Here is a 144,179-nt window from a genome sequence, read left to right as displayed (position 1 = left end):
GTAAGAGTGCTGACCTACGGTCACAGGGGTCCCGGGTTCGATTCACGGCAGGGTCGGCAAGATTAACCACTACTGGTTAATTCCGCTGGCTCCGGGTCTGGGTGTATGTGTCGTCTTCATCACCGTATCATCCTCATCACGACGCGCAGGTCGCCTACGGGCATCGCACCTGGTGAGCCGAACATCTTCTCGGCCACACTCGGCACTAAAAGGCAGACGCCATGGAATTTAATTTTACCCTCGCTAAGTGGCTTCTCCAAAAAAAAAAAAAAAAAATACATGTTCCTTTATTTTTAAAGATGAATCCATGTACCAATTTTCACATCTGTAACATTTTAAGATTTGAGATATGTTTATTTTAAAACTTCTCCCGCTTTTTCTATTCTTTTCACGCGCTGAGCTGAATTTTCCGAAAGCAAAAGAGGGTATTTATTTTTAGAGGAGATTACAAATACCAGTTTTTACGTCTGTAATATATTCATTTTTGAGATATAAGTCTCTTCATTAAAAATATTCAACTTCCTTCTTCACTTATTTCCACCCACCACCCCCCCACCTCCTTAAGAGGAATTTCCGTTTTATGTCTTTTTTCTTTTTTTCTTTTTTTTTCTGCTTGCTTAATGTCGCACCGACACAGATATGTCTTATGGCGACGATGGGATAGGAAAGGTCTAGGAAGTGGAAGGAAGCGGCCGTGGCCTTAATTAAGGTACAGCCCCAGCATTTGCCTGGTGTGAAAATGGGAAACCACGGAAAACCATCTTCAGGGCTGCCGACAGTGGGGCTCAAACCCACTATCTCTCGATTATTGGATACTGGCCGCACTTAAGCGACTGCAAATACCAATGTTAACGTCTGTAACATGTGAAGTTTATGAGTTATACTGTAGATATATTCATTTCAAAAATTCACTCGCTTTTTTAATTATTTTAACCCGCTTATTTGGATTTTACGAAAAAAAATGATGTTTCATTATTTTAAAAGGAGATTCCAAGTACAAATTTTCAATTTTTGAGATATTGTACCGGTAACGGCGGTACAGACTAAGCCCCGTTATGAAAATCTTAAACTTACGTGTTATGCTCCGGTCCGCTTACGAAGAACTGACCGGGCAGCGAGCACCAGCTGCGCGCGTGTGACGTAGTGAGCGGGTGACGTCACAGCCTGCCTCGCTGCACTCCACAGCCTGGATTGATGCAGAATGTTCTACAAGTTTCGGATCAAATATAAATACGTGCTGCTTCGCTCAGCAGATCAGAGTGTGTCAGTGTGTCAATGTGTGTTACAGCTTGTTATAGTGAGCAGCAGTGCGCTGCAGAATGTGATACCAGTTTGCGGCCGGGATTTCTATAAGCACACTAGACTGTCGTATTCGCGCAGTCAGTTCGCGGGTGCGGTAACCGAACGTGAAGCCGCTGCTAAGTTTCAAGTTCGTGGACTTTAATATAGTCACGTTGAATGTGGACTTATTCAGATTTCCTTATATTGTGACAACCTTTTACTCCGATAGGACGTGAGGTGAATTGTGTATCGTCTGGACATTATTTATTGACTGTTACTCTATACGAGTGTCCAAGACCCGCAAATATCTTCGAGTGTTCGAAATTGAAATTTGATGGACTTAAAACTGATTGCTCCTTGCCGAGGACTCGATACTTTAAGTTATAAACTGTATTTAATCCAAATTTAAATTACCAATCCGTAAATTGTGTCGACATTTTTAAACTGTGCAGGTGTGAACAGCGCATCTCTATTTTAATGAACAGTGCATTTCTACTCTAATGAACAGTGTATTTCAATTCTGGGCACATTTAGTTTATGAACAGTCAGTACACAGTTAATTTCGTCTTTTGGTTTCAACACGTGAACGAGTTTGATTCACGAGCGGAACGTCTTTATTTCATTTAAATTGAACAGTGCTTCAATGAACTAAGTAATGTGACATTACTTCACGTTGTAATAGGTGCAACGAACTTTAAATAACTTTAAACTGGACAATCAGTTCCGAGTGGACTTTACTTTGTGAATGTTTCTTTCACTTGACATGTGAAAAAGTTAAGTGACATTTCACCGAGACATTTTGTGTTTGGACTTTGTCAAAAGCATTTATAAACACTCTATCATCTGTGCAGAAGCAGCCGTTGCACTAACTCGCCCCAGAGCTGAACGATGTTCATTTATGTTCACCATTTACAAGGACTACCTCGACGCCATGGATCTTCAAAGCACCGAATAGATCTTCTAGAACTTCCATCGGGGGACGAATGGTGGTTCGTTGCTATGGAATGTGGAGCTGCCGGAATCCAAGGACATCGCCAGCCATAGGTCAAGGAACGTTTTCGACTGTATATGCTGTACAGAGGTGATATTAATTTAAATTTTTTAATAAACTCTGAAACACAAGTTTTTAAGATTTCTGTTAACAAACCCTCTCCCTCTGTGTGCACTTCAGCGACTGGTACACGCCCTGCGTCTCATCTCTACCAAAGTACCAAATTTACTGTTACAATATATGTATTCTCATAAAAAGAATTCAACTCTTCCTTCACTTATTTCACTTCCTCCCCATTCCACTTAATTGGATTTTCTGAAAACAAAAAGTGTCAATTTTAAAGAATATTCCAGATACCAGTGTTCACGCCTGTATCATCTTCAGTTTTTGAGATATACATATCCTCAAAAGAAAAAGAATTCAACTCCTTCTCCATTTCTACCCAAATTAATTGGATTTTCGCAGAACAAAGAGGCATGTTTCCTTATTAAAAAAAGCGATCCCAAATACCACTTCTGTAACATGTTAAGTTTTTATGATACAGTGTAGATAAAGTCATTTTAAAAATTTACCCTATACATCACTTTTAAGTGGATTTCCCGAAAACAAAAGTACGTGTTCCTTTAATTTTAATTGACTTTCCAATACCAATTTTTACGTCTGTGACATGTTCAGTTTTGATATATGCGTATCCTCATAAAAGAAATTCAATAGTTTTTTTCTGTCCTTTCTACCCCCTTAAATGGATTTCCCCAAAAACAAAAATTTACCTGTGTATTAATTTTTAAAGGAGATTCCTAATGCCAATTTTCATGTATGTAACGTGTTAAGATTTTAGATACTGTACTCTCATTTTCCGAAAAGAAAAAGTACCTGCTTCAGTATTTCTAAAGGAGATACCAATTTCTTCGTCTGTAACATGTTAAGTTTTTGAGATATTCTCATTTAAAAAATTCACCCCTTTTTAAATTCTTTTCACCCTCCTTCAGTGGATTTTCTAAAAAATATACGTTTTCCTTACTTTTAAAGGCAATTCTGTGTACCATTTTTACGTCTGTAACATCTACAGTGTTTGGCGTATAAGTATCCACTTAAACAGGATTCAACACCAATTTTCACTTATGTTAGCCCCCTTAAGTGTAATTCCCGCAAACTAAAAATACGTGACTCTTTACTTTTAAAGGAGATTCCAAACACAAAATGTCACGTCTTTAAACTGTTAAGGTTCGGATATATATATATATATATACATCTTTTAAAAATGTACCCCCCTTTTCACCCCCGTTAGAGACAGAATATCTCAAAACCCTGTAATATAAATGTATCCCCAACATTTCATTTTTTCATGTCCAGTAGTTTTGGCATGGCGGTGATGAATCTCTCAGTCAGTGAGTCAGTGAGTCAGTGAGTCAGTCAGTCAGTCAGTCAGTCAGTCAGTCAGTCAGTCAGTCATTACATCTTATTTTATATACAGATGATGTTGATGATGATGCCGTGTTGTCTACGGATAACCCAGGTGATGATCTTCCGACGGCCACATAACCCATCTGGGTGCAATGATGATGATGATGATGATGATGGTGATGATGATGATGGTGATGAGGATGATGATAATGAAGATCATGATGATGTAGGGAGGGTTTGAAACCAGGTGCCGATACATAGCCTACTACTCCCGAATAACACGAATGGGCCTGCTTATGACATAACGTCTCAATCATAAAAATTAAAATCACCATAAATATCGTCAAACGCCGTCACTGCAGAGAGTACTGGGATTGAACCCAGGCTGTTGGCACACAAGTTGTATACCACCTCCTTTCCTATCCTACCGGCCAACATTCTGATGGTGATATATTTCCATCTCGAAAAAAGTAGTAATATTAATTTACACTTTAACAGGCTAACACTGTGTCCATATCGAGCGAGTTAGCTCCGCGGTTACCACCGTATTTGTGAGATAGAGCATTCGAACCTCACGTTCGGCAGCCCATTTTCTCCTCTGTCACACCACGTGAATGCCGAGGCCAATCCTCTATTAAGGTCACGGTTACCTCCCATATTTTGCGAAACTGTCCGACATTGTGGCCAGTCATTATTGGAATCCGTTCCTTTTGACCCCGTGCTATTCGTGATCCTCTTCACCGCCTGTACTTTTGATGATAGTTTTGTGTTCTACACCATCACAATTAGATTTGACATTTTTACACAACTTCCTGTTTCCGTTTGCGTTACCAACCTGTGAAGCATATGAAATATTTAAACATCGTACCAACTTGCAAGAATCAAAACTAAAAATTCAAATCATTAATTCGTGAACACAGTACCATATTTTGGAATAGTTATGATAATTTTCTCTGCGAATAAATGACAATATTTTCTTAAACTTCAACGAAATTGCGTACCGTTGCGTACCGGCAGAAAAATCACTAATAATAATTGTACCGGGAGGTACACCCCAACGCCGCGCATTTAAATCTAGCACCTAAATAAACTCCTCTATTGGTGAAACAGTGAAACTGAAACTACACCAACTTAGAAATTTACTCAGAAGATGTCACCACTAAAATCTGATGTAATTTTGTTATTGTGAAGTTTCCTGAACTGACTGTATTTCTACTAGTTTTGTTTACGATCCATCAAGAAGTTTGGACATTCCTCCATAGATGTCACTACTAAACCTATGATCATGCACCCTGGTGCGAGGTATAAGAACTTATAATTCAAAGCAGTTTTGCATTCATAAGTTTTTCTTTTTACTGATTGATGTACATTTATTTTTGGGTTGACAATATTTCCTCTTTATTTCCGCCAGATTTGAATCTAGCCAATGCCTAATTTCTGTAATTAATTTTCTACCAATCACAGTCTTCTTCTTCTTCTTCTTCTTCGATTTTGAGTGTAACTTTTAAATTGACCAATAAACATGAGAGTTTAATCTTGAATGGTCTCGAACTTTCCCCGAGGGTTTATAAACTGCGGATTTTCACGTTTCTTGGCCAATTGATCGTCGTCTTACTAAGTGTGTGTGTCAAAGCTGGAGGCGGGCGGCCTCTTTCATCAGGCAGCAGTATATCGACAAGGTAATGACCACATAACAACTTTCTTGTTGTAGCTACCTCCGCAGTTTAACCCGAGGGAAAGGTCCGAATCGTTAGCTATGTAACCTCCTTTCTAAAATTTATATGTAACTTTCTGCCGGCTAATATAAAACTTCATAAAATCTTTAACTGTAAATCGGGGATAGAGAGTGATGTACCCTCTCGAGCTCCCCTTCATCTTGGTTTGAGGTGACTACGTTTTGTAACTGGTTTTCTTCCTTTCCGCAACGCATTAATTTATCCTTATACGAGTCACCTCAGTAGTTTGGAAATAGCCCCTGTTTCATCGGCCTAGTTCCCTTTAGATTTTAAGTGCTCATATCTAGGAGTGCAAGCATACGCCTCCATTAATTTTGTGTTCGGGCATTTATTTAACCGTTACAGTCTACCACTGATGCAAGAAGGCAGCGACAAGATTCGGAGATTAATAGTGAATATAAGTCTAGTTCAAAGCAGACGTGCTCAGAAAACGCGCTCTCAGAGTTTCGATTAGCATCTGAGCAGCAAATCAATCAATCAATACCGATCTGCATTTAGGGCAGTCGCCAATGTGGCAGATTCCCTATCTGTTCTTTCCTAGCCTTTTCTTAAATTATTTCAAAGAAATTGGAAATTAGAAATAGGAAATTTATTGAACACCTCCCTTAGTAAGTTATTCCAATCCCTAACTCTCCTTCCTATAAACGAATATTTGCGCCAATTTGTCCTCTTAAGTTCCAACTTTATCTTTATATTGTGATATTTCCCAATTTTTGAAGACACCACTCAAAAGTATTCGTCAACTAATGTCATTCCACGTCATCACCCCGCTGACAGCTCCGAACATACCACTAAGTCGAACAGCTCGTCCTCTTTCTCCCAGGTCTTCCCAGCCTAAACTTTGCAACATTTTTTAACGCTAATCTTTTGTCGGAAATCATCCAGAACAAATCGAGCTGCTTTTATTTCGATTTTTTTCCCGTTCTTGAATCAAGTAATCCTGGTGAGGGTCCCATACACTGGAACCATACTCTAGTTGGGGTCTTACCAGAGACTTACATGTCCTCTCCTTTACATCATCACTATAATCACTAAACTCTCTCGTAACTATGTGCAGAGATCTGTATCATTTATTTACAATTACATTTATATGATTACCCCAATGAAGATATTTCCGTACATTAACACCCAGATACTTACAATGATCCCCAAAGGTAACTTTCACCCCATCAACGCAGTAATTAAAATTGAGGAGCTTTCCTATTACTGAAACTCACCACCTGACTTTTAACCCCGTTTATTATCATACCATTGCCTGCTGTCCATCTCGCCAGGCAAATACTGGGGCTGTACCTTAATTAAGGCCACGGCCGGTTCCTTCCCTTTCCTAGGCCTTTCCTATCCCATCGTCGCCATAACATCTATCTGTGTCGGTGCGACGTAAAGCCAATTGCATGTGCTGACCTTAAACAGATAAATATCTGAAAACTGACAAAATAAACGAAATTATATACCGCGGACCTTTACAATTATTTTAATATAAATGTAAAAACAGTCATGAAAATACAAGGACACTAAGGGGATGAACAAGAATGGGCCACATCGGATGAAGAAAATAGCTATATTGAAACACAAGACACATTTAGGAACAGTACAGTACAAAAATATCAAAAGATTAGAACACTTTTCCCAACGAATTCTGAAGTTAATTTGGATTTCATTGAAATAACATTTACAATTACAATCATTACACAGAACAGATCTTTCCCAACCATCTGTACAACGTTCAATAAGAAATATTAGGGAATATGACATAAGCAGTAGAATAGGACAATGAATTAAACATCAGACTTTTAATTTACAAATTACAAAGTCCGGCTATACCGCAAGAACTCACCGGACTAGAAAATTGAGTGCTATTTCAAAAAACTAGTTCTAGAAAGCACGAGATGTAACAGATGCATTAATCCCAAAAGGATAAACGTAAATGATTTAAAGATAAGAGTTTTATGCAGTACAAGAATATAAACAAATTTTGACGTACCAGAAGTTTTCGAGAGTGTCGCCACACCAAGTTCTTTTTCACGTAAATTTGACCAGCATTAGATGTCCAGTGGCTCCCTTATGGATACATAATCGAGTATAACCACTCGAGAATATAGTCGTGCGAAGTTTGCAATACCTCGTGGTTGAAGATAAGTCTCATACACGTATGAAAATTTACATCAACTTAACACAAGTATGTTCCCCTCTCTCCAACAGCCGAAGAACCCATCGAATTGGCAGGCAAAGAGAGCTGCCATATAGGCCAGTTGGAAAGGGGAGTTACAGGGGAAGTCATAATACAGTACTAGGAACCTCAGTGACATCCGTGAAGAGTGTAGAATCTATAGCCGATGACGTCATCGAAGTTTGACGCAGGTAATCGTCTGAAAGTAGTGCCGAAGCTGTGGCAGTGTGCGGATGTCAAACACCGGGAAGAAAGCAGCGGAAAATGACGAATGTGGTGGAGGTTAGTTGACAATATTACACCTGCAATGCGCTGAAATATGTTGGTGTTGAAATATAGTCGTTACATACGGCCACTATAATACTGACGGCATTGTCTTCCAGTATGTTCGCCGATTAGGTCACTTTTGGAAGAGATGCCATCATCAACTTGCATAATATACACTGGTATTCAGTTAAAATTCCACACGATACGGTTGTCTCCCATCATGAAAAGCGTTTTGGATGCAATGTGTGTGGTGTTGTATTGATCGGCTTACACATGATACCTTGGCGATTGAATGGAGCAGCGCATCTGGCCACCTCGAGAGACACGCTGTATGTGCTACTTGAGCAGTCCACTGCGCCATGTGGTTCATGCACGATGGGACTACAGCCCGCTATAGTTTGGACAACATCTTCCCACGATGGTGGATCGGGCCTTGTGGTCCATTGGTTTGGCCTGCGCGGTCCCTTGGCCGTAATCGACTGGACCTTTACATGCAACGTGTAGTATACCCTACACCGGTTAAAGACATCAACGACCTGGAACAGCATAACTTATCAATAACACGTGGACAGTTGTTTGGACAATGCCGAAGTGTCTACAAGCAGCTTCGCCATCCAGTTTGACTCTGCTTAGAGCGAACACTACGAGCCTATCTTGTGGCCAGTGTACGTCCTGTTACTCCGTACCATGGAACTCAATAACAACGTAACGTAGGACGTAATTATGAGGAGCATCGTTTACAAACGTAGTGAATGCACTCGAGGTCACAACACCCTTTGATGCGGTTTCCAGCCGATTATGATATGCTCCTTAATACTGTATATTAAAATGTTGTGTAAACAGCATTTCACAAATTCCTTCATTCTTCTGCCCAGTGCACAGGTAAATTTCTACATCTAACTTGTAAATCGTAAAGCTAATTGACGTTGGTGATAAACTGACGTACATGTATTTTTCCAGTGATGTATAATTGTACAAAGGCGCCATTTGTCACCCTCTCTTAGCAGCATGTAAGTTATTAGGGACGTTCTGCCACCTCTTGAGTACATTTACAAGCTGGAGAAGGTCAGACAAGAGGTAATCAAACATGGCTGCATGCAAATACATTACTAAGGGCGGACGCATACAAGCGATTCTTGATACAACTCAATAGTTCAGTCGTGTCGTTCACGTTCCACGATTTCTTTACTACTAAACTGTGTAGTCGTTGACGCACGCATACACACGACAATCGAGGAGCAGTCGTAGTACAATGAATAAAAGAAAACGCTCTCGCGTGTGCACTACTGTATTTTCCCCCATGTGGGTGGGGGCGGTAGAATAACACGCACGGTATCCCCTGCCTGCCGTAAGAGGCGACTAAAAGAGGACCCAGGGGCCCTTACCTTGGGAGCGTCGGTTGGCGACTACGGGGCCCTCAGCTGAGCCTTGGCATTGCTTCCACATACTTGTGTCGGGTTTCTCATTTTCATATAACCTATCCGACTTCCCTTGATCAACACTTGTTTTTTTACGACCCCGACGCTTATTAGAATACTGGAGACCTAGGGGTATTTCAATTTTACGACCTTCGGTGCCCTTTTCTTTGTTAGGCCGATATCTTCATTTTTCGAAGTGTCGGACTCCTTCCATGTCTCCCTCTGATTAGTGTTATATAGAGGATGGTTGCCCAGTTGTACTTCCTCTCTAAACAATAATCACCATCACCACCACTACTGTATCTTGATTTTAAAAGGAAAATGAACAATTTTCTTTTCATCCATTATTCAGTACCATATTATCGAGGGGAAAATTTCATACATGGCATTCGGAGCTGCAACGGTACGGAGAAACTTCTTCATGTGTTATCGAATGAGATCAAGTAGTTACGATGAGCTTGTCTCATTAATTGTTCTACCTTTACGTCAGGACATTGAATGGAAGCCGACTATTTGCCGACAAGAAAGACTGAGTGTTACATGATAATTAAAACACATAATGACATATATCCAACTGTGCGAGTTGGCCGTGCGGTTAGGTGCGCGCAGCTGTGACCTTGCATCCGGAAGGTAATGGGTTCGAACCACAGCCTTGCATATGGTTCCCCATGGTTTCTCATTTTCGCACCAAGCAAATTTTGGGGCTGTTCCTTAATTATAGCCACGGCCGCTTCCTTCCCACTCCTAGGCCCTTCCTATCCCGTAGTCGCCGTAAGACCTATCTCCGTCAGTGTCGGTGCGAGGTAAAGGAAATATTGTAAAAAAAAAAAATCCTTTAAAAATTATGAATAAAGAGCAGGTCCCTTCTCCACAGCTTCAATGAAGTTATAATACTTGCCATAGTCAAATTCAATCTTAATCATACATCTTCTAATATATAGAGAGTAGTTTCTAATCGACTGTCGTGTCGATTGTATGCGCACGCTGAGGCACGATAGTTGTCCGACTCAATAATCATAAATCCTCCTCGACTAGTTGATGACTGCTAGGTCGGTCTGCAGTCGCCTTGATTGTATGCGCACTCTGATTTCAGGCTGTAGAAGTTTGAGATACTACTAAACTGGCGAACAATTAAAAATCGCATATCGTTTATGAGCCTGACCTAAGGAGGAAAATGGCATATATGAGGATATTCATGAAAGTGTTAATCGTTTATCAACCTGCTAAGTGCAGAAAATATTTCGGGTTAGGGTGAGCCTTCGTCTGCAATTATTGCAGTGATAATTTAATGATAACTCATAGTTGGCTGATTTTAGAAAGCTATCAATGTCCCATGATTCACCGACAGGTAGTTCCGGAGGGAATAAAAGAGAAGTGAAGCAAATCGGTCCAGTAGAACGGACGGACGGATATGACAAAGTTATTTTTAATAAACTCTTCTAATATTTACATTGTCTGTTTTATCTTATCGGGTGTATGGTGACTGGTTCGTGGGAAAGTGGCACGGACCATTCAACTTTACCTATGACAGAAGTCGGTGTTTCAGTTTAAACATAACGAAAGTCAATGAAACAACTTTCGAAATGATAATGGAGACGCCTTCCACACCATCGAGCAAGATTTTCACCATAGAAGACTCTGAGAATGCTGGAATATGGTTTGATGTAGGTCAGTATGAAAATATACTCTCGTCTTAACATTGTGTGTTCGAAACTTCTATCCTAAAGTCTTGTGAGTCTTGTCTACCGGCTGTCTGGCTCATGCCTTAACAAACACGGTGACGTTAAAAGGCGAGCACAGGACTCAAAGTTCATCTATGAGCCCTGACATACCAGGTGTTTAAGTTGAATACAGGCCGACTCAAAAGTTCTTTAACATTTGGTGAGACAATACTTCACACAGAATATTGGAGGTAGAGAGGGTAATAACTGACACACATGACTGGTATGCTATGGGGTTTTATTGACACCAAAATAAAGCACACAGAATAAACAACAGATGGCGCTGGACAGTAACACCTCAGGTACAAATGGTCACGAATGCTTGGCATGACATTGGGTTTTATTGACACCAATAACGAGCACACAAAAGGGCCAACAGGTGGAGTTGGACGGTAACACGTTGTGAAAGGAGGTGTCGCGAGAGAGGGCGTCAGATGCACCTCGAATGCGGTATGTTGACGTAGCCAGAGAAGGCAATGTTATTGAAGATTGTGGGACTTTGGGACTTTTTGTGGCACCCTGTAATTTACAATGCGCGATCCGCTGCGCGGGAAGGGACCTTAAGTCGGACTTTATATTTCTGATATTATTATATAATAAATTATTATATAATAATAAAATTGGCGTGAAATACTGAGCATTAAAAACAGATTTCATGCTTCTAGGTGCAATACTTCAGAATATAATAATTATCGACTGTTGCTATTAAGAATACTCTATTTTAGAAATAAAATGCAGTTATAGCTTTTACTAATTTTCTTAGCAATTGTACAAAGTTTTCATGACATCGAGTGGAGGGGACTCGAAATGCTGCGTAACTTACTTTCTTTAGAAGACCCATAGGTAGCGCAATAAATCACAACATAGAAATGCAAATTTCTTCAGAACTGCTTCAATGTTTCCATTGCAGATTTTGTGTCCCTTTCCGTTGGATTGCCGCTCCTCGCAAGGGCGTACTCTACTGTCTGTTGCGTTGCCGCTCCTCGCACGGGCGTACTCTACTGTCTGTTGCGTTGCCGCTCCTCGCAGAGCGTACTCTACTGTCTGTTGGGTTGCCGCTCCTCGCACGGGCGTACTCTACTGTCTGTTGCGTTGCCGCTCCTCGCACGGGCGTACTCTACTGTCTGTTGCGTTGCCGCTCCTCGCACGGGCGTACTCTACTGTCTGTTGCGTTGCCGCTCCTCGCAGAGCGTACTCTACTGTCTGTTGTGTTGCCGCTCCTGGCTGGCCTAGAGGACCAACGTACTCGACAATCGTTCTCTACTAGTAGCGACACGAGGGACACTGCCAGTGGCTGTATACATTGTCTCGAAGGAGCATTGTTCATTGTTCAGCAGGTTAATGCTTAACCACACATGGGAAAGGCATCAGAGGATTGACTCCACAAGGTTACTTTTCTTCCATGGCCAGCATGATCACCATATTTATCGCCCATAGAACATAAATGTAACCACATGAGGTGCTAAGTTCAGCAGCCTAGGAGATACGTCGCAGTTTATCATACTATCACTGTATGCCTCCAGGACTGTTCACGTCACATGCTATATCTAGCTGGACTTTGACATACAGGATAATAGATTCTCCCTGAAATTGTTATTGCATACTCGATATCGACGTTGAAATCAATAATATCAATTTTCATGCGAATCCAGCAACTCCTTCATGCATGATTCTTTTTGACAATAAACAATACTTAATCATTTTTAATATCTCAGGGACATAAAACCTATGATTAGGGAATTTGGCACAGGGTTTACTTCCACGTCACAAGACACTGCTAAACAAATTTCATCAAGGATCTTCCACATGTCAAATAACAGAGATTCTCTTAAAAGAGCTCTAGAATGAACGGACAATGATATGATCTTATGGTATTAAATCAAGGAACATGTAGTTGATTTGATGTGAGAATCTTCTATAAGAGCGAGTCAAATGAAAACTTTAAATACTTTTATCAGTTTATTTTTCCCGCGGAAGTCTTACACAAAGGAATCATTTTTATATGCAGCCTTCGTTACGATCAGTGCAACTGTTCCAGCGCTTAGAAAGTACATGGATTCCTCTTTGGTTGTCTTCGCAGCCATTTGTACACTGCCACCATACTTTATTATTCCCCCACAATGCTTCCCCGAGTAGCAAAAGGATGTTGCAATCACTAGGGGCGAGGTCTGTAGAATGTGGCGCATGTGGAAGACAGTCAAAGTCATTGCCATTCATGTAGCATAATTTGCACAATCATTACGGGGCGCAGCACTGCCATGTTGCTTCTGTAAGAAAATGTACCACCATAATTAATCGTCATTTGTCGATGAATTTATTTATTCACAGCTCAAGAAACTGAGTAACAGACCGCTCTTATTATGTGCAACTCTTAAGCGGTGCGGCCATGTTTACACTAGAACCATGACGCTGTCTACTGATCTGCATCGTGTTTATACCTGTACGATATTCGTCAAAATGCTTGTTACAGTACTGGTAACGGACATAATTTTTATTACACATTAAGGATTTCACTTTAATCACTCTCCCCTGACGTTGGTAACATTGTTTTATCACTGTGAATTCCTGTCCATTCTTTGATGTACCAAGCCTTGATGTTCGTCGTGTTGCCAACACTTCTTCCCTCCACTGTGTGTCCTATCCGAACCGTTGGTAGTTCTTGTAACATTCCCTTCTGATGAAATGTATGCCCAATGTAAGAAATTTTACGGAGCTCTATTGATCCACTTGCCTTTGCGCGGAACTCCGTGACGGTGCGGGCATTGCGCACGGAATATATTTTACGACTTCCACTTGACTTTCCGAGTACTCCTTCGTTCCATAATCGAGAATCCACGAAACACTAAAATAACTCCTGTGGTTCCATACCTCAAATCATTCCCAGCATGCCAATGAGTTGCTTTTGAGGGTCCATATTTCCACACCTAATGGCAAGCGTAGTCATGAACAGTGTTTTATCATTCCTTGACTCAGTTAGGTGGTTAATTTAAAAAAATGTAAATGATATCCGTGTCATTGTTCCGCTCTGTTTCATTAATTTTTTCAGAATCTGTTTGTTCGGTCATCAACCGGACATTTGAATCTTATTACTCTTTCAATCTGCGGGTTGTTCAGTTTTACTTTCGTCCCATTTTCGACTTGTCTACGGAAGATGGTGAACTTGGTAATGTTTGATTGTATTTCCTGTTCCAGTTAAAAACCATAATTGAGAATATTGATGCACTCAAGAGAGAATTGTTTGTGCGCGTCAGCCTGTGCTGATGCCTCAAGTACATCATTAGGTTCAGTTCCTACATGCCTAGCAGTTTGATCTTTGATAATCCTTTCTGGCAGAAAGCCACAACGTAAACATGCTCAAATGCTTCTCACCGCAGCTTATTTTGCGTAGATTGCTTACAACAGGACAGCAATGCTTCTATCCCATTGATACTGAGCTACTCAGTTTTGCAATTGCCTGTGTAGAAGTACTAGCAAAATGATTCATATAGTTCTGACCTCGAAACTCTTCCTTTCTATCGCATTATTACCCTGTTACTTTCATGCAATGTTTTCTTCCTCTTCTTAATTTTCCTTCACATCACCCCCATGCTGAATTATATATACCATAAGACCTATCTGTGTACGTGCGACGTTACGCAAATAGCAAATTATTTATATCGGTATATTTTGAAAATTCGCGTTCTTGAACACACTCTCTTAATTGATAAATTTACTTCCGCTATATTTAATTATTCTAACATTCTTACCATATATTGCAACTAGTCTAATATTTTATTTATGACACGTGTGTGCAGTATGTTATAAATTACACGATTCTATTTTAGTACCTATAGATACTTCTTTCTAATTGTTATTACTATTATTGGTACTTTTTGAAATAAATCGCTATATTACAGTAAAGTAACTTTGTGATCCTGATATTCAGCGGTGACAGTTCCAGAATGCAATTAAGGCTTCGCGTCTAGAACTGTCCTTGAAAGCAGCCAATCCGCTTCGTGCTCCACCTCGCCCTCTCTTGCCATTCGGTCGGACGGCTGCGCTACTCACGTGTCTGAACCACAAAGTCAGTTTAATTCTGCTGTAGTCATTGTGCACTACGTTAGACTGAAACTGGTAAATTGTAGGAAAGGGAATGAAAAAAAGTTCACAGGCTGTTTCCAGTCATTCGACCTCCTACCAGCTAGGATATGAATTTTGCTGGCTACCGAAGCCTGTCGCATTCCTCTGGGGCAATGATTAATTACTGAGAGATGAAATTAAAATCTACTGGAGAATGTTGCTGGAATTAATCTTAACAGACAAACCACAGTAGCCGGAGAAAAACCTCCGAGTTTTCAGAATAAATTTCACATACACTGACCGAGATTTGAACCTCGGAACCCAGCGGTAAGAAACCGGCGCGCTGCCGTCTTAACCACGGAGTCTATTGTAGGAAAGCGTATGTATTCTGCAATTATCGGGGTAAAAACTTCTTGCCTTTTATTATTGTGTATGTATGTATTATGTGTGTGTGTTTTTCGCTTTAAGACATTTTTTCTTCCTTTCGATAATGTGGGATATTTATAGCCAGTTTAACGGACTGCTCTATTAATTGAACTTTGGAGACACTTACATACATGTGAGTTTACATTTTATAAATTACTCGTTCAGATTAACTAAAATAATTGTATACTCCAGTTGATTCCTGTGATGTTTCAGATATACACAGAACAGTTCAGGTGATCTATCAGTCTGCAGATGGTACTGCCATGGCACTGGCCTTCTGTGTAGAAAATGAAACGGATCCTGCTCTTACACTGCTAAGTAAGCAGGTACCAGTAAGCCCGGAGAAAATAGCAGAATTCCTTCACGCCCAGGAGACTGCAGGAATGTCGGGAGATAATCATCGCTTCAAGTGGGATTCTGGGGCTACCTGTCCTTCCGCCTAATGTCCAGAGCTGAAAGAAGCCAAAATAACATATATTATTTTTAGCACTTTATTTCCTTAGAGAGTGTAAAAATATGAAATTTAGTAATTAAAATATGTATAAGCATTTATCAAGAAAGCATCGCGAGTAGACCCGTTATTTTACATCTACGTAATGACACAAATATGTAAATATCATTTGGACTAGACAATGATGCAAGATGCCTTTTAACCCTGACAAGTGACGGAAGGTGTTTTGTGACCCATGACAATTTTATTGAGTAGGAACTTGCATATTATAGGACTGACTATACTCCGCATATACGTTTCCTCGCATGCTTTCTGTATTTCCTGAGAGAAGTTACCTCTAAGGAAAAGGGATACATTCTACGAGAGAGAGGTATTAGTTAAAATGTGTTCCATTAGATTCATTAGGTACCAATGAAGCCTGCAGGGCAAACAGCTGAGTAATTAATTTTCAGGACGGCATTGTAAACGAACTAATTTTTCAGTGTATTATCACATATAATATATAGCATACTCCCATCTCCTAGTTTCGGATCACCTCAAACTGGAGAGAGAGCATTCATTTAAAGCAATTCATTAAGTTTGATATAAGCATTTAATTTAATGTTCTTGTACATATTTGACAATTGCTACGTTAAATACTGTACTTACTGCACAAACTATCATCCCACTTTTCGGTTTTTTCCCCTTTTTCCCTAGATGTAGTCCAGTCCTAAATATTCTAGCACAAGCATGTGTCCTATCTTTCGTTCATACACTTAGTTGTTTTCTTTTAAGTTTCCTCTTCATACATATTTTCCAAAATTAAAAGAAAACATGTTGATATTCTTCCCAGTGTGGTCCATTCTTTGTTTAATAATTCAATAACTGAATAAAATTCTTTCTATTACGATTTATATTCACACCCAAATATTTAAATCTAAGTTAGTCCGTTTCCCTACATACTCTCAATAGATGTGCCTCTTCCATTATTTCTCCACAAAATAAACAATGGTTTTCGTTATTTTTCTCTCTCAGACTCTCGTCTTTATATACCCAGTTAACCATATCTCTTAGTTCTCCACTGGAAAATATTTATCTCCTTATTCACATAATTTGAATAATTTCACAGAATTCCGATGACGTTCTTTAGTCTTACATTCTATACTAGCACATATAGTACATATCGAAGATTTGTAAAGTACAGAAGAAAAATGGCCAATCAGACAACAGTGGTAACAGTGCTGTACATGTAGCACAGATCATTTCCGACAGACGAAATATTTATGATCTAGGCCACTGTAGCTCACTTGGTTAAAGCATCTGTCGCGAAATCTCTAGTTGTTGTTTAGGACCCTACATTTCCATGTGTTCATCTCAGGCACGCTAGTGCATAATTTTCAATTTTATTTCTCTTCTCTATTTTCATTTACAACATTGATGCCTACTAGGAAATGAAGGGTATATCTAAACGTATGTAACGAACACCGGGGATGATTCCTAGGATGCAAACACGGAATAATATCTCCATGAATATGTCCCTCCTTTCTGACGACTTTGTAGTTTATCGTCCGTTTTATTCACTGACGAGTCATTATTCGGTAGATACCTGACATTGTTGAGGGGCTTCTGGAACACGTCCCTTTACTGTAGAAATTACACCACACCAGGTGATCCATGCAATACAGCACCCAAGCACACTTCAGTTTGTATGTGCGCAGAATTTTGGACGAGGTTGAATGTATTGGCCTTCCCGGTCCCCTGACTTTAATCCACCGTGCTTTTATCACTGGGGACTAATGAGAAATATGGTGTGCGCTACTCCGGTTAGTGACATCAACGACCTGGAACAGTGTATCAATAAAATCTGTGCTTTTGTTCGGCAGGACTCAGGTATTTACGGGCGGCTGTTCATGATGGATACGTTGCTCATCTCCAGTGATATGGCCAATGAATATCCTGTAACTCCGTCGTGTGTGACTCGGTAAAATCATATTATCATGAGGTTATTTAGTCTTGTTTTCAGCTCAGTAATCGTACTGCGTTGTTTATTACAAATGTTTGAATATACCCAGTATAAGCTTTGTAATAAGCTATTGTACCGGAGAAGTGGACTTTGATATCAGTGGAATACAGTGTAAGATGGATACTGACTGGAAAGTGATCGGGGATTTAAATGGGACTACGGAGTGCATATGTGAGATAACGGGTGTGAGATTTTTTGATCTTTATAATCGAGAAGGATATAGGGATCTACGCTCAGATAGCCTTCACTTGAACCGCAGTGGTACGTATATGTTAGCAATTTTTCTTAGAAGAGTTACAGGGAGGTTCCTTCAAGTAAACAGGATGGACTACGGATTGAACTGGAATTCAAGTAGGGATGCCATAAAGATGAGTGTTGAACTGTAGAAGTATTTTAAAAGGAATAGAATTAATGAAATAAATTTGCCGGGCTGAGTGACTTAGACGGTTGAGGCGCTGCCTTTCGGACCCCAACGTGGCCGGTCCGATCCTGGCTCAGTCCGGTGGTATTTGAAGGTGCTCAAATTCGTCTGCCTCGGGTCGGTAGATTTACTGGTGCACCCTATTTCCCGGTAAAGCTCAGCCAGCGCAAGAGAGATCCCGAGGCGGACCGTTCGTTAGCGGGCTGTCTTTATTTTTAGAGGCATTTAAGAGACAAGGTTTGACTGCTATAAAGGAAAAGAACAATTTAGGGACTTAGACTTGACATATATTATACACTAGTGTCCAAAAGAAGCATAAGTTACAAGTAAGCAGGGCAACAGGAAATAGACCGCAAATCGCACGACATATGTACCTACCAACCGTACGTGCTCACTCTGTATAGGAAAGGAGTGTTCCCTGCTTTGACTAGCGGCGTAACCGCAAGGTAACCACAGCCAGTGCCTGCGCCCCATATTTCCTCAGTCGCGTTTGCCCTGTTATAGTGCCCGGAGTGTAGCCTCGTGGTGAACGTGAAAACATAATGGCACAACGACGCTATTTGGACCCCGTTTTGCAGAGTAGAATACTCGGCCACCTGGAAGCAGGCCAGACAAAGACCGAAGTCGCCGTATCCATGAATGTGTCACAAAGTGTCATTTCCAGGCTTTGGAGACGATTTCGAGACACAGGAGATGCTAGTCGTAGCCCAGTACCAGGTCGACCAAGGGTAACCACCCTAGAGCAGGACCGATATATGGCATTAATAGCCCGAAGAAATCGGAGTGCATCTGCAAGACAACTGTCGGTGGAGCTTGCAGCCGTCTCAGGTGTTGCCGTTTCCCGGCAAACTGTGTACCGGAGGCTCACAACACCAGGGCTGTTTGCCCGACGTCCAGCGGTGTGCGTCTCACTCACGCCAGCATAGAGACGTGCCTGTTTACTGTGGAGCCGTCAACATGGAAACTGGATCATGAATGAATGGAGGCATGTGCTCTTCACAGATGAATCTTGCTGCAGTTTGCAGAACGATTCCCGTCGCACATTAATCTGGAGAAAACCGGGTGGCTGATACAACCATATGGACATCGTGGAACGGGACCAGTATGGTGGAGGTGGCGTCATGGTGTGGGGAGGCATCATGTTGAATGGCTGTACGGATATGCACATCATCATGGGTGGTCCGAGGAATACTGTTAACGCTCGAAGATACAGGGATGATGTACTGAGACCACATGTTCAACTCGTCAGAAGTGCGGTTTGTCCAGACTTCCTCTTAATAGATGATAATGCCCAACCGCACCGCGCTGCTCTGATGGATGGATTTCTGGCTGGGGAAGTCATTCACCTCATGGACTGGCCAGCGAGGTCTGCGGATCTGAATCCTATAGAACATGCCTGGTATGCATTGGGGAGGCCAATTGCATCCAGTCAGCCTCCACCAAGGACCCTCCAAGACATTCATATTGCCCTTTTGGAAGAATGGGATCGACTGCCACAAGAGCTCTTGAACCATCTGATAGTTAGCATGTCACCCCGCTACGAAGCATGTGTGGCCATTAGAGGTAACTATACACCCTATTAACAGCATATTTTTTGTGGAAGACATTGCCTAGCTTTTTAGTTGTTGTCAAAGATGTGCCTTAGCTATCAGTAGTTTCTGACACTTTTTTTGACAAGTTTTGAGACATTTGGTGTGTGATTCAGCTTCCGTTTGATCAGCAATCCGTCTGATATTCCTATCAGGCGGTATGACCTCGTTTAGTGATTATGTTTAACTTTTGGGCACTAGTGTAATATGCACAAAATAATAATAAATAACAAATGGAAATTATGCTTGCTGCTGCTAGTTTCGACCCTCACGGAACTAAGGCCGGTGAATGAATTTTCAAAACACTGATTCTGATCTTGAACATCGTAGACATTGGATTATTCTGAAATAATAAAATAAAGTTAAAAGTAGCCTTGCATTGGTTTGAAAATTAATTATAGAGCATGAACTCCATCCTAAATCATACTTGATCTCAAATATATTCTAAAGCTTAATTTGCCTCGCTTATCTCACTTTAAACAAACAGAAATACTAAATTTGACGAAATTGAGTGTTCGATAACCATGGTAACCTTTCTGCAGTTTCATCTGTACAATATTTATAAATATATATTACTCTCTAACTCAATTGCTGATAATATATTTAACAACACACGCAGATATTATTTACTTGCATATTTGAGTAATTAATACTCTCCGAAAGTTCTCCAATGACTTTGTAAAGTGAAATAACGTCATTAAATTTAGTTGTCAATATTAGTTGTTAAAATAACAAATTCTTCTCTCGAAAATCATTAAATGAATGGATATAATCATGTCGTTATATGCATTAACGTTACAAAAATTTATTTTCATTTTACACACTTGCTTATGCTTGATTTTGAAAATTGTACGATCTTATTTCCTTGTTCAAATCCAGTTATTAAATACCTGAATCTATACTTAAGTTTTGCATAGAAATTATTCAACAACAATCAAAGAAATGAATCAAAGACACAGACAACGCTGGAATAACCTGAACCACCGTGCTAAATACGTGGTCAGGTTTAAAACCAAATTTCAATAAATAACACTTCAAATGATCAAAAAGGACTTCACACACACATATGATAAAAACAGTTTTTATATACAAAATGTACACACGGATCTTAGGGTTTTATTATTATTTTATGATTATTATGATAAATGACGGTCGAATGGACTAGGCAGATAAACCTCCATGAAGTTACACATGTTGAACAAATTCTGAGACTCGTGATCGAATTAGAAAAATCAATTCAATGAGCATTATAGTGGCATTACAATAACGATATTTCAAAATCCCAAATCTTCATTCAAAAGATTCAATAGGGCAATAATCACGCACATCACTTGGGTTCAAACTGATACCATCGAGCACATGTTCATTGAGCGTTGATAAATTATTATTAGCTCGTAAACACATGAAATATCACTCAACACATGCTCCACATTTATCTCGGAAAGCACTGTAACCTGTGACACATGCTTCCAAAATTCAATAAATCTCTCACAGGACTACCGTATTCCAGGCTAATTATACAATAATAGAACATATATTAAATAATTAACAAAAAATCTAACCACATATATCACTCATGACCATTAAAAACCTTATTTAACCCGATATTAATTTCTTCTTATTATTATTGTTATTAGCAGTGATTCTTAAATTTATCTTCAGCATCTGAATGAATGTTCAAATATTAAGATACAATCTGTATAATCGTAGAATTATGTAGAAGATGAAACACAACTAGAATTTTCTAGGTGGAACACAACCCAAAACCTTGTCCCACAACGTTTCAAAAAATGTAGGAAATAATCAATTAAGTTTTCATTAATCCGAGAGGTCATTTATATTTAGACATGAATTTTGAATAATTGCCTAGAGTTGAGATATTCTCGGAAGACAATCTACTACAAATCTACACTAATCGATCCCAACTCACATTTACTCATATTGAAATACTACCTTTACCAAGGTAAGATAAACTTTGGAAAATATCGCTAATTTACACAAATCTACTAGAAATTATATCTAGGAGAAGAAGATAGTTCAATTTTCTAGAAAATGGACTGGAAAATATTATAAAAGTGTGCTAAAATTTGATGATGCAGCTCGATTCCAATGGCGGTCTATTCTGCTCCCATATTGAAGAAGTCCGCCACGTGCTCCCTGTGATGTTAGAAATGCCTACATCTTAGAAGCACATGGTAACAGAAATGTCCATATCCTTCGTTGAATGAAATGCTCCTCTTGACGGAAGGGTAGACATCTTGAAGTAGATATTGGTCTTGCGTTGGTTGAGGTCATCTCCTTTCTTCAAAATTATTGTTAACTGAAACTGACAAAAATGAACTTTTGTAGAAGTTCGAGGTAGACCAGGCTGAATTATTTAATTTCAGACGGAACTTAATTCGACTTGTGGGCTCTCGTAGAATCGCATAAGTAAGGCGTTGATTAAAGCAAATTCTGAGGTTTTATATCTTCTCACTTGTAGGCGTGGTTCTCATTTGGATGAATATTGGTTCGTAATTGCACTCCGTAACTGCGTAGTATTGTTCTGGATGTTACTTGAGCAAGCGAGCAGAAACACGAGGCAGCGCGTAATCTTGAAACAGGCCAGTTTGTCACGTGATTCGCCACATGTTATCGAACGATGAGGTAATGCGAAAAATATATACTCTGGGCTATCAAAAACCCTGTTGAGCAGCTGACTGAATGATGCTGATTGTCACAAAAAAATTAACACAACTCCCACAATAAATTACACTGGTTATTGCGGGCACATAATTAAACACTTACAAGGAATAAAATTGACCGGGACATCGGCACGTAAAAGATCTCCTGCGAGACTAAATTCAGACACCTTGGCGTCTCCGTAAGTCATATAAGTCGTTAGTTTGACGTAAATAATATAACACTCCTAGCATTATTAATAAGAATTAAATAGATATACATGGTGGTTCACCAGCCGATTAGTTCTTCGGAGATAGGCAACCCAAAGAACGCGTACAGCCTAAAGATCCTTATAATTTTTTTCTTGAACAACAAATAACTTGAAATTTCTTATTATGGTCGATAGGGCTCTCCCCTACCTTTGCGAGATCACTGTAGATTGATCCATGGACCTATCAAAGGAAAAACTACTATGTGCAAGAGAGATAGAAAGAATGCAGGGGAATGCGGTTCGACGCTGGAATACAAGCTAATGCACCTGCAGTGCGATGAAGCACGTCCCGAGGTGAGACCTCACTGATTTGCTTTCTTCCACCTGGCTAGTCCACAATTTTCAAGAGGCAATAAACCTCCGTGGCTGTGTGAAGTGCTGCAAATAGTCGGACGGCGAAGGATCTCCACACAGATGAACTTATCAGAAGCCTATTTAAGAGGCACAGTCTGATAACTGCATACGGGAGATAACACTCCACAATGGAATTAATTCCCGCCTAGCAATTCCGAATGGAAATTCTAAATTCCCATGGACGGAATTAGATATTTTTCCACCAATAGAGCATATAAAAAAAGAGTTGTATGGCTTTTCAGGCGTTTGCTCTATTAACCAGCGTTTCGTCTTAGGTCTGACACTAGACTCATTAGAGTGGGATGTGTCAGACCCTACCCACTGACGCTGGGGTGTGTGCAGGTGAAAAATTCAATCAATCAAAGTAGTTATTTCATTCCTTCCCCTCAAACGAGGAGAGGGCGGGCCGACAGCTATACTAGTAGCTCTTTGACCATTGAGAGAGGAGGAACATTAGAGAAAAACCAAAAGAGATTGATGAGGTATATCTGTTACATACCGTGAAAGGACGAAAAATAATTAATTGGCGCAAGGTGACCGCGACAACAAGCCACGTCGCAGGGAGGGGACCCGCAAAGCACCCCGCGCAGGCGGACCTCAACAAACTTCAGAGGAAAGGGACGAAACTTTATTAACGTATCTCGAGCGCGCAAATTGGAGAAGATAGAGTATTACAGAAAATGACGGGTATTTACATACAGTGAACAGGCATTACAGAAAGTGATAAATATTTACAGATATTGAGCTGGTATGATAGGGGGTGTGGGGTGAAGTTGGTATACGGAGTAAAGTAGGTTTAGACAGAAGGTAGTAAAGGGTAGTGGTTGTATTAGTGATGGAGGTAGCAAGTATTCGGAGAAGATCCAAGATCGGAAGGATCGGGAGGAGCGGGAGGAATAAGTTAGCTTGGGGAGCGGGTTGGAAGGTGACCTGTGGGGGTGGCGGGGCATGTGGGGGCTAGGAGGAGCGGTATAAGAGGAGGAACGGCCAAGACAGGGAGGGGAGCGAGAGGGCTCCACGCGGTAAGTTCTTCTGCGAAGACTGACGCCTATGTTGATGAGGTGTTCGACATCGGCTTCAGATGAAAGTTGGAGACGGAGCATAAACGTTGGTCCATGAGCGTTGAAAATACGGATCGCGCGACGAACTGGGATGCCTGCCAGTTGAAGTTCCTTCAGGAAATCCTCATCGTTGATCGTAGCATCAACCCCACGGATGACACAACTCGGAGGCGGACGCCGCGGCAAAGCCGTGTCGACAGTTGCTGGTCCTTGGTCGGCAGGCGGTTGGTGAGGGTGACGTAATGTAGGAGGGAGAGAGGCGGTGGACGTTGACATAATAGGAAAAGGGTGACTAAGAGTGGAAGGAAAGGAAGAAGTATGGGCAGAAACGGTGAAGGTAGTACTAGGAGTGGTGACTACGGACGAAGGAGAGTGTGGCGAAGAAGTTCGGAGTGGGTAGAGGTGAACACTAGGAACGTCGTTGCTGGAGGACGTACTCAGGAACAGGGACCATTTCATAAAGTCGTCCGGCGATGGGTGCTCCGCTGGTTTGAAAAGCAATCGCATCAACTTGCTCGAAGAAGTCAAACATGACCTGTGTGGATAGTCCAGTGGTGCGATCCTTAAGCCGCATAGCAGAATGGATTGGGAGCGCGTCCAGAATCGTAGTGTCATCAAGATCGGTGTCCACACCAAGGATGAGATGGTAATGCGCGGGGCGATCATACATGATGAAGAGGGGAGGCGACGGCCAACGAGGTGTCTGCCGTTGAGGTTATTCTTGGGCCGACTGAGTTGCCGCAGAGGAGAGGGCCACCCAGCCGCAAAAATGGTGGGACTGGACGTGATTCTGTGTGTGTATGCAGGTGAACTTATCAGAAGCCTATTGAACAGGCACAGTCTGATAACTGCATACGGGACATAAAAGTCCACAATGGAATTAATGTCCGCCTAGCAATTCCGAATGGAAATTCTAAGTTTCCATGGAGGGAATTAGATATTATTCCACCAATAGAGCATATCACACCAAAAAACCCTACAACTACCTGGAGAGGAAACTGCTACTACTGTCACAGCAAGACAACCATCACCCTCATCAATAGCGGACAACACCACCATCCATAGCTGCGTTATACGCGGAGTGGACCCCAACATGAATCCAGAAGATATCGCCGAAAACTTACGGAGGACAGGAATTCCTGTTCAACGTGCCTTCAGGATCCGGAACGCAGATGGCCCCACCTTCTTAGTGCGTTTCCACCTTCCGAGCTACGAAGAAGTTCAGCACTTAGTTGACCACGGACTAAACCTGCACGGCCGCCATCACCGAGTGGAACACTCTCGTTCCCCTCTTCGAACTATAACCCGCCCCACCACATCCCGACGTCGTCCCTGGCTCGCACCACCACCACCAACCAGTCCACCTCCTCGCTACCACTTACCTCCCCCTGGCTACCTACCAACCACACCACCTAACTACGAACTTCTCCATTTACTCCTTACCACACTCATGAACTTCTCCTCACTATTCCATATCCTAGCACTCCACATTACTCCGCACACCTTTCCCAGACTTTAAACATCTTATACTTTATAGCATCATTGTAATCACATCTGTAAACCTAAATTCATTTAAACCCCTACAATTCCCATCTACATAACCGTGTTAACTCGTAATCCCTCCTCCCCACAATTCTGCACACCGTTCTTTCCATCTCCTTCATTCAACACTCCTCACAGTTCCCATCACATCTCTGGCCTGGGAGACAGTGTTACACATTTTAAAAAATAATCCCCACTCCCTAACCGAACAATGTACACACGTGTTGTATATAAGAACAACTATTTAACTGGAACACACTGTAAATAATCCAATTAACATTATTATTGTCATCTTGTCTCTTCTATACCATTTACTGTAAAACTCTAGTCAGCTAACAGGATTGTATTTACCGTATATATGTCATTTATAACTATCTTGATGGTGAAATATTGTTAATAGTCCAAATACAACATTTATCCTAACTTTTATTATAAAAGCCCTTTCATCCCATCTCATTGTATATACTGTATACATGTAAATATAATTCTATATTTGGTATCACATTGTAAATAGTCCCGTTACAAGATGGGCTCTAATCATATAATGTAAATTCCTATTACCCTTTCTCATCGTACTTACAATATTCATATAAGTATAACTATCAAGTTGGTGTCATATTTTAATATTCAACATTTGTGTGACATGTAACTGAAAACTCTTAGCTCACATCATTGTATATACCATTACTCGAATTCACCAGTTGCAGCCGTAATTTGTAAATAGTAATATGAAACGATGCAAGTCTGACAAAATTGTAAAATACCCAAGTTGTACATAAAGCACACAGCCAGAGGCAAATTCCCACCCCACCCCCCCCCCCCCACCATTTCCTCCACCATACCAAATCACGCTAACCCATCCTCCTACTCCATTAATACCACAAACTCCGCCGAATCTCCTGGCTAGAGAGAAGGCGTTACCTTCTAGGTGGCCCGCCCCTCCCCCTCAGGTAGGGGAATGAAAACTTTCATTAGTTAGTTAGTTCACCTGCATACACTCCAGCGTCAGTGGGTAGGGTCTGACACATTCCACTCTGATGAGTCTAGTGTCAAACCTAAGATGAAACGCTGGTTAATAGAGCAAACGCCTGACAAGCCATACATTTAATTTTTGATCAGATTTTTGATATTTTCTATTGGTGATCTAATTCCCTCCATGGGAACTTAGAATTTCCATTCGGAATTGCTAGGCGGGCATTAATTCCACTGTGGAGTTTTATCTCCCGTATGCAGTTATCAGACTGTGCCTCTTCAATAGGTTTCTGATAAGTTCACCTGCATACACCCCAGCGTCAGTGGGTAGGGTCTGACACATCCCACTCTGATGAGTCTAGTGCCAGACCTAGGACGAAACGCTGGTTCATAGAGGAAACGCCTGAAAAGCCATACATCTAATTTTTTATCACATTTTTGATAAGCTCTATTGGTAGAAAAATAACTTATTCCCTCCATGGGAACTTAGAATTTCCATTCAGAACTACTGATTTGCCCACAAGTTGACCTAAAAAGGGTTGAACATATCAAAATTTGGAGAAATAAATCACATTACGGACAGCGGACTCCCTAGAATTTTATTTATAAGACTATTACTACAATCCGTAACTCATCTTCCAATTAATGAATATCAATTTGCCTTCTTGAAATCACACTTATCTTCATAATAAGACATTTCCTACACTCAAAAATTCAATTCAAGCTTACTCGCCTACTTACGTTATTCCGCGCCACCAATCCTCTGACATCTAAGAACATATCGCTCAGATGAACTGCTCAGCGTCCTACTTTCAAGTCTTCCCAGTACAAATCTTGCAACATATTCGTAAAACTATTTTTCCGGAAATCACCTAGAATAAAATTGTGCTGCTTTACGTTGGATCTTTCCCAGTTCTCCATTCAGGTAATCCTGGTGTGTGTTCCACACAATGGAACTATACTTAGATTGTATTCTTACCAGGGACATATACGCAATATCTTTAACATCCTTACTAAAACCCCAAAATGTGCTCATAACCATGTTCTATAAACTCTAAGTACAACCCGTTCATGTTGAATACAATACTCCGGTACCCTAGTTGAGGATCACCTGAAATTGGGGAGAGAGTGTTTTTTACAATTCATTATATACCTGGATTACATTACAAATAATTACAATTACAGTGTTCGTACAAAGGTTTTACTTCTTGGATGAAAATACGTAATTCTAAAGGAATTTACATTGCCAAATTGAAACCTGAAATCAGAATGGCACTATCAAAGATAGTTTCCCATTCATCTGAACTTACACAGGATATGTGGTATCACTGTATGCGACAAATTTGGTACTTTTATAAAAAGAAAATTGAATAGTTGCAACACTAACTTTACTATTTCTGATTCTCTTTCAGACATTAATGTTATTGTTCAGATATTGTGGCATGTTAACCCTAAAATCACAGTGAATATGCAACGATTCCTATCAATTTAAAATGTTTGTATTTCGCTTTTGCATAAATACAATGTGAATATTTCTGTGAATATTCTCTTATTTTGCATTTCTCTTCGATATGTCTCTATGTCTGACGTAATGGTATGTTTGGGTATGTTTCAAGAAAGTAACACAAAACTTCCTCGGAAGTAGAAGAGACCCTAAATATCAAGAGTCTCTGAATTAAAGGATCAATCAAACCTTATGAAGATTTACGTTGCAATATGTCCTCGAAAGTACGTTTCTTGTACTTGCATCTGGACATTCCAGAGAGTTATAGTGATATATCAGATGAGCATGGAAAAAGATGTCTTAAAGACAAAGCTACCGTGGAGAAATGGTTGAAGGGAAATGAATGCCTACAATGTTGGCCGATCATAGCTGGAGTGTAATTCAGGACAAGAAGGATTCTGAAATCAAATTTAAGAAATAAGTCATGAAACTTTGTGGTGACATATTTCTGACCATATTTCCCATTTTTTATTAAAAATATTAAACATACCCGTGAATGACTGTTAAAAAGTGAGAATAATATGTGAGCACTTCAACTATCACCTTCTGTTCCTATCATAATGTTTCTAGGCCCCGTTAATCGAATTTGTCAGTATGTTTGTGGCTAAATTTAAGTTATATATGCAATGATATGAAAATATTACAATAAAACATCCGATTACTCTTAAATTATCCCTGACGTATGAAAATTATAAACAGATTTGAATTCAGCATTAAATTGTCTATCAAAATCACACATTTTGCTCCAGAAACCGAAGTTGTTTAGAAGAGTATTATTTTATTATTACTCTACTAAATATTATTTATTTTATCCTAGGATAACCTGTATCTTCCCCTTACTAAGCTTATTTAGTGCTTACATTTGTGTCACAAGACTCATAATATTATTCTACAATTACAATATACATTATGACTGTACTGAATGAACGAATGACTCCTTGAATTAGTGAATGGATAAATTCATGATTGAATTGTAGTCGTGGATGAGTGAATATTACTCTTCTACCCGCTCACGGATAGCCACTAAATGGAGAGGGAGCTTTGATTGATGAATGAGTGAGGGAATGAATTGGTGGACTGAGATGAACGTTCCATTTTGAATGAATGAGAAAGAGACTGCCCAAATGAGTGAATGAATATTTTGGGATCCAAATCATCTCTCCAAGTCACTACAACCAATCTAAATATTAACTGTAATGTCTGTAGATAGTCCCTAGTTCATATCCGCAACTCAATATTAATGTTCTCGAAGATTATGAATATACATGTAAAATGCCACTTACTATAAGTAACATGCCCCAAGAATTACTAACAATGGTACTAAATGCCATCTATCCTTATCGGAATATTCACATTCAAGAGTATTATTTCAGAAGATCACATGCTTGTATTATTCCAGAAGACTACATTACAACCACATGCTTATGAAAAATATTTTAAAGATCTCAATAACATTAACACACGCAAATCATATGCAAACATACTCACTGCCCCAAGGCATTAGTACTATAAATGAACAATCTAATCCTCACTGACCCTTGCTACGTTTAAAATAAAAATTAAATTTAACCATCGCCTGCAAGAAGATAATACACTGACTGACAGAGCAAATGCAACACCAAGAAGGAGTGGTCAGAACTTTATGCCAATTGCAGGGTAGACTGACGTCACTGAAGTATGCTCATGATGTGAAATGCGCCGCTGTGCTGCGCACGTAGCGAACGATAAATGGGACACGGCGTTGGCGAATGGCCCACTTCGTACCGTGATTTCTCAGCCGACAGTCATTGTAGAACGTGTTGTCGTGTGCCACAGGACACGTGTATAGCTAAGAATGCCAGGCCGCCGTCAAAGGAGGCATTTCCAGCAGACAGACGACTTTACGAGGGATATGGTGATCGGGCTGAGAAGGGCAGGTTGGTCGCTTCATCAAATCGCAGCCGATACCCATAGGGATGTGTCCACGGTGCAGCGCCTGTGGCGAAGATGGTTGGCGCAGGGACATGTGGCACGAGCGAGGAGTCCAGGCGCAGCCCGAGTGACGTCAGCACGCGAGGATCGGCGCATCCGCTGCCAAGCGGTGGCAGCCCCGCACGCCACGTCAACCGCCATTCTTCAGCATGTGCAAGACACCCTGGCTGTTCCAATATCGACCAGAACAATTTCCCGTCGATTGGTTGAAGGAGGCCTGCACTCCCGGCGTCCGCTCAGAAGACTACCATTGACTCCACAGCATGGACGTGCACGCCTGGCATGGTGCCGGGCTCGAGCGACTTGGATGAGGGAATGGCGGAACGTCGTGTTCTCCGATAAGTCACGCTTCTGTTCTGTCAGTGATAGTCACCGCAGACGAGTGTGGCGTCGGCGTGGAGAAAGGTCAAATCCGGCAGTAACTGCGGAGCGCCCTACCGCTAGACAACGCGGCATCATGGTTTGGGGCGCTATTGCGTATGATTCCACGTCACCTCTAGTGCGTATTCAAGGCACGTTAAATGCCCACCGCTACGTATAGCATGTGCTGCGGCCGGTGGCACTCCCGTACCTTCAGGGGCTGCCCATTGCTCTGTTTCAGCAGGATAATGCCCGCCCACACACTGCTCGCATCTCCCAACAGGCTCTACGAGGTGTACAGATGCTTCCGTGGCCAGCGTACTCTCCGGATCTCTCACCAATCGAACACGTGTGGGATCTCATTGGACGCCGTTTGCAAACTCTGCCCCAGCCTCGTACGGACGACCAACTGTGGCAAATGGTTGACAGAGAATGGAGAACCATCCCTCAGGACACCATCCGCACTCTTATTGACTCTGTACCTCGACGTGTTTCTGCGTGCATCGCCGCTCGCGGTGGTCCTACATCCTACTGAGTCGATGCCGTGCGCATTGTGTAACCTGCATATCGGTTTGAAATAAACATCAATTATTCATCCGTGCCGTCTCTGTTTTTTCCCCAACTTTCATCCCTTTCGAACCACTCCTCCTTGGTGTTGCATTGTCACTGTCAGTCAGTGCATTTACTAATTTAAATCACAGACTGGTCATGCATATATAAAGTATATAAAATCAGAATGTACTCATCTTAGTCCGGCCTCGTTCTGCGTTCAACCACACACCATCGCGGCCATCAAATCGGCCCACCGACCTTGTACTCACACCATCATGACGGTGGCTTACCTTCTGTTAAGATTTTCCTCTTGAAGTCCATGTTCATAACACATATTCCGTACGGCATAACACACATTTCCGCACTCGTTTGACACACTGAGCATACACAAGAGAAAATTTGCAATTAAATATATTTCAAATTGTACAAAAAATTACAATCTTCTCACACGCGTGCAATTTCCATAACAGTTTAGTCAGAATTATATCTCTACAAGAATCCACGATTCCATAATAAACTGCACTCCAAACGCGTCCTGAAATTTCACTTATAATCACATTTACAGCTGGACAATTTGAGTATCTAATTCCCTTGTAGGAATAATTCCGGCGGATTAAGTTCTACTTTAGCAATTTATTATTCATTCAGTCAAGAAATGCTCAGGTCCGTTTTCCTCCGACGGCGATCACATAAGAGAGTCTTCTTCCCTGCTTGGCGTTCTTCCGTCCGCGTTCCCACTGGCGCAGCATCCGGGGAATCCCCTGACCAGTTTCACCATATCCTGCTTCCATAAATTAATTAGTATTTATTAATACAACTTCCCCCATGAGGAGACTGACACAAGGACAAAGTATATCAACTACACAGTATTTTGTCTTCTAAGTTTGTTAATATGCCAGATGGAAATACCCATCACAAGGCTCAGGAACAAGTTTGGAACGAATGTGGAATGTGGCATGATGTATGGTTCTTCAAGTGTTATTTAGATGGTTGCGGAGTATGGTTACTGAACCTCGTATTGCAACGATAGCGATGTCTTGAGTTAACCAGGATATTTCAGTTTATTTTTCTAACCATTTAGAGGCCTTATTCATCTTTTATAATATCATCTTTCAGGTAATATTACAGCATGTTCCCACTGGTGTCTCTGTTACTGCATCACTTCGCCCCTTGCGCGCTCCCTTCGATTCGCTGGTTCAAAAGTCTTGCCAACTTAAGCTATATATAAAATAAGTTTTGTCTGTACATTGCTCAGAATTTGAAAAGAATGGTATTTCTTCATCGGCCATGTCCATAGTAACAAGGAAATGCACTTTCTACTTTTCCGTAATTTCTGTCTGTCTGTGTGTGTGTGTACGTATGTACACGCATCACGAGAAAACGGCTGAAGAGAATTTAATGAAAATTGGTACGTAAAGTCCGGGAATAAGTCGCTACAATATAGGCCATAGCTAATCGTTTTCACACTGAGAGAAATTGTAGTTTAGGGAAGGCCTAAAATTTAATTTTCAAATATGTATGTTATTATTTGTCCTATATTGATGAAACTCGGTATGCAAAGTCGGGGAATAAGTCGCTATAATCTATGCCATAAATAATTTTATTCACTCTGAGTGAAATGGCAGTTTAGGGGAAGGCCTAAAATTGAATAATCAAATATTTGTTATTAGTGGTCCTATTGACAAATTGAATTATATATTATTAAATTTTCGATCATTTATTTCTTATACATTTTTACCGAACCGGCTATGATAACGGAGATATTCATGAATTTGGATTATTTTGCTATAACCATTTCAGTGCTGCCTCGAGAAAATGGGTAAACAGAATTTAATGAAAATCGTTATGTAAAATCCAGGAATAAGGAACTACAGTCTACGCAACAATTTATTTCATAAAACGCCCTAATATTACAGAGTCGAAAGAAAAGTGAACGTGAAGGCCAACAAAACAGAAAGCTGATAACATTGATCAACAAGGAATTACAGTGACCATTGTTTGTTGTGATGTGCTTTGTGTGTCTGTTGCCGTACATCTCCAATAGATTGGATTACTGCTGTATACCGAGTTTTTATAATTTGCTTTACGTCGCACCGACATAGATAGGACACTTGGCGACAATGGGATAGGAAAGAGCTAGGAGTGGGAAGGAAGCGGCCCTGGCCTTAAATACGTTACAGTCCCATTTGCCTGGTGTGAAAATGGGAGACCACAGAAACCATCTTCAGGGCTGTCGACAGTGAGGCTCGAACACACTATCTCCCGGATGCAAGCTCACAGCTGCGCACCCCTAACTGCACGGCCAAATTGCCCGGTCATACTGAAAATAACAGCCTGCCTGAATATTGGAGGGAAGTAGCTGGGGAGTTAGATAACTTTCTTCTTTAGCATGCCGTTCCTCTGGTTCATAAATTTTCTGATACTACTGATACGTAACAAACTGGTTCATCATAGCATTAAAGTTATTCAATCCCTACTCTGAGGCACTGATTGGAATGAGCAGTGCATATTAATGGAATAACGGCAAAGGGGTGTGCACGGCTGTCTGCGGTATACTTATTCCAGCACTGGAACTTTGGACTGTTAGATCAGCACCGTAGTTCTGTTCGCTAAAAGTGAGAAAATGTGCGGATTTCCATTTGATCGAGTATTTTATATAACATTGCTTTTAATCCCTACATTCCTACTGACGACTTCAGGTAGGAAACCACAAAGACGGTCTTTCTGAGAATCCCGTAGCGAAGCCCGGGTACATCAGCTAGTTTTGGATACTTCTGTCGCCTAACACTTACACTTCTCTCTCTGGAGTAGAAGATTCCATTGCCTCCGTTCTTGTGAAATATCCGCCAATCTTGACGCGTCCACTATTGGACTTATAAATTCAGCAGGCTGGATTAGAACATGATTCTGGCTTCCCATACAGACTGCCTCATATAATATTACTTCTAGACAATTTTTACAATTATATACCAAAGACATGAACCAACTGGGTTCAGTACACACACACAGACATACATATATATCAGATTGGTGCGTACATTTCAAATCTCGTACTTGTTGTGCATGTTTTTGACTTTTATTTTACATATTTTAACCTGTTCTACAAGCAATTTTGAAAAAGATTAAGTAATTAATGCATGAGCTATTTCGGGAAGGAAACAGTTGAAAGGGCATATGCATCTATCAATACACACTTCGAACTCATACCGGGATCAGTCAAGAAGCTAGAAACACGTGGATTGCCTCCTGGGGATGTGAATTGTGAACTGAAAGGTTTTCCATTAAACTTAAGATAGTGAGTTTCTACCAGAATATTTAACACATAAACTCGCTCCCAAATTAGAGTACTCTCCTGTCACATCCGTAGATGTAGAGGGACCTTTCACCCCACTGAAGCTCGTTTTAACAGACAAAGGCACAGAATTAAAAGAGAAAACATGGAAAAGACGTTTGTATGGCACTGCAAAGCAAAACAAACAATAAGGACATGGATATAATCATTCAAATTATGCATCTGTTATATGTTAATAATTCTTGTAACACAAAATAAGGAGCGTATAACATCCATAAATCGTCCTTATTCCTAATAAATGCACCAACAATGTAAATGTGAACTTCATAACAATGAGGGCGACCATCGCATGGTTAAATTGGCGTTGTAGGTAAAATTTCTACCTCTTAGGAAGGTGACTCGCTGATGTCCATACTGTGGCGTTATAAATATCTCAAGCGATAAATTACACTTTTAAAATGTTACTGCTATTAGGTGAAACAAAACGGAATTCAACTTATATTCACCCAAAAAACTTTAAATGGTAAACAGAAACATATTTTAAAATACAATATTGTACCCGCCCCTACACAAAGGCTCCGGCAAAATGTCTACAGGGCGTTCACGGGTAGAAAGAAAAATAAAAACGGCGATTAACTAAAGAAACCTTAAAGGCATATAGGATAGGAGAAACGGGTCACACTTAACTAAAATGAGAACATATTTGAATTAAAATTTTAACTAACAGAACCAGTTTATTCAACCTTAATGATGATGGGGATATCGCATTTATATTCACAGACGAGTTACATTAATTGTTGATGATTATCGTTATGGATTATTCAATGGATTTTTGTCCTTCATGATAGAAATGAGTAGGTTTATCGCAAAGCAATGTATCGTGACATGAAGCGAACGGAGATATTTACCATAAACACTGAGGCTATATCAAGTTATTAACAAATGAAACTAACATGCATGCAACAAGTCTGAGCGATCCCTATTCTAATGCACACAAAAAAATCCCAATGAAATACGATAAAATATACAAATGTGGAACGAACTTCCGGGTTCGAACCAACCCTCGCTGGGATACAAACCGCTGTGCCGATGGGACAGAATCATCACCGACTATAATTATAGTCCCAGCATGACATATAAAACTACGTTAAAAAATCACACATTATATGCAGTAAATACGCGAGGCACTCCAATCTTCCTTTCAGCATTGTAAACTTCCAATGCCTGGTTAAGCATTGAACTGACAACCCCTTTTGATGAAGACATGATACTGAAATCCCTAGCTAAATTATATTCAAATAATTAACAATGATTCTCTAGCAAACATTAGCATCATCCACCATGTCATTTGTCAATGCATACATCATTCCGGCGTGTTGAATATTTCACATTATTAGCGGTTCAGACAGGCCTACTTCTCTCTACTTTAAAAGCCCCTCTTTTCACAGAGATGGGACACACACAAAAAACACTTCTGGTGGCAGGGTCAGACGGTTCCGCTCCTTTCCACAGGCGGTCAACAGCCCTGCTATTAGTAGGCCTAACATTTCCTTTCATAAGGAAACAAGACAACTTCGGTCTGAAATACGTCCTCAATAACCTCAGCTCTATTCCTCACAAATCGCGCCAGCTTCCGATAAATCTCGAATTCAACACATATATTTCATGGCCAAACCATGGCTCCAACATCAAATCAATCTTACAACGCGACACCGGTTTTAGGATGCTAATAACTACATGACCACCACTGTTATTATTATTTTCATCTTTAGACTGTCATTCCACCTGACTTACCTGGTGCTTAGATCATACCGGTCTTTCGTGTGGAATCTACTTCGCAATTACAATATAATTACGTACTCAAACAGCAATTCACACCTAACTTCTAATTAATTGATGGTTAGCACTTGGTTACTTTATCGTCACACGGCATTACAATAAACAATTCAATATTCACACGATATTTATCTCACACTCGAATTGTAATTAAATCCTGATAAATTTAATCAAATAATCCAACTTAAATCATAACACTCCCTATCTAAATATTTCAGGGGCGGCCTTGGGGTATAAGTTCTGTCGACAATTCTCGTAGCTCTAGTGCCTTCACGTAACAAAATACCCCTTTACTAATCATGCACTTATCAATATTAGACTAACTACAAACTAGCTGGAATTAGCCTAGACTCATTACTACTGGTCTTCTGATGCAATAATCGACCAAAGGTTCCCCAAGATAAAATAAATGAATAAATCTGTACCACATCCAAGACTAACATATTATAGTTATTACATTATTTACAATTAATCACTCAGACTGTTATTGACTATATGAAATAGGAATTAACAACTATGTGCCCCATTATCAGTGCCATTATGGCACTTCATATTCAAATGAAATTACATCCCTAACCTTCATAGCGTCAGCTTATGATAAACCTTTCCCATCCTCTCTAATCAGGCCAGGTAATATGATTCATACTCATCTCTATCACTTGATGACACCATTGTCAACTCAGGAGATCCATCCTGGGTTTACTGTTGATCCATGGGCACCGCGGAGATCACTTGCAGTTCTATTCCACCTTCAGGCTGGGGGTCCATAGTTCCTTGCTGGTGGAGCCGCTGGCAGTAATCCTGTGCACAAACACGTCACTGTTTAGTTTCCTTGCTGGTGGAGCCGCTGGCAGTAATCCTGTGCACAAACACGTCACTGTTTAATTTCACACGTCCGGTCACGATTTCGGACACTACTACGTAGTCCGCAGTTCAGTACCGAATTCCGTCTATCTCTCAGCCACTATACCTTTGGTAGCTACCTAATACTATCGTACTATAATAACAATAATAATAATAATAATAATAATAATAATAATACTTTACGCACTGAATGTTCGCGACACATCACAGTTTTATAAAAAGTTAACACTGGTGTCTCGCAGACCAAATCTATACACTATTTATGCGAATTCTATTATTTCACTTGAAATTGGAGTCGGCGGCAAACTGAGAGTCCTGAACGAGAGGCTGCGCCCTGGGCAGTGGTTTTTACAAGGAGGCACTTTCCCTCTCCCCAAATCTCTATATGGCCTATCCACGGCACATTAGAGGTTTAATAGTATGACTAACAGGTGACCAGCATTCCACTGACGTGATCGAGACATATCCGTACGATTCTCCTTTGTTGGGTCTCCTTTAATGAATTAATGTTTGTCCTACGTCCCCCTCTCTGCTAGGGTGAATTCCCGTCTCGAGGATGTGTGGTGACGATAACCAGATGGCCCTCGGTAATTTTCCACGCAAAACTGAGACTGTATTCTTCCTCCCTTCAAAACTTAGCGTGTAATAGGATGGAAGAGACTCTAAATAAATGTCTCAATTATAGTTGTCTCTTTTAAAATGAAGAACGACTTCAGAATTCATTTTTGATTAAATTTTGCATCGTATATGATTAGGTTGCCTGGTCAGAATTAAAGATGGCTTCCATATTTCGCTTCGAAAAAATTAGTTTCCACTCATTCTCTTAATCGTGCGGAAGGGATGTCTCCCCTCGAGTTACGTCATGGGAAAGCACCGATTGCAGCCTCACCCGAGTTTGGGTAGGCTTGACTTCAGCTGCAAGCCCCTGTTAAACAAAAGGAAGTATTGCGCAATAGATCGCAATCCATGAAATTCTGTATTATAAATTTAAAAGACTCATATTAGCTGTCTTAATGATATGGATGCTAATTAGTTTCGGTATCCCTTTCCTTAAATAGCATTTCATCTATAATTTGAAAGATCAGTATTGACCAGAGGACCTTGCATCATCCCCTGTCGGGTTCAATATATATTTTTAGGTCCAATTTCGATACAAGCTACTTATAGCTCATAAAATGCGTGATCAGCTAGTACACATGGAAGATTATCCAAGTTTAATGTGTGGCTAAATTCTTGATTCATCACTGAAATTATGACCATTTTTAAGTAATTTTCCAACTTACTGAGCATGTGAGTGGAGTATTCAGCATGAGGGTACGTTGGATACATAAATGTTATATTATTATTTGCGAATTTTTCAAATGTTTGATTCTTAGAAACTAGCAGTGACTTTATTAGACCAATTCCGCAGCCAGCGGTTTGATTAGATTATTTTCTTTTTCATTATTACAATTATTATGGACAGCATGGTGCTGCGAACGAATGCTTGCCAAGAAACATACGACAGTGTGGCTTAACGGCAGTGTGAGAGCTCACGGGCACATTCAAGCTGCAAGCCTTGATATTTATAGCATTACTCAGCGCTTTTTTTTTTTACCTTCTAGCACGTAAGCTACCATATATGCTTCAACAGCGTGCGTTTCTGGGTCTATGCAGCACGGATCCTACCCGGTATGTAACTGAGAGTGTCTGGTTAAGGAGCCCTTCTCGCGAAATCCTTTGCCACATATAATGCAAGAGTAGGGCTTCGCACCTGTATGCCGGCGCATGTGGATAGTTAAAGTGCCCTTCTGCCTAAAGCCCTCTCCACACACATTGCAACAGAACGGTCTCTCGCCCGTATGCGTTAGAAGGTGTAAAGGAAGACTGTTCTTCTGGGCAAAAGCCTTCCCACAAACATTGCAGGAAAATGGCTTTATGTCCCTATGCGTTGACAAGTGTTTGGTTATATCGCCCCGATCGGTAAACCCCTTCCCACAAATATCGCAAAAGTATTGCTTTTTACCCGCATGCCGCCGTATATGTCTGGTTAAATTGCTACTGTGCCTAAAGGCTTTTCCACATTCATTACAGCAAAAGGGCATCTCACCGGTATGCGTCCGCACGTGTGCAGAAACACTGGCCCTCTGGCTAAAAGCCTTCCCACATATATTGCAATAAAACGGCATCTCCCCCGTATGCGTCCGCAGGTGTTGAGTTAAAATCCCTTTAACACTAAAACCTTTACCACAAATATTGCACGAGTGCGGTACCGCTTGTGTATGCTTTTGGAAGTGGTTGGCAAGACGTTTCTTCTGGCTTAAAGCCTTCCCGCAAATATTGCACTGGAAAAGCCTCTTGTTCGTATGAGTCGCCAGGTGCCTTTTCAAGCGTGAAGATCTATTGAACATTTTTAGGCATATTGAGCACTGTAGTCTCTTGTGATGTGAATGCAACCCCATGTGAATAATAAAATTGCTCTTACTTGTAAAGCATTTATGGCAAATTTCGCACACGTTGAGTAAGGGTTCCATATGGATCATGACGTGCTCAGACAGGCTGCCTTCGCTACTGAACAGCTTTCCGCAGTGATCGCAGATGAAGGGACGAACCTCTATTTGTCTCCTAAGATGTCGTCCGCCACCCGGAAGTGGATGATCTGCACAGCCCACTTCTGGGTTCGATCTACAGTGAGAAATTGAAACCATATGACCAATAGTTACACAATCACTCTACTATACAGAGGAAAGGATCCTAAACACTAACTGATACTCCATGCAGTGAGCTCGTTACCAATGACAATCTCCCATTCCTGAGGGTGAACATCATCTACACTCAAATTCAGAGTGTAGTCGTCAATTTCGAAAGCACTTGCTTGTTACGAGGAGGTGTTGAATCTTTTCTCTCGAATGCCTAACGTCACAATATAAAGTGCAATATTCTTCTGACAATTTAATAATGTATGAGATAATGGACTACATCATTTAAAAAACGAACGAGGAGGAGTGGTCTACCCAAAAGGAGAGGCTCTTACATCCGGCAACATTTATCTATTGAATTTAAAAGCTGCTCTCACTTCATCATTCCACCAGGATGTTTGCCATTTCCCATCTTGACACACAGTTGTTCCTAGGCATTCCCTTGCTGTTTCTACTACAGCATCCCTGTATGCCACAAGTTCATTTTCTATATTCTGAACCTCCTTTCTGTCTACTGTTTGAAACTTCTCACTAATCATATCCATGTACTTCTGTCTAATTTCCTAGCCCTGGAGATTTTCAACCCTTATTCGTTTGCAGACTGATTTCACTTTCTCTACCCTAGGCCTAGAGATACATAATTCACCACAGATCAGATAGTGGTCTGTATCATCGAAAAATCCACGGAAAACTCGTACATTCCTAACAGATTTACTGAATTCGAAGTCTGTTAAGATATAGTATATTATGGATTTGGTACCCCTAGCCTCCCATGTGTAGTGGTGAATAGCCTTCTGCTTAAAGAATGTATTCGCAACTGCTAAACCCATACTAGCACAAAAGTCCAGCAAATGCTTCTCATTTCCATTAGCTTCCATATCTTCCCCACATTTACCAATAACCCATTTGTATCCTTCAGTTCTATTCCCAACTCTCGCATTGAAATCGCCCGCTAGCACTATTCTCTCCTTGCTGCTGACACTGACCATGATATCACTCAATGCTTCATAATACTTGTCAACTTCATCCTCGTCTGCACCCTCTTATGGTGAATACACGGACACAATTCTAGACCTAATTCCTCCAACTGACGAATCTACCCACATCATTCACTTATATCGTGCCTAACAGAAACTACGTTGCATGCAATGGTGTTCCTGATAAAGAGCCCTACCCGAGACGCTGCCCTTCCCTTTCTAACACCCGTCAAGTACACTTTATAATCTCCTATCTCTTCCTCGTTATCTCCCCTTACCCGAATATCACTTACTCCTAGCACATCCAGATGCAACCTTCTTGCTGACTCAGCCAGTTCTACTTTCTTCCATAAGCCCCATTAATATTGATAACTCCCCATCGAATTAGATTTCGTTCGTCAAGTTGTTTCCAAGGAGTCCCTCGCCTGTCAAATGGGAGTGGGACTCCGTTACTTCCACAGGTCCGAGGCTTGCTTAAAATGTTCTGAGGTAGGTAAATTCATGAAGCAGGATGCTACCCTACTTGCACATAGTCCAAGAGAGTATCTCTCCTCTAACGGGTTATGGACCACCGGTGAAGTGTATAGTCCCAGCCGCCTGAGCACAAGACGGGCCATGACTCAGAATATGTCCGAGATGCCCACTCCCATTCTGTAGCAACTGGTATCCCGATTCTCAGGACCACTTACTAGGCCACTCAACCGTTGCCCATGGTTCACGAACTAGGACGTGACTACAGTAACCCACAAACATGAACCATAAAACCATACAGTCGAAGAAATGTTCTTCAAATATCAACATGTCTTCCCAATCGAGAGTAGTATAATTGGGTGGTTCTGCGGCCGCCTCCGCCTCAGGGCTCGCAAGGGCCCCGCCGCCTCCGCCTCACGAGAGGCCCTCCCAGAGGCCTTCTCCGCCTCCGCCTCGCGAGGGGCCTTCCCAGAGGCCTCCTCCGCCTCCCGCGCGATATTTGAATTGGTAAACAAAGCCACGTGCTTTTTGACAGCTGTCATCGACAACAATGCATCGCTAACCTCACTGCTGCCATCATGACGGGCCTAAACCTGTGGTACCAACTTAACCTAAGTAGCGCGAGATTTTAATAGGTAAACAAATCCACGTGTTTTTGACAGCCACGTGCTTTTTGACAGACAACAACGCATCGCTAACCTCAGTACTGCCATGTTGACGGGCCTAAACCTCAGTAGAACCAACTTAACCTCACAAGCGCGAGATAAGCAAAGCCACGTGCTTTTTGACAGCTGTCACCCGCCATCTTTAAACTACAGAGCACCGAGCTGCTCCCTTTATCGCAGTAGCTGCAAATTCGTCACCTGTCATCGGCAGTGCTGCCATCTTGGCGGGTCTAAACCTTAGTGGTACCAACTTAACATAACTAGCGCGAGATTTGAATCGGTAAACAAATCCACGTGCTTTTCTGACAGCTGTCATCCGCCATCTTCAATCTATAGAGCACAGTGCTGCCCTCTTTAGCTACTTACCTTTGAAATGTGGTGGCGGATAACTTGAAAAATGCTTTTGACAGCAGCCATCTCTGAGCACCGTGCTGCCCTCTTTAGCTAGATACCTTTGAAATGTGGTGGCAGACAATTCCACGTGACAGCAGCTATCTTTGAGCACAGTGCTGCCCTCCTTGTGGTGGCAGCAAATTCCACGTACACTTGTTTGGAAACAAACTCACGTGCTTTTTTCTGACAGCTGTCATCCGCCATCTTGCAACACAAACCTCAGTGCTGCACTCTTTAGCTAGATACCTTTGAAATGTGGTGGGGGCAATTTGAAAAATTCTACATTCACTTGTTTGGAAACAAACCTGTGCGCTTTTTTGACAGCTATCATCCGCCATCTTTAATCCAGAGAGCACCGTGCTGCCCTCTTTAGCTACTTACCTTTGAAATGTGGTGGCGGTAAATTCTACGTGCTTTACAAACCCATGTGCTTTTCTGACAGCTGTCATCCGCCATCTTTCATCCAGAGAGAACAGTGCTGCACTCTTGAGTTGAAATGTGGTGGCTGAAAATTCCACGTGCTCTTGTTTGGAAACAAATTCTACGTGCTCTTCAGCTGTCATCCACCATCTTTAATCAAGAGAGCACCGTGCTGCCCTCTTTGTGGTGGCGGATAATTTGAAAAATTCTTTTTTTTTGACAAGCAGCCATCTTTAATCCAGAGTGAACAGTGCTGTCCTCTTTAGCTACTTACCTTTGAGGCGGTTAATTTGAAAAATTCCATTTAACAAGCTGCCATCTTTAATGAAAAGAGCATCGCGCTGCTATCTTTCGGGTAATTTTTCCGTCACAGCTGTCATCCACCATCTTGCATTGCTAACCTTAGTGCTGCCCTCTTTAGCTACTTACCTTTGAGGCAGACTATTTGAAAAAAAAATCTATTTGACAAGCTGTCACCCGCCATCTTGCATCGCGAACCTCAGTGCTGCACTCTTTAGTTGAAATGTGGTAGCGGATAATTTGAAAAAAGTCTTTTTTGACAAGCAGCCATCTTTAAACTACAGAACACCGTGCTGCTGTCTTTATCGTAGTAGCGAGCAATTTAAAATCTAGATGCCTTTTTTCTAACAGCTGTCATCCGCCATCTTTAATCTAGAGAGCACCGTGCTGCCCCCTTTGTAGTGGTAGTAAATTCCACGTGCTTTACAAACCCACGTGCTTTTTTGACAGCTGTCATCCGCCATCTTTAATCAAGAGAGCGCAGTGCCGCACTCTATGTAGTAGCGGATAATTTGAAAAATTCTTTTGACAAACAGCCATCTTTATTCAACACAGTTATCGCTATCTTACATCGTTTACCTCGGAGCTGCACTCTTTAGTTGAAATGTGGTGGCGGTAAATTCGAACAAGTTTAAACATGCATCGGGAAAGCTAGAGTAAGCACGTGCTGCAGTGATGACGTCATTGTGCATGTTTAGACCTGAACGTTTTCTTAAGAGTAAGTGGTGTAAAGCAATGCAATAAGTACAACATTTTTGAATGCGATCAAATATTTATTTACAAATGTACTACAACAGTGTTCGTTTTTGCTGCTGACAAGGTTAGTATGCTTCTGAAATGCATCCTGCAACATTCAAATTAAACAAAACATTTAGAAATATATTATACTAAGTATGTTATGCTTTACAGAGAAGATCATATACTTCTTACCTTGTTGTTATTCCTTTTCGGAATCATTATCATCATGAGGTACTAGAGAAAGTTCATTCATACACTGTGTACAGTGTTCAATCCTCGGATTTGGTCCATCCCAATCATCATCACCATTTTCTCCTCGATGCTTGTAATGTCGTTGACAAGTTCTGCATAAAGCGACTTCGATCGACATCTTACTGTGTAGAGGAAGGATGCCCCAAAAATTATGTACGTAAGAGGCAGCGTACGTAGATAAAAATCCCGGTGGTAAGTATTGAATAAGATGTTTCGGCATCGACGATCTATGTTTATAGAACATCTTAATAGCCTCACTCACTCGTGTAAGATAAATAAGATGTTGCGTATGAGCATGCAGACAGCATGCACATTTGCAGTTTTGTTCCATAGCGTACGATGTCGAAGCACACACTAATGAAAATGATAAAGAGCTATTCTTATTTATAGTCTCGTAATAATATTCGTTAGCGGGTGGTAGGTAACATCACTCATATGAACAATAAGACAATAGGCTGCTGTGTTAGCAGGAATGTTTTCAGATGTTTCAAATTCTAAACGAATATCAACTGGACATTCTTTTATAGATTCTTCATGATAAGAGCAGTCTATAACCACAATCGGTGCTTTATTTTTTAATTCTTGAGGTGTAAATAGCGGACGATCTTCTTTCTGATAATACGATGATTGAAATTTACAAAACATGTCATAGAGCATCCCAAACTTATTTTTCTCAAAGTTAATGTCTATGTTTTCGTAGGGATACGTAATTCCGTTGAGATATAGTCTAACGTGTCTTAATTTACAGTGATCAAACAGTGAGCTATCTTTTTCGTGATTGAATTTACGATTAGTTTGAAATCCAAAAATAATGTACAAGGGCTTCTCAGTAAAACGTGATGTTTTAACAGCCCAGCTATGCTTGTTTGTAGGTGGTAACACAGGATATTCATGCAGCTCCCAACTTCTAAAACGTATATGTAATGGTGTATCATTTTCTACAATCTTGAGCAATCGAAGTTTTTCACCATCAGATAAGGTTACATTTGGAATCCTCCACAGTATACGATGCAGTGTTATTTTCGATTCTACTGGTGTTTCTACTGCTTTAAGAAAATTGTAATCACTTCGATCACGGATTACAATAAGCTCTTGTTTTGCGTTGATTATAATACGTGTAAAGTCCTCTGCGAATCCAAAAATATGTTTCAGTGATAACATACCCGTAAAAGTACCATCCTCATTAATCATACAGTTGTTAGTAGCTTTTGGACACCATCCAGCCATCCGCAAAAGATTACTTTCTTCATCACACAAAGAAGGGTAGAGTTTCATTGCACTTGTAATACCAACATTCTTCGTTCGATCTATTTCAACATTATTTACTTCATATCGCGCTTCAGAAAAGAGAAAAGCTAGAGCATGGTTGTCTAGTTGTGAAGTGCTTGGTCCACTTCCATCCGACTTTTCTAGTCGTCCTTCAATATAGAGGTAGCTTTCGTGTGGTAAGGTGTATACATCTTGCTGATTAATAATAAAATGAATTTCATCATTGTTATTTAATCCAAACGTAAAACGTTGATAGGAATGAAGCTCACTTCGTACTACACCTTCACGACTTTCTACTGTATTCGTAAGGTCTAGCATTTCTTCCATTCTGTTGTAGTAGTGTATATCCTAAATCTTGGAGTATCTGCTTATGGGTATCTGTTAACTCGATGAGTCTCTGCATGCATGTAGTATGTCTTCGGAATGTACACCGTGTTTTATAGATGGTTTTCATACTGGTTTAAGATGTAGCTTGTAAGCTACGTACGCGTGCTGATCTAAATGAATAAGCTGATTATGTTTATTTACAAGTCTAAGAGTAATGTTGCTAATGTGTTTTACAGACACAGGATGATAAAGAACTACTGCTGGTTTCTCACAAATAGTATATCCACGTTCCTCTGTAACAATAAAGTCGTGCAGGACGTGCGAAGGTTGTAGATTACTATTCAAGTCTGTAATAATATTACAAGTAATGTTCACATTATAATAACCGAAGAGTTTTATAGGTTGATCAGACTCGTAAAGTACGTTCGGTAGGAGCTCCCTCGATGAAAATCCAAGCAGTGGTCCAATCGAATCAGGTTGTGATTTGAAGTCAATCTTAAATGATGATTCAATAACACATTTATGTGTAATGTTGCTTATAGTGATTGAGAACTTGTAATTATGATTACTAAAACTATCTTGCCCAAACTGATCAATTAACGTACTTTCATTATAGTCGTGAATATCGTCTACTGTATAACTACCTGAGGGTAGTGTTAGCACATACTCATCGTAATACAACTTGTTTACACCATCACGCACATTATAGATTTTATTGTAGCTTTCAAACGATACTAGTCCAAGACTATGCGGCTGATAAGCAAGTTCGATTGGCGGTTTAAAATAGACGGTTGTTTCAGGTCCTTCTCCACGAACAACAAACGTTCTTTCACTGTTCGTCATCACGTAGACACTAATGCACTTTCTCTACTGTCTGAGTTTGATATAAGAACATAAGACATAATCGTCCGCACATCCGTGTATTAAAGTTTTGCACACGGTTTTTATTGTAAACAATGTCTGCACTGCTTCCGAAATAACGTATGAGCTCAAAAGGAGGACGTAAGTCTCCATAGCTATCAAAATACCGTACTTTAGATTTACGTTTTACATAAGCAACGTAATGAGTTCCAGGTCCACGACTGTCATCCAAGTTAATTACGGCACTTTCACGTTCACGTGGGCGCGCTGGTAGTTGATCGCGCATATACACTCCTCGAAAATAATGAATTCCTAGTTGTTTAGCAAACGTAAAAACTTCATCATGCGTTAGAGCTCGATGTGGCAGTGCATTCAGTAGACGTTTTTTGGAGAAATGTAGATACCAAGCCCTTTCTTGTATGGCGCTAGCTTCATGTTCACACCTTTACCTCGTAACGCAATTGCCTCCATCGTCTTGTTATAACGTTCACTCTCTTTCAACTGTTGTTTCGCTTCTTCTACAGCTTTGACAGTTCTCGCTACAGCACTAGCACCACCTAGCAATGACCCTAATGCTGCTAAGCCAGCAAACAGCGCAGGAAGAAATCCTCCTCGTTTTGGTTCAGGAATAATTCGTGCACGTTTACTAAATATTGCTCTGCACTTTGGAGAAATTCTCGCTCTTGCTGCGCGTAACGCCTTAGTAATAGCTACACGAGGATTGTATTCCCCTCGAATAGCTTTTTGCGCTGCCTTTATAACATCTTTCCATCCAACAGTTTTTACTTTCTTCTTCTTCTTCATGTCGTTTGGATATCGTTGTTTCACCATGCTGTACACGACTTTACTAGTCAAGAGCAAATCATAAACTAACCGTTGCCTCTTGTTTCGTTTAATATATATATTACTATTACGTACTTTATGATTCAGTTATCATGAAGATTATAAAGCAGCAAGACACACTACCTGTTACCGACATTGTACCACATCTCTTACCTAGTTCTAGTACAACTACAAGAAAACGTCATGGAACGTTGTTTCCTTTTACTGTTCGATGTATTATATCAGGTCCGTCGGGATGCGGGAAAACAAATCTTTCACTCACACTTATTACTTCTGTAAATGGTGTACGCTTTGAGAATATTTACGTTTTCGCAAAGTCACTCTATCAGCCGCTATATACTATTCTACAAACTGTAATGCACGATCTAGTTAAAGATGGAATAAGATATTATAAATTTATTTCGCATGAGCAAGTACCATCACCAGACGATGTGCTTCCTAATTCTCTTATGATCTTTGTTGATGTCGCAACAGAACAGCAAAACGTTATTCGTGCATTCTTTAGTATGGATCGGCATAAATATGTTGATTGCATCTATTTGTGTCAAACCCATTCTCGTGTGCCTAAGCAGTTGATACGCGACAACGCAAATGTTATTGTGCTTTTTCGGCAAGATGAGCGCAACATGCGACATGTGTATAACGATCATGTTAACACTGATATGACATTCGATGACTTTAAATGTATGTGTGCTAAATGTTGGTCATTACACCGTTACAGCTTTTTTGTTATTGATAAAGAAAGTGATGCACAGCATGGACGATATCGCATGGGTTTCGATCATTTTATATGCATTAACACAGAATTACAGTAACTACTTGATTAAAAACCATCATCATGTTAACATCTAGCAAGGAGATCACAAAACATATCATCCAAGCTCGAAACAATATTCGACGGAAATTTAAAGAGCTTAAACGTATTCAAGCAGACACGAATTTATTTTTAAAAATACAACTAAGTACACCACTCAAAGAAATTTTTAATTCTACTTCATTACCGCAGTCTACTTCAAGTTTTGCTTCTATGCAAACATCATATCATAAAGAGAAGCATGAAGAAGAAAAGCATGAAGAAGATACGGAAGAGAAGAAGCAGGATGTAGATCAAGAAGAGGAAGAGGAATATAAGGAAGAAGAAGAAGAACTTAATGATACATCACCATCTAAGCGTGTTGAGGCGTGTTGAGTTTTTAACTACAGATGTTATTGCTGAAACACCTACTACATCGACGCAAAATCTACCATCTTTGTCTGAGGTTATGATTACACCGGAGTATCGCAATCAGTTTAGAACTTCTATTCAAGATACCTATGGATCTCTCTTTGCACCTTATATAGAAAAACTTTTTACAGGACAAACTGACACTACCTACGGTATTCGCTACGAAGATGACTGTTTCCGGATTGGAAATTCAAATGTTAAGATTAATAACAACAAACTCATTGTAAAAGGTGTTACCTATAAACCAACGAAAGGACTCTTAGAACTTCTTTTCTCACGAATACTTGACAAGGATATAATTTTACAAGATGATCTTAACAAATATAAAGCAATACTTTTTGCTACTGACGCAACACGACGCAATTACAAGAGAACAGAAGCTGTAAATGCGAATAAGAGTTACAAGTATCGTGAGTTTATTTCTAAGCTGTTTCCGACTGCACGTAGTCTTGATGTTATCTACAAGCCTTTGTTGCCGTATGTGGATGTAAGATACTGGAATGACCCAAACTTACTCGTTGAACGATTACAACTTTTAAGAGCATCGCAAGAGGCTGGTCACACTGGACACGGATCAGAAATTCTAGAAATAGAAAGAGAACTACGTTATGCCGGTATTATTTTGTAATAGCTCGTCAAGAGAAGATCTCACCTGTAAAGGTAAACATCGCACATGAGTTACATAAACCAGCACGTCGCACCTACTGTCGCAGACGCGTTATTACACGAGGAAAAGATGATCTCTGGCAAGCAGACTTAGTAGAAATGATTACATATGCCTCTAGTAATAAGGGGTATAAGTATCTACTTACTGTTATCGATGTGTACTCGAAGTTTGCTTTTGCACAACCCGTGCGTTCTAAAACAGCAGCTCAAGTTAAAGAAGCATTTAAACATATTGTTGAAGAATCGAAACGCTGCCCAAGGCTTCTTCAAACTGATCAAGGTAAAGAGTTTTACAACAAGGATTTTTCTTCTTACCTCAAGTTACTTGACATTCAACACTACTCTACGTTCAGCAATCTCAAGGCAAGTGTTGTAGAACGCTTTAATCGTACACTCAAAACAATGATGTGGCGAGAATTTACAGCGCAAGGTTCATATCGTTGGATTGATCTGCTACCTAGACTTTTATCTACCTACAACGATACACCTCATCGCACTATCGGAACAAAGCCACGTCTTGTTACAAAGAATACACCTCGTATAAATGCTATTCATCTTGTAATTAAAACAGCTGATCCACGTCGCCATCGCTTTAAAGAAGGTGATTTTGTTCGCATCAGCAAACACAAGTCTATCTTTGCAAAAGGATACACACCTAACTGGAGCACTGAAATTTTTCAAATCAGAAGTGTTAAGCTTACTAATCCAGTTACGTATTTACTTCGCGATCTCAGAGGACAGCCTATTGAAGGAGGATTCTACATCGAAGAACTGCAGAAAACAAAATATCCTGATCACTATTTAGTTGAACGTGTTATTCGACGTCGTGGCTATAAACTGTATGTTATATGGCTTGGTTTTAGTAACAGCTTTAATTCATGGATTAATAAAGAGGATGTACTTTAAATCTTATGTGTGTTTTCTTTTAATCCTCTACGTTTTCTTTCTTCTAAGTCACTAGGACATGCTGTAGGATTAAACAACACCTATAATATGTTTTGACAATTCATATTTATTTTAGAATATATATACATTTTTATCCTTTGTTTATTTTACAGTCTTTGTCACTCAGTTTTCGTTTTATTGCACCAACAACGACAAGTGCTGCTATCTTCTGAGCTGCTAAAGCACTAGGTAATAACACACACACACGCGCGCGCGCGCAGCATAACTGTACGAAGCAGATTTTAACAGCTACACGACATACTCTATGCAGGCATCATGTAACTACGTGTCAGGCGAACGTGTTCTAGGGCCGCAGGGGAGATGAAGCACGAAGAAAAGAAGATCAATCACTCTATTAATGAGTCCACGCCCAACATGCTTCCTCATCTTTTTCCCAGCACGTTTCTTTACCTTTTCCTTGTTTACTCACTCCACAGCCATGATAAGTGTTTATAAGCGAAGACAACTTCTTAGTTTTAGGTCCGTGATACAGTTAATTAGTTGACATGTACGGCACTGTCTCACAGAAGGTCTTCTACCTAAACTCACGTGTTCATGATGTAAACAACACGTTTGAAGCTCTGACAAAACAGAATCTTGAGTCCACTCACGAGGCACCTTTTCCCAAATCTTCTTTACAGCATTCGCAGCTACATTAACCAAAAATGCCTTTGGTAATGCATTTAACTCTTCTTCAGTAAAAGTGTTTAGTTTCTTTTTGCATGCATAAAACTTTACGATCGCCTTTTCAAGTGCGTTACACTTAGTATCTGTTAGAAATGACGTGATGTCTTCACTCTACAAATGTTTCTTTTACACTAACGTTATTTCGACACTGCAGTTTACATATGTTGTTCACTTCCCGGCATGCACTGCAACACAACCAATCAAAGAGCATGCATACATGATGTAAAGACTGTTTACTTGTTTCTCTACTATGCTCTTTCGGATGAGTTTTAAATGATGGGCATCCCAATTCATGCATGTCGATAATTTCACACGACGATGGTAGAAAATCACGCAACCATTCTTTCTTTTCACAACCCTTTAAAAGAACAAGATCTGCTCTTGACAAATGTGCATTCATCATTAAAGGTAGAAAACGATAAGGTATTCCTTTTTCTTCCCACTTCAAACCTAAATTGTTTTCAATCCACTGAGTCTGCTTTTTATCTTCATCTGTTTGCAAACAGTAAGGGAACGGTGGGCTAATACTAAACTAACAAGTTTTAGTGCCCACAACACACTGCAATCTAACACAGCCACCTCTTTAAACACAAATTTGTTTCCGTTTACTTTAAAGCCTTGCACATCAACTATTAATGTTTTCGTCATGTTTGCACTCTACTCTCTATCACTGTTCTCGAAGACTAAAGCTTTTAGTCAACGAACGGGTTTAAACATGCGCACCTACAATAACGTCATCGCTGAAGCACATGCAAACTCTTGTTTTTATGATGCATACTTATTGCATTCCTTTACACCAACTTACTCTTAAGAAAACTGACAAGTCTAAACATGCATGATGACGTCATCACTGCAGCACGTGCTTACTCTAGCTCCCCCGATGTATGATTAAACTTGTTCGAATTTACCGCCACCACATTTCAACAAAAGAGTGCAGCACCGAGGTAAGCGATGTAAGATAGCGGTAACTGTATTGAATAAAGATGGCTGTTTGTCAAAAGAATTTTTCAAATTATCCGCTACTACATAGAGTGCGGCACTGCGCTCTCTTGATTAAAGATGGCGGATGACAGCTGTCAAAAAAAGCAGGTGGGTTTGTAAAGCACGTGAAATTTACTACCACTACAAAGAGGGCAGCACGTTGCTCTCTAGATTAAAGATGGCGGATGACAGCTGTTAGAAAAAAGCATCTAGATTTTAAATTGCTCGCTACTACGATAAAGATAGCAGCACGGTGTTCTGTAGTTTAAAGATGGCTGCTTGTCAAAAAAGATTTTTTTCAAATTATCCGCTACCACATTACAACTAAAGAGTGCAGCACTGAGGTTTGCGATGCAAGATGGCGGGTGACAGCTTGTCAAATAGATTTTTTTTCAAATAGTCCGCCTCAAAGGTAAGTAGCTAAAGAGGGCAGCACTAAGTTTAGCAATGCAAGATGGTGGATGACAGCTGTGACGCAAAAAATACCCGCAAGATAGCAGCACGATGCTCTTTTCATTAAAGATGGCAGCTTGTCAAATAGAATTTTTCAAATTAACCGCCTCAAAAGTAAGTAGCTAAAGAGGACAGCACTGTTCTCTCTGGATTAAAGATGGCTGCTTGTCAAAAAAAAAGAATTTTTCAAATTATCCGCCACCACAAAGAGGGCAGCACGGTGCTCTCTTGATTAAAGATGGTGGATGACAGCTGAAGAGCACGTAGAATTTGTTTTGCAAACAAGAGCAAGTGGAACTTGGCGCACCACATTTCAACTAAAGAGTGCAGCACTGTTCTCTCTGGATTAAAGATGGCGGATGACAGCTGTCAGAAAAACATGGGTTTGTAAAGCACGTAGAATTTACCGCCACCACATTTCAAAGGTAAGTAGCTAAAGAGGGCAGCACGGTGCTCTCTGGATTAAAGATGGCGGATGATAGCTGTCAAAAAAGCGCATAGGTTTGTTTCCAAACAAGAGAATGTAGAATTTTTCAAATTGCGCCCACCACATTTCAAAGGTATCTAGCTAAAGAGAGCAGCACGGTGCTCAAAGATGGCTGCTGTCAAAAAGCATTTTTCAAATTATCCGCCACCACATTCCAAAGGTAAGTAGCTAAAGAGGGCAGCACTGTGCTCTATAGATTGAAGATGGCGGATGACAGCTGTCAGAAAAGCACGTGGATTTGTTTACCGATTCAAATCTCGCGCTAGTTAGGTTAAGTTGGTACCACTAAGGTTTAGACCCGCCAAGATGGCAGCACTGCCGATGACAGGTGACGAATTTGCAGCTACTGCGATAAAGAGGGCAGCACGGTGCTCTGTAGTTTAAAGATGGCGGATGATAGCTGTCAAAAAGCACGTGGATTTGTTTACCGATTCAAATCTCGCGCTTGTGAGGTTAAGTTGGTAGCATTAAGGTTTAGGCCCGTCAAGATGGCAGCACTGAGGTTAGCGATGCGTTGTTTGTCAAAAAGCACGTGGCTGTCAAAAACACGTGGATTTGTTTACCTATTCAAATCTCGCGCTAGTTAGGTTAAGTTGGTACCACTGAGGTTTAGGCCCGTCAAGATGGCAGCAGTGAGGTTAGCGATGCGTTGTTGTCGATGACAGCTGTCAAAAAGCACGTGGCTTTGTTTACCAATTCAAATTTCCCGCGGGAGGCGGAGGAGGCCTCTGGGAAGGCCCCTCGGGAGGCGGAGGCGGAGGAGGCCTCTGGGAGGGCCTCCCGTGAGGCGGAGGCGGAGGGGCCCCTGGGAGCCCTGAGGCGGAGGCGACCGCAAAACCATCCAATTATACTACCATCCAGAACTGTCCGTACGGCAGGACGAGTGTCATGAAATATAAAATAAACACTGGGAACATACAACAGATCGCAGAGTGTTACTGAACCGTCTAGTAGTCCCTGGACGTCACCGGTAGTTTTAAGTGAAGAACAAGGACAGGTCGACCTAATTCTATGTGGACTGGCGACAGTTCAACACCAAGACAATGAAAGACATCCATTATCCAGGATAGTTGACTCTCTAGACACATTGTCTGGATCTCAAGTCTTCTCCACACTAGATTTGGAAAGTGGATATTGGCGAGTAGAAATTGAGGCCGAAGATATAAGACAGCGTTCTCAATTGGTATGGGACTTTGGCACTGCACGGTTACGAATTTTGGACACTGCAATGCTGCAGCTACATTTGAAAGACTAATGGAAACAGCACTCCGGGGTCTGTCGTAGGAAACCTGCTCGTTTATTTTGATGACCTCATTGAAATAGGTAAGACGTTGATGAACACCTATCGAACGTGCAGGAAGTCTTTAAGCGAATCCAGGGAGCCAACATGAAGATGAATCCAAAGAAATGCCACCTCTTTCGGAAAAAATTTCAGTTATTTGGGATATGTCGTCTCCAAAGATGGTGTAGTAGATCCAGAGAAGATACGTGCAGTAAAAGAGTGGCCTGCCCCCAGAAATGTACATGAACTCCTGAGTTTCTTAGGACTATGCTCCCACTACCGATGTTTCATGCCCGGATTTGTCAACGAAGCTAAACGGATGAACAGGACGTTTGGAAAAGAGTTTTCTAAAATTGTAGCCGACAACCAACTTGACTGGGATGAACACTTGCCATTATTTTTAATGGCATATCGGTCTTTGGTCCATGAAACGACAGCACAGACTCCAACCTATGTTCTCTTCAGGAGGGAGCTGCATTTTCCCTGCGATCTGAAGTTCAGCAATAGACCCGGCGAGCACCAGATGGCTGGGGATGACTACATGAGGTGTTGGAGAGAAAGAATGGGTCAGACTCAGGGCCTCGATCAAAGAAACAGAGAAGCTGCTACTGGCCGAATAAAACATGCCTACGATGCACGGGCTGAAGAAGGTGGACTCGAAGCCAAGGATTTGGTGTGCCTCTTTAATCCACGGAGGCGGCGAAGTCTGCAACCTAAACTCCAACGTTCATGGGATGGACCATACGAGATGTTAAAAACTTTATATATATTATTCTTAGACTTTCCAGGGGAATGAAAACGGAGGAGCATTTCAATCGACTAGCACCATACGAAGGAGAAAATTCCTTGACTAATGAGTAATCAAAGACTGGTTGCAAACTGATCCAAGACGGAACAGTCTAAAGGAGGGGGCAGTATTATGAGTCAAGGAATAGTAAAAACTCCCTCAGCTGGACAAGGAGACAAGCGACGATCGCTCAGCGAAAAAGCAAGGGGAGAGAGAATGTGCTGCAGAAGTGAGAATTATCTTTCTTCTGTTGTATGTACTCGTGAATGAAAAATGGTTTGGAAACTGGTCTATGATATTTTGATTAAAATTATTAGGATTAGCGTTAATGTGTATGTACAGATCAAGTTGAAAGTTGGTAATGAGATATATAAGATATGGTGACATAGAGATTCCCACGGAAAAGAAATTGACGTACGTTTCCGGTACTCATTAGTGTAACATGACGTATTATACTTGTTCATTTTTATCATACCAGTGTAGCATTCTATTATGTCATAAGTTGTTCACACCTAATTACATAGCTTTATTGTGCAATCAAACAGAGCTGCTTTAAATAGAGTACAGAAGGATTATACAAAGATGTTCATACTCACTACCATGTATTACATCAGTCTATGTCTTAAATGTTTTCATTAACAGTGGCCATATGCAACATGGAGACCACTAGTCCTGATGAAATCTTGGAGAATCTTAAAGATAACAAGCAGATGCCAGCTTTTTCTTTAACTTTTGACACTTCCATATCAACATCAGGTAATACTGTCCAAGACGTTATGATGGGGACAAAGAATATGGCAAAGGTTGTAGTGTTTTATTAAAATGTTCTGATATTCTGAAATATTTGAATCCAAATGCAAGCTATCATATCCATGAGTATTCTTACAAGTAATCCTTTGAAACTACAGCTAAAAGGAGCATGAAAATAAAAGCTTAAACCACAATTCGATACAACAGGACATTGAAATCCACCACAGTGTCGCATAGAAAATATTGAAATATGCATACCAAGCAAATTACAGCTCCTATGGACAAGAAACATAGGAGATACGAGCTGCCCAATATAGAATATGAGTACACGTAAGGACAGGAATCCCTGTGAAGATTAGTCCAAACACGGCTGAATACTGTACAATGGCTAGCTAATGCATTCAGTAAAGTTTAAATACTGGAAATAAAGCAATCTAAGCTCCCATGGCAGTTCAAGTTGAGTAAACATGAAGGTCGATAAGTAATCCGTGGTCTAGACTTAAACATCTTTCACAGTGAGCACATCAAATGAAGGCTGCCACGAAATTCACTGTAGACAATAACACTATTTTATCTGTGATGAACCGTACCATAATTATAAATGGACGGATAAGAAAGCATCCGCTGGTTACACCAATCCAGTACATTTTGCAGGGATCAGTTTCTTGTGAAATTCAACATCATCTTTATTTCCTGTCGAAGAATCAACCAAAATAATAAGTCTATTTCTGTCGTGCAAATCCGGAAATAACACTTGTTCCAGGAACACTTTAAAATCCTGTTTTGTCATTTTCGATAATATGATAGCATATACTTTCACAATGGGAAATACAAGTGTCATGCTTGTTGGAAATTTTCCATTGTGCTTCGAGACAATAACATGCATGTGTGGAATAAGGATGCCATCCATTAAAATAACTGGCATTATCATGCATGAACAGGTGGTTGCTGCAACTAAACCCTCGGTACCATAAATCTTCTTTGATCCCTTAACAGCAAGAGTTCTCCCAGAACGTAACTCTTCACAAAATCTTTACTGATCTGCATTAATCACCAGTTCTGGTGTAAAATTATACTCATCAATGAAACACCTTACTTCCATAACAAACTCAACATTTTTCTCTTCTATATCAGTGGTATCACCAATAGACTGGCTGCCAACTTGTTGCGTGATCTTGCAAGAAACAATCTTGTTTTCTCTTGATCTGCTGCAGACATTCTATGGAATCTTTGAATGTTAATTTGTTGCTTGCATCAATTTAGAATTTAAAAGACAACGCCCAGATTCGTAGCATTCAATCATGTATAATACCATGTTTTCAAACTGCAGTGAACTGATCACGTACGTCATTATTTATTCTTTCTTGTAGCACCATCCTGTTTATGTCAAGTCATTTCAACAACTTTTCAAAGTTTTGCAAAACTGTCTTGTTTTTGATTTGTCCTATTGTGCCATTACGGTGGTGAATAAGACCCGAGGGATACTACAAGAGGGCAGCATTGTGGAGGATCATATATCATATATCTGCAGTGTTCTGCAGTGTGTATGACGTAATTAGGCCACAGTGTTTTGGGTGGATTGTAAACATTTCTGACAGTGAAGCCATGCGGGATTGAATGATAACTGAATGTATATCCGCACCCAAATTTTCAGAAATCAGCGAGGTCTCATCAATGTTGCTCCATACATATGTAGCAACTCAATACATCCCGTGGCAAGTGGTCCAAATGTGGTATACACTATAATTTATCCTGTACTTCAGAAATGTTCTTCACTGGAAGCATGCCTTCCCCGAATGATGACAATAATAATGTCCAACAAGAATTTTGATAGATAGGAACACTTTGCCTTTTTAACATTTTAAACATTAAGGTGGAGGCATGGAATGATTGGTCCAATGTTTCTCATTAATGAGCTCTGAAAAGAACTGTGTTTACTACTTTGATATGTAATTGTGTGCAATTGCCAGAATTGCCTGTATCGCTGTTGACAATTCTGCACCATCCATTGATAGGCATCGAATATGGGCTTAATTTTAAGCCTAGTGCACCAGCAAGCTTACCCAGTATGAAGTTCATCTGAGATCTGCTAACAAATGACAACCAACAGTCGTAAAAAATACCTTTACTACCCCTTACTCTGACAGCGGCAGTAGACATTAGAACTTCATATCCCTTGACTGTCAAATATGGCTGATTTCAAACTGTCTTATTCTGTGTGGAGGGATTGGTTGCAAATCCTGCCGCTTTCCAGTAAGCACATCTTTCTACATTTCCTATGTTGCTGATGAAATAAATGAGGTCACCTACAGTCATGTTTTTGAAAATACTACATTTTAAAGAGAATGAGGGCTATTACATCACCCTTATGATCAAGAAGTAGAAGTAAATGACTGAGGCCCCCTTACTGCTACATCAGTTTCATTTGATTGGATTTAGTAAATATTCCTTTGTGGAACGACACAAGCTCAGGATTCTGACAACTGCTCTCTTAAAATTTAACCAAAATTTGCAAAAAAAAAAAAGGACATGCTTTACCTTAACTATTATATTCCCACTGCTTCTGGAAACATGTACTGATTATGTCCGTGGTAAGAGAACATTTCCATATGGGACTACTGCTTAGTTTTTTATTCGTTAACTTCACATCCTATGATGATTCTGATCACATTACAGGTATTGAAAATAACTTATTTGCAAATCCTGAATTAATCTGGGATTATTGTAATGACTACAGATAAGGTTCCATTCCATCATTGAGTTGCCTTGTGTTACAGGCATACAACTGATCCAGATCATCTGACATGCAAGACAAGAGATAATATTAACACTGAATGTCAGTCAATTGATTGTTTTCAGTCATCAAAGGAGAAATTTATCACGAAAGTGCATGAAATCAGCAAATAAAGCTCTGAATTTTGGGAATGAAGCAATTGGCAACTGAGCACTGTAACTGGAGGTTGTAGATTGCTGATTTATCGAGGAAAGTGAGGTTAATTTAAGTCAATTGCTTCGGGTTTAATGCTCTCATGCGTTCTGTTAGAAATTAGATTTAAACTGCCCTCAACAAGAGTAAACCACCCCATCAGAAATACTGTGCACCATTGTGAAATAAATATCATAAATTATTACTATTTATTCTCCTTAAATTATACATGTAGAAGCTAGGGGTGGTAGATAGAGAACGTACACAGGAATGCCTCCAACCCCATAAGTATGTTTATTAAAACTCTTCTGAATATTTGCATATGTGTAAGCAATTTTAAATTTACATATTTACACTCCAAACACTGTACACATAGAATAATTATCTTCATTTATGCTATACATATTAGAGTAAGAATACCCTGTCCTTCATACCCTCACTCATACCCCTGTGTACACATTCATTTACAACCACTCCAACACACGCACACATACATATCCAATTTATAGACAAGAAAAGTGTTCCACCGATCAATAATTATTTATTGTGAATGAATTATTACACTAGTACCGGTTTCGGCCTATCATGGCCATCATCAGCTAGTACATAACATTTATAGTCATTAGACAAAATTACAAAGATGTTGCATTAGATCATCCGGATGTCTAATGAAGAATGGAAGTAAAATATATTGCAGTATTGTTATGTTAAAATATTTGTGATAAAACCTATTTAGTGTACATGGATATGAGTACATTGAACACATTAAAACATATAGGCCACAGTATTGTACCCTGATGAGATAGGCTCTATCTTTCATGATTTGATTTTGATACGAGAAATACAGATATATAGGAATATTAAATGAATACAGTGTCAGTTTTGTGTGGACGGGATAATTTCGACATAAGCTAGACATATCGCGACTGTCCGTCGCCACAGTAAGCTTGTCATTAGGGGGAGAATGTTTCTTGGCCAGAAGCTAAGAGGATTAAATCTAGAGCTCACAACAGAATAATTACTACGAGGAAGTGAAAGAGTATATATTTCGGACCAAGGGCGAGCAGATGTATCACCAATACCGAGAATGTGACGTACCAGTTTTTCCCCGCCCGAGGCATTTGGTGTCGTCACGTTTCAAGGGAGAGATTTCAAACTAACCGAAGCGGTGTTGACCAATGAGAAAATTTATCATAGGCCCGCAGATAAACCAACATAAGAAAAACTCAGAGTGAACTCCAGTTAGCTTCTCCGATAACAATAATTAAATTATTCCAACCACATAATTGAATAGAGGGGATTTTTGTGATATCGTTCCCATGTTGATTAATTGTAATCGTAATAAATTAAAGTAATGAATTCGTGGAAATGACCCACGCTATCTCGCCATTGGTCGAGATGAGCACGCCATCAGGGACGCCGAGTTAGCGCGCGAAAGGTGGAGGACAGAAATAAAGTGATATTTCCATGATCACCGAACGATAGGAGTTCAGAATACGACACATGAATGTGTATCGCCAGTGTATTAAGTAGGATAAAGCAAGAGATCCAAATCCACCTGCATGTGCCGATTTAGGATAACCAACCCCCCTCCCCAGGAGCTGACCGCGGATAACCCCGGTGGGAAACCATATTGTCCATAAAAGTCCAGTAGTGGGACCTCACTCACTCAGTTCTTACCAGTCACCAGTCGTTATCGGTCACCAGTCGTGTCAGTCTACGAAGTAGTTGAGACTCTGACACGATGACTCTAAGTCAGTACCTCGGGACGTATTTGAAGTCAGTTAGAGCTGAAAGTACGTGAGTTATTAGGAGAATGAATACGAACAGTGAAATTATCCATAGTACCGAGTGTAAAAAATCAGTACAACTGTATGTTGAATTTAATAAATGTCATGTGATTAAATAATAAATAATTAACGGAACGCCGATAGTACCTTTGGAAGGCAGTGTGCGGAGCCTGAAGTAAACACCTCAAGATAGACAGTGAATAACTATCCGAGCAGGGAATTATAGGAGCTAGGCGATTATCAAGACAGCTTAGAAATAAACCAGGAAGTGCCGGTTGAAGACGCGATACGCGCCGGTTCAAATGAACGACATTTCGTCGTAATGTGTCACGACGTGTGTTTCGGGCGTACATGAAGATTATATTGTGCGAGTGTCAGGGGTCTAGGAGCACCTATAAGTGTTTTTTTTGTTATTAGTATTCTTGTGTAAAATAGTGTAATAAGGTATTAATCATGGGTAGTCACCCAGAAGTGTTTTATTGTGTTAAATTTGTATTGTGCGACATGATGGACGAGTAGATCACCATGGGGCCGTAAGGCCTATATCTCATCCGCTACGAGACAATGGAATTCTACATAGGAATGAGTACACAATTTTGATATTTGGGGGATGTTATCGCGACTAAACGGGGTTCAGTGTAAATTAATTATGGTTACTTAACATGGTCCGCCTCCCGAGTCCATGATTTTATTTTTTTGTTAGACGGACGAACTAATTTATATTAACGTAATAATGGGTTAGATTAATTAATTTGAGTATTTGTTTGTTGTATATAATGTAAATATGGGATATATTTCTTTCAATTAATGCATGCTGTTCGTAATACTTTGACTTAAGTTCATTTCAAGTTTTAAATTTTTTTTTGTGCGAACCCATTTATTTGAAATTCATTCACTGCGGTGATCATTTGTATTTTAATTAGGAATAATTTCTATTAGACAGCCAGATTATGAAAGAGCCAGAGTATGTAAGATTTTTGTTGCGTACGGAAGGTCATTAAAATACTAATAATAATAATAATGTTTGAGATGACAAAGGAAAGTAAATTATTATTATTAATAATAATAATAATAATAATAATAATAATAATAATAATAATAATATTTATGTGTTTGCAAGTTAAAGTATAATAATAATGACAGTGCTTCGTGAGTTAGCTAGTGCAAATAATAATCAATGTGGATATGACATGTAACGTTAAAGACTTTCATTCGCGTAATCAGTTTGATTTTACGTAAATTTTTGATTTTACGTTTTTTCGGACTTTATTTTAACCATTAAAAATTTGTTTAAAAGCGATAAAGGCACGTGAATTAGAATGGTCACGATATGTTTAAAGCCCAGAATGATTTGAGCCCATATTTAGAGTTGGAAGTCATGAGGGACGAATATCCGGCGTGAAATATTTTGAGCCGTATTGTTTGTAATGATGAAATAGATGAATCTCAAGGCCTAAGATGATATAAAATACAGATGCCGGTGTTATTAGTGGTAGAATCCACGCACCGAGGATTAATTTATGAATTAAATGTTTGAAGAGTTCCGATGAAAGGAAATGGACTTCAAATTGGAAGGAATAGTTTAGCAATCGCCGGCATTGGAGGTATTTGCCCAGCCGCGATGTGCCATAGCTTGTGAGATGTATCTTGGGAGGACATGTGTCCCCATATAAAATTAACGGCAGTACGAAATTGAAGGTACGGTCCCGAATACCGTGTTGTCCCGACCAATATAAAGCAGATCTTAGCGGTTCATAACGGGATTTAACATATGTGACTAAATTCTAAAGAGTGGAAATTAAAATATCATCTTTCCATTTTTAATAATAATAATAACAATAATCATACTCCAAGTGAATCTTGTCTTAAATCAAGTGCTTAGTGTCAAGATAAATCGGAATTGTAAAAGGGGTTATGCGTTAAACATATTAAGAGTGAACTACCGTGTAACAGGCGAAATTAATTTTTTTAAATTAATAATAATAATAAATATTTAAAAAAATACTTTTTTTAAGAATTTACTTTTTTTATATTTTGGACATAATAATGATGTTGGGAGTTGAAATGAAAAATTTGAGACTTTTAACTAATAATAATAATAATAAATAAAATATTTGAAGAAGGAGAAGAAGAATAACCAATGAAGCTACTTTTTTTAATTTTATTTTTTTGATGAAAATAATAAGAGCGAGAAGTTGAAGTATTATAGCAAGGATGATTACGGGTTACGATAATCACGATTTCCACTATTAATAATAATGTTAATAATAATAATAATAATAATAATATTTATGAGGAAGCTGATCATTATATTGTGCGGATAAATTAGGAGGAAGAACGACCCTTCGTTTGAAACGTCGGCAAGGGTTGGCATATAATCATCCCGGATGACAAATGATAATAATCAAATACATGGATTATAATTGAAATTAATGATAAATTAATTGATGGTAGTCAAAGAATATGATAATGATCAGATAAAGAATGGTAATGATATTATTTAATAATCATAGGAGGGTATGCTAGGGACAGTCATCCTGTGTCGAACTGCTCCGAACCAGATGTTGGGTTTTCACGGGGAGATTGTTAGCGGTAGATACGTAAATAACCCACGGACGGCACATGTCTTCAGGGTCAGAGCATAGTAATGAACCTTTCCGTACGTCTTGTCGTATTGACAAGTGTAAATATTGAAATAGGCTTTGAGTTAATGAACTCTACCTGGCGTGTTTGTGAATCTGGAAATAATAGGCTAGAGTTTGTCCGTATTATAAATTCCCGTTTTTTCGAGGCGATAACATTTTCCACGGTGGGTGTCCGGCTCACCAGAATGTACATACCGGAAGTGTCTCATGTCCAAACGGAACGAGGAGACAACAGTAAAAAGTTACTGTCGTGCCTTCGTCTCCGAAAGAAGATCTCCAGCGGTGAAACGTCCAATCATACGGATGTGAATTCGATCCCCAGTAACCAATTGGGGCGAATTCACCAGATGTTTTACACTACCAGAGTAGTGAGGTAAAATCCAAGTATTATGTCATTTATTTTTCAGGATTAAAGTGTCCCAATGTAAAATTGTCATCATGTGTAGTATGCAAAATAAGTGAATAAATTGCTCCTCATTGCAATTTCAATAGGAAACAGTTTCCATATCTTTTCATTGTAGTTAGTCCAGTATGCCCATGGAATTCAAGTTGTCACTTCCCAGTCCTATTGTGGAGTCAAAAATTTGTATCCATAAATGAGTCGTCCCCCGTAACCTTAATTTGCATGCCCCGTTCATCCCTGTGTTCATTTGATGGGCCGATATATATTTTGTTGATTTTCTTTATATACATTTTTTTTATCGGTTTCGAACTGATCACCCCTGAGATAAATGCTAGTCTGGGACTCAGGAAGTGAGCGGGTGCATGGGATTATTGTAATGACTACAGATAAGGTTCCATTCCATCATTGAGTTGCCTTGTGTTACAGGCATACAACTGATCCAGATCATCTGACATGCAAGACAAGAGATAATATTAACACTGAATGTCAGTCAATTGATTGTTTTCAGTCATCAAAAGAGAAATTTATCACGAAAGTGCATGAAATCAGCAAATAAAGCTCTGAATTTTGGGAATGAAGCAATTGGCAACTGAGCTCTGTAACTGGAGGTTGTAGATTGCTGATTTATTGAGGAAAGTGGAGTTAATTTAAGTCAATTGCTTCGGGTTTAATGCTCTCATGCGTTCTGTTAGAAATTAGATTTAAATTGCCCTCTACAAGAGTAAACCACCCCATCAGAAATACTGTGCACCATTGTGAAATAAATATCATAAATTATTACTATTTATTCTCCTTAAATTATACATGTAGAAGCTAGGGGTGGTAGATAGAGAACGTACACAGGAATGCCTCCAACCCCATAAGTATGTTTATTAAAACTCTTCTGAATATTTGCATATGTGTAAGCAATTTTAAATTTACATATTTACACTCCAAACACTGTACACATAGAAGAATTATCTTCATTTATGCTATACATATTAGAGTAAGAATACCCTGTCTTTCATACCCTCACTCATACCCCTGTGTACACATTCATTCACAACCACTCCCACACACGCACACATACATATCCAATTTATAGACAAGAAAAGTGTTCCACCGATCAATAATTATTTATTGTGAATGAATTATTACACTAGTACCGGTTTCGGCCTATCATGGCCATCATCAGCTAGTACATAACATTTATAGTCATTAGACAAAATTACAAAGATGTTGCATTAGATCATCCGGATGTCTAATGAAGAATGGAAGTAAAATATATTGCAGTATTGTTATGTTAAAATATTTGTGATTAAAGGTGGTGGTGGTGATGGTTACAATAAACTAAAACCTATTTAGTGTACATGGATATGAGTACATTAAACACATTAAAACATATAGGCCACAGTATAAAATACTTGAAAAATTATAACACATTAAAACATAGTATATATTTTTAAAATGTGTATTAAAATTTGAGTTCATGCTGTGTAGCACTCATTCTTCAATCTTCTTGTGGTTGTTGTGCTAATTTAGTTGTATTCGGTGATAGTTGAGAATGTTCTGTGGCTGATATTCTTTATATTGATGTGTTGTAAGAACTCTTGTCATTAAATTTTTTTTGAAAATTGAGTACTGCACAATTCAACTATTGATGTACTCCAGTAGGTTTTATATATACTGCAAGACAGGGTTTGGTTTTAGAGAAGTTGGTGGCGGCACTCTCTTGACTATGCACGTTATGTGCTTGTTATCTGTAAAGATAAGTTAATGTAAGTATGGTGTTCATATGAAGGAATGCCTGGTGTATGTATGAAAATGAAAAGAGTACTTACTATTGTTGTTGTGGAGGTTGTGTACCAGTATGTTTGGAGACTTGCTGTGTTCTGCTACGAGTACGTCTGGGGCTCATATTAGCTGTGGGGAGGGATGTAGGTGGAGGGGAAGGAGGAGTGGCTATTGTGGAGGTAGGGGCGGGCTTAGGCTTGTGATTCGTTGGTTTGTTCGGATGTGTGTTTACTATTTTGAGATAGTTATTCTTGATTGCAGGAATGGCTTTATCAAAAATGATGCTGGTTTTCTCTGTAATGTTATGATTGGGGTTAGCGTATTGGTCCAGAGAAATATAGAAATCTTTGGTTATGTTGAGCAGGGGGCCCTTAGAGTTTATGTTTAATATCATCATGTCATTATTGATGTCTGTGAAACTATGCTTAGATTCTTCTACATGTTGACCTATTGATGAAAAATGGTTGTGTTTTACTGCATTTATGTGTTCATTGTAGCGGATGGTGAAGTTTCTGCCGGTACGTCCAATATAACTTGTGTCACAGCTGTTACATTTGATATGGTAGACACCTGATAGGTTGCATTTATTATTATTATTATTATTGAATGTTTTGGTGTTGTGTATAGTATTGGTGCTGTTATGTGTGGTCTTGAATGCTATTTTCAGGTTGTGCTCCTTAAAAATATTAGTTATAGTATATATATTGGTGTTGTTGAAGGTAAATAGGACATAATCTTTTTTGGGTTTGGCTGTTTTAATTAATTTAGTTTTAGGTTGGGATTTTATTTTGTGAATGATTTTGCTGACCATTTCTTTGCTGTATCCGTTATGTTTGGCTATACGTTAAAAATGAATAATTGAAAAAGAGGTTCAACCTATTCAATACATAAGAGAAAGAAATGTAGTGATTACATTCTTATTTAATAGTAATTAGAAATGGGACCTGTTTTGACCATACTCCAATGCATATGAAAAAGAAAAAGATTAAGTGAACTCTGGATTGGTATAAGATGAAATATAAATTGATGATGGGGGTAGAAATTGTGAGTCACTTAAAAGAAAACAGTACGTAATATTATGAATGGTAGTACGGCACACGCAATGATAGGTAAAGTCTCACAATGTTTATGAATAGTGGAGAACGGTCAAATGGGTCAGTTTTTACACACCGTCAGGTACAATGTCACAACACTATAGAACAACATATGAAGATCCATAAATATGTTGAAGTCGAAGACGAATAGATTTATAGAAGCAAACTGCCAGCTCCCGGTGATCAGCGCGGCACACTCAAGGTCATGCGCTGTGGTCTCGAACGCCAAAGTAGAATGGAGAATATCCTGAAGATCCAGTATTTGCCTCGGTTGCGGAAAGTTAAGTACGTATATATAGAAATATACAACGCAATTCAGTATAATTGATGAGTAATTGTGCTCCTGCTTGGAAAACAGTTGACTTAAAAAAACAATTGTAAAGAGAAACAATTATAGTAAAAAGCGCAATATTGGAAAACAAATGAAAACATACATGCACAGCGCGCTATTTTTAAAATGAAAAAATTTAGGTCATGATTGCGGTAGCCGAAGTTGGTGCAAGACAAGAGTTAAAATTTGAATGAGGAGAACCGAAATGAAGGTAGGTTTTTTTTTAAATAGAAAAGGTAGAATAAATTAATAGAGTAAGAGTAATAGTGAAATGACCGGGCGAGTTGGCCGTGCGCGTAGAGGCGCGCGGCTGTGAGCTTGCATCCGGGAGATAGTAGGTTCGAATCCCACTATCGGCAGGCCTGAAGATGGTTTTCCGTGGTTTCCCATTTTCACACCAGGCAAATGCTGGGGCTGTACCTTAATTAAGGCCACAGCCGATTCCTTCCAGCTCCTAGGTCTTTCCTATCCCATCGTCGCCATAAGACCTATCTGTGTCGGTGCGACGTAAAGCCCCTAGCAAAAAGAAAAATAGTGAAATGAGAGAAGAATAAAAGAAATTGAAGTAAAATGGTGTTGAGGAAGGATAAGATAGGGAAATGAAGGAGGGGTAGTTTAGGGTGGGTTAGGAGGGTGGGTTATTGGAGGTAGAAAATGTGGGTGGGAACTTTGTAAGGCATGGAAAATAGAATTGGGGTTTTGGAATTTGGAATTTTTGAGAAGAATAATTGGGTTTTTCAGAAATGTCGTTTAAATTGAAATTAGGGTTGAAGTACTGGTCAAGGTGGATAAAGCAATTTTCAGTAATGTTTAAGAGGGGGCCTTTGTTAATGATTTTAAGTATTTTCATGTCATTGTCAATATTGGTGAAACTATGCTTGGAGTCTTGTATGTGTTGTCCTATGGCAGAGAATCTGTTGTATTTAATGGCGTTGATATGTTCAGAGTATCTGATATTGTAGTTGCGGCCAGTTTGTCCAATGTAGGAGGAATTGCAGTTGTTGCATTTGAATCTGTATACACCAGATTTAGAAAAAGCATTAGACTTATTTAGAGATTTAGAGTTGTGTAAGATATCAAGATTTCTATTGTTAGTTCTAAAAGAAATTTTCATGTTATGTTTTTTTAAAATATTAGTTATTTTATAAGCATCCTGAGTGAAAGTGAAGGTGGAAAAAGCAGTTGGTTTTATTGTGTCTTTAGATAAAGTGGTTTTTGGACGGTGTTTGAATTTGTTGATGATGCGGTTTATGAAAGAGTTGTTAAATCCATTGAATTTAGCACTGATCACCGGGAGCTGGCAGTTTGCTCCTATAAATCCATTCGACTTCGACTTCAACATATTTATGGATCTTCATATGTTGTTCTATAGTGTTGTGACTTTGTATCTGATGGTGTGTAAAAACTGACCCATTTGACCGTTCTCCACTAGGTAAAGTCTCACAATGTTTATGAATAGTGGAGAACGGTCAAATGGGTCAGTTTTTACACACCATCAGAGACAAAGTCACAACACTATAGAACAACATATGAAGATCCATAAATATGTTGAAGTCGAAGTCGAATAGATTTATAGAAGCAAACTGCCAGCTCCCGGTGATCAGTGCTAAATTCAATGGATTTAACAACTCTTTCATAAACCGCATCATCAACAAATTCAAACACCGTCCAAAAACCACTTTATCTAAAGACACAATAAAACCAACTGCTTTTTCCACCTTCACTTTCACTCAGGATGCTTATAAAATAACTAATATTTTTAAAAAACATAACATGAAAATTTCTTTTAGAACTAACAATAGAAATCTTGATATCTTACACAACTCTAAATCTCTAAATAAGTCTAATGCTTTTTCTAAATCTGGTGTATACAGATTCAAATGCAACAACTGCAATTCCTCCTACATTGGACAAACTGGCCGCAACTACAATATCAGATACTCTGAACATATCAACGCCATTAAATACAACAGATTCTCTGCCATAGGACAACACATACAAGACTCCAAGCATAGTTTCACCAATATTGACAATGACATGAAAATACTTAAAATCATTAACAAAGGCCCCCTCTTAAACATTACTGAAAATTGCTTTATCCACCTTGACCAGTACTTCAACCCTAATTTCAATTTAAACGACATTTCTGAAAAACCCAATTATTCTTCTCAAAAATTCCAAATTCCAAAACCCCAATTCTATTTTCCATGCCTTACAAAGTTCCCACCCACATTTTCTACCTCCAATAACCCACCCTCCTAACCCACCCTAAACTACCCCTCCTTCATTTCCCTATCTTATCCTTCCTCAACACCATTTTACTTCAATTTCTTTTATTCTTCTCTTATTTCACTATCACTCTTAATCTATTAATTTATTCTACCTTTTCTATTTTAAAAAAAAACCTACCTTCATTTCGGTTCTCCTCATTCAAATTTTAACTCTTGTCATGCGCCAACTTCGACTACTTCAATCATGACCTACATTTTATCATTTTAAAAATAGCGCACTATGCATATATGTTTTCATTTGTTTTCCGATATTGTGCTTTTTACTATATTTTTTTATCTTTATAATTGTTCTTTCAAGTCAACTGTTTTCCAAGCAGGAGCACAATTACTCATTCATTTACACTGAATTGCGTTGTATATTTCTATATATACGTACTTAACTTCCCGCAACCGAGGCAAATACTGGATCTTCAGGATATTATCCATTCTACTTTGGCGTTCGAGACCGCAGCGCATGACCTTGAGTGTATGTCTCAAATATTATATTATATTATTACAATCTATTCGTCTTCGACTTCAACATATTTATGGATCTTCATATGTTGTTCTATAGTGTTGTGACTTTGTACCTGACGGTGTATAAAAACTGACCCATGTGACCGTTCTCCACTATTCATAAACATTGTGAGACTTTACCTATCATTGCGTGTGCCGTACTACCATTCATAATATTACGTACTGTTTTCTTTTAAGTGACTCACAATTTCTAACCCCATCATCAATTTATATTTCATCTTATACCAATCCAGAGTTCACTTAATCTTTTTCTTAAATAATAATAATCGTATGGCCTCAGCTACCGTTTGCAGACATTTCAATTTGACGCCATCTGGCTGTCTGCTCGTCAATTTCGACGTTCCGGTTTACTCTGTCTGCCATCTAGCGGACCTAGTGTAAACCGGATCTCTCTTGGGCGTCTATGGCTGAGATTTAATTAATTTTGTCGGGTAAATACCAAATGTATCACCAGAGATCTTTTACATGCCGACATCGTACGACATGGAGTGTCGATTGGACTTTTTTCCGCCCTTCAAAAATCCGACTACCTCTGCCGGGTTTGAACCCGCTAACTTGGACTAGGGTGGAAACCGGTCCCATTTCTAATTACTATTAAATAAGAATGTAATCACTACATTTCTTTCTCTTATGTATTGAATAGGTTGAACCTCTTTTTCAATTATTCAATTTTAACGTTAATACTTTCAATACGGAACAATGAAATTTTTATCTTTAAATGTTTGGCTATATCGTGGATTAATTTTACTTCATTATTTTGACCTTCTATTGTCATTGGGATATTAAAAACTCTATATATCATGCTATAATAGGCTGCTCTTTTGTGTGTGTTAGGATGAATGGAGTCATTTTTTTTTTGTATTTAAAGTGTATGTGGGTTTCCTGTAGATCTTGTAAGATAAGTGGTTGTCGTGTCTGGTTATTGTCAAGTCCAAGTAATTTAAGGTATGGTTATTTTCGGTTTCTTTAGTGAATTTAATTTGGGGGTCTAAAGTGTTAAGTTTGTCTAGTATAGTATCTGCATCAGTGGATCAATTATCTATAATTACGAAGATATCGTCGACAAGTCTGCACCAAAAATATATATTATCTACTTTATTGATTGATGTGTGTTCTAGGTGGTCTATATATATTTCTGCTAATATTCCAGAAGCAGGAGATCCCATAGGTAGGCCTTGTTGCTGATATATGGTATCATGAAATCTGAAGTAGTTATTGTTTACGGCGAATTTGAGTAGATTCATGAATTCTTCTATTTCTAAGGTGCTCAAGTTGCTATGGTTTTTTAGGTTAGATTCTATTATTTTGATTCTTTGTTTGATAGGAATGTTAGGGTACATGTTTGTTATATCGAATGAAGCAAGAGTATGATGTTGTTTGATCTTCAGTTCTTTGGTTCTGTTGCAAAAATCTAAAAAAGGAATAACGCTTTTTCAAAAATTTTTGAATGAATTGTGATAATTTATAGGTTGGACTGGCTCTATAGTTTATAATCGGTCTCATGGGTACATTTTCTTTGTGTATTTTAGGGTACGCTTTTGCGGATGGTAATTGGGGGTTCAGCAGATTCTGTTTCGGTGAGAAGAAAGTGTGTGTTCTTGAGTAGATTTTTTTAAATTCATTTGTATGTTATTGGTTGGATCTCTGTGTTTTACTGAAAAAGTGTTGTCTAAGAAATATTCTTTAGTCTTTGTTATGTATTCATTCTTATCCATAATAACCGTAGTGTTGCCTTTGTCAGCTTTTGTTATTAGTAGATTGTTCTGTTTTTTTTTGTTTTTGAGTTTGATTAGGTTCGATTTATTGGTGGTATTCATGTTTAGGTTATTATTGTGAATGTTATTGATGTATTGCGGGATCTTTCCACTGATTTCGTGTCTAACTTCGTCTCGTATATCGTACGGGATTTTCTGTAAAGCGAGTTCTGTTTCGGTGACGGCAGTTATAATATTCTGATAGGATGATGCATTACCCCAGTTGCCTTTGGGTCCCTTGCTCAACATAGCCGTCTCTACATCATCAAATGCGGTTAGTGTGAGATTTTTTATGGGTGGGTGGAATTTATGTTGGGAATTCTTGTTAAGAATAGAAGGATCTTTATTTTCGATTATGGTTAGTGGTTTCGGTTTGGTTTGCTGTTTCAGTGTTTCCAGTTTTTTGTTTAATGTATTTCGTTTCTGTATGGCTAAACCTTCTATTTTATCTTCAGAAATTTGTTGAAAGTAATTCCAATAGTTATGTGGGAGTTCATGGGATACTTTGAGATGTGTTGAATAAAGTTCATTATTCAGATGTTGTTTTCTGCAATACAGGAATTTTATTTTTTCTTTTCTTTATTTTGGATTATGGTTAGTGGTTTTGGTTTGCTTTGTTGTTTCAGTGTTTCCAGTTTTTTGTTTAATGTATTTTGTTTCTTTATGGCTAAATCTTTTATTTTATCTTTAGAAATTCCTTGAAAGTAATTCCAATAGCTATGTGGGAGTTCATGGGATACTTTGAGATGTGTTGAATAAAGTTCATTATTCAGATGTTGTTTTTTGCAAAATAGGAATTTTATTATTTATTTTCTTCATTTTCGATTATGGTTAGTGGTTTCGGTTTGCTTTGTTGTTTCAGTGTTTCCAGTATTTTTGTTTCTTTATGGCTAAATCCTTTATTTTATCTTTAGAAATGTGTTGAAAGTAATTCCATTAGCTATGTGGGAGTACATGGGATACTTTGAAATGTGTTGAATAAAGTTCATTATTGAGATGATGTTTTTTGCGATATAGGAATTTTATTTCTTTTCCTTATTTTCGATTATGGTTAGTGGTTTCGGTTTGCTTTCTTGTTTCAGTATTTCCAGTTTTTTGGGACAGTGCTGTAGGAATTCCCTGTCACAGAATCCAGGAATAATATTAAGGGATTGGACAAATTGTGATATGTTACTTAGGAAAAGGTCAAGTGTTGAGTGTGTTGTCCGTGTAATATGCATGGCTTCAAATATTTATTGAAGAAGGAATAAATCATAGAAAGCAGAAAGGAATATTTCCAAAGACGTTATTTGAAACAGGGGCAGAATTTCTGGGTAATATAATTTCTAGGTTGAAATCACAGGTAATAAAAAAGGTACCGTAATTTTGTTGTACATCTTTAATCACAAATATTTTAACATAACAATACTGCAATATATTTTACTTCCATTCTTCATTAGACATCCAGATGATCTAACGTAACATCTTTGTAATTTTGTCTAATGACTATAAATGTTATGTACTAGCTGATGATGGCCATAATAGGCCGAAACCGGTACTAGTGTAATAATTCATTCACAATAAATAAGTATTGATCGGTGGAACACTTTTCTTGTCTATAAATTGAATCCAATCAATACGGAAAATGAAGCTTATAAATAATAACACATACATATCCACCAGCATTCGACTGTATTTGCACACATCATTCTTAATTCTAATTTATACACATTATATACATCACATGTGGGATTCTATTTATATATATTTTCTTTACTGCATGAAGAAGGTGGCGAAGAGGAGCAGTTTTAATTCAGTGGTAGAAGGTTCAAGAGATGAGCAGATCCTGCCTAAAATTCATTTAAATATGAGGTTGTTCTGATGAAGGATGGGGAGGGGGTTGAGGACATAACAGTAACTCCTTAGCCTCTATTAACAAAGTGAAAATTAAACTGGAGGGAGAGATATGTGTTGCCTGTCAGGGATTTCTTAAGAGAGGCTACGTCTATTTGTTTACATAAGGAGTTCACTGATGGCAATAACCTGGCTGTGTTTGCTCATCAATGAACACCTTATAATTTCCTCACATGTGCCATACCTGGGAAATATAGGCTATTCATAGGGCTTTAGTTCTTCCTCCAGAGAGACATGTACAGACAAAACCTACAGTAGTGCTCAATATGCCTTGCACCTCATTTCCTCCACGTGCTTATTCCAGTGTAGATTATCCGTAACATGAATATTGAGCTGTTTGATGGAGTTAGAAGTTCGTAGCTGGATTCCATGCAGAGTAGGCCGCTTCTAGAGTGGTTCACTAGCTCTGCTTAGTCTTAACATTTATATCACACCATAGAGCTATACTATCCAGATCTAATTGGAACTGTACCAGATCATCAATATTTTCTTGGCTCTGTAAATGACTGCATCATCAGCATACTATGCCATGGTCGAATTTACACAATCCAGTATTTCAAGAGCATAAATCAGGTACAACAGGGGCTGAAATAAATGCGAACTAAGCTTTCCGACATCTTGTCTTTTTAATAATGTACACATTTCATACAGCTGCCAACCTACAAGACAGACTACTATAGGGAATAAATTTACCTGGCATACCGCCCCACCAAAAGGTATTGGCCTTTTGCAGAAAAATAATAAAATGGAACATATGCACACAAAAATAGGGCAAACACGATTTTTATAACAGTACGTTGATAATGTTCAAGCAAACTGTAGTTTGATGATCATTCCCAGTTCGTTTCTGGCAATATACAAAACTTGTTGATAGGACGCATCATGGCACCAGAAGTGGTGTTGACAGTAGCTACTCTGGCGAGACCGTCATCTCCGAGATGGACCTTTTCCAACAATCCTCTTCTCCATTGAAGAGGAGGCAAGTTGTCATCCTTGATGAACACAAGATCACCAGGACGTAGGTTAGGATGCTCTTGTGTCCATTTGTAACGTTGCTGAAGTGTGTTGAAGTAATCCTTATACCACATATTCCAGAAGTCTTGAGTCATTTTTTGTATATGTCTCCATTTAGAGAGACTGTTGATGGGACAAGGTTTGAGATCTTATGTACACGGCAGCCCCGTAAGCAGTCTATGAGGCATCACAGAAGCCATGTATCTCGATATTCTTCACTATCCCTTCACTGAGGACCAGTCTTGGAATTTTGAAATTATTAAGTAGTGGTGTTTGTTGATATAGGTCAATCCAGGTATCGAGCAAATTCCCGAGTAGTTGATCATCCCATCCTGAACCTTCTTGCCACAGGCGTTGCATGAAGACTTTGAAGAGAACAACTACGGGAGTTATCAGCCCTAGTGGGTTGAATATTGATGATATTATGGACAGCACCATACGTTTTGAGCACTTGGATTCCCTTGAGATCGATTGATGTGGCTTCAGAATACAGTTGATTTGAAATTGGTCCGTTAAAGGGTGCCAAGTTAAACCCAACGTTTTTACTACGCTGCTCTCACTGTCAGTCAATGAATGTTTATATTCTCGTATGTTCTCTGGAATTGATTCAAGGAGTTCTGGGCTATGTGTCGACCACATTCTCAATGGAAATCTTTCAAGCTGAAGAAGGTCTTGAAGTTTGATTCGCAGCCTTAGAGCTTCATCCAAAGTCTCTGTTCCTGAGATGCAATCATCCACATAAAAATCTTGGCGAAGGATTGAAGCCGCTCGAGGGAATTTGGTTGCTTCATCCATAGCCAGCTGTACTAGACATCTTGTAGCTACGTAAGCTGCTGATGATGTGCCATACGTGACGGTAGTGAGGGCGTAGGATTTCAGTTCGTCCTGAGGGCTTTCTCGCCATAATATGCATTGCAGGGGTTGATGTTTTGGGTGCACTCTTACTTAAGAAGTAAGTATAAATAACCACCTAATCGATACTTTATTAATGCCTCAGGCAAAACTGAATAAAATTAAAACTTACAGGACATGTTTCGACCACTTAGTGGTCCTCTTCAGCTGTATAAATAAAGAACTGAAAAGAAAAACATTGTGCTTATTGTCATTGTGCTTATTGTGCTTATTGTCAATGTTTTTCTTTTCAGTTCTTTATTTATACAGCTGAAGAGGACCACTAAGTGGTCGAAACATGTCCTGTAAGTTTTAATTTTATTCAGTTTTGCCTGAGGCATTAATAAAGTATCGATTAGGTGGTTATTTATACTTACTTCTTGATTAAACATCGATACGGTCATGAAATGGACAACTTGTAATGCACTCTTACTTGTCGGTACATTTTCTCTATGTCAGCTGTAAAGGCTATTTTATGCATACGGAACCTCATGACCAATGAGCATAAGTCATTCTATACTGTTGGTCCTACCATTAAAATGTCATTTAGTGCCACGCCATTGTCGGTTCTTGTAGAGGCATCAAAAACCACCCTTGTCTAGGTAGTACTGCTTGAATGGTTGTGAACCGCGTGATGAGGAAGGTAATATTCTGTTTGTCTTAGTGTGGAATTTGGTTGAAGTTCAACCATGTGTCCAAGTGCTTCATATTCCCTCATAAACTTGACATAATCTCGACGAAGATTGCTCTTCACTTGCAATTTTCTCTCCAGGAAATGAAAACGTCTTGCAATCTCCTTTGAGCTTCCTAGGTTTATTTCCTTTTTCAGAGGTAATTCTACTACATATCTTCCACTCTCATCCCTTAATGTAGTGTCAATGAAATTTTTCTCACATTCCGCATGTTCTGGTGAACGAATTTCATGACTTATTTCCTCTATGGACCAGAATCATCGTATTTGATTCTCAAGACTGAAGTCAGATCTAATAAAGAATGAATTAGATCTTTGTACATTGTCTTCTCATTCATTCATTTGGTGTGGATACTCCCCGCTTAGAATCCATCCTAACTGAGTGATCTGCAGTGTAGTGGATAATAATTATTCCGAGGTAACACGTAACTTTCTGGATGAACGGAAAAGTAAGAACTAATTACAATATTTTATAAAGGTTCGTGAATTTGTTAATAGATGGTACTAGCCAGGGTAGTTGTAGCAGTGGACGGTTGTGGACCTAGTAAGAAGTTATGACTTTGGGCGAAAGGTAGCCCTAGTTGTACCATAACCTAGCTGCAAGTTCCTTGATTAGTTGTGACTTTGGGCAAAGTTTGTGCTAGGTTAACTTGGTTAAGCATTTAATATTCGTTTGAATTCGATCAGAATCATGAAATTTTATACTTAAGTGACTGTAATCCAATGGTTGGGTTAATTACCTTGCATAGGATGGTGGACTGTAGGAGCTTGAGGCAAGTTCAACCGGGCTGAGAGGACCATGAAATAAATGCGAACTAAGCTTTCCGACATCTTGTCTTTTTAATAATGTACACATTTTATACAGCTGCCAACCTACAAGACAAAGACTACTATAGGGAATAGATTTACCTAACAGGGGCCCTATACCACTACCCTGAATTACTCCAGAAGTAACTGTGGTTTGGTCAGATTTGGCTCTTCCGTGCACAACACATTGTGTTCGACCCACCAAGAATGACCCCGGACATGCCAGCAGTTTACCCCTAATATAGTAGTTGTCAAGTTTTAACAGAAGTCTTTGATGTGACACCTGGTCAAGAGCCTTGCTCCAGTCCAGTGCCACACAGTCTATTTGTGAGACACCTGCCTGCTCCAGAGAGAAATTCCAGTCATCAACAAATTTTGTTAAAAATGTTGTGCTCAATTTTCTAGGAATGAAGCTGTACTGGTTTGAGATAAACAGGCTTCTCTCCTTGAAAAATTCTAACATATATAAAACAACTAGACATCCCATACAATTACATACCCCTGATGTTATCAAAACTGTCAGTAATCATCCAAGTTTTCCTTGTCTTCATCTCTGAAAACTGGCGCTACGCTGGCTTCTATCCATACCATAGGCACTGTCCTGGTATTCATGGAATGATTGAAGAGAATGCACAGAGAAGGCATCAAGGTGATTGCACAGCTCTTGAGAATTCTTGCTGGCACTCAAAATGGCCCGGTCGCTGCATGTGGTCTTGTTTACAGAAGGCTATCCGCGATTTCACTTGTTGAGAAATAAAGATTGGTTAAAGGGAAGAGAGGGGTACTTGTCCTTCAATATGGCACGTTCTCTTTCCCAGTAGGGGCTGAGAAGATATTAAATTTCCTGTTGAAGGTCTCTGCTATTTCTTGTGGTGTAGAGACTCCGTACTGTTATTTTTAAATACAGATGGATCTCTGTTCCAACTTTTACTTCTGAGAAATGCCCATAGTTCCATGGAGTTGGTGTTGAGACCATGAATATAAGAATCACAGGAATTTCCAATAGATTGTTTAGCCTTGCTTTTAGCCAGTCAGTACTTATCCCAATAACAGTTGATTGGATTTCTTTTCCATTTTTAGTACAGGCAGTTCCTCCTTCAAAAGCCTTGTGCTGTCTACTTGGTGATCCATGAGGTTTTACATTTGCTGGTTATGTTTACTATTTGTGTGGTTTATTCTACACATTAGAAGAAAATTTTCCCATAGTCTTGCCACGTCTTCTTTATGTCTACACTGCTGGTAATGTTTGAGGTGAGAACAGGGAAGCAGTTTGATAGTAAAGTGCATAGATTGTTCCAGGTTTTTCAGCAAAAATTAAATGCTGTTCTAACACAGAGTTTGGGAGGTGGTTTCATATGGGACAGTGCTGTAGGAATTGCCTGTCACAGAATCCAGGAATAATATTAAGGGATTGGACACATTGTGATATGTTACTTAGGAAAAGGTCAAGTGTTGAGTGTGTTGTCCACATAATACGCATGGCTTCGAATATTTATTGAAGAAGGAATAAATCAGAGAAAGCAGAAAGGAATATTTCCAAAGACGTTATTTGAAACAGGGGCAGAATTTCTGGGTAACATAATTTCTAGGTTGAAATCACCGATAATAAAAATGATATCGTAATTTTGTCGTACATCTTAGACACCCGAGAGAGAGAGAGAAGAATTAGTTCACCTCCAGAGATGACTTAGGGGCGTGACAAATTGTTCCAATAAGGAATTTATGTTTATTGCATGTCATTTCTACCCACAGTGCTTCGGATGTTGTCTCCACATAATGAACTCAAGTTGGGTGACATTCTGCCTTGGCCGCAATTATAAATCCCCCTACACAGCTATGGCAATGGACCTTACAAATCAATATCAGCATGTCAGGAAACATTTCGAGTCATAAATTTTGTTGGACAACCAAATCTTACTGACACATATGATGGTAGGATCTAAGCTTTCAAGCGATGCATGGATATTTTGTAACCATCCAGGTCACAGAATACTGCACACACGAAGGTGAAAAGTGATAGATGTTTATTTCCATACATACTAGGCGTACCACTGTTAACTGTAAAGAATGAGCCTGATAATGGCAATATTTCACACCGCCAGCAAAACCATGTCCGGAAACAATTCTTTATATTTCTGACAATAGACAATGAAAGCTCTGGCAGGTTCTTTGGCCATTTAGCAAGCAGCTATTCCAGTAAACAAATAAACAGTTCCTCTTACCGCTATTTCCGCAAATTGTGCACTATTAAGGACCTGGGATCATTCAATGTCCTCACTTAGGTCAAGCACCAACCACAATAATGGCTGATCAGCTATGGGCAGTCTGACAACACAACACAAATCCCTCCGCTGTGGCAGACCTATGGCTGCCAGCTCCAGGCTTCCAGCACTGCACTATGACAAACAGTTAAGAGTATATTTTTTACTTACGAATAGTTCTTCAAATAGAAGGGTTATGTGAAGTGATTATATGACTTTTGGAGTATTGCACTGTAATCAATACCACCAAAGGTACAATAATAATCCACCAAGGACCTTCAGAGCTGCAGTGCCATGGTGTTAGGTTTCAAAATTTATGAACCAGATATATCAGAATGCAGAGAGCAAAGCACGCCTTAATGTCATCCTCATTAGTGTCAAACCACTTGATATCATGTACTCTTTTCTTTTCCTATCTGGGTCCAATAATTGTTCCGTAGTGTAAAAGTTTGTTTCCCATACAAAGTGGGAAAACCAAAGGTCCATATATTCCATAAAAAACACAGGCATTTCTGATAGAGAATTATCTAAATATTTGTCTCTCAGTTCTACTGACACCCTGTGAGAGCTTGTGAAGTGATGAATAATTGGCTGTTTATCACTATTACTAACCCGCTCGTGTGTGCTTCTACAATTGTAGGGGGCTAACCCTGGTTACCCTCTTCAACTGAAGATCCTCTTCGTGGTGAGGGGACTAGTAGCTCCTTTCTTGCGACGCCGAATGGAGCCCCATTGGGTAACCATTCGGTATACAAGGAGGAGGAACCTAAAGCACTGCCCAACCCTAAGGTGTAATGCGACCCGTGCCGATGGGGTGCATGGCACATGGGAGATGTGTCTTGAACGGAGCCTTCGAGATACTTGGCGCCCTCTCGAAGTAAGCAGCCATACCCAGGTATGCAGGGCTCTGCCTGGGCGGACATATATTTCCCTAGCTACTCGTGGGACTTGAATGAATACGGTAGCCATCCGTAAACTGGAGAGCTCTTCTGGGGCCTCCGAGAGAAATACTACAACAACCGAAGGGGACTCCTCGGAGATACCCTGGGATAGTTCATCTTCGACAGTTAGAGGGCTCAATCAAGAGGTGGGCAATCTACAGGTCCAGAAGAAAAAGAAGAAACAGCGCTCTGGCACTGAGAAGAGGAGATATAAGAAGGCCTTAAAGGTCCGGGAGCAGACCAAAGAGGGCTTAACTCCGGGAGCTGAGGGGCCTTCTAATACCACGACAGTAACAACTGTGGGGGGATCCAATGGGCACAAGAGGCGGGACCCTGAAAAGGGCTCTGCTTCTAGAGCACAGAGGACCCCACCCACCAAGATGCCAGCGGGGAAACGACTTCTGTCGGGGGCAACCCCAGAAGAAGACCAGCAGACCCGCAAAAAAACCAAGGTGGAAGATGCCAGGATAGCTAAAGCTGGGATCAGGATGGCCATAGTACCTGTAGGATATCCTGACCAGCAGCTAACCGAGAAACAGGTGGAAGCTGTGGAAGAGGCTATCACCAATCTGATAGACAAGCTTCCGGAGCAGGGGCCCATTAAGCCTCAGTTCCTGGATTGCTATCTGTCGAGAGGTGCAGCTGTCATTATAGCCGAGAACGATGAGACCGTAGCATGGCTTTCCAGTCTTGTTACAGGTATACAACCGTGGGAAGGAGCCAGGCTCACAATTGTGGGCATGGATAAACTTCTTTCCTCCAAGAGAGTCATGGTCTGGATACCAGGACAACCAAAGGACAATAACGTCCTTTTGGGAAGAATGGCACGCCAGAACCTTGGCTTAAATTCCACCAGCTGGAGGGTCTACGACCGCAAGGAGGAGAAGAGAGGTGTCCTACCTGTGGTCAGCATGGACTCCAGAGACGTGGAGAAAGTGGTGGGGAAGAAGATCTTCTGCGGGGTGCATGTGGCTACCTTCACCTTGGTGGAGGGCAAGCGTGACAAGCAGAGGACCAACCCAACCACAGAAAATACCGAGACTAACAGGGACGAAGAGCAGGAGCCCGGACAGGAACCTGGGCAAGCCAAGCCTCAAGACTCATCGCGCGAGACGGAGCAGCACGTTCCGGAGACCGCATAAGGTAAAGTATTGCATGAAGGTAAGAATGATTACTTTCATACAAGCAAATATACAACATTGCATAGCAGCCTCTAGGGTACTTATTAGAAGTATCCAGAAGGGCAGGTTTTCGGTCGCCCTGATACAAGAACCCTGGCTTAGACAAGGGCATATCATGGGACTAAAATGTGCAGGTTTCACTTTATTCAGTGGAATAGCAGAGGAGAAGCCTAGAGCATGTATACTAGAGTAGAACGCAGCCCGGAAGGCGGTTTCGTTGTGCAGAGAGTGACAGAAGTATGAGGTGCGGAGATGTCAATTTGGCTACTCATAGCAGTATGTATGTGTAAACATTTTTTCATCCAGTTATATCTTTAATTCCAAAGCAATGACCGATATTTTTTGTGGGCTTAAAAGTTTCCTGAAAGTCCAAATTAATTTTTAACATCAAACCTCGAGAAAGTGTTGAGGGAAATTTTCGAGATATTAAAGATGTTAAATGGAAGTTGAGAGAAATGAAGGCGAAGTGCAGAGAGCATAACAGCATGAATGTGTAAACATTTTTTCATCCAGTTATATCTTGAATTCCAAAGCGATGACCTATATTTTTCGTGGGCTTAAACGTTTCCTAAAAGTCCAAATTAATTTTTACCATCAAACCCCGCGAAAGTGTTGAGGAAAATTTTCGAGATATTAAGGAAGGTAAATGGACGGTCAAGTTTCAATGCCATAGGATAGTCACCGTTTTTATACATATCAAATATTGTTGTACGCAGAACATTTTTATTGAAATCATCGAGGACCGTCTCTGGCTTCTTCCTATAAGGGTTCTTCTCTGGCGACCTGAACACCGCATTATTTTTATTTCCGAAACTTGTTTTATCCTCTGTGCTGTTCGCAGGCCGATACCACACGCGAGCGCTGTCTTCTTTTGAAGCGTGGCAACATGGCGTTCCTCACCTTCTCCGCCTATGAACGCCTGCTGCTGCATGCCTACAAAATACAAATACACTTGAAATACTATTTCCCTCACCTGTCGACGGAATACTTGTCTTTTTGCTCTTCCTGGATCTATCGTACACACACAAATAGTTCCCTAAATTTGTTGATTATGATATTTACAAATAAAACTCGAAACATTCACTTGTGACCCGCACAAACAGGCGCCTCTTACTAAAATGATTCTATTGGCTCAGCGGAAAACACGTCATACTACAAAGCGCGCGAATGTTACTGCGCAACCCTCTTCAAACCGCCTTCCGGGCTGCGTTCTACTCTAGTTAAAGATCACAACGCCTGGGCTATACCAGGCTTCATTACTAGAGTCCTAGTGAGATATGAAGAGGGCGGACAGCCAAAAGACTTGGTTGTCTGCTCTGCATATTTCCCAGGAGACTCTGAATCTCCACCCCCACCGGAGGAGTTCAAGAGACTGGTGATATACTGTAGGAAACAAGGATTAAACCTCACAGTAGGATGTGATGCCAATGCTCATCACAGCATTTGGGGAAGTAAATATACAAACCGAAGGGGAGAGCACCTCATAGAATTTCTATGTACAACTGATCTTGAGATCATGAACATTGGTGATACCCCTACCTTCATTTATAATAGGAGTGAGGGGATCACAGATCTTACCCTGGGTTCCATGGGAATCATACAGGAATTTAAAGACTGGAAGGTTTCTTTGGAGCCTTCCTTGTCAGATCATAGACATATTGTGTTTTATATAGAGGGCTCCCTCGAGATCCCGTCTTACAGAAACCCTAGGCAAACCGATTGGATGTCTTTTAGGGAGGACGTGAGGAGGGGAATGGAGGGAGGACCCTCAAATATAATTAAAAACAAAGAGGAGCTGGAGCTCAGTGCGAGTTTTCTCACACGGACACTGGTTATCTCTTATGAATTAAACTGCCCTATTGTTAAGGCAAAAAGAGTAACAGGAAGCTTCAAGTGGAATAGTTATCTTGAACACCTGAGGAGAAATACACGAAGGCTCTGGAATAAATACAGGGAACTTCAGGGTCAAGAAAACCTAGATTCTTACAAAGAATCACAAAGAAGGTACAAGTCAGAAGTCAAAAAGGCTTCTAGGAAATCTTGGAGACAGTTTTGTGAATATATTGAAAGTCAACATGAAGCGGCAAGGCTTCATAAAATTTTAACCTTGGATAGAAGGGCCAGGCTGGGTTCATTGGAGTCGTCTCCGGGTGGATATACATCCACAGAGAGGGAGACCCTGAACTTATTGCTTGATGCCCACTTTCCAGGTTTGGTAGTCACAAATAGTGAGGTAGAATCGAGCGGATCCTTCAGACCCGATAAAAGTGGCTGGAAGGAAGCGGCAGAGATTGTTACCCAAGAAGGGTTAAGTGGGCATTAGAATCCTTTGCCCCTTACAAAAGCCCAGGGGTGGATGGGATCTTCCTGGCACTTCTTCAGGAAGAGGGGGGGGGCTTTATACCATACCTGGTCAGAATCTTTAGAGCCTGTCTCACTATGGGGTACGTGTACTCCTTGTGGCGTCAGGCGAAGGTGGTGTATATACCTAAACCCGGAAGGTCTTCATATACAAGACCTAAGGATTATAGACCCATTAGTCTAACGTCTTTTCTACTTAAGACCTTGGAAAGACTGATGGATAGACATATCAGGGAGAAAGTATTAAGGGACTTTCCCCTGCATTCTCATCAACATGCATATCAACCAGGGAAGTCGGTTGAGACGGCACTACACCAGCTAGTTTCTAGGCTAGAGAGTGCCTTGCATCAGCAACAACTTGCTATGGTTGTATTCCTAGATATAGAAGGGGCCTTTAACTATACATCTTTGGGCTCCATAGAACGTAGTCTAGAGAGAAGAGGAGTGAGCAACATGCTCCTAAAATGGATTATGGCCTCACTGCAGGGCCGTCAAGTTCTGTTTACCCTCAACGCTGTAATGTTGAGAGCTAATATAGACAGGGGGTGTCCACAGGGAGGAGTATTATCAGCAACATTATGGTGTCTGGTAGTGGATGAACTACTTACCGGGTTAAATGTTGGAGGAATATACGCCCAAGGCTATGCAGATGACATAAGCCTGATGGCGGTAGGAAATTTCCCCAGCACGGTTTCCGAGCTCGTACAGAGCTCTTTACGTAGGGTGGAAAGATGGTGCCACAAGACAGACTTGTCGGTTAATCCCGATAAGAAGGAGCTCGTGGTATTTACCAGGAGGAGGAGGCTAGACGGACTGTCAGAGCCTTTCCTATTTGGGAAAAAATTAGTTAAGACAACCTCAGTTAAGTACCTAGGGGTAATCCTTGAGGCAAGACTGAGTTGGAAGAAACATATAGATTATAAGGTGGATAAGGCTCGCAAGATTATGTGGGCCTGTCGCAGGGCCGTCGGGAAGACTCTGGGCCTAAGACCTAAGGTGGTCCAGTGGCTCTATATCTCTACTGTATGGCCCACGATCACCTATGCATCTTTAGTCTGGTGGCCAGGTTCGGAGAGTAAAACTGTGACCACCAAGTTAAACAGTGTCCAAAGACTTGCGTGTCTAGGAATAACAGGGGCACTGGATACTACACCATTATGTGCAATGGAGGCCATCCTAGGTTTTCCCCCTTACATTTATATGTTAAGTTAATAGCGGGAATGAGTGCCTATCGCCTCTGGTCACTCGGAGGATGGTCCTTCAAAAACCCGAATAGAGGTCATGCCTCAATTCTTACAAGGCTTCACCAGACTTGCCCTATGACAATTATGCTCGGGGATCTGATGAAGCCTAGCTTTAATTTGAATTATAAATTTACAGTGGTGATACCCACAAGGGAGGAGTGGGCCGCGGATGCTGGGGCCCATCTTAAGTCAGGGGGCTGTACAAGGTACACAGATGGCGCGCGGACGGAGACGGGCACAGGCGCCGGGGTCTGGGGGCCTAAGACAAGGCTCTCCCTTCCTATGGGTAAATGTGCTACTGTTTTCCAGGCCGAAGTATACGCAATACTAGCCTGTGCTGTATATATATGGAATATGCCTGGACACAGAAGACGCATCACTATTTGCAGTGATAGCCAGGCAGCGCTAAAAGCACTATGTACAGTTAAAACAACATCAAAACTGGTATGGGAATGCCAAAGGATATTAGATCAGCTGTGTGAATTTAGCTCAGTTACCCTATTATGGGTCCCTGGGCACACAGGTATCAGTGGAAATGAAGAAGCTGACAAACTAGTGAAACAAGGCTCAAAAGGTTCTTTCACAGGACCAGAGCCCTTCCTGGGAGTGTCACTCCGAAGCGTGAGACTGGTCATATCCCAGAGGACAAACCAGTCTCACTTAGATATTTGGAAGAGGTTAACTATAGCAAGGCAGGCACGTGAACTTATCAAAGGGCCTAGCCAAAGTTATAAAAAGGTCCTAATGAATTTGAATAGGACCAGAATGAGAATGGTAGTTGGACTGGTAACAGGCCACAATACCTTACAGAGACACCTACACATCATGAAAATCACCCAGGATCCGATGTGTAGAGGATGCGGTAAGGAGGAGGAGACCTCCGCGCATGTGTTATGTCAGTGCGAGGCTCTTGCAAGCACTAGACATCGATACCTTGGCTCACATTTTGTGAGCCTGGAAGACATCAGGAATGCCAATAACCGGACCCTGGTATCCTTTATAGGAGCACTAGGGCTGAACTAGGCAAACCTGTTTAAGGGGCACAAAGGGTCTTCATAGACCTACGTGTGGAGCTCTGTGAAGACAGGGCTCACCCATTTCTTATCTATCTATCTACCGTTATTACTAACCCACAACCTAGTCACCATGTTTTGCTTCTGCACACAGAACTTTCAATACAATTTCACAGTATCATTTACCAGAAGAACTGTCACTTTCACTTAAAATCTCTTCTTCATTATCATGATAATTGATACCACTGTCCTCAAAATCACTTTCAATAACTCACCAACAGCATTGCTATCACTGGCCTTTACCACACACGGAACTGTGGCTACAAGACTGACTGACACATAATTAAAATTTGTGCTTTCAGAGGCAACAACTGGGCATTCTATTATGGTACATGTTCTGAGAAGGAGAGCTGTAAATAAGCCATATTCCTGTTCTATTTATCGAAGATAGCAAAAGGGAAACCATTGCAGGGGTGATCAAAATATAAACTAGTACGTAAGCCACGGCGGGCAAATGTCATGTAAAGTGAGACGAAGGCCTAGCCAATATTCGCATGAATGTCACATTAAATGAGTGGAGTGGGTTGTTGAAATTGGACAGAATTTCATAACATCAAAAACATGATCCCACAGTGACAGCCATAATGGGACTGCCTTGGCCTACGAGGCGATCACTACTCAGACTCAAGGCTTCCATATTATGGGGTGATTTCTGGTCAGCACAATCAATCTTCTGAGCCCTATTCTTGCCTCTTTCGACATGGAAAGCCATCTCACTGTCACAAAGCACCCCAACTCTAATCATGTAAGCTGAGTGGCCTTTGAACCAGTTCTTGGATCAACGTAAATATACACAACCAGACCAGAAATCAAAACCTGAGCCTATAGGAATAAGCAGGAATGCAGAACATCCAGCCGCCTGCTTGTCTATCACACTCTAACGGATACTAGATAGCAAAGTACACCAAATCTCTCGAGGATCAACAGCTGAGTTATCATGAGTTTGGTCATGTAAACTTGCTGACACTGCACAACACAAAGTATCCAACTTTCTACAGAACTACATGGAAAAGCTTCAAACCTGGGATCTTGACTTGCACACAGAGGGAACAAGTGTTAGGGGTGTAAAATATAAATTGTACTTACATCTCCTCTTCTTTGAAATATGGTAGAAGATGATCAAGTGTAGGTTCTTGTATGATTAGTTCATCCTTCACGTCCGCTGAAGGCTGTAAGAAATACGGAAAGTAAATTAAGAAAACAATAGTAAAGAAGTAACAAGAATAAGAATGTTAAATGTGCCCCATATTCCTACAGGAGGTAATATTTATCAATGCCAGAATAACCCTAAATTTACATATCCAAAAATGACATCTGTTGGGATTTGGGCAATCCTATTTGTGCCGAATATGTGTAGCATTCGATATAGATCATATTCCTGTTGAAGTTCAGTGTACATTCCTGATGGTTGTGTTTGCAGTGCACTGACTGTTGTACTGGTAGAGTTGAGGTTGTGCTGTTAGTGCAGTAATGTATCAGTGCAAAACTGGAGATTCTGTACAGAGTGAATTATTTAAATAGTGAAACTGAGTCTTACCATTTCTTGAAGGAAATGGTGGACATGGTATTCCACTATGGGCTAGCTACAGGCCCGTGTCATGAACGCTGAACAACATCCACAATTCTGCATTCCTTTTGCAGTAATATTCAGTGGGCTATTCTGGTGACTCGCAGCAAGAAGAACAGATCCAGTAGGAGTCACACAGACCACATGCTGGAGTTGGAGAAGCATGTGTTGGGACTTAAAAGACATGATTCTTCAACAACAAGTTTTGTGAAGAACTGATGCTACTGGAGATAACCACACACTTGTATGGTCAGTTCTGCACAATCAGTTACTTTATCCTTTTCTTATCCAACATGTGCAAGCTCTTCGGCCACCAGACAACTATGTCGAGATTAGAGTTCTGCCACTGGCTCCTAGCTTGGACACTGAAGATCCACAGTTCACAGACAGCATTTTACTTACAGAAGTTGCAGGAAATACAAGAAGATGGCATATTTATTTACCAAAACATATCTATGCAGGCAGACATCAATTTTCTGCGCAATCATGGAGATATGGCATAAGGTTTGCTTCAGTATCAATGTGTCAGCAGGAATCATGTGTGACAGACTCTTAAGACCATACCATTTACCACAAACATTAACTGGCATTGAGTATCATCAATTTTCACATCTACAGTGAATTAACAGCTTAATTGCAGAACTTTACCTTTGCAGAAAAACAACAGATGTATTTCATGCAGAAAACGGTAATACCCCAACTTCTATACCCTATAAAACAGCATCTAACCCAGGAAACATTTCAAGGGTGAATGAATAGTTGAGGAGATACCAGTAACACATTCTCCCAATTCATTTGTCCTGAATCCTTTTGATTTCTGGTTATGGGAACACTACATACATGGGTGTGAGAACAACCTATCCACAACATGCATGGTACAGGGGCATAAACAATTCAAGCAACCAAATCTGAGTACAGCCAGGGTGATCTCAAAAGTTCATGATTCACTGACAAGAGGGTCTGAAGCATGTGTAAGGATGCATGGTATCCACATGGAGCACCTCTTTAGTGTCTACATCTACGTAATCGACAGATGACAGAATGGCCCATATCTCAACATATGACAAAATAAATTTCATTCCTCCTCAATAAATTCAGTATTTTACTATCAATGTTAAAAATTTTTAAAATGGAAATGAACCAACAAGTACTGTATCACGTCAAAATTGTAGCATAATGGTTAGCGCCATTAGCTGCCCTCCTCGGAGGAATGGGTCTAATTGCTGGTAATGCCAGACATTTAAAAAGGCAGGAGGGCTTGTAAGTGGTGAAAATGCTATATGCAGCTGGAGGTGAACCTGAAAAGAGCTGCACCTCCTTGGGGTGAGGACACGAGTTTACCTATAATACAGGAACTTGAAAAAGAACACAATAGGATAAACATTATGAGAGGACAGTACAGAAGGAGAGAGCAACAGTAAAAGAGAAGGACAATCCCAATATCCTCACACAATGTCATTTCATCCCGGAATATCATGACATCAACACCCTATTGTATGTCACATGTTTGTTCCTTGAAATTACTTGTGTTCCCATGGATGAATTTTATCACCAAGCAAACATACACTGGATCTCATATCCATGCCAATGACTTCCTTATGGTGTCGAAGTTTGTTCTATAAATGATCAGTTCCTGTGAATTTTCTTTCACTCAACAGAAGGTTTTATCAAAATTTACTAAAGTTATAACATTTTTTATTCAGATTCTAAAGGACTATGTGCTTGCCTCACAGTCCAGGGATAGCAAGTCTGAATTCTACCCACAAGCACTGGGGTTTAATTCACTGCAAGGTCAAGGAATTCTATATTGATCTGAGGGCCAGTTCAAGGCCTAATAAGGCTGCAAGAGAACAATAAGGAGCCATCTTACAATGAGATAGAGGTCCCAGTCTAGAAAATTGAGAATAAAGGCCAAGAGTAACTATAACGCAGACCACACATCATCTCATGAACTGCAGGCTTTCGGAGCTATATCTCCTCCGTGCATTTGCTCTCTTTTTGTGTTGGGAAATTCAGTCCAAATAGAAACCATTTTCAGAATAGCTTCAAACAATGGTCTATAATAAATTTACACTAATATCAAAACAGCATAATTTCACCAAGCTTGAAGCTGGTGATTCTCCTGAATTATCTATAAAAAGATCAGAAAGATGGTAAGAGAGTTAAAGGGAGCTGGATACGTGAATTTGTATAAAAGTTGATTCATTTGATAAGAAATATGTTTAAAATGTAGGTCTATATAAAAATATTAAGATCACACGTAGGTTTGTAAATAGATTTCAGTGGGCCTGGCAGTCAGGCATGTAACAACACTGTATTCATACAGAATCTGGCTGTAATGGGAATGTGAATACCTCAGTCAGTATCATACTGACCAAATCATGGATGAGATTGAGTCACAAAATACATGGGATAAACTTTTTCTGGACAACACCAAAAGACACAGTGCATTGTGCAAAATTTTTCTCACCAGAGAAGGATGGTTTACATCCCACTAACTAGGTTTTATTGGATTTTGAAGAGGACGAGGGTTAAGAATTTCGTCCTGCAGGAATTCTTACACGTGCCACTAGATCAACCAACATGAATCTGACTTATGTGAGCACCTTCCAATTCCACCGGATTGACGAGGATCAAGACTGTGAAGTTGTGCTCAGAAGGCCACCGTTCTACTGTATGAGCTATTCAGCCAGCAGCAAGCAGGCCACAGCCCTACTCTGTGCTAGAATAGAGGCTGCAGCTAATTGTGCTCTCTACACGTGCATCCCGAAAGCTAATTTCCAATCTTGACAATGATATCATGAGATGGGACTCAACAATTGTATGAATTAAGTCATATGTGAGAAGATATTTCACCACGGAAGTTTGCCAGAACAAGAATTACCACCAACCGTCTGCTTTGTAATGGGATGTGTGATGAATAACATGTAATGTGATGTAAACAGCGAAAGAACTCACTAACTCAGTTCTGCAATAATGAGCGATTTATTTTGAAAATGGCCATGACTGCAATAAACATCTCCCTTTCTGTGCCAAAATTTGGTTGAGATAAGTGGAACACTATAAAACTGCACAAAGGGAAAACAGACTACCAGTATGGGAAGAGCAAATGAAACTGTCATAGATTTTGAAGAACAATTTCACTTTAAATTCATTATATTCAGCTATAATGGAACATGCAGTACTCTTCCATGGTGTTGAAATCTGCTGACACTGGGCGAGTTGGCCGTGCAGTTGGGAGCACGCAGCTGTGAGCTTGAATCCTGGAGATAGTGGGCTCCAACCCCAATGTCAGCAACCCTGAAGATGGTTTTCCATGGTTTTCCCATTTTCACACCAGCTGTACCTTAATTAAGGTCATGGCCGCTTCCTTACCATTCCTAGGCCTTTCCTATTCCATTATATCCATAAGACCAATCTGTGTTGGTGCAATGTAAAGCAAATAACAAAAGAAAAGAAATCTGCTGACAAAATGAAAAGAATTTCTTTTAAATATATCCTCACTACAAATATTACACTCCATTCTGATAAAAGGTGCCGGTGTACCTGTCACAGAATTTCGAGTTCCTGGTGCATTTCATACTGAGCCACATGTAAAACATTTACCGTTCAGCCGAACCATAAGACGAACGTAAACAAGGGCGTTGGGAATAATGTTTAAACATTGTCCTCTAGTGATATAAATCAATATGAATGAGAGTTTGGGATTGAGACGAGGCCAGCATTTCTGCCCTTGGCAATGAATTGTCCTTGAACCAGGCCTCAGTTTCAGGTTAAAATAATTCAACTTGCTGGGAATCAAACCAGGCCCAATAGGTAAGATGTAGGTGCTTTAGCTCAGTTATTTTGACAGTTTAAGCTATCCCTGGTGAAAATGGCATGAATAAACTGTTCCAATATTCAACAACTGCCCTCAATTTTCAATAACACTGAACGACACCAAAGGATGCCATCATCATGGGCATGTTACAACGTGCAAGAAATCAGTCACATTACCACCTAGATGTGCCATGCAATGGAAAGAGAAAACAATAAAACACCTGCGAAAATACCTATTAAAAGTAGAAGAATTTGTTTCTTGTTCTGAATCATCTAGAATAACCCTGAATATTCACTAATTAAAAGAGTAGGATATTAAAAGATTTCACTTCCAACATATATTGTTAACACAGAATTGTTGAACATGAATTAAATTCCAGTCATTATAAATCAATCCAGAAGGATACTTACGAATGATGTACTTGCTATTTCTTCAAGTCCGAGCGATTCTTCCTTGATCTTGACTTTCTGGTCCATTTCACACAGCAACTGAAGTATTTGCATCAGCTGGAGTAGTAAAACACTTCCACTGACTTTCTAATGAAACAAGGCACAGAAAATATATCACCATCATCATCATCATCATCATTGTTAGGGCATTAAGTTCATAGACTAATCAAGCACGGAAGCAATCCTGTAGCTTTGCATGACTGTCAATTTCCTTATCACAGCCTCAAAACATCCTGTCATACATGGAATCTAAATCACACAGGTACATGTCTTTTATTTCAAACATAATACATGCACTGGCTGGGACTGAACCATAGGCACATTTGTGAGAAACTATTGACAATGCTACTATATTTCCAGTGCCCCTCCAAGTCTGAAGACAGACTGGATACAGGTGCCCATATCACCATATCCTGTGCTAACCTCCTAAATGTCTTAATAAGCATTAGAGTCTACAACCACTATAATGTGTACCAATTCCCTACTTAATCCTGACTCCATACACTTCACTGTAGTAAGCTGTAAGACTCCAGGGTTTCTCAGCATGCATTCTACTGATGCTTTTTTCTTTTTACAAGCTCCTTTATTTTGCACAGACACAGATAGGTCTTATGTCAACAATAGGATGGGGAAGGACTAGGAGTGTGAAGGAAGCTGCCATGGCCTTAATTAAGGTACAGCCTGGTGTGAAAATGGGAACCACCCACAGAAAACTTCCTCAGGGCTGCCAACAGTGGAGTTCAAACTAACTATCTCTCAAGTGGAAGCTAAGAGCTGCGTGCTCGTAACCACATGGCCAACTTGCTTGATACCAATCTCTTCTTAAGGACTTTGGCTAAACTTTCTGCCCTTTCCAACATTACTTACCAGCTATTTATTTGCAACCTGAACTTCCAATCTGACGTTTGACACATTTTCGTAACAGAACATTTTGGAGGTTTCTTTTATCACTCTTTCTGTCTCAGCTCTTATCCATGTTTATTCCCATACAGGGAATGCCGCACAGTATGGTGTTCAAAACATTTTTATGAGTATCTGCATTTGAGGTGAACAATGGTTTTCTACTCTTACTTATATTACTTACTTATATGTCATATTAAGGACTTATTTTTCAAATTTTAGCCAGTGACTAACAGCTCTAGTTCTTCCTTATGAACACTGTCCTAAGACAGTTGGTGTACTCATTTGATCAGGAGGAGGATATTGATGTCACACCCTAGTGCTCTCACCCTCAACTTAAAAAAAAAAAAGGAAGCAACAAAGAAATGCATGAAGTATGTATATCACATAAACAAAGGAACAGTCACTGGACTTACATACACACTAGCTTGTAATCCCATCAGTGTACCATATGGTGGATCGTAACCTTAGAATGTCTGAAGAATGAGTGTTACTGTACAAGTGGTGGTGCAAAGAGGTCTATATATAGATACCTTATCTAAGGAAATGCATGGACTAGGTCTATACTTATACAGATATCATGGAAAAGCTATATCTGCCCACCTAGTGCAGAAATGATGTGAATTTCCAATAGGTTAGAATGGAAAAATGAATAGTGAAGATGCTGCACATCAAGATTATATGCACTTCAGAAAGGGCACAGGAACAGACAGAAGATCACATACCACATACAGAGATTCCATATTGCAGGAGCAAAAATTTAAACAATTTTGTCATGCGTTATCACCCAAGAATAAAAACAGACAGTTTACACAATGTATATTAATTACATGTAAAAACATATGAATTAATTCCTTCAAGAAAACAATGATTTAAACACAAAAAATTAGTGTTACATCCCCCCAGATAATAATACTTAATGTATCCATTTTATGATTATTATTATTATTATTATTATTATTATATATACATTCGTTTAGCCCCTTAAGGAGCACGTGGAACCATTAAATTGCAGTGGTATTCTTCATCTTCTTGTTCTTCTTATCTTCCCAAAACTTCCTCATCCTTTCACTATGGGCCTGCCGTCTTTTTGTGTCCACGAGTTTTTGAGTTTCAAGCTTTTCTCAGATGGATTCTTGGGTGCAAATTGATGGCTGTTGACCTTTTGTCTGTATGTATTCCTTGTGGTTGCCATTGGATCAACGTCGACTTCTGCGAGGTCCTTTTGTGCATCCACTAGCCAGCGAGCTTTGGATTGTCGGTTTCCATTGATAATAAGAAATATCTTCTTAGTCAGTCGTGAGTCATCCATTCGTCCTGGATGTCCATAAAATTTCATACGCCGTTTGCGTGCGACTGAAGAGAATCGCTCAGTTAATGCATAGAGTTCTTCCGAGCTTCTTCGCATCCATTTACCCGCTTGAAACTTGGGCCCGAATATCTTCCTCAGTACCTGTCGTTCAATTTTCTCAATGTCCTTGATGTTATTTTGCTTCTTTAAAGTGACAAAGTTACGGCTCCTTGCCTTCTCTTACACTCAACCCCATCTTCTACAGTTATTTACAGATACATGAATGTATAATCTATCAGAGTTTCACTGTACTAACACTCTCACATGTATAATAAAATTAAAGCAGTACACTGTACATTAACCAATGTATACAAAAAATAAACACATATTTCACAAGAGTCCTCGTTTCTCCAGACACCACACAAGTCGGAGATTTACCATCCTCTTACACAGGCAGTTTGTAAGACAAATCGGTCTGTAACTTCCTACATACTTAGGATCATTGTCAGTCTTCAGGACAGGAATGACGATGCCCTCTCGCCACTGAAACGGAAACTCGCCCTCTATCCAGATTCGGCTGAACACACGAAGCAGATATAGTAAACTATCCTCACGAAGGTGTTTCAACATGTGGTTATGGATATTGTCTGGTCCAGGAGACGTGTCCTTACAAAGCGCTAAGGCGCTACAGAGTTCCCACTCCGTAAAGGGCACGTTATAGCCCTCTAAAGCTTGAGTTGATGACGTTCTGCCTTCCGCTTCAGGACGAGGAAATCACGATGGACAGAAATAACTAAATCTAAACCTACGGGTAGGAGTGAGATATTCTATCTCGGGAACAGTACTTGTTACACGAGAACGTTCCCTGTTGTTTGACATAATCAGATGCCTCTAGACATTCAGATTCGGAATGATACCTGGTCAGTCTCGTGGACGCATACAAGGACACAAACAGTTACGGGAGTGCCGGGTTTGAAGAACGAGTGCGCGCAGGGCCGTTGAAGGTGATATCGAGGTGTTACAAATTCCTTCCTGCCAGGAAGGAATGAAGAATATGTGTGTGAATTAGGCGGGTCAGATAAAAGGCCCGATGTGTAAATTTTCATTTCAATATTAGTGTGTGTAAAATTGTTAAAATGCTAATTTTTAGCTTAAAATTTAATATGTGTAAATCTGAAAAGTGCACTGGATTACCTCTTCAAGCTGGCATGAAAACCAGTAGGATGCAGTGATAAAATGGACGGGGCCGGTGCACCTCGTCCGGTTAACGGGAGGGAATCGTATTTCTTCATTATGGTAACTTGATTGTTAAACGAGCCGCTTCCCGGCTCGTTAAATTCAGATATAGGTAGACAAAGGGCCAAATTAATATGTACATAATTATATCAAACACTCATATGATTTGTAATTATTTCGTAGAGTAGATTAGTGTTGATTTAGTTTGTTCAAGTGCTTGAAGTGTTCATGATTGTACGGGAGCACGTTTCACGTAGAGATAAATTGACATTCATTTTAAAGTGATCCGAAGGGTTTGTCTGCCTTAAGGTCAGTTGTCGTAAAATTTGGAAATATTAAGGCATATTGTAAGACTATCCAGAGGTTGAGGGTACCCAGTAAATCTAAATGTTGTGGAACCGGAATGTGGTCCGTTTGTTTTTCTGTAAATATCAATGATTAAGTGAGCCGCGAAGTTTCGCCAGTGGACAGAAATATAATAATAAGTAGAATGATCGAAGTTATAAATGAACATGGGTAATGTCCAAATGAGTGTTTAATAATAATGCATTATGAGTAATGGCACGGGCCTAGTTTGATAGAATGATTGCAAGTTAAAGTACCGGTAATAGAGATATGGAGAAAACATGTGGCGTAGAAGACTTTCATTCGGACAGTAAATTTGATTTTAACATTAATGGCTGATTTAATGATTTTGGACTCCATAATAATAGCGATAGAGGGACTTGTAGATGATGGTCACGCTATGTTGAAGGCCCAGAAAGGTTTAGGCTCATTTTTGAATTCGTGCGAGACAAAAATCCGGCATGAATTGAAATCGAGTTGTACTGATATTGATGAAGAAATAGATGAATCCCGAGGCCAACGTCGATATTATATGCCGATTTTGGTGTTATGAGTGACAGAAGAGTCCACGCACTGAGGATTAATTAGTGAATTAAATGTTTTGAAGAGTTCCTGTGGAATAAATTGACTTCAAATGAAGAAGAAGGAATAATTTAGCAATCGCAGGAACTGAATGTAGATTCTCAGCCGTGAGGTGCTATGGGATTAGAGATTTGTCTTGGGAGGACATGCTGTTCCCATAAATTAATGACAGTACGAAATGATGGTTGCAGTTTCGAATACCGTTATTGTGTCACGACCGATGGGAAATCGGATCTTGGTGGTTCATGTGGGATTTAAAATATGTGACTAAATTCTAAAGATAATATAATAATGACAACAATAATAATAATAATAATCCAAGTAAATCTTGTCTTAAATTGATTGCTTAGTGCCAAACTACATCCAAATTGTAAAGGGTCATCAATGAACATAATAATTGTTAACTGCAGTGTAATAAGTGAAACGAATTTATCATAATTATTTGAAGAAGAATAAAAGAAGAATTTATTACAATATTTCTGAGAATAATAATAATAATGGTGAAAAATGAAATGAAAATATTAAATCAATGATGATTAAATCTTATGATAATGATAATATCCACTGATAATAATAAAATAAAATATATATTTTTTATTATTTCGGATGATGATGATGACGGATACTAAGGAAGTAAGCCTGCGAAACAACGTAATAATGTCAAGGTGTTGTAGATAATAAGTTAAGTTTGTGATGTTTAAGGTGATGGCAAATCCCTACATCTGGACCATTAGGTTGGAGTCTCTTTGTCGTTTCCTTCAGTTAACGATAGCATATCTTGGTTAGGAACCTGGGGATGGTTTTGTATTATCCCGGGTTGGTCTCATCTAAATAAAGATGGAGGTGATGACATGATACCTGTGATCATGCCCACCTGGCCAACAGGTAACTGGTCAATGACCATAAACTGTCATTGTGTTGTCACGAGGGTCGAATTGCAACCTTCGGAAATCCACGATACAACCACCCAAGTGGACGGGTGGTCTACAGAGTAAAATACTTATATGTGAAATTTTCAGGAATAATTTGCCAAATTATCGGCAAATAAGGGTCAACGAATTGTGTGTGTATTCAAATTTAATTTAAATAAAATGCTCCTTTAGCATTTGCAAGGAAACAGTTCCAGGTTCTTGTTCTTGTAGAATAGTAAACCGTTGGTGACAGTTTAAAATATCCGTTCCCATTCCTTTTTTTGCTTTGATCTGATTTAATATATTTTTGTGTGTTTTCATGATGAGCCTTAAAGTTAATGATTAGTGTCCCATTCAACCCTGTAGTACTGATTAGATGGCGCCCATATATTTAATTGTTGATTTTATATCTTCATACTTTTTTGTTGTTTATTAGTTGCGATAGATTCGGACCATAACATCCCCTGAGATAAATGCTGGTTGGGACTCAGGGTTTGAGCCGTACAGTATTGTAACAACAGGTGTACATTTCCAGAATGATGAAAAGGTAACAGTTTTAAGACAGTAGTTAAAAATGTCTCACAACAGGAAAAATGGCACTCATCATAGTATGGATGAAAATACATAAGGCTGTTATCTACATTACAGCTGCAGATTTACTTGAATAAAGTACCTTCATATTATGGCTGCCAGAACAAAATGTAGGCGATTACGCTGTGGGGTGAATGATTGGTACACATTCATGCCTGTTTAGGTAATTGCGTTAGGAGGTATTCTATATTCTAAAAAATATGTATTAAGCTTGTTGGTTCCCTCTAATGCTGCTGACCTTTCAAATACCCAGTGAGCAAGTGTTACTTGTATTTAGTTTACTTGAATGAGAGTCAAATATTTATATTTCTGATTTCCTAGGACTCACTTGACTGAGTTTCAAACCATAGGGTAGCTTTGGAAATCACAACCACTGAGATTTTTCTTGTAATCTACAAATATGCATCATAATGAGCCATCATAATTTCAATTTTCTCATTTAACCATGGTTAGGGATGGTGACTAACTTTCACACGACGTTTGGGAGTATGCTTGTCCTGCAGTCTGGTATCACGAGCATTAAACCTGTCAACACTTGTGTCAAAATTGTCTAGAAGTAGAGTATCATTCCAGGTTAGGTTATAGCCATCATACCTTAGGTGACCCAAATCAATGTTTTTATATTGCTACAAATGGTGAAGTTTAGCCTGTACTTGGGTACACAAAAGGAGTAGACTGAGATAATTAGGTCATGAGTTGAGATTGATGGAATAGGAATTTGGCCATGATTTACAACCTTCTGCAGATTATTAGCTGTAGGATACATTAATATGTGAGGTGTGATAATTTGTATATAAGTTATTACTCGGATTTGAAGGAAGGATGGCCAGGTTATGGAAAAACATCATGTCTACGAATTTCCGAATATGGGCTAATTCTTACTTTAGGTTAATCCTATGATTATTAATGTGCATGGATAGGTACAAGGTCGAATCAATAAGCTTAGATCTCAGTCATGTCCATTTTGCCACAAGCTTTATGGACAAATGCACGGGGAACTTTTGCAGTGCTAACAGGTACCTCAACAAACTTGAACTCAGGTCCCAGCTAAAGGAACATGCAATGACTTACAAGTCATTTCTATAATAAGGTATACTCGACCTCCTTTCCTAACATTGGATCTGTCCCAGTGGACAAGTTCATAGCAATCAATTGCTACCACAGAGGATGGGATAGTAGATGTGAGCCAACTTTCACTGATACATAGGATATGTAGCTGCCCATAATTCAACAGTGTATGGAGGAAGACAGAGGGCATTTATATGACAATATCGTAAGCACTGTGATCTGGAGAGAAGGGCCTGATTCAATAGAATACCTGTGGTGAAGGGACAGGAAGGGTGGAAAGAATAGTGTTGAGACCCTCACCACGGCCAGAACCAGGTAGTGGACATGGTTCTAACTGTATGGTAGAATATTCTTACAAATAAATTGAGAGCAACAATGAAAACTTGCATCATCTTCCTGGAGAAAAAGAACACTGACATAACACACACATAAACACTCATGCATTTAACAAAAGTATACAAACAATAAAGTAAGGAAAATATAAAAACAATTAAATCTGTATAAAACTATGATAAAACGCATGGCAAACATAAATCATGAAATTCATCATCCTGCAGATTCCATTAGATTATTCAGTTTGGTCACTGAGTAAACATAACATAACATTTCGTCTCACTTTAAAGAAGAACCACAATGTGACCATACCATATCCAAGCTTCAGTAATGCCCAATGATCCCTAACTGCATTTAATACTCCCTTACAAGTTTCTGTATGTGATTCTGTTATCAGCCATTTGATACCCTTGAGTAAACTCTTTGTTTACCAATCACGTACTTCATAAACCTCACCACTCCAGCCGTTCACTCCTAGCTAGCAATTCATATGTTGACTGATGAGGCATTCTACATCTACAGCAGTGATCAATATTGTTCAGTGTAAGATCAATATTGAAATGAGATTTAACACATTGAACACAGTACTCAAGCATAATTTGGGTTTGGTTTTCTTAACTAATAAATCATCACAAGCTGGAAATATATCCATGTCTTCTGGTAAACATGAAGGACAGTGTTACGGTTATTATACTGCTGCTAGATGGGACAACTGAACCTTGCCAAATAGAATGCTTGTTCTGAGCATGTGTTCCATACACTTTGTTTTACCTCTCATTTCTACAATGACATCATAGTGTTTTGATTCTCTGAGCAAGTACGTGATAGACACACTGATAAATAGAACATAATGCAAGACCTACAAATGTGGGCAAACTATGCTCAGAAAAGTAATTAAAAGTGCCTGAAAACTATCAAGGAAATAGTTGAAATGCTATTGCAAAAGCTGCAACATCCCTCTCTGTTTACCTAAATATTTCTTCTTTATCAGAGGCAGTCAACATTATCTTGACATTTCATTGATATTTCATTCCAGCAAAGTGAAAACATATGCCTTGAACGGTTACCTACGATGGCTGCTCATGAATGCTGTATGGGATACTTTCCACTCTCCACTATCTCATGTTTACATTACTGAGTCATGACAGGTTGACGAATGTCTTTCAAAATATGTATATTTCTGTCAAATATATTTAAGCATGAATTAGTTGTTTTCATTCATACAAAGCTTCCCATAGTACTTTTAGATCTATAGGTTTGGACACAGACTTGGCTGAGTCTTAATTTTCTTGAAAGTCAGTACCTGACATGAGGATAAAGCTTCATCTACAGTACATAGCTTCTCATGCATTACAAAATATTTTAGTACCAAGCGTTGAAGCTACCTATAGGAGCGCTAATACGTTGGCCGTGAAGAAAAATTACATGGGAAATGAAAAGCAGGAAGGTCATTTTAACCCTTACCTTGGGATTGTTCCTGCCATCTAGTAGGTACCTCTGTTAGTCGCTAGACACTATCGGAACAACCACTAGATCTAATAAATGTCAAATTTCTCCAACAGTCTACCATACAGCACAACTGTTACAGCAGTCCACCAGAGTGAAAAGGTTAAATGGAACTGTAGAAAAGGATTATCTTTACCAATCACCTTTCTTTCTGTTAGATAACATATTAATGCTAATATTAAATAAGAATATGCAGAAAAGAATACATAGGCCTATATGATTTGAAACAAATGTAAAAAGTTCAAAATGAGAAAAATATATTGGTCTCCTTTCATATGGCAGTTTGAATAACCAACTGAAGTTAGGGCTGATATATATAACTATAGTTTGGGATTTAAAAAAAAAAAAAATTATTTACTTACTTCAGTAAGGGTTGATGTTTTAAAGACTTGAAATATGGCTAAAATATGCCAGAGTTCAGTGTATTGAATACATCTGTCACTTTGAAATACACATCCTGTTTGCCATCCTGTGTCTCAGCCACTACATTAGAAGACAATTTCTCTGGGTGTTTTACTCGGCTTCATCCAGCAAATCACCTTAATAATCAATTTGGAATTCCAGTTCTTCTTTTAGTTCTTCCTGATCAGACGAGATGACAATCTTAAATTCAGTGAAATCACAGGTGAGTGAGATGAGAGACTTTAGTGGTAGGTTGGCTGTACTGGTAACACTGGGTGCCTGCTGCAGCCATACCACAAAAGTTCTGAGGATAACTCTGAAAGCAGCTATTCTGCTTTTTCTTTTTTTTTTGGCTTCATTATACATATATGAGTTAAGAGACTAGGCAATGTACAACTCATATCCTCATATGCATGGGCTAAATACGAGATTGGATTTGCAGGATAAGCAGAGATAACGCACTACGCCTTGCCATGATGACTTGCTTATTATGTTGTATCTAGTGCATTTAGTCCTATATACATTTTAGTACATGATGATGCTGATAAGGATGCTGATGCAGTCTATTATAGTACAGTACTATACACCTTCTGGCATACGATGTCAGCATTCAGGCAGCCTAAATTGTGCTCACTTAAAATTCCTGCACATGGTAAATGAGGGAGAAGTTAAAGACACCACAATTCCTTAGTGAAGCAAACCATAAAGAAATACGTATTAATCAATCAATCAATCAATCAATCAATCAATCAATCAATCAATCAATACTGATCTGCATTTACGGCAGTCGCCCAGGTGGCAGATTCCCTATCTGTTGTTTTCCTAGCCTTTTCCTAAATGATTTCAAAGAAATTGGAAATTTATTAAACGTCTCCCTTGGTAAGTTATTCCAATCCCTAACCCCCTTCCTATAAATGAATATTTGCCCCAGTTTGTCCTCTTGAATTCCGACTTTATCTTCATATTGTGATCTTTCCTACTTATATAAACGCCACTCAAACATATTCGTCTACTAATGTCATTCCACGCCATCTCTCCGCTGACGGCTCGGAACATACCACTTACAGGTTATAAACTTCATTTTCTTTGTCCGTATTGAAGATCTACTTGTGATACAATTCCTTTAGTTTTGCCAATTGCCACCTTTTCAATACATACAATACATACAATATTGAAAAGGTGGCAATTGACAAAACTAAAGGACATACAATATTGAAAAGGTGGCAATTGACAAAACTAAAGGAATTGTATCACGTACCACTTAGTCGAGAAGCTCTTCTTCTTTCTTTCAATTCTTCCAAGCCCAAACTTTGCAACATTTTTGTTACGCTACTCTTTTGTTGGAAATCGCCCAGAATAAATCGAGCTGCTTTTCTTTGGATTTTTTCCTATTCTTGAATCACGTAATCCTGGTGAGGGTCCCATACACAGGAACCACACTCTAGTTGGGGTCTTACCAGAGACTTATATGCCCTCTCCTTTACACCCTTACTACAACCGCCAAAACACCCTCTTAACCATGTGCAGAGATCTGTACCCTTTATTTACAATCCCATTTATGTGATTACCTCAATGAAGGTCTTTCCTTATATTAACACCTAGATACTTACAATGATCCCCAACAGGAACTTTCACCCGATCAACGCAGTAATTAAAACTGAGAGGACTTTTTCTATTTGTGAAACTCACAACCTGACTTTTAACCCCGTTTATCAACATACCATTGCCTGCTGTCCATCTCACAACATTATCGAGGTCATGTTGCAGTTGCTCAGAATCTTGTAAATTATTTATTACTCTATACAGAATAACATCATCTGCAAAAAGCCTCACCTCCAATTCCACACTTTTACTTATATCATTTATATATATAAGAAAACATAAAGGTCCGATAATACTGCCTTGAGGAATTCCCCTCTTAATTATTACAGGGTCACATAAAGCATCACCTACTCTAATTCACTGAGATCTATTTTCTAGAAATATAGCAACCCATTCAGTCACTCTTTTGTCTAGTCCAACTGCACTCATTTTTGCCAGTAGTTTCCCATGATCCACCCTATCAAATGCTTTAGACAGGTCAATCGCGATACAGTCCATTTGACCTCCAGAATCCATGATATCTGCTATATCTTGCTGGAATCCTACAAGTTGAGCTTCAGTGGAATAACCTTCCTAAAACCGAACTGCCTTCTATCGAATCAGTTATTAATTTCACAAACATTTCTAATATAATACGAAAGAATGCCTTCCCAAAGCTTACATACAATGCATGTCAAACTTACTGGCCTGTAATATTCAGCCTTATGTCTATCACCCTTTCCTTTATACACAGGGGCTACTATAGCAACTCTCCATTCATCTGGTATAGCTCCTTCGGCCAAACAATAATCAAATAAGTACCTCAGATATGGTACTATATCCCAACCCAATGTCTTTAGTATATCCCCAGAAATCTGATCAATTCCAGCCGCTTTTCTAGTTTTCAACTTTTGTAACTTATAGTAAATGTCATTGTTATCATATGTAAATTTGAATACTTCATTGGCCTCAGTCTCCTCCTCTATCTCAACATTTTCCTTGTAACCAACAATCTTTACATACTGCTGACTGAATACTTCTGCCTTTTGAAGATCCCCACATGCACACTCCCCTTGTTCATTAATTATTCCTGGAATGTCCTTTTTGGAACCTGTTTCTGCCTTAAAATACCTATACATACCCTTCCATTTTTCACTAGAATTTGTATGACTGCCAATTATGCTTGCCATCATGTTATCCTTAGCTGCCTTCTTTGCTAGATTCAATTTTCTAGTAAGTTCCTTCAATTTCTCCTTACTTCCACAGCCATCCTAACTCTATTTCTTTCCAGTCTGCACCTCCTACTTTTCTCTTTATTTCTCTATTATAATAAGGTGGGTCTTCACCATTCCTTACCTCCCTTAAAGGTACAAAGCTGATTTTGCATTCCTCAACAATTTCTTTAAACCCATCCCAGAGTCTGTTCACATTTTTATTTACCGTCTTCTACCGATCATAGTTACTTTTTAGAAACTGCCTCATGCCAGCTTTATCAGCCATATGGTACTGCCTAATAGTCCTACTTTTAAGCCTTCCTTTCTATCACATTTATTTTTGACTACGACAAAAACAGCTTCATGATCACTAATACCATCTATTATTTTAGTTTCCCTATATATAGACTAGTTACTTTGACTTTCGAGCAAAGCATGGAACTTTAGATAGTTGAGGAAAGCATGGAAGTTACAATGCAAAGCATGGATGTTACAACTCCTCTAATTTAGTAGCTGGAACCTATCTTTACAAAATCCAGACCAAGCTCTGTCATGAGAACAGTGGCCCCCGACTCCCTTCAAGAGGCTCTTAACTATCGCCGCGGCGCATACTGCCCGCACGGCAAGAAAAAAAAATATATTTAGTAGCTGTAACCTATCTTTGCAAAATCCAGACCAAGCTCAGTCATGAGAACAGTGGCCCCCTTCGGGGGCCACACTCCCTTCGAGAGGCTCTTAACTATCGCCGCGGCGCATACTGCCCGCACGGCAAGAAAAAAAATAATTTAGTAACTGTAACCTATCTTTGCAAAATCCAGACCAAGCCCTGTCATGAGAACAGTGGCCCCCTTTGGGGGCCACACTCCCTTCGAGAGGCTCTTAACTATCGCCGCGGCGCATACTGCCCGCACGGCAAGAAAAAAAAATAATTTAGTAACTGTAACCTATCTTTGCAAAATCTAGACCAAGCTCTGTCATGAGAATAACATCTCTGCATTGTATCTTCCATGCTTTATGTTGCAACATCTATGCTTTGCATTGTAACTTCCATGCTGAAGTTCCTTGCTTTGGTGTAAAGTCAAAGTATTATCCGCACACTTTATCTTGGTGCATATACACCCTAGTGCTGAATCGGTCGACCTCGGCGATCTTCGAGATTCGTACTGGCAACCTTTGAAACACAAACTATGAATCGCTTAAGCATCGTTGTGCGACATCTGGCGTACAATTTACGTACTAGTACTGTTGTTGTTTACACAACAAAGCCAAAGTATAGAATTCATGTAAGGAACAAGATTCGCATCGAGAAATGTTTTATAATGTTATAACTTATAATGTGTATGTGACATAGTTGTTGGCTTAAGATGATAACGGTTTAGACATTTCATATCGATCGATCATATTCTCGATTCAATTCAGATTTCATTTTCATTCAGTTGGCAGCACTAGGCAGCACTATCGATACCGGGACAGCTCCCTCCTTACTCCTCACCCCCGTACGCAAATGCACCAAGATAAAGTGTGCAGATAATAACCAGTCTATACCATAACATCTGTGGAAACAAAGATGGCTATCATGAATACATCCTCCTACTTCGTATGTGCAATTTTTACCAATATTACCCACAAAATCATTAATAATGCAACATTTCGGGATCTAATAATATTCAAAATGGAGTCCTGAACACCTGTAAGTAATTTTCAATGTAATATTAATAATATTTCCAGTCCCCTACTTCTTTACCGGAGCCGGATATTTTTTCCTCTGGTTGGTTCCATGACTTTCTGAATCAGCTGTCCTTCCCATATTACCCGTAACTTATTTGCCATTTGTTGGTCATGCTTCCTGTCGTTCGCATTTCCTTCCCAATTGACATCTGGCAAAAGCAGATCTCCCGCTACAACCACATTTCTTTCCATGTCGTTTCCCACATAGCCGACTATCCTATCAAATAATTCCGAATCCGCGTTAGTGCTACCCTTTCCCGGTCTGTACACTCCAAATATATCAAGTTGCCTATTATCTTTAGAAATGAGCCTATTGGAAATACGTATTAGAAAAGAACGAAGTATGGTAAGAGGTCCCTAAAAACTAATCCATTTTAATATTAACCCTGGAATGGTATGATGTCGTAATTTTTACGAAACGTAACACAAATTTGATTGCATAGAACAGGTTTCTGCGCGGACTTTTCCGGCCCTCCCAATGTCTTTCCCCACTTAACTCACAAGGTCAGTGCACGTGCAACCGTCGTGCTGGAAGCTCTTGTTTTAGAGCTTTTGGCGTCAGTTCGTGAATGTTACGATATCATACCGATGGTGTAACTATTTTGCATAGTGTTGTGTTTCAATTTAAGTTTAATTGTTAGATCAAATATTCGTCGTTGTTGTTGTTGACTTAGTGTGTTGAAAATTAGTACCATAGGCTATATTAAGTATATCTTTTTATTTGTTTTTGTCGAGTTTTACGCTGTTTTTAGACTACTAGTTTTTTTATAAATGGCTTTGTCACCATCGGAGATTGATAAACTTTTAAATGATGATAGTTTTGATACCGATGAAGATGAAGGAGATAGTGGAAGTGAGTCAGAAAATAACATTTTAGCATACTCTGGGAGTGACGACTATATACCTTCAACCTCAGATGAATCCTCAGATGATGAATTTCGTGAACAATTGAAGAGAAAACGTCGTGGTCATTCATCAAATGAAAAGAATTCAATGTACACATCAGGAGTGGTTGGCCCACACAGCACTACTACACAAGTTCCTGACTTCCCTCGTCCCTCTGGTAGTTGTGGGACAAAATCGGTTACAACTCTATCTGATGAATCAAGACCTGATAGTAGTAATACTGCTGCTGCTGCTACTACTACTATTATTATTGGTTCTTCAGGATCTGCAAGCTCGACTCCACAACGAACGACAAAAGTAATCAAAGGAAAAAAACGGTTATTCCTGGACTGAAAATCCTCCAACCGTAAGTACAAGAAATACCCCTAGAAATATTGTGAATATCCGACAACGGCCTAAAGGCAGCGGTAAGGATGTTCTAACCCCTTTAGATGCGTTTCAGTTGTTCTTTACTGACACTATGGTGAACTCAATCGTTACTCATACAAATGAAGAAATAGTGAGAAAGCAAGCCAACTACAAAACAATCCAGTTTTCAAACAGTCAAACCTCTCCCACAGAGATAAAGGCACTCTTGGGAATTCTAATATTCTCTGCTCTCCACAAGGACAATAGCCTAAATACAGCAATAATGTTTGATCCTTCTGTAAGTGGTAATGTTTACAGAGTTTGCTTTAGTGAAAAGCAATTCCAGTTTTTATTAGATTGTCTCAGATTCGATGACAAAACTACCCGAGCTGAGAGAGTAGCGACGGATCGCTTCGCACCTATGAGGGACCTTTGGGAAGCTTTCATGAAATCATGCATAGACAACTACGAGGCTGGCCCGTATCTCACCATTGATGAACAGCTGCTTGCATTTAGAGGCAGATGTCCATTCAAAATGTATATGCCTAAAAAGCCAGCTAAATATGGGCTAAAAATTGTTATGGTTTGTGATGCTGGTTTTAAGTATATGTTAGTTGCTGAGCCATACTTAGGGAAACAAAACACAACTGTCGAAGATCCTCTTTCCCACTACTATGTGAAAAAGTTAACGGCTCCATTTCATGGATCGAACCGCAACATAACAATGGATAACTGGTTCACAACCGTTCCGTTGGCTGATGAATTGCTCAAGGCTCCTTACAAGCTGACACTTTTAGGAACGATCCGCCTAAACAAACCAGAAATACCTTTGAGTATGAGATCAACGAAGAACAGGGACATTGGTGATGCAAAATACCTGTTCAGCAACACGAAAACACTTCTATCGCACAAGGCTAAGAAGAACAAGGTAGTTTGCCTTATTTCCACAATGCACCAAGACAAGGGAGTGAATCAAGATGGCAAAGCAGTTATGATTGACCATTACAACCAGACCAAAGGAGGAGTAGATACTCTTGACCAAATGGTTTCAGTCAGATCTAGTGCAAGGAAAACAAAAAGATGGCCACTCTGAATTTTTTATGACTTGATCGACATCGGAGGAGTTAACTCACTTACTATTTTGAACAGGGTCTTGAGTTCTAGAAAAGAACAAACCATGACAAGATCAGCTTATTTGAATCAGTTGTATCAACAGTTGGTTTTTCCATGGCTAGAACAGCGCTCGACTATCAGAAATCTTCCGAGGGAGCTAAGAAGTATGGTCTTCAGTGTTCTTGGCCGAAAAGAAGCAGCAGATCCAGCTCTTCCTAGGATGGATAAGAAGAGAACAACTTGTAAACTGTGCCCAGCTGAAAAGCGAAGAATGACAGCCAACTACTGCAGCAAGTGCGACACTGCGTTCTGCGCGGAGCACCGCGGTGATATCTGCAAAATCTGCAGCGCCTGAATCAACTGCAGCATCATCAAGACATCATATCGTTGCAAGTAAGATTTATTTTGAGCTATTACCAAAACTTTTTGATCATTTAGCCCTCTGTTTAAACATACAATTTATTTTTTAAAATTAAATATACTAATTTCAATTTTTTTTTCAACTTTTCAGACGGACTTAACTGCTAGGTGACGTCGACGACTAGACAATGCTTGACATTGTTCCTCAATAAAATTTTCTTTTATATTCAATGTATTTTCATCTTTTAAAAGTGTGTAAAATTAAAATATGTTATATAAGTTTTGATTTTTCATTTCCATTTTACCAAAATAAGTGTTTTTTCTCAAGATCGTAAAAAATACGACATCATACCAATGATGTAAGTTTTAAGCATCATACCATTCCAGGGTTAAATAGGCTAGATGACCTAGATATTAGACCACCACAATCAATGAAATGCAACAAACCGACCACTTCGAAAATGAACCGTTTAAAGGTGGGACATTTCTACCTACAGTATTACAGTACTCAATAATAATAATACCCTGTAAATAAAAACAGGAACAATGAACGACGACCAGGTAATAAATTGAGCCGAATTTCGCTACTAAATATTCTACACAAACAAAGCTTGATGATACACAGACTGCAAGTTACGCATACACGCTATTTCATTGGAATAATGGTGAACTGGAATTTAGTCCCATAAATCTTTTACGTGCCAGTAAATCTACCGACACAAGGCTGATATATCTGATTACCTTCAATCAATCAATCAATCAATCAATCAATACTGATCTGCATTTAGGCCAGTCGCCCAGGTAGCAGATTCCCTACCTGTTGTTTCCTAGCCTTTTCTGAAATGATCTGAAAGAAATTGGAAATTTACTGAAAAACCACCGGTCGCGTTTTAAATTAAGTTCGAACATTTATTGCACTATAATTACCACTCGTATATTTGTTTTCTGCTTACCTACACGTGCGAAGAGATTCTGTTCTGTTCTGTTCGTGAAGTTGATTTGGGCTCGTTATTTCACCCAGACACAATACTGTATTATATTTGTACTAGTTCTACACACACACACAATTTCAATAAAGTAGTACACCAATGCAGTTGACAATGTTCTTCTTCTTCTGCTTTGTTTGTTCTTGGACTCTGCGCAGCGCACTACGTCCAGTCACTGGGTTGTTTTAAACTTCACCAATCAAAGTGTCTGTTACAAAAAGGGATAGATTTGAGGGTAGTGGGAAACGGAAGTACACACTAGTGTATTGGGAGAGGTTGTGTAGGAAAGAGACATGAGGAATAGTCGAGGCGTCTAATACTACAGATATGTACAACAGAACAAGTTGACATGTGTTAGGTTGCAGGGATTTAGCACGGGGACACAGGGTTCTACATCTTCACGCCAGTGTGATCTATCACGGCGATTTACTACTATAGACATACATGACCAGATCACAAATAAGGGAGGCAGGATCGTACAGATTAAATTAGGATATTACATGCGTGAAAAAAGTTAGTCAGTAACTCAGCTAAGCGAACTGTCGGATGGTATACTAAACAAGAAATAGTGAGAGGAAGTTGAAATCCGAGTGATAGTAAAGTGGAAATGAGATGTTGTTGCTGTCGGGGATATTTCTCACATTGAAACAAAATATGATTTATAGTGCCGACATAGTGACCACAATTACACAAGTTGTTTTCCTTAATCTTTAAACGATACAGATGTTCAGGTGTACAGGCATGATTCAAGCGAAGTCTGACTAGAGTAGTGATATGACGTCGAGTGTACTTGCCTTTTGCGAACCATGGTTTAATAGCAATGTGAGTTTGAATATTGTAGAAATGTGTACCTTTAAATTGTACAGATTGACGCCAATGTTCGTTCCACTTTTCTCGGAGAAATTTCTGACAAATTTTCCATACATCATTGGGTGGGAGTGCAATATGGTAGCGTAGTCCTTGTCCATCAGCTGCCTCATTGGCCAGTTTATCGGCCATGACATTGCCTGTTATGCCAGAATGTCCTGGCACCCATGTAAATAGTACGGAACGATTGAGTATAGTTAGATCATACAATAGTTGTCGTAGATTTTCTATATACCAATTGTCCGCCTTTGTAGGATTTTCTAATGCTTGAAGAACACTGAGAGAATCTGTACAGATGAGGGCCTTTTGGATCGTAGAATGTTTAATATATATTAACACTTGACGAACTGCAAATATTTCAGCTGTGTAGATGGATGCGTATTGGGGTAAGATGAATTGTTTAGATAATTGCAGCATAGGGGAATAAAAAGCAGCTCCTACGTCGGATGTGTCTTGATGTTTTGATCCATCAGTATAAAATGGAATGTATTGATTATATTGATCTATAATAATTTTGAATGACTTAGTTGCTATCAGTCTGTTTAAATTCTCGGAGATACTGGTATCATCGAATTTTGTACGGATGATAGCAGGTAACTGTATAGTCGCAGGAAACATGATAGAGTACTTAGGGTGCGTTCTTGTTTGAACAACGTGAGGTCGTAGATATATAAACTGAACATAAGCCCACAGGAGTGCCGGATATTTGTGTTGTACTACAGGTCCATTTCCAAAATATTCAGATAATAACTGCAGCTTGGGAAGAATCGGATGATTATATCGGGCCATTTTCTTGAGAATATATTTAGTAGCTACATGTTTGCGTCGTAAATGTAACGGTGGTTCGGTAATTTCAGCTAGTAAAGCATTTGTAGGAGTCGAATTCATTGAACCTGTAATCAGTCGAGCAGCTTTGTACTGTACTTTGTCTAATCGCTGTTTTTGATCCAACGAAGCCATATCTATAAACTGACTACCATAGTCAAAAACAGACCTGATAATGTTTTTATATACAGTTAAAAGGGTAGCTGGGTCAGCTCCCCAGGTTCTGTTCGTTAAGGATCTTAATACATGGAGCTTTTGTTCCGTTTTGCGACAGATCTCTGCAATATGATTTTTCCACGATAGTTTATTATCAATCGTTACCCCTAGATACTTAACGGTTTCTTTGACGGAGATTTCCTGTTCACCGCATCTAATGGGAGACTTATCATATATACGTTTGTGGGTAAATATGAGAATTGAACTTTTTGCCGGTGCTATCTCTAAACCATTTTGTATCATCCACGTCTGCAGGAATTCGAAAGTCTTCTCTAGAGTAAGACGACATTCTTCTATGGTATTTTGAGTGCAGTAGATTACTATATCATCGGCATATTGCAGTATCCGAGCCGTTTTTACAATTTCCTTTTCAAGATCCGCAGTATACAACATATACATAATCGGACTTAAAATGTCCCCTTGTGGAAGCCCAACGGATACAGAGCGGCAATTGCTTTGATGAGCGATTTGAGGGAGACTTACACGTCGATACGTATATAATTGTCCTAAGATATTAAGCAACGTGGAAGGAAAATCCATAGTACTTAGTTTCTGGAGTAGGATGGGAATATGAACATTGTCATAAGCACCTTTAATATCTAAAAAGGCAGCCATAACGTGTTGTTTTCTGGATTTTGCTAACAATATATCGACTAATAAGATATTCAAAGCATCTGTCGTGCTGCGGTCTTTGAGGAATGCAAACTGGTACTTCGGTAGTAAGTCATAATATTCTAGAGCCCACATTATTCTGTTGAGTAAGATCTTTTGAAACAGTTTCCGAATACAAGAACTTAGACAAATTCCTCTGTAACTAGTTGGATCATATTTCGGTTTACCAGGTTTCTTGATAGGTACTAATACGAAATAGTTCCACTCCATAGGTATAGTACCAAATTCCAAGATATAGTCAAATTTGTGAAGGAGGATATTCTTAGCTTGTGGCGGTAAACTTTTAAGCATATGATAGGATATATAATCCATTCCTGGGGAAGTGGTTTTCGTATGATATAAAGCAACATCGAATTCCGATGGGATTATTGGTCGCAGCAAGGTTTGAAATGTATGCGTAATACCAGTTATCGGATATTGGAGCTGAGGTACGACATAATCAGGAGTTAGAGTTTGATAAAATTGAAGGAGAGTCGTACTATCCCAGTCGTTATGGGGTGGATTATTGCGGTTGGAGTTGCATAAATTTCGAATTGCAGCCCAGACGTCTTGAAGAGGAGTTTGCCTATTTAATGAAGTTGTGAACATTTTCCAAGCCAATCGTCGTTTCTCATTGAATAATTTTTGGATCTGGGCGGCTATTTTCTTGTATTGAAGATAAGACGCCATTGTCCCGTTATGCCGGAATTTCCTTAAAGCATTTTTTCGACGCTGTACACATGCCGAACATTCTTCATCCCACCAACGAACGTGTGGGGAATATTGAGACGGGTATTTAATTTCAGGTGGATGGTACGTGTCTAAATACAGCGTGATAATATTTAGTAATGTCTGGTATTGATCATTATTTCCTGCGTTATCGACAATGGACAAGTTATCCTGAATATACCTTTGAAATAAGGAAGTATCCATATGTTTCATTTGTCGTACACTCTTCGGAAATTTATTTGGCTTTCGGAGCTCGGTCGATGTGATAGTAATAAAAATAGGAAAATGATCACTTTGGTGGGTATCATTCCCTGTTTGCCACAAAAGCTTATGAGCCAAATCAATAGTTGCAATAGTCAGATCGACAGCACTGGGATTAGTATTAGGCGCAGTGATCCGTGTAGGTGATCCATCATTCAAAATTGTAAGAGGGGATTTATTTATGATGTTCTCGATATCCCGGCCTTTTTTGCAGCAAGAAACACTTCCCCAAATTGGATTATGGGCATTGTAATCGCCCCCAATAATAGTGGACGTGTGGAATTGTGCGAAGAAATTCTTCCATTGGTCATATGTCGGTCTAATTTTAGGAGGGCAATATAAGGAAACGACGGTTAAATTATTGATAGTAATTGCGATTGTTTGAACATTGGGAATTTCATATTTGATCTCTCTGACTTGGAAATCGATACTATTTTTAATAAGGATACACACACCATTCGCAACATAACCATCTAAACGTATGACATTGAAACCAGTGACTCGGAAGTGATAGTTTCGTTTGAGCCATGTTTCACAAAGGATAACGATTTGTGGATCAAAAACTTGTATAATTTGAATTAACTCGTGTTTCTTGTTTAGAATACTCCGACAGTTCCACTGCAAAATTCTCATTTTTTGTGATGTGTTAATAGAGTAATAACTTCATCGTGTAAAACTTTAAGTAAATGACGCCACTGAACATCTTGTCCCATTTGATTCATAATGAAGTCAATTTTTTCGATAATTCTTGAAATTTCCCCTCAGACTGAATGCGTACGTTAGAAGATTCACCCTTCTTAGAGACAGAAGCCTCAGGAACACCGTTCCCAGAACGGACTTGGTCTGTACTAGTAGAACTATGAATTTGGGGTACATTCCCAGAGTTAGAAAGTAACTGAGATCTGATTGCCGGAATAGATTGTTGTTCCCGTGGAGGGTCCCTTAACAAATTCATGTAGTTACTTCTATCGAAACCTGGTCTACATGGTTTTCGGGGTGGGCTAGTTACAATAGCAGAAAACTTCCTTTTACGTGGGGTTAATGGTTCAGATGTACTAGAAGAAGGTACCAACGAGGGGAAATGTTGCGGTAATGTTAAAGGATTAAAATCCTGTTCCAAAGGAGCAAAATAATTTTTTACCTCCAAGAAGGACTTATTCTCAACACTCATGATCCGTTTAATTTCCTTCTGTCTCTGATGTTCGGTACACCTTTCATCCCCTGCCGGATGATTTCCGTCACAATGGATGCATTTCACCAATGTCTGTGTACACTCCTGGGTGTTATGAGATAATGCACATTTCCCGCAGCGAGGTTCCCTAGCTCTGCAATTTGTCGATGGATGGCCATATCTTTGGCATTTACGACAAATGAGAGGTGCAAAAATGAACGCTTGGACTTCCAGAATGACATTAAAGATAGAAAGGGCCTTTGGTAGTTGTTGAGATTGAAAGATGACCTTTACCGTACCGGTAGGTATGTATTCGGTCTTACCCTCTTTGGACGATCTGCGATTCATTCTTTGAACCTTGATCACTGGGTATGGTGAATCAATGTACTGTAATAGTTCAGTCTCGGATATAGTTGTATCTACCCCCCGCACCAGACCAACTCTGTGGATATTGGAGGAAGGTACAAATGCCTTCAAGCGTTTCTCTTCAAGAATAGGGTTGGAAAGAAAATTATTGGCATCCTTTCGAGTGCTAAAAGTAATTTGAATTCGATTTCGGCCCTTTTTATGAATGGCTTTGATGTTGGGAATCTGCCGTTCATAAAAAAGTCTGCCTAAAGCCATAGGGTGTAGGTATCCTATTTTTTTGTCAGGATCATCCGATTCGACATAGACAATATACGGCCCTGTGTGCATGTCTGAATAAGTGTTGGGTTTATCATTGTGAGACACTGTATTATTATTAGTGTTAGGAGTTGTAACTCTGCCTCTATCCATAACGTCTTGATTAGGTAGATCTTTATCCACAATCATCCCTTCTAAAGAAACTTGTTCCAGGATTAGGTTTTCTTTCGATACCGGAATCGAATCTGGAGGTCTACCCAAACCACCACCTCCACTATCTAGAGACATCCCTTAAAACTATGCACTCTATTACTTATCTACAGGTAGCCAGTGACAGGACGTAGTCGCGTCACACACTCCGAACAGTTCAGCACCAGTCAAGAACAGCGAACACTATCAACGATCTGCTTCAGTTGAATGCTCGCACGACACTGAGTTGACAATGTTTTCTGAGTACGAAGTACTTGAAGATTGAGGGAAGTAGACCATGCAGCAGACTCACAATATGGGTTCAAAGGTGCGAAGAGATACTACGATACCAACGTCTTCTAGATTCTTCTACTTCTTCTCCTTCTTAAAATTGTTATGGGCTTGTTACGTCACCCAGGCGCAATACTTATAAATAATTCTTCTTCTTCTACTTGGTTAATTGTTGGCACCGCCGTCTCGATCCTCCTATACTGCCTGCTCTATGCGAGCCTTTTTGCGACTACGCTGCGACAAAATTTCTCCGCTAGATGGCAGACATAGACGCACAATGGTCTAAACTTTTTCTAATGACGGCAGCCTACAAAACACTATGCAGTATGGTCATATGTTCACTGAAGCTCGTAAAATACATCAGTAATATTAAATATCGGCAATATTACCTGCACGAAGTCGCAGTTGGCCTCTTCATGCACAATTTAAAGATTTTCCTGGACGAAGGCTTGGAGTGGTACCGTACTTTTTGTGTTCTTGCCAACGCAATATCAAATAATAGAGGTCTTACGAACTTGGTTAGGATAATATCACTAACATTTTGCTGATGTTCTTTGACCTCACACTGTAACAAAACACATTCTGAAAGATTTTAAATATTTGTTTTACGTCGCACCAATACATATGGGTCTTATGGCGATGATGGGATAGTAAAGGCGTAGGAATGGGAAGGAAGCGGCCGTGGCCTTAATTAAGGTACAGCCCAGAATTTGCCTGGTGTGAAAATGGGAAACCACGGAAAACTAACTTCAGGGCTGCCGACCGTGGGGTTCGAACCCACTATCTTCCGGATGCAAGCTCATAGCTGCGCGCTCCTAACTGCACTGCCAACTCGCCCGGTATTCTGAAAGGGAAGACGTTGCAAGTCCTCGTATTACTCTCATACGCTTGAAGGACTTCGACAATAGGGCACATCAGTTTAAACGAACTCCTGGAGATGCTTCACCAGAGCAACAAAACTAGGTTTTGGGCATCGAACTCCTCTGTCCTGATGTATAATCAGTTCCATTTAGAGGTGTCGAAGCTCTAGGCAGTGAGATGTTGCTGACAGAAATATCACACTCCGTCCTCTCTTCAACAACACGAACCTAGTACCCGCAAGCTAGGATTTGATTTCCTGTTTCTAGTTTGATTGGAATATTATCGTCTGGATATCTGAGGTTGTCCAAAATGTCTAAACATGAAGGCGTTTAGTGATTGTCCGTCACAATTTTTATCGCAAGGAATCCACTATCCTCCACGGCTTTAATCACCTTCTGGAAAAAAAAAATCCGCAGCCTCTTTCCAGTCATTCGACCAGGCCAGGAATGGAATGAATGAAGCCCCCATCTAGCAGGGAGGATAGGAATTGTGCCGGCTGGCGAAGCCTGTCGCATCCCTCCGGGGCAATGATTAATGAATGACAGATGAAATGAAATGATATTCGAGAGTGTTGCTGGAATTAAATATCACAGGGAGTATCCGGAGAAAAACCTGTCCCGCCTCCGCTTTGTCCAGCACAAATCTCACATGGAATGACCGGAATTTGAACCACAGAACGCAGCGGTGAGAGGCCGGCGTCTATCGCCTGAGCCGCGGAGGCTCCATCAAATTCTGAAATAAGGTGTAAAGGCACAGATACGAGAGTAATCTGAGGATATCCAATTACTTCCTTCATTAGGTCCTTGCCTAGATAAAGCCGACAGCCGCTTTTCTCTCAATTCTCTTCTAGACTGTATTTCATGGAGTCGTATACATTCTGGCTGCGAACAACCTTGCTGAGATTGGCAACATGGTATACAACAGTTGAATATTTCGGGGAAAGAATCTGAAGTTTCAGTTCTACGAAAAATATACCTTGCACGAACGGAGAGAAACAAGTACTTGACATACTAGGCAATGACATGGCCATTGCGGGGGGGTTTTCCTTTCCACCTTAAAATCACTTTTGAAATATCTATAAACATAACATGATTAATTCATTTCACAGTTCTGTTCAAAATATATCTTGTACGAACGAAATTGACCAGACACGTTTACTCATTGTACAAAATAACTCAAGTTTTCATACACATTCACGCACCAATAATACAGTGCTACACCCGCACTGACAGCGAAGATTGTGCGTCTACTGCTGCACTCTTACGGCGATTTGGAGAACTATTGGTAGTCGCGCCTTCCTGTGTTAAACTAGTGGCATAGAGCAGGCAGTATAAGAGGATCGAGACGGCGGTGGTTGTTGGACATCGTCACAAGACGCTACGTCCAGTGAATGGTTTGCGTGTTAATGATTGTCTACGAGAGGTGCCAACTTAGAGGAAATTAATACACTACAAAAGAGTAGGGTTAGCTAGTTAAGGAAGCGCACTTTTTAGTGATAGATTTACACCCTAGTGCTGAAGTGGTCGACTACGGTTATCTTCGAGATTCGTATTGGCAACCTTTGAAACACAAACTAAGAATCGCTTATCACCGCTGTGCGACATCTGGCGTACACTGTAAGTACTCGTACTGTTGTTGTTTACACAGCAAAGCCAAACTATAGAATTCATGCTAGGAACGCGTTTTGCAACGGGAAATGTTATATAGAATTATATATTGTGTATGGGACACAGTTGTTTGCTTAAAATAATAAAGGTTTATAAAATTCATATCGATCAATCATATTATCGATTCAATTCAGATTTCATTTTCATTCAGTTGGCAGTATTGACGGAGCCCTTCTTACTTCTCCAACGAGTACAAAAATCCATCACTAAAAAGTGCGCATCCGGTAATGATGAAACTTAGGAAAATACAATTTTATTTCGATTAAACTATCAGGACATAACACAAAAACACTGGGACACAAGGTTCTAATTCTTCACGTCTTTGTGGTCTGTCACGACGTCTTACTGCAAACAAACTAGACCGGACCACAAATAAGGGTTGGGATGTGAAAGTACATACCTAGAGAAAAGGAAAAGGTTACAACTGCTTGTTACAGGTAACTAAAAAGTTTAGTATTAAGTCTACAACGCGAAAAGTCGGTTGGTACACTAAACACGAAACATTTAACGGCAATTGGTAACCCGCGTTAAGAAGCTTAGCTATGAACTCGCGACGTTGATGTTCATATGTCTGACACTGAAAAAAGATGTGATTTACAGTACCATGTGCATGTCCACATGGACATAAGTTACTTTCGATATGATTAAGGCGATATAGATGTGCGGGCGTACATACATGATTTAAACGGAGCCGTATGATTGTAGTAATATGACACCGAGTGTAGTTACCAAAAGCGAACCACGGTTTATTAGGAATGTCGGGCATAACCGTGTATAAATGCTTACCTTTAGTTTGTGATGTTCGGTGCCATTCTGCACTCCACTGATCTCGGATGAAGTGACGATATTTTTCCCATAAGTCTGTGTGTGGAACTGCGATGTAGTATTCTAATCCGGTACCTTGTGCTGCCTCTTTGGCTAGGGCAGTGGCGGCGCGTGACTTTTACAGTAAGGGAAGCACATATCATAAGCTAGGAAGATGTATAAAATAAACATAATAAATCACATTATCTTGTGCTATTTGAATGTTAATTCAATCCGCCTCTCCTTCTTGACGAATTCTTCTATGACAAGGCTGTAGAATTCTTCTTCATTCTTTGATGACTTCAATTTTAGTAACGTCTTCTCAATCGACAGTAGAAATAAGTTCGAGAGTCTCTGTTGTCCCTGTGTGTTTCTGCAGTAGGTGTGGATTCTCCGAAGTGCCGAAAATGAACGTTCGGCACTAGCACTGGACACTGGGATAGTTGAAACCAACGCACATAACATAAACAGTTCAGAAAAGGCAGAAGATGACAATCCACTACCTTTTAAATAAAACAAAAGTTTTAGAACTCCCATCGTAAGATACTCATCGGAGGAATAAGCTACGCTGAGCTCGCTTCTGAGACGGGCGAAGTCAAAATGCTGACCGTAACTTTGTTTCAAAGAACAACAGAATGCTGCTTCAGGAAAACTTTTATTCGTGTTCCTTTGATCAACTAACTGTAAAAATGTTAATTTCTCGAGTGCTTGGAATCGAACTTCTAGTTGGGTATGTATATTGTCATATATCTCGCAATATATGCGACGGTAGTGTGAATTTATGTAGCAGGTTTCATTTTGACGTAGCCTCTTCTTTGGCAGCTCGCAGCTCTCTTGACATTTGTTCCATACTCTTTCAAATTAATTTCTTTTTCCCTGAATGATACTTTTTGTTTCCCCTACTTCGGCAATACAGAAATTTACATCCAGTGCTTTCTTTTGCAGAATTTCAAACAGAGAATCGGTTAAGCAAAATATCTCGCTGAAAACTAATAAAATGAAATTGAACTGGAATTCTGAGAAAACGCTGTTAAAACCTCGAGCTTTGTGATACGTTTGACTATCCCATTGCTCTGGATTATCAAGGATATTCTCGAACAACTGAACTAATTCTTCTTTTTGTTCACGAACTGTTTCAACAAGTCTTCCGTTTATCTAATGCAGCAGTTCTCTTCGTCGAATTAGAAAAGAAAGAGGCCAAGCTACTCAGAGTCATGAAGATTATTTTACATTCCTTTATATTAGAAGTTGTCTATGTAAGGACAAGGTTCAGTCTGTGAGCAAAACAATGTATGAATATAGCGTCGGGATATTTGTTTTTCACTCTTTTCTGTAAACCACTGAGGTCTTCTGACATCACTGCGGTTCCATCGTAACATTGAGCGACTAGTTTAGAACCACAGTTGAACTCGTCCATTATGTGGAACACGTGATCTGCAAGAGCAGGAGCACCGCGATCGGCGCTTACGTCGGTAAATCCAAGAAATCGCTCCTATACTTCTCCATCAGCAGACGTGAACCTAACAACAGTTGAAAGTTGGGAATGGGCAGAAATATCAGTAGTTTCATCAATATTAATCGCCACGAATGGTGACTGTGACATTTCTTTCTTTATTTCGGTCAATAACACACTGACTACCCCGTCAATTAAATCATTTTGTATTTGATGTGAAAGACCTGTGAACACCGTTGCTTTCTGCAAATGATTTGCCAGTGTGTCGTCATACTTGCTCAGCAGCGTTATGAGTTCTATATAATTTTCACGATTTAAGGAACTTTTATTTTCTGCATGCGCTCTGAAAGGAAGTTCTTGTCTTGCAAGATACATTACAACGTCAATCAGTCGTTGGATCACCTTTCTATTCTGTTTTACCAACTCGTTATGTTTATTTGTCTCCAGTTTACGCTGCTGATCGAGTTGCAAAACTATTCTGGTCGTTCCGAAAGTTGTTAACTGCATTTCAGCTCGCATATGTGTTTGTGATTGCTGATGACGCTGGGATGCTTTAAGCAAGTTATTCATATCATCGAAGCCTACACTGTTCCACACCCCCTTTTCATTTGAAAATAGAACGCAAGGCCAACAGTAGAGTTTTGATGTTTTTTGACAACCACATAACCAGCCTATTTTTCCATACTGCTCTGTATTAAAGTGTGCAACACAACGTTTCGTTTTAGTTTTTACACCCGGTAAATCAGGCATTGGCCTGCCACCGGAAATTATATTACTCTTCTCCTGAAAAGCCCTCGAACTCATGCCCTGGATTAAGAGAGATTCTAATACGCATCCACATCCCCCTCCGCTCTCTTCACTCGCGTCGACAGTTGCCATGCTTCAGAGACTCAAATTGGGGAATGAACACAATCAATGCATTCCCTTCTAAGCCGGCAGAATCGCAGTAGTTCCTTTAATTTACATGTGCGCACGTAAATTTGATGTAATTTTCACAAATAACACAAAGTAAATTAAATGGTACAACTCAACAGTACGATATTTCACTTCAGTTGGAAACACAAGCACAATTAAATCTTTTTCTCACAAGTTTTATCACAATTATCACATACAAATATTCTCGAACGGAATGAGTAGTCAGATGCATTCCCTTGGCTCGTCCCACGAAGTTTGCCGAACCCAAACGAATAATTACGAAGGGACCAGAGTGAAGCCAAGGTCGAGTCTGGCAAGCCACTTGCTGACGAGCGGCCGTGATGTGAGTATCACGCGAGCTCATGGAGACAGACGTATGTTTCCAGCTCTCAACTGTCCATGCACACTGTCACGTTAAAATAAAGTTAATTATGTATTATACCAAACGACACAAAACTTAAAATAAATACTGGTTGCAATAACATGCTTAATTTTTATCTTTGTGTAATATTTTTTTAGGGAATGACTCATTCCCTTCATTCCATTGAATAACCGCCCCTGGGCTAGGGTATCTCCTGTGATGTTGCCTTGTATTCCATAATGGCCCGGAATCCACGCGAATAGTACTTTAATATTACGGAGAGACAAGTCATAAGTTAATTTGCGTAAATTTTGAATGTACCTATTATTTGTATGTTCGGGATTGTCCAAACCCATTAAAGTGCTTAGGGAGTCAGTACGGTACAAATTAGAGCTTTTAATATTCCGGAATATTTTATGTACAATAAAGCCTGTCGGATTACGAATATTTCGGCCGTGAAAGAAGAAGCTAGGTGTGGGAGAGTGTATTTTATTTCACATCCAGTTGTGGTGAGTAAAATGCAGCGCCTACACCAGTTGGAGATAGATTCTTTGAACCGTCCGTGTAGAAAGCGGTATACTGCTCGTGGTTACTTAACGCAAATTGAAATAGACTGTTCATGACATGACTAGTTGTTCGTAGTATTGGAGGACGATTTTCGAAGATAGTGTGAAGAATGTCGAGTTTAAATGTACTAGCTCGAAAAGGTATAGAATATTTCGGGTGATTTAATGTTTGTACCATACTAGTACGAAAGTGACCGAATTGGTTAAATGCCCATAATAGAGCCGGTTGATGTTCTTCATTAACATTCCGTGTTTGATAATATTCGTGTAACAGCTGTAGTTTCGGGAGGATTGGGTGGCGATATTTATTTAATATGTTTAGAATATATTTGCTGCCGAGTAGTCGTCGTCGGAACTGTAATGGAGGTTCTGATGCTTCAGCTAAAAGTGCGTTCTTTGGGGAGGAAGACATAGCTCCCATGATTAATCCGAGTATTTTAAACTGAAAGGTATCAAGTTTGCGTAGGTGGCTAGTAGACGCTATCTCAAGAAAGTGACAGCCATATTCGAACACTGACCAGATGATATTTTATATACCGCAAGAAGGACATATGGATTCGATCCACAGGTGCATTACGGAGAGATTTAATGATTTGTTATTTTGTTTCTAATTTGGAAATAATATATTCGATATGTTCTCTCCAGAGTAATTTGTTATCAATTTTAAATCCTAAATATTTGATCGAAGTTTGGATACTAATCTCATGGGAGCCAAAGGTGATTGGGGTATGATCATAATTTAGTTTCCTCGTTAAAATCATTGCAGATGACTTTTGATATTTTCTTTCTAAATTATGATGTAGAAGCCATCTATGGAGGATCGTTAGTGTACGTTCAATGGTAGTACGGGATTCCATTGCCGATTCTTGAATGGAATAGATAACTATATCGTCAGCATGTTATAGGATTCTGGGCTGTTGAGAAATCACCCACTCTAAGTCAAAGGTATATAACAGATATAAGATCGGGCTCAAAATGTCACCTTGTGGGAGCCCTTTGGAAGTGTACCGAGAATCGAGATCTGTCCATTGTTCTTTATAAAAATGTGACGATTAGTGAATAATTGCCGTATGATATTAATAAACGGAATAGAAAATTGCCACTTATGTAATTTGGCAAGAAGTACTCCGATGTCTACATTGTCATATGCTCCTTTTATATCGAGAAACGTAGCCGTCAAAACTTCACCTCGACTTCGAGCGAGTAATAAGTCTGTAAACAATATGAGCGTCTGTCGTTCTTCTATCTTTCAAAAACCCAAACTGATAAACTGGTAGTATATTATAGTATTCTAAGCACCATAGAAGACGGTGCAAGAGAATTCGTTGGAAAGTTTTACGAAGGCAGGATCTCAAAGCGATCCCTCTATACCCGTTTGCGTCTTGAGGATGTTTACCTTTTTTTAATATTGGTATAATTTGAAAATCATTCCAATCGACAGGAATTGCCTGGCTGTCGAGTATGGCGTTAAATTAATTTACCAACGTTTGCTTAGCGTGGGACGGTAGACACTTCAATATTTTATAAGTTATAGAATCTCTGCCCGGACTAGTATCTTTTCGATGTTCAAGTGCTATATCGAGTTCATAGAGGGAGATATTCTGTAATAGACTAGGACATTTCGCGGAGGCGTGTATAAAACTATAGTCGTAAGAAGCTTCCACATAATCTGGTGTTAGGTGGTTATAAAATTGGGCAATTCCGTTAGGGTCCGATTGAGAAACAAAATTTGTGTGGGCGTTACTTAGATGTTTGATGGCTGCCATATATCTTTGATAGGAGTTGGTCTATTGGGAGATGTGACAAAGACCTTCCACGCTGTTCGTCACTTTTCATTAAAAATAGACTGGGTAGAAGCGACTATTTTTTATACTGAATATATTGATCATAAGTGCCATATGTTCTATAAGCTTTTAAGGCAGCTTATCTTCGACGAACTAAAGAAGCGCATTCGGAGTCCCACCAACAAATAGAATTGTTCTGAGTTTTAAAATTCTGCTTGTGTTCAATGGGGTGGTAGGTATCTAAATACGAATGAATAAAGGATAATAGTAGATCATAGTCAAGAATATGTGGATCTGGAATTGTAGAGCGTATTTCATCTGCGAGAAAGGTCGTGAATAAGGTAGAATCAAACGAGCGGAGATTACGGGATGCAGTAAAGTGAGAGACATTCCTGTGAACCTGTGGGCCTATATCTATTAGTATGGGGAAATGGTCGCTTTGATGGGTATCATAAATTACACTCCAATTTGTTTTGTGTGCCAAATCAACTGTGCAAACAGTGAGGTCTACTGCACTTTTATTAATGTTAGGAGCTGTTAGACGAGTAGGAGAGCCGTCGTTGAGGATAACCAGTTCCTGTTTTACGGTGATTTTTTCCAATATTCCTCCCTTTGGGGCAACTAGATATGCTCCCCCAAAGAGGATTGTGGGCATTAAAATTACCACCTATGAGGGTGTTTTTGTTTGAAAATTGCGAAAAAAAGATGTCCCATTGGGCATAATTACCTTTTATCCACGGCGGGCAGTAAATGGAAAACACGTACCAATCTTGAATTTTTACTGCAAGGGCTTGAGTTCTCGGTATAATATAGTTTAATGGGGCTTCCTGAAAGTAGATGTCTTGTTTGAGTAAAATGCATGTACCTCAAGAGATGGGGGCATTATGCCGTAGGATCGTAAGACCTTTCATACGAAAATGAAAATGAGATTTCAAATAAGTTTCGCTCAATAAAATTACCTCAGGATCAAGAGAATTTAACAAACTCACTCATTCATGTTTCTTATTTAGAATGCTCCTACAATTCCATTGCAATAACCGCATGTTTTACTTGGAAGTAGTGGAATGTCCCAATAAAAGAAGAACCTCATCATGTAATGACTTTAACAGATGCTTCCATTGGACGTTTTGTCCCTTGTGCTCCATTGAATCTTCAAATTTCTTAGAAACGTTTCTACATTTTTCAGTAGAAGTAGCATTTGAATTACAATGTAAAGCCGTGACAGAGGGAGATGCTGATAGTTGTGCGTGGGGATCCGAAGGTTGCCCTTGGTGACTTGACTTCCATGAGGTAGATGCAGTCTCGTTAGGATGAGCAGGTATCAATCGCACTACTGGAGTGCCAGAATGTTCTGGAACCGTCTTCGTATTACTTATCAAATTCAGATATGCAATCCTGTCATAACCTGGTTTAACGGGTGGGCTTGGAGGGTTACTAACCACCATAGTAAATTTACGCTTTCGAGGGAGAGTTTCTTCCGATTGGGAAGGTCTATTGGGTAAAGGAGGGAAATGTTGTGGCATCATTAGGGGGTTGGATATGGACTCTAATGGGGCAAAATAGTTTTTTACTTCTAAATAGGATTTGTTTTCAACACTCATAATTCGTTTGATTTCGTTCTGTTGTTTGTGGATTTCACAACGTTCAGCCCCCGCAGGATGATTTTCTGCACAATTAGCGCATTTAACTAGTTGGTGAGTGCAATCTTCGGTAGTGTGATTAAGTGAACATTTTCCACATCTCGGCTCCCTTGAACGACAATACCGCTGGCATCGTTTGCATAATAAAGGGGAGTATATAAAGGCCTGAACCTCTAAAATGACCTTAAAAATGGACACACTTTTCGGAAGTTGTTGACTTTCAAATACAATCTTCACAGTACCTGTAGGGATATATTCAGTTTTTCTCTCTTTGGATGATCGTCTATTTAGACGTTGTACTTTCACTACAGGATATGGCGATTCTAAATAGGTGAGAATGTCGGATTCGGAAATAGTAGTGTCTACTCCCCGTACGACCCCTACTCGATGAATATTCGAGGACGGAAGAAAAGCTTTCAATTTATTTTCCTTAAGAATGGGATGAGAAAGAAAGGCGTTTGCAGACTTACTAGACATGAAAGTAATTTGGATCCTATTTCTTCCCTTCCTATGGATGGCCTTGACTTCACCAATTTGCCTCTCATAGAAAATCCGACCCAGAGTCATAGGGTGAATATGTCCTATTTTATTTTGAGATTCGGTCGATTCTACATATACTATGTAGGGACCAAGATGAGTGTTAGAATATGTAGATACAGGAACGTGCTGGCGATGATCCATGTCACGTATTGTATCTCGAGAACTGTCTCGTTGGTTATCAGTATTACTAGCGTCCATGTGTAAGTCCTCACTCAGGGGATCATTGCCAATATCTGGAGGTCTTCCTAAAGGGCCACCTCCACTGTCTACAGACATAGTACTCCGAAAAGTGATTACACTATACTATCACCGAAACAAACTACAAGGGAAGAATTACTAGGATACAAACACAAAAACTCTATTTATCTACAGACGTGAAAAAGCCGCTGCACCAGTGACCGGAGAGAGACGTGTGCACTGCACAACAGCCGAACACAGAATGATGATTATCTTCAATTAATCAATCAATACTGATCTGCATTTAGGCCAGTCACCCAGGTGGCAGAGTCCCTATCTGCTGTTTCCTAGCCTTTTCTTACATGACTTGAAAGAAATTGGAAATTTATTGTAAAACCACCGGTCACATTTTTAATTGATTTCGAACATTTATTGCACTACAATTACCACTCGTATATTTATTTTCAGCTTACCTACATGTGCGAAGAAATACTACGGTACCAATGTCTTCTAGAGTCTTCGTTTTCATCTTGAAATTGTCATGGGCTTGTTATGTCACACAGACGCAATACTTATAAATAATTGTATGATTGTTACATGCTCACCAAACTTCTATTTCTTTGTACACATATGATATACTCAGAATTGCTTGATGGACAAGGACTTGCAAAACTTCTTCTTCTTTTCCTCTTCTTTGTCTTCTTCAGCTTCCTATACGTTATTGGGCGCTGCACACGGCCATTAACCCAGTCACCAAATGTAAACTCGCTTGATAACTGTAGTCACTATTGTCTTTTTATGCAATGTTACATCCATGTGTATGGAACGAGGGTTCATTATTATTGCCAGAACGTATGTTTGAATTAGGAAGAACTAGATAATCACTTGTAATAATTTCAATTGTGTAGGAGCGATCAGAGACAAATGTTACATTGATTTAAGTAGTCCGTGATAGCCAGAACAATTTCCGGTGTAGGAGCTGATCAACGAGCTAGAATAACATAGAGGGGATGTATGCCCGACATCAGCGCTCCCTGCGGAAGCAAGTTTGTAAAGGGCAGCCATGTTAACGGTTGTCAAAACAAAGCGAGTTGGTGCGAGAACATGTGTTGAGATGACAGGGAAATTGTGCATGGCAATTTAATTTCGTAAGTTTTCGTAAGTTTTGAAGAAGTGAAAAGATAAATTCTCGCTTTCAAGAATGCCAGCCGTATGATCAGTGTACGGTTGTACTAATCGGAGTAATAAAACCAAGGATGTATCGTATTTAAAAAAAGTATTACTGAATGATAGGCGAGATCACTTTTTGTAATTTCTGTTTGTATTTAAATCCATTTTAATGCTTACACAGCGGAGGTACTGATAGCCACGGTAATTATTTATCGGATTATATTTCAGATTTCTTTTAAAGAACAATGGGTTGTGACGACGAAAAGATATAAATGGTATTCCAACAAATACAGTCGCTTACGCTCTGTATATTTCGAAGATAAGTATGAAACAAATGACCAACGGCGGTTACTGGCAAATGCCGTTCTAACCCTATTCAATTTTCCTTGACATTTACAAACAAGGAAAATGGAGCGCCTACCACCAAGGAAACGTAACCACGAAAAGTCACCTATTTCGATCAAACGTACACCAAGCATCGTAAATACACCATTTACTGCTATTTGTGAAATTTATGCAGCTATTATTGTAGATGTCAGTTGCATTGGTATTTAAAACTATGCTACACTTCATAATGGACAACTTTCAAGGTTAGCTTTCAGCTAGTAATCCCAGTATGATATGGTAACCTGAAAAAATGATATGCCCCCTATATTGTAATAAATAATTACATAAACGAAAACAATTATAGTGGTACAGTACTCATGGACCGCATCTGTGGTGTAGTGATTAGTGTGATTAGCGGCCACCCCCGGAGGCCTGGGTTCGATTCCCGGCTCTGTCGCGAAATTAGAAAAGTGGTACGAAGGCTGGAACGGACTCCACTCAGCTTCGGGAAGTCAACTGAGTTGAGGTGGGTTCGGCTCCAACCTCAGTCGGTCTCGAAATGGTTTTCCGTGGTTTACCACTTCTCCTCCAGGCAAATGCCGGGATGGTACCAAACTTAAGGCCACGGCCGCTTCCTTGCCTCTTCCTTGTCTGTCCTTTCCAAACTTCCCATCCCACCACAAGGGCCCTGTTCACCATAGCAAGTGCGGCCGGCTGGACGAGTTAGTGGTCGTCCCCCCAGTTGTATCCCCCGACCCAATGTCCCACGCTCCAGGGCACTGTAGAAGTGGGATCCCTCACTGAGTCCGAGGGAAAAGCCAACCCTGAATAGTAAACAAATTAAGAAATAAATAAATAACGACAGTACTCATGGGGAAACAATACCTTTTAAATATGATCAGAATGAGGTTATAAACTATTGTAGGTCTCTTTCATTTTAAAGATTTCTGTCATAAATATTTATGTCCACGGTTTTTTGTAATTTACGCTTAACCACAACAACCAAGCAGGGTAACACTCTTGTTCCGATTTCGAGGCCTATTCGTACATCAAAATGCAACGATTTCAAACTACCCTACAATTAGCTGTTCGTGATGTTGGCCTCGTGCCACAATGTGATAAAGTGGCGTTATTCGCCGTCTACGATTTTTAATGCTTTAAAGCTTTCGGCTAACGGTCTTTAATTCAGCCCAAGTGATTCTAAAATGCGTATTTTCTACACTTTTCTCCATTCAAGAGCCATTCTCCTTTGCTTGTGTGACCACAGGAAACATGGCGCAGGTTCGTTCTATTAGCTTCATCCAGGCAGCGCTTCCGCCTCTCTATGTTATTCTAGCTCGTTGGAGCGGATACTAGGCAAGAGACACATGTGGGAAAGGCAACCTGTTGTTCCCGTAATCGTTGGAATAGAAGGTTTCGTTGTGATTTAAATGTTTCACATTGGAGAATAACGTGATTAGCATCCCCGATAGCGTTACCACAACTACATAGCGGTGAGTTATTTAAATGAAATCTAAATTTATAGGCGGGTGTGTGTACATGGTTGAAACGAAGGCGAATGATAGTGGTAACATGCCGACGTGTGTACTTCCCATTAGCAAACCATGGCCGTAAACAGACAGAAGGTTGCACATTGAAGTAAAAACTACCCTTTATAGTCGCAGATCCTTTCCAATCATCCTGCCATTCCTGACAAAGTGCATGTTTTATGAGAGGTTGAATATCGGTAGCGGGAATAGCGATGTTACAGTTTAACCGATTTCCTAAGGCAGCTTCTTTGGCAAGTAAATCAGCTTTAATATTACCAGTAATATTAGGATGTCCTGGAATACAGACCAATGTTATATCCTGATGTTTTTGTTCGAGATTAAATAAAAGTTTTTAATATTGAGGACACACCACGAAATTGGACTTGAATCAGAAAATATGATGGCTTTGAATATAGCGTGATGTTGGACATATAATAGGGTCTGTCTAATGGCGAATGCTTCAGTAGTGAAAATAGAAGCTTCTTTTGGTAGTGTGAATTTACCTGATGTTTGAGAGGAGGGTATATAGTAGGCTGCCCTAACACCGTGATCATTTCGAGAACCATCTGTGTAAATACTTAATGCATCCTGATGCGGATGTAGGCATACTGGGAAGGGAAAAGACATAATATGAGAAGATTGTATGCTTTGTGTGGTATTAAATCCAAATTGCGATATAATAAGTTGTGGTTTATAAAATGATACAGAGTATGGGAAGGAATATTGCTGTAGAGATGGACATTTAATTACTTCATTCTTATAATCTCTAGTGTTTTCGAAGGCCGTTAAGAGGTCAGGCGGTTTTAATTTGGTATTAGGGTATTTTTGAAAATATTCCGAGAGATGTTGTAATTTAGGAAATAACAAGCAGGAGGTAAGCGAGATTTTTCTTATTAAAACGTGTTAGCTAGAAACTTTCTCCGTAGAAACAACGGCATTTCTCCAGTTTCAACCAGCAACGCATTGGTGGGGGTTGATTTCAATGCTCCAATGCAATGTCGTATCGCTTTGTATTGAATAACATCAACCAGGAATCTTGAATCAATATTACGTGGGGATGTTTCTTCATTAATAAGTTTAACTAACTCATGTCTCTTACCTAGTATGCTTTTACAATTCCACTGGAGGATCGAAATTGCCATATTCAATTAGACTATTTACTTTATCATTTATGCTTTTAACCAAGTGACTCCATTGTGGGTTTCCCCCTAATAATTCCATGAGTATTAATAACTCAGCACGTAGTGCAGATTGCAGTTTACTTGGGTTGAAGGGAAGTGGATAATCCTTCTGGAAACTACTTCCAGGTTCATTAATTGAGGACGACACTGTAGACCGAATCCCTGAACTAGTTCTTTGCACATGGGAATTATTAGTTACAGGAGATGAACGATGTTCTGTTCTGGGGGTTCCAATTATTTGAAGGTAACCTTCCCTATCATAGCCAGGGGGAGGGGTGACACGAGGCTCACGATAGATAACTTCCGTAAACTTCCTTTTTTTAGGAAGCTCTACTGTTTGGTTGGTTTCGTAAGAGTGCAGTGGAGGAAATTGCTGTGTTACTGAAAGTGGGTTATACGCCTTCGGTTGCACTTGATTGTGTGCCTCTTCGAAGGAGACATTTTGGATGCACATAATATTTTTGATAGCAACATGTGTTTTATGCACTTCACATAAGGATGATCCCACTGAATGATTGAGATTACAGTGTAGACATTTGAACATTGTTTGCTGACATTCACGCGTTGAATGGGATAGAGAACATCTCCCACAACGAGAATTGCTAGCCCTAAATTTTTTAGCAATGTGTCCATATCGCTGACAGTTTTGACATATAATTGGATTATAAATAAACACTTCAACCTCTAAGAGCACATTAAAAATAGAAACGTGATCCGGTAGGTTTTGAGGTCTGAAGGTTACTTTCACGGAACCAGTAGGCACATAATCTATTTTATCACTAACAGTAATCCTTCTGTTCATTCTCTGTACTTGTTTAATTGGTTCCGTAGACTCAATGAATTGCATTATGTCTTCATTGGACAAATTTTTATCCACACCACGAATAATTCCGATACGATAAATGCTGGAGAATGGGATGTAGGCTTTGATTTTTGTCTGGTAAGATTGGATGGTGCAAAAAACTATTGACGTGTTCACCAGACTTAAATGCAATTTGAATCCGGCGAGCACCTTTGCGACTAACAGTTTTTATGCCACTGATTTGATTGTCATGAAAAATTCTACCTAAGGCCATAGGATGCAAATTGCCTGTCTTATTATTACCTAAAGGTTCAACATTAATCAAATAAGGACCCCTATGATTACGTGGATACAATTCTGTAATTGATAAGCTATTGTCACGTTTTGAGAGATCCTGTTGTTGGTCAACTGGAGGCCTGTCCTCATTAGAGTTCCCTGCTACCTGTTCATTATTTGCGGGAATATATTCTTCGTGGTCGACCCCCAAATCCATGTCGAGATTCGGGGGACGGTTAGTGCCACCAACTCCAAGCTCGGTCTCCATTTAGCACACTTCACTCGCCACTAACTATGTCACACTGAGTCACACGTCAGCTGAGTAACGATGTTCACTGCACCGCTGGTACTGACGAACTTGGACTTGCAAATCAAGTTAAGCAGAGTGTGATTGTACACAAAAGTGGTTCAAAAGCACACGATATAGTTCACTAAGAAACGTAGCACTTGTTCTTGTTATTCTTGTTCTTGAAATGGATTTCGGCTCTTTTTCAGCCAGACACAATACTTATAAATAACTGTACTATTTCTACACTCGCACACAATTCCTATAAAGTAGGACACCAATGCTGGTCGCAATATTGTTCTTGTTCTTGAAGTGGATTTGGGCTCGTTATTTCACCCAGACACAATACTTATACTGTAACAGTAAATGTGGTACTTCGGTAGAGATGAAACGCAGGGCGTGTACCATTCGTTGAAGTGCATACAGAGGGAGAGGGTTTGTTTAAATAAATCTTAAAAATTTCTTTTCCAGAGTTTATTAAGAAATTGAAAGTAATGTCACCTCTGTACAGCGGATACAGTAGAAAATGTTCCTCGTCCTATGGCTGGCGATGTCCTTGGATTCCGGCAGCTCCATTTTCCATATCAGCGAACCACCATTCGTCCCCCGATGGAAGTTCTCGAAAATCCATTCGATGTCTTGAAGATCCATGCGACGTTAATGAATGGCTTTGAGATGGTCCTTGTGAATGGTGAACATGAATGAACATCGTTGAGCCCTGGGGCGAGTTAATGTAAAGGCTGCTTCTGCACAGATGAGAGGAATGTTTATAAATGGTTTTAACAAAGTTCAAACACAAAATGTATCTTTTTTCACACGGTGAAATGTCACTTAATTTTGTCCCGTGTTAAGTGAAAGAATGTAAGTTAATACTCATAAGATAAAAGTCCACTCGAAACTTATCGTCGAGTTTAACAGAGTAACTTAAAGTTTGTGGCACTTGGTACAACGTAAGGTAATGCCGCATGACTCAGTTCTTTGAAGCACTGTTCAACATAATTCATTGAAAATAAAGATGTTCCACTCGTGAATTAGAACTCATTCACGTATTGAAAATAACATGAAATCAAAAGACGAAATTAATCGAGTATTGACAGTCCTTGGTTCGACTGTTCGTAAACTGAATGTTCGCAGAATTGAAATGTGCTGTTTATTAGAATTAAAATGCACTGTTCACACATGCACAGTTCACAGTTCATGACCTAAAATATTGACACAGTTCATGGAATGGTAATTAAATTTGGATTCAAACACAGTCTTATAACTCGAAGTATTTAGTACTCGGTAAGGAGCAATCAGTTCTAAGTCCTGTCCATAACATAAAACTTCAGTTTCGAGCACTCGAAAACGTTTGCGAGTCTTAGACACTCGTATAGAGTAACAGTCAATGGATAATGTCCAGACGATACACAATTCATCTCACGTCCTATCGGAGTAAACAGTTGTCACAGTATAAAGAAATCTGCATAAGTCCATATTCAACACGGTTAGGTTAAAGTCCACGGACTTGAAACTTAGTAGCGGCTTCACGCTCGATCACGGTGCCCGCGAACCGACTGCGCGAACACTACAGTCTAGCGTGCACATAGATACTCCGGCCACACACTGGCATCACACTCTGGCAACATGCTGTAACACACTGCAGCGCACTGCAGCACACTCTAACATGCTGGAACACACACTGGTCTGCTGAGCGAAGCAGTACGTATTTATATCCGATCCGGGCCTCCACCCCTTGTTCCATAACTTTATCGTCCCAAGTCAGATTCACGTGAAATTCGGTAGGAACATAGCTAAGGGATCAAGTTATATGGTGATGTTGTTCAGTTTGTTCAATTATTATCGTGGGAAAAGTTATTACCCGTCGAAACTCGAAGAACATTCTACATCAGTCTAGGCTCTGTAGTGCGGCGAGGCATGCTGTGACGTCACCCGCTCACTATGTCACACGCGCACAGCTGTTGCTCGCCGTCCAGTCAGTCCTTCGTAAGCGGCCCGGAGCGTAACACGTAAGTTTTAAAATTTATATGACGGGGACTTAGTTTGTACCGCCGTTACCGGTACAATACATAATTGTACTAGTTCCACACTCGCGCACAATTCCTATAAAGTAGGACGCCAATGCTGTTCGGAATTTTCTCTGATTGACAAGTACGTGAAGATTGAGTTAAGCAGATCGTGCAGTTGACTCACAAAATGGTTCCAAAGCACATGAAATAGTTCACTAGAAAGCGTAGCACCTAGATAACTGACAGTGATTATATTATTTATATAATACTAGGTGATGTAGGAAAATCACAGAGACAAGGTATACTAATCTTCACGCTAGAGTGAACCATCTCAGCGACATTTCACGCAAGGAAAAAGACGGGGTCTACATATAAGGGATAAGTAGAGAAGGGAGGTGGAACTACTGAGGGGTGAATACATGTAAGAGCGTGGGACGTGTGACAGAGGGGAAATTAATATCTGGTCGACGTATACTGGGGACATAGAGAGAGGAAAGTGTTATTGATATCGTAAACAAATAACCAAGGTGTGATGATATGACAGCAATGAAAGAGTACACGCGATTGGGGGAGGAGGACAGATGACAATATACAGTAGCTATGTGGCATGGGTTAAAAGCGGGGACTTGAGTCAAAATGAGGATATATATTATGAAGTACACGAACTTGAAGGAAATATTATGAAACAATTGAATGGTGTCAAGCGATGTTTGTAATGAAGGATTAGAGTGATCTAATAACTGAATTAATATACTTATTATTGTGTGAGAGGGCTTGTATACCAGACATGCAATTGACGTGGGGAGAGGATAATTTAAATTTGTTAAGCTTGAGTACAGGCGTCGAGAGGAGTTATACAACGGACACTGAAAAATAAGATGATTAATATCGGTATCTGCGGATCCACAATTACATAGGGGATGTTGTTGTAAACGAAATCGACATTTAAATAGAGGTGTGAGAGCATGATTAAAGCGAAGGCGTAAGATATTGATGATATGTAGACGGTGTAGTTTGCGTTTTGATATGATAGAAATTTCCCTTCTCGCGTGCAGATGTTGTCCATAAGTGCTGCCATAATTGTTTTTATTGTGATTTTAACAGAGATATGAAATCTGAGGCTGGAACAGAAAATGTAGCTGGGCTCGCAGCTAATAGTGAAGCCTCTTTTGCTAATCGATCAGTTCTTTCATTACCTGGTATGTTTTTATGTGCCGGTATCCAAATGAGTGTAACTTGGACACCTAATTGGTGTAAGTCAAATAGGATGTGCTTTACGTTATATACATACCAGGTAGACTTGTTATATTTTAGTGTTTGGAGCACAGATAGGGAATCTTATAAAAAAAGTTGTTCATGTCTGTTTGTCTGTTTGTCTGTTCCACCATCACGTCGAAACGGCTGGATAGATCTCAACCAAACTTCATATTTAGAGTATACTGACCCCGGGGAAGGTTTCGATATGCATATCATTTGAAAATCTTTGAAAAGACGGGGGTTTTATAGGAAAAACGTTTTTCCTCCATTTTCTCTTATACTATTATAGGCAAAATATCGAATTTGTCGTATAAAGACGAGACAAAGCTCAATTTAATCCTCTTGACGCAAAGAACAAATCTCGGTAAGCCCTACGGGCCCGAAAATCATGTTTTAAGGCCCTAAAACCAACCGTTACGGAGATATTGGCACCACACTACCCCTGCTCTAGGAATCGGATAAAGAAATGAACTGCCGTAACCATGACAACGTCAGCTCCAGGATTCTAGAGCAGTGAGATTATACATGTACGTTTGGGCATAGCTGCCAACCAAAATTGGTACAAATAAGACTTAATATCTGGAAAAAAATATACTGTTGTGTAAGGCACTCATAGGACTCCTTTGGGCGGGAATGGAAAGGGGGTGAAGTACGAGTGTAAAAATCTTACTATATATAGAAATGGAAGTGTGTGTGTAAATGACATATCTCCAACTAAACCACTGGAGCAATTTCAACCAAACTTGGTACACGTATCACTTACTATCGGAAGACGAGCACTGTGGGGGTTAAGCCATCCCTAGCGCCCTTAAGGGAGAGGGTCAGGGGGGGGGGTAGTTACAATAATAATCGAGAAGAGTGTCGAATTCATAGTTTTCGGGGTCGCTGAGTTGAAAAGTAATAGTCTAGAATTTTTTAAAGTCCAGCCCCCTTTTAGGTGGGGAGCAAAGGGTGGGAGGGGGTTGAGATATAGAAATAATTAAAAACAGTTTCGAATCCATAGATTTCAGGGTCTCTGAGATGAATAGTATTACTCCGGATTTTTTGGCAAATCCAGGTGGGGAGCGAAGGAGGTGAGATATACAATTAATCGAAAAACTACATATAAAAATATTATCTTCTTCTTCTTACTATATATAAAAATTGATGTATGTGTGTGCGTGGGTGTGTGGGTGTGGGTGTGTATATGACACATCTCCTCCTAAACAACTGGAGCAATTTCACCAAACGTGGTACATTTATCAATTAGTATCAGGAGACAAACCGCGTGAGGGTAAGACACACCTAGCACCCTTATGGGCAGGGGGCGAGGGGGGTGGTATAAAAATAATCTTATAAATAAAGTTGTTCGTTTCTGTTTGTCTGTTTATTTGTTTGTTTGTTCGTTCGTTTGTTTGTTTGTTTGTTTGTTTGTTTGTTTGTTTGTTTGGCTTAAGTGCGGCCAGTATCCAGTATTCGGGAGATAGTAGGTTCGAACCCCACTGTCGGCAGCCCTGAAAATGGTTTTCCGTGGTTTCCCATTCTCACACCAGGCAAATGCTGGGGCTGTACCTTAATTAAGGCCACGGCCGATTCCTTCCAACTACTAGCCCTTCCCTGTCCCATCGTCGCCATAAGACCTATCTGTGTCGGTGCGACGTAAAGCAACTAGCAAAATAAAAAAAAATGTTTGTTTGTTCTACCATCACGTCGAAAGGGCTGGATAGATCTCAACCAAACTTCATATTTAGAGTATACTCACCCCGGGGAAGGTTTCGATATGCATATCATTTTAAAATATTTGAAAAGACGGGGGTTTTATTGGAAAACCACAACGGTTTTCCTCCATTTTCTCTTATACTATTGATTTTCTGCAAACTCTGTGGACCGTATGTGAAAGGTCTCTTCATTATAAACAACTTTCGTTATGTTCATAATTGACCTTACTCTTCAAATGACGGAGATATTTACTATTTTCTGCCGGTACCATGCTCGGCATTGAGTGACCGACAGAGCGATAACGAATATATGGGTTACCATGGCAACGTCTCTGACTGCTTGCCAGCAGGGAAGTAACGTATTGCCACTTTCCTCACAATTCCTTTAAATTCGTGGTTGTTCCTTGGGTAGAAAGCAAGAGAGTCGTCAATCGGCCATTCTGCGTGATATTGGCGGAATATCATTGGAGGTTATAACCGTCCTCGAATAGCTTAAGTAATAACACAAATATTCATCTTCTTATCTGATTACCTAAGAATCCCTGCGCCTAAATTTCTCTCCGATTGCCGCTTTCTTATATCCATAACTCACACCGGCATAATTTATTGAGGAGCATTTGATTTTTCAATACATTCACTTGGTATTTATATATTTGTCGTCATCCGGATGTCCTCAGTTATAATCCATTTTCTATTAATTTCAACTTACTAAACTGTATTATTTTCTTCCTTAATTACCACGTATGTATGCGAGTGCTAATCCCGAATGCTGAACACTCTTTCCTTTGAGGAAATATTCTAAGCTATGCAAATGTATAACTTTTGGCACAGGAAAATTCCGAAATATGGATGAAATTTTAACGGCGGTGCAGACCTTCGTTTCGGGGTAATTGGTGGCTAATCAGTAAGTCGTATCACAAGTCACAAAGCAAATGGCGTTTCATTTTGGAGAGATGTACAACTTTTGTCCTATGCCTTTTCGTCGTATTTCTATCCCTAATACATTAAATACAAGTTGATTTTGTACTTTTACACGTATATGTTATCATTTGGCACACTTATATGAAAGGTAGAATCATGACATTCGGCAAGCACATTGACATGACCATTGGCAATGTTATAGCCACATTTTATTATTATAGCTGTCACATGAGAATCAAAAATATAAAGTAGCATCCAAAAACTGTACAAGATTTCACCCCATTCAATGACACTAACTCAATCTAACCCATGAATATAGGAGATAAGAGAAGATGTCATAGGACCAACCATGTAGAGCACTGAAAGGGGCGTCTGATGGTGAAGTCCGTTTGTAGATATGTCGTACAGTTACAAAGCAGTAACTATCGAAATAAAGGTCTGCACTTCTAGAGTGTGTCTGTACATTGACAATTTTGGCGAAATTTCCGTACAGTTATCCGTTTCAGGTGTAATAATGACCATCTGCATATATTCAGTTTTGTTGTCTGTCTGTTTGTTTGTTTGTCTGTTTGTCTGTAACTTGGAAACTACTGGATATATTTCCACCAAACTTGATATTTAGAATCCATCTGTCCTTTGGTAGGTTTTAGGGCAAATATTATTTCTAAATCCCTCAATTGGCTGGGGGATTATACGAAACCGAAACCGACATTTTGCATTCTCACAAAATATAGACAACCAAACTTAATGTAAATTTACCTGCCTTAATGGAAATTCATTTGTAAGCCTTTTTCCTCATGTGCATCATTTCAATACGAGGATTAATAAGGGAGATATCATTAACGGACCGTTTTCCGGTACAAGTCCCACCGGACTTAACTCAAGAGCGGGTGCGTGTAAAGCGTATGTTTTACAACTTGAAAACTACTGAAGATATTTGAGTCAAACTTTTCATTAACATCCACCTGTCAAACGCTAGGTGTTAATCGTCAATAACATTTCATGTTCCCGGAATGGACTGGCGGTTTATAGGGAACCGAAATGGTGATTTTACTCTTACACAATATATACAGTACAAGACCAACCTGACTGGAAATCGACCAAACGTGATGGAATTCCATCTCTAAAACTTTTTTTCATTTGCATTTTTTCGACAGGAGGATTAATAAGGGAGATATCATAAACGGTCCGATTTTCCGGTTAAGTCCAGCGGATATAGCCCACAAGGTGTTGTACGTGGAGCAGGTTCCTTATTTATCTATGTAAATAAAATCGTAGCTACTGTGTGCCTGTACATTGACTATTTTGTCGAAATTTTCGTACAGCTACACGCTTAAGGGGTAATAATGATCATCTGCATATTTTTTGGTTTAGTTTCTTGAAATTCCTACTTTTTACACTTCTCACCGAAAACCCAGATTGCGGCATAATCTGCCAGTCGAGAAAGAAAACTGAAATTTGGCAAAATTTTACGTTTTAGCCTGTAACGGGCGGAAAACTTCCAAGAGCTTTAAATTTTTCCCTTTCTATCCCGAAGAATATCGAAATATGGAGGCAATTTTAATGATGGTGCAGACCTTCGGGAAGTATTATCACATAACGGATGGCACAATCCCCGTTCAATTTGGAGTGATCTACAACCTTGGTCTTACGAATTTTTGTCGTATTTATATCCATTTTACGTTTGATTTTTCTCTATTTCTCGATGTTAAGTAAAGTTGTTCTTTTCACATACCTAATTCATACCTTCCATCACTTAGAGGAAAGAGAGAATCATCATACTCTACACGAAAAATGGTCCACCCAGTCGCCATATGTGAGCCAAATGCTATGTATATAGCTGTCACTTAATTATCCGAAAAGCAATGCAATGTGAGATAATCTTACACAAATTTTACCCTATTCCAAGTTTCTAACTCAATCTGACCCATGAATAGATGAGATATCATAAGACCAGCAATTTGGGCCGCTAAATCCGGCGTCTTATGGTACAATCCTTTCTCGATATGATGTACCGTCTAGAAGCAGTTAATCTGTAAATGAAGGTCTGCAATATTGTAAACAAGCACAAACTTTCGTATGTCGAACTATATATATTCACTGATGTCGATTTTGTAGCGATCAAGAAAGGGTGTGTCTGCTATTGTAATCAGTACTCCGCACACCGACTATGACTGGCAGTAGGAATGGAGTCCTTCTCCAATTCCTGTGTAACTGGCATTAATGAGGCAGGCCTGCCATTGTAATGAATAATTCACTTCTCGATTTGACTTTCAGATGGCAAGGGAGCATGCAGCATACAGTCTTTGGCTGTAGGCAAGCGTTCCCGCAGTTATAAACAGATGTACACATCTAATATGTGACTGGCATTAGGCATACTGGCATGCTATTTTTATGGAAACTCATCAACTTGGTGTGACTGGCAGGAAGCAGGCTGGCAGTTGGAAAAGGAGCCTATCATTATAATGATAACTGCACAACTCAATTTTGACTGGTTGTAGGGATGTTTCCTGCCATTATAATAAAAACTCCTCAATTTGTAATATGTCTGGAAGTAGGAAAGCGGGGCTGCCATTGTATCAGAAACTCCCCAAATCGAGTGTGACCGTGCAGTAGGCAATGGTGCCTGCAATTATAATGTAAACTTCCCAACTCGATTGTGAATGGCAGTAGGCAAGTGAGCCTGTCGTTATCATCACAAATCCGTAACAAGCACTTTACACTGGAAACAACGTATGGGGACCTCTCCATATTGTTTCTCGGATAACGCTAAGAGACATGCTATTTTAAAACAATCTTATTTACTGCATGTACAGTATTTACTTCAATATTCGTATACAATGCAGAATACCGTAGCAAAGCAAGGGTACATTTGCTAGTCAGTAAATATGTTAGCAGATTGTATCGATGAATTTTTTATATAGAGCAACGTTTGTTGTATGGCAAGCAGTTCTCCAGAAAAAATAGAAAAGTATGAAGCTGAATGATACAATTCAGCATACCGAGTTTGTTCGTTGTAAAAAGCAGCTCCAACACCACACGAATTTTTGTATCCATCAGTGTAAAAGTTGTAACATGCATTAATGGAAGGAATACAAACTTTTATAGAATATAGAGGAAAATATGAAAGCCGGTAAGGGAGCATAGCCAAGAGTTATTCTTTAGAAAAAATAATACTAGGAGTGTATTGGATCACTTCATATGATACAGAATAGTATGGTAACACATGACTACGAATAAGATTAAGTTTAAATGGGGAAACGGACTCAAATGCCCAAATTAAGGCAGGGGCTCGGCTATTTTGTGTTATAGGTGATGTGAATGATTGAGCGAGTAGTTGTATTTTGGGTACAAGGTTATTGGAGATCACGAGAAGTCGTTTGAGAAGATATTTAGATGCAAGAAATCTGCGTCGAAGCAGAAGAAGAGGATCACCAGTTTCTACTAATAATGCATTATTATGAGTGGTATATAATGCACCAAAACAAACTCGTAGCGCTTGATTTTTTATCGTATTAAGGGATTGAAGGAAGGATGGAGATGCAATATCAATGATATGTGCACAGTAGTCCAAGTGAGCACGGATGGTGGAGCAGTATACTAATTTTGCTGTAACAGGATCATCTCCCCAGGAACGACGTGTAATAGCTTTTAGTAGGTTAATATATGAGACAGTACTGTTTCGTAGGTGTTATAAATGTTGGGAAAAGGGTAAGTTACGATCAATTATAATACCAAGATAATTATGATGCGAACGTATGGGAATTTCGTATGTATCGAATTGTAAATTTTCTGAATATTAAAGACGCTTGGTAGTAAAAATTACCACAGAGCATTTATCAGGAGATAAGGATAACCCATGAGTGTGCAACCAAGACTGGACTTTAATCAGGAGCTGAGTTATGCAATTTCGAGCAACATCCACATCTTCATGGGAGAAATAGATAACTATGTTGTCAGCATACATAAGAATTTTCGGAGATTGGAGGGCAAGTTGCTCAAAGTCGGATGAATATAAAGCAAAGAGTATTCCACTGAATATATCACCTTGAGGGATGCCGACAGTAGCTTGACGAAGGGATTGTGTAGTGAGAGGAGGTTTGTAGGTAAGACTGCGATATATTAACAGATGGTGTAGAAGAGTTATGAAAGTGGTCGGGATTCCTTTGTGTAATAACACGTCCTATAACATATTCAGGGGGACTGAATCAAAGGCTACTCGTATATCTAGGAATACAGCAATAGTGTGCTGTTTCCCAGATTTAGCTAATAATACGTCAATGATAAGCATATTAATTGCATCCTGTGCATTCCTACCTTTACAGTATGCATATTGATACTTCGGAAGAAGGGAATATTACTCTAAGTCCCATAGAAATCGTTGGAGCATGATTTTGAGAACTAGTTTACTTAGACAAGGTGCCAAGATTATTCCCCTAATATTGTGCGCGGTGGTCATTGGACGACGAGGCTTTGGAACCGGGACTAGGAAAAAAGTGCTCCATTCCGGAGGAGGAGTCATAGTGTTTAACAAAAAATTGAAGTACTGAACAAGCACTTGTAGTGCTTTGATCGGTAATTGTTGTAAGATAGCATAAGAGATATAATCAGGACCTGGTGTGGACGATTTGCAAGAGATAAGAATGGACGTAAGCTCTGGGAGAGTTATGAGAAGAGAAAGTATTGAAGACCGACTAGTGGAAGCAGAGAAAGATGGGGGTAAGGGGGTAAGGTGGGATTACATGATCTGGAGTTAAGGATGTGAGAAATTCACTAAGAATATTCGACGTGATATGAGGGCGTGGGGTATGAGTGGAAGCCCTAGTGAGAGCCCGTCATGGCGTTCAATATAAGAACTTGGAAAATGAAAGGTAGTTTATGGGAAAACCCAGTTTATTGCAGAGCGATTATATGAGGAGATGTTTCCTGCATTAGAATTTTTAGTTCGTATTGTTTATTTTGTAGGCTCCTAACGTTCCATTGAAGAATGCGTCCTACCATTATTAAAGATAAGGTGTAAACTGTCTCGTAGTTGACTAATAACTGGTAAAATATTGGGGTGATATCCCATTAGTTGTGTAAGTTGCGTTAGAAGATTGAAAACACACTGTTGAACATGTTCTCTCTGTGGGAGTGTGTTACCTGTTTGTTGTTGATGCTGTGTGGGTTAGTGGTTAATTAGTTCGATGTTGATGGGCTGGCTGAGTGGGTTGTATGGAGTATTGATGATACAGAGATTGTAAGGGGCGAGAGGATTGATTGGGTTGCACGATCTTGGGATAGCTAGCTCTATCATAGCCGGGAGGAGGCTTAGATGACAAATCCTTGAAGATCATTTGCGTGAATTTACGTTTTCGCGGCATTTCTGGTATTGGAGGAGAATGTTGAATGGGTAGGGGAGGAAATTGTTGAATGTTACTATAATCAAAATAAGTAGGTGGAAATAGTCTAGCGCAAGATTCCAAAAAGGAGATATTATCAATGCAGATGAGTTTCTTAATCTCTACTTACCTTTGATGGACAGCACAATCAGATGAGCCCGTTTCATGCTTCCGATTAGAATGTAAACATAATTTTGACATTGGCAAGGCAATCTGTGGTATCATGATTTAAGCCAGGCGCGGTTCTGCCTTTAGGTCACATGGTCACGCGCCCCTCCACCGATTAAAACTATTATAAAAATCAGAACAACATTATGCACGATTACTGTCACGACCACCTTCAGTGAGTTCAAGAGGCTATGATTCTCTATGGTTTTTCTTGTTCTAGCAGCCCTGGACTAAACTAGGCAACATAGTAAAGGTCTAATCCTGGATGGGAGCGACTCGTTCTTATACCTGAACATCATTCTGTGAGCTGTGAGGGGTGAAGGGGGTTATGGCAAATTCCAGTGGACCCGGTCACAGTATTTCTACGACGTGACACTTCAGCGCTAGTTCGTATTTTGAACTTACTTCTCCTACAGCCTATTAGATAGCACCAACTGCACTTTCTTGTCGGCATATGTATTATTAACGCGCGCGCAAAAGTAGTGTTTGTAAAAATCCTGTGCTTACCTTGTACGTCTGTTAGATTAATCGTGTCCATCAATGTCGATGTTCATTGTAAGTCTGAAAAGTGTGTGAAGATTAGTGTGATGTATCGGAGTGTATTCCTGTGCGAGCATAAGTGTTTTTAAAATGAATCAAGTGAGCTACATACAAACAAAATCTCTTAATTACGAAAACAGATTATTAGTTAAAGAAATGGGCCGACCAAGACCAGAGCTTAGCATAAATCGTTCAAAGATAAAAATAGAACCTACGATCGCAGTTTTATATACAAGAAATAAAAAGGGAAGATTAATTTAATTGATTTAATTGATTCCTAATGTTCCTAGTATGTTGAATGTGCCCTACCCATTTTTATCATCACGAGCCGCCACTGATTTAAGCCACAGTTGCGACAACGAAAGTTTTTAGACTGACAATTGCGTATGGTGTGACCATAACGCTGGCATTTTGAGCAAATAATTGGGTAGAATATGAAGGAATTGACTTCCAATAATACTTAAATGGAATAACGCTGGCATTTTGAGCAAATAATTGGGTAGAATATGAAGGAATTGACTTCCAATAATACTTAAATGGAAACATATTTTGGTAATGTTTTGGAGCAAAAAGCAATTTTTACTGAACCAGTAGGTAGATAACCTACCTCTGCGACTTAAGTGGTGAACAGAGTGAACTTTGATGTCGCTCTTATGTAAAGTAAGAAGTTCTGGTTCAGTTAACTCTTTTTCTACACCTCGGTTAATACCGACTCGGAAGATATTGGAGTGTGGTATAAAGGCATGTAGAATGTGCGTATCAAGAAACTTATTCTTCAAAAAGTCATTAGCATGATTTGTAGAGTGAATGTTTACCTGAATCCTATTACGATCTTTATACTGAATGGATTTGACAGGAAAGTTTCGTTCATAGCCATAGAGTGAAGGTTACCAATATCATTACCACTTTTTGAGGAGACAAAGAAAATATATGAGCCTGGGTGGTTAAAATGGGTGCATATTACATGCAACATTGTTAGTAGATTGAGCAGGTGGTGGAAGGTTAGTATTACGTTGGGTTGAATTTTGCAAAGAAGATGTATTATGAAAACTATAAGGCACACTTGAATCCATATTCACCACTTCTTCTCGTTCAACATTGGTATTTGATGCAGGATGGGACTCCGCATCACCTCCACTGTCAGTACTCATTACACCACTTCACAATCACTCACAAGCTGTAACTCGAAACTGAGCGCAAGTTCTAGGAACTTCAAGACACGGGACACGAAACCTCGAACACTTCCAACCGCACGGGATACAGGAAGATCAGACATCATGAAAGAGAATTGTA

General features: G+C 39.6%; 2 long non-coding RNA genes across 2 annotated transcripts; one reads left to right on the top strand and one right to left on the bottom strand.

The window, feature by feature from the left end:
• The first annotated feature begins 10,759 nt into the window (after positions 1-10,759).
• Positions 10,760-16,033, top strand: LOC136874990 (uncharacterized). Its single transcript, XR_010860334.2, has 2 exons — positions 10,760-10,935; positions 15,687-16,033. It is a non-coding gene; the product is annotated as an uncharacterized lncRNA (long non-coding RNA).
• Positions 16,034-39,739: 23,706 nt separating this feature from the next.
• LOC136874989 (uncharacterized) lies at positions 39,740-108,758 on the bottom strand. The gene is made up of 4 exons (XR_010860333.2): positions 108,718-108,758; positions 91,311-91,436; positions 86,600-86,682; positions 39,740-39,840 (listed from the first exon to the last, which is right to left on the bottom strand). It is a non-coding gene; the product is annotated as an uncharacterized lncRNA (long non-coding RNA).
• Between the last annotated feature and the right edge of the window lie 35,421 nt (positions 108,759-144,179).

This window comes from Anabrus simplex, chromosome 5 (genome assembly GCF_040414725.1).
Source record: "Anabrus simplex isolate iqAnaSimp1 chromosome 5, ASM4041472v1, whole genome shotgun sequence".
NCBI lineage: Eukaryota > Metazoa > Arthropoda > Insecta > Orthoptera > Tettigoniidae > Anabrus > Anabrus simplex.
This window is presented reverse-complemented; position numbering and strand designations above follow the sequence as displayed.